This window comes from Xyrauchen texanus, chromosome 2 (assembly GCF_025860055.1).
Source record: "Xyrauchen texanus isolate HMW12.3.18 chromosome 2, RBS_HiC_50CHRs, whole genome shotgun sequence".
Classification (NCBI taxonomy): Eukaryota; Metazoa; Chordata; class Actinopteri; order Cypriniformes; family Catostomidae; genus Xyrauchen; species Xyrauchen texanus.
In genome coordinates this window covers 3,709,447-3,850,102 of record NC_068277.1, presented here as the reverse complement: position 1 = coordinate 3,850,102, position 140,656 = coordinate 3,709,447, and the positions used below count along the sequence as shown (strand labels likewise).

The 140,656-nt window shown below is 39.4% G+C and overlaps 18 protein-coding genes, 1 long non-coding RNA gene and 1 pseudogene across 19 annotated transcripts in view; 12 read left to right on the top strand and 8 right to left on the bottom strand.

Moving 5' to 3' along the window:
• The first annotated feature begins 15,799 nt into the window (after nt 1–15,799).
• On the top strand, nt 15,800–16,242 carry LOC127617630 (histone H2A-like). Its single transcript, XM_052089627.1, has one exon. The coding sequence runs from the start codon at nt 15,800–15,802 to the stop codon at nt 16,181–16,183; it is 384 nt and encodes a 127-aa protein (XP_051945587.1). The 3' UTR covers nt 16,184–16,242.
• A 3,025-nt stretch (nt 16,243–19,267) lies between these two features.
• On the top strand, nt 19,268–19,859 carry LOC127617877 (histone H4). Its single transcript, XM_052090017.1, has one exon. The coding sequence runs from the start codon at nt 19,280–19,282 to the stop codon at nt 19,589–19,591; it is 312 nt and encodes a 103-aa protein (XP_051945977.1). The 5' UTR covers nt 19,268–19,279; the 3' UTR covers nt 19,592–19,859.
• Nucleotides 19,860–20,479: 620 nt separating this feature from the next.
• LOC127617690 (histone H2B-like) lies at nt 20,480–21,789 on the top strand. Its single transcript, XM_052089741.1, has one exon. The coding sequence runs from the start codon at nt 20,540–20,542 to the stop codon at nt 20,912–20,914; it is 375 nt and encodes a 124-aa protein (XP_051945701.1). The 5' UTR covers nt 20,480–20,539; the 3' UTR covers nt 20,915–21,789.
• A 12,124-nt stretch (nt 21,790–33,913) lies between these two features.
• Nucleotides 33,914–34,230, top strand: LOC127617895 (histone H4). The gene has a single exon (XM_052090041.1). The coding sequence runs from the start codon at nt 33,918–33,920 to the stop codon at nt 34,227–34,229; it is 312 nt and encodes a 103-aa protein (XP_051946001.1). The 5' UTR covers nt 33,914–33,917; the 3' UTR covers nt 34,230.
• Nucleotides 34,231–35,601: 1,371 nt separating this feature from the next.
• LOC127617454 (histone H3) lies at nt 35,602–36,048 on the bottom strand. Its single transcript, XM_052089429.1, has one exon. The coding sequence runs from the start codon at nt 36,010–36,012 to the stop codon at nt 35,602–35,604; it is 411 nt and encodes a 136-aa protein (XP_051945389.1). The 5' UTR covers nt 36,013–36,048.
• Nucleotides 36,049–36,746: 698 nt separating this feature from the next.
• On the bottom strand, nt 36,747–37,324 carry LOC127617570 (histone H2A-like). Its single transcript, XM_052089548.1, has one exon. The coding sequence runs from the start codon at nt 37,166–37,168 to the stop codon at nt 36,785–36,787; it is 384 nt and encodes a 127-aa protein (XP_051945508.1). The 5' UTR covers nt 37,169–37,324; the 3' UTR covers nt 36,747–36,784.
• Nucleotides 37,325–40,560: 3,236 nt separating this feature from the next.
• LOC127618033 (uncharacterized) lies at nt 40,561–41,409 on the top strand. The gene is made up of 3 exons (XR_007967396.1): nt 40,561–40,696; nt 40,861–40,939; nt 41,205–41,409. It is a non-coding gene; the product is annotated as an uncharacterized LOC127618033 (long non-coding RNA).
• A 15,944-nt stretch (nt 41,410–57,353) lies between these two features.
• Nucleotides 57,354–59,949, bottom strand: LOC127619330 (putative nuclease HARBI1). The gene is made up of 3 exons (XM_052092214.1): nt 58,054–59,949; nt 57,690–57,943; nt 57,354–57,418 (listed from the first exon to the last, which is right to left on the bottom strand). Exons 1-3 carry the CDS (start codon nt 58,764–58,766, stop codon nt 57,354–57,356), a joined length of 1,032 nt encoding a protein of 343 aa, XP_051948174.1. The 5' UTR covers nt 58,767–59,949.
• Nucleotides 59,950–60,262: 313 nt separating this feature from the next.
• Nucleotides 60,263–61,032, bottom strand: LOC127617654 (histone H2B-like). The gene has a single exon (XM_052089679.1). It carries the CDS (start codon nt 60,823–60,825, stop codon nt 60,451–60,453), a length of 375 nt encoding a protein of 124 aa, XP_051945639.1. The 5' UTR covers nt 60,826–61,032; the 3' UTR covers nt 60,263–60,450.
• Nucleotides 61,033–61,368: 336 nt separating this feature from the next.
• LOC127619322 (histone H4-like) lies at nt 61,369–63,012 on the bottom strand. The gene is made up of 2 exons (XM_052092204.1): nt 62,997–63,012; nt 61,369–62,909 (listed from the first exon to the last, which is right to left on the bottom strand). Exons 1-2 carry the CDS (start codon nt 63,010–63,012, stop codon nt 62,554–62,556), a joined length of 372 nt encoding a protein of 123 aa, XP_051948164.1. The 3' UTR covers nt 61,369–62,553.
• A 2,532-nt stretch (nt 63,013–65,544) lies between these two features.
• Nucleotides 65,545–66,032, bottom strand: LOC127617726 (histone H2B-like). Its single transcript, XM_052089804.1, has one exon. The coding sequence runs from the start codon at nt 66,030–66,032 to the stop codon at nt 65,658–65,660; it is 375 nt and encodes a 124-aa protein (XP_051945764.1). The 3' UTR covers nt 65,545–65,657.
• Nucleotides 66,033–71,226: 5,194 nt separating this feature from the next.
• LOC127619302 (uncharacterized) lies at nt 71,227–82,505 on the bottom strand. The gene is made up of 10 exons (XM_052092170.1): nt 82,502–82,505; nt 82,399–82,449; nt 80,786–80,824; nt 79,186–79,444; nt 77,999–78,141; nt 77,448–77,727; nt 76,094–76,239; nt 74,984–75,063; nt 72,380–72,473; nt 71,227–71,251 (listed from the first exon to the last, which is right to left on the bottom strand). Exons 1-10 carry the CDS (start codon nt 82,503–82,505, stop codon nt 71,238–71,240), a joined length of 1,110 nt encoding a protein of 369 aa, XP_051948130.1. The 3' UTR covers nt 71,227–71,237.
• Nucleotides 82,506–104,457: 21,952 nt separating this feature from the next.
• On the bottom strand, nt 104,458–107,573 carry LOC127617357 (uncharacterized). Its single transcript, XM_052089363.1, has 6 exons — nt 107,312–107,573; nt 106,489–106,754; nt 106,183–106,373; nt 105,862–105,955; nt 105,302–105,495; nt 104,458–105,202 (listed from the first exon to the last, which is right to left on the bottom strand). The coding sequence occupies exons 1-6, from the start codon at nt 107,342–107,344 to the stop codon at nt 105,012–105,014; spliced, it is 969 nt and encodes a 322-aa protein (XP_051945323.1). The 5' UTR covers nt 107,345–107,573; the 3' UTR covers nt 104,458–105,011.
• A 10,404-nt stretch (nt 107,574–117,977) lies between these two features.
• On the top strand, nt 117,978–118,573 carry LOC127617640 (histone H2A-like). The gene has a single exon (XM_052089655.1). The coding sequence runs from the start codon at nt 118,190–118,192 to the stop codon at nt 118,571–118,573; it is 384 nt and encodes a 127-aa protein (XP_051945615.1). The 5' UTR covers nt 117,978–118,189.
• A 2,392-nt stretch (nt 118,574–120,965) lies between these two features.
• The window catches only part of LOC127617712 (histone H2B-like), a 198,383-nt gene continuing 178,692 nt past the window's right edge, over nt 120,966–140,656 (top strand). The window contains exon 1 of the mRNA XM_052089778.1: nt 120,966–121,070. The gene's annotated coding sequence lies outside the window, so the exon portion shown is untranslated. The remainder of the gene's footprint in view (nt 121,071–140,656) is intronic.
• Nucleotides 120,972–122,709, top strand: LOC127617697 (histone H2B-like). The gene has a single exon (XM_052089753.1). The coding sequence runs from the start codon at nt 121,240–121,242 to the stop codon at nt 121,612–121,614; it is 375 nt and encodes a 124-aa protein (XP_051945713.1). The 5' UTR covers nt 120,972–121,239; the 3' UTR covers nt 121,615–122,709.
• On the top strand, nt 132,355–132,762 carry LOC127617647 (histone H2A-like; annotated as a pseudogene).
• Nucleotides 133,299–135,429, top strand: LOC127619292 (histone H3-like). The gene is made up of 2 exons (XM_052092158.1): nt 133,299–133,438; nt 135,104–135,429. Exons 1-2 carry the CDS (start codon nt 133,299–133,301, stop codon nt 135,384–135,386), a joined length of 423 nt encoding a protein of 140 aa, XP_051948118.1. The 3' UTR covers nt 135,387–135,429.
• Nucleotides 135,970–136,823, top strand: LOC127619282 (histone H4-like). Its single transcript, XM_052092146.1, has 2 exons — nt 135,970–135,983; nt 136,437–136,823. The coding sequence occupies exons 1-2, from the start codon at nt 135,970–135,972 to the stop codon at nt 136,756–136,758; spliced, it is 336 nt and encodes a 111-aa protein (XP_051948106.1). The 3' UTR covers nt 136,759–136,823.
• On the top strand, nt 138,302–138,886 carry LOC127617739 (histone H2B-like). Its single transcript, XM_052089828.1, has one exon. It carries the CDS (start codon nt 138,512–138,514, stop codon nt 138,884–138,886), a length of 375 nt encoding a protein of 124 aa, XP_051945788.1. The 5' UTR covers nt 138,302–138,511.

Here is a 140,656-nt window from a genome sequence, read left to right as displayed (position 1 = left end):
CAAAGCTGGAAACAGGTGCATAGAGCCAGAGAGTTGAGTGGTTATACTCTCTCAGGACCAAAGTTAATGTTTTTGGTTTTTATACCCTCTTAAGACTGTGCAAAGAAATATTTCCTTTCTTGGTACAGTACGTTCTGGACAAATGGCGAGGTTTGTAACTCAGGGTGCACTGTAAACCCCAACGTTCAAAGTAATTAAATAGATTAAGTAGTGTTTACTCAAAGTTTTAGAAAAGTTCTACTAACTTAATTATGACAATTGGTGTAAAATGTTCTTCCTTTTTGAGTAATTTGAACTAATAATTTTTGATTAAATGGAACTATTTTGTGTATAAGTAAGCATAACTTCAAAACATAACTTAAGTACAACTTAAACAAATTAAGTAATTACATGCTAAGAATGATAAAGTCATGTTATTTATATTGTTTCAAATAGGGATGATTTAAAAATAAACGTAATTTATATAGCACATGCTAAAATATAATACAATCTCAAAGTGCCTCACCAAATAAGTAAAATCGATCATAACAAATAAATTGCAATCATAGCCTATTAAAACAGTAACAATTTGATTGGGGCAAATGGTCTGAATGCATTAGACATTAGTTGAAGAATAAATGTATTTATTTTTTTAATTTTTATTGTCATCAGTTTAATGTAGCCTATATATATATTTATTTTTACTTAAGTGTTGAGCAGCTACAGGGATACTTTTTTTGTAATCTCTGATTCAACCTCCGCTTCAAACGCGGCGCTAATGCGCATACTACACTGATTCCTTACCGCTCTTTAAAAAAAAACAGAAGAAGAAAAGTTTGTACAAGGTGGCGGGAAGCAACGGAAGGCTTGCAGAAAATTACTACCTACGCAGCAGCAGTCAGCATCACTGGATTTACTGTAAGTTTTGAATGTTAATATTTATTCACTTTTACTTCTTTTATACATGTGTTTGTCTCAAAGAGCGTATACCTTCTCCAAGCCCCGCCCGTCACAGGCTTATCACAGGAGTATTGTAGGGCATTGGCAACTGCAGGTGACGTTAAGTCAGATATAGGTTAGCTGCTAAAGGGCTAGCCACTTACGTTACACACTCCAGCAGCACAACTAGCGACCTAGCACTACCAGACTCACTGAAGTATTTGTCGACGGATGAATCTAGCAATCACACGCTCATTCCCCACTTAAAGGTGGTGTTAGACAATTAGTCGTTAGTAGAAGCACATGCGATAGTTAGTGTTTTGTTGATGGAACTTTCAATAGTGCACCGCTAAGGTCCAATATCATATTAAAAGAGGATGAACGAGCATAATAGGGCCTCTATAAGCTCAAACTGAGTTCCTACACTGCAAGTCCGCATTCTCTGTAGCTTCTAGGGACACTCGTTTTAAATTCTGTGTGAGCAGACTTCGACATGGAGATTGCATTTAACAGAACACGAGTCAACTGCCCATTCCCGCCTACTTGTGCTGCGTCGGTATGAAAACAAACGACCCTGCTAGAGGCAAGCTGCTTTTTATGACAAAGATGAATAAATTAAAAACCCTTACCAGTAAGGCTTTAGTTTGTAATGGCATTATTGTTGATTAACCATGCAGTAAAGTTCAATTGCTGCTTAATAGCTTTAGTAGCTTGACACATTGGGGATCAAATTAAAAGATCATTAACAGGCAAAATTTATAAATGGAAGTATTTATAATTTGAAACTCTTTGAATGCTTTTGATTGTTCAGTTTCAGATCAGTTTATGCCTTTGCATCTCTCTGTTCCAGTTTCAAGAAGTTAAGGCAGAGTTAAGGAAGATAACTGGAGATGTGATAAAGATACCAGGTAATCCAATGAATGTGAATTCTTCTATCAATCACCCCTCTCTCCTCTCTCTAAATACTAATAACTTAAATTGTTTTTTTCTCAGACAACCCTAAATCATACACACTCCCACATACATATATCTGTCACGAACATTGAGAACACCTCCCTCTCCAGCCGTCGGAGATCAGATTCACCGGAGTACTGACCATAGACTACATTTCCCATAAACCCACATACCTAGGTCTGATTGCCCTACAGCTGTTTCTCGTTTACCTTCCACTATTTAATGAACTCTGTACTCACACGCTTTGCGAAGTCTTGTTTTGCTCCGGCTACAATTCCAAGCGTTTACCTTGTTCTATATTCTGTCTACCGTGTTTCGACCCTGCTCTGTTCCTGTACCTTGTTAGTTTGCCGCCTGCCCTATATTACCTTTGCCTGCTCCTTGTTTATCGATTGTTTGCTGCCTGCCCTGATCTCCTGCCTGTCATCAGACTGCTTCTGCCTACCTCCTCTATTCCTGTTTGCCTGTGCTTGACCATTGCCTGTACGACTACTGTGAGTTCTATTAAAGACTGCTTATGGATCCCAACCAGCCTACGTCTTCGTTACAGTAGACTTCACCAAACACTGATCCAGCGGTAATTTCCCGCATGGCGGAAGAAATCGCGTCTCAAGCAAATCTTTTGTCAGCACAACAACAACAGCTCGCTCGACTTACGTCAGCAGTAGAGGAGATGATGCGCTTCATGCAGACGCCGCCCCAGCCAGCTCCCATACCGGCGCCTGCAGTCCCTCAAGTCAGCGCGGCTGCCGCCGCTGCTCACGACTACATAACATCCTCCAGCCCCAGACTCAGCTACCAGAGAAATTCGATGGCACGCCCTCTAGATGTCAGGGGTTCGTCATGCAGTGCTCGATATTTCTCTCACAACAACCAGCACTGTATCCCACTGAAGAGAGCAAAATCCTTTTCCTGAGCTCCGTACTCACGGGTAAAGCTCTTGATTGGGCCAATGCGGTCTGGACCAGTCAGGGATTCGCCCATTTCACCTTCGACTCCTTCCGACAAGCTCTGATCGACGTTTCGATCATCCAGAAGGTGGTAAGAATGCGAGTGAACAACTTCTGGCTCTCCGCCAGGGCAACCGCACTGCGGCGGACTACGCACTCACCTTTCGTACCCTTGCTGCACAAACCGATTGGGTCGAATCCACACTCAAACTTCTCTTTCGTCAAGGATTGAACACGGAACTCCAATCCGAGCTGGCCTGCCGTGACGAGGGTATGCCGCTCGACCAATTCTTCGCTCTGGCAATCCGCATGGACAACCTCATTCGTTCCAGACGCCCGGGCCGTTGGGTCCCGCCTCCCACTACAGTGTTCCCGTCTAACGACACAGCGGAGCCCATGCAGGTCGATCGCACACACCTCACCCCCGAAGAAAGAGAACGCCGCCTCTCCAATCGCCTCTGCCTCTATTGCGGCCAGGCTGGTCATCAGCGCGCCAATTGCCCGACTCGTCCGCCACAAATGCAACGCCCCGGGGTAAGTCTATTGATTTCCTCTACTTTAAATGGGACCTGCCTCGAAGTACCCGTTAAACTCATCTACCTTTCGACCAGTGCCGACACTCATGCCCTGATAGACTCCGGGGCGGCGGGCAATTTCATTGATGAGAGTTTCTGTGAACGATACCAAATTCCACTAACTGCTTGTAATCCTCCCCTGACAGTGGCGGCGCTAGATGGTCGGCCCCTGGGATCCGGCAGAGTGTGCTTCACCACCTGCGACATCACCCTGCAGGTGGGCGTACTACACTCAGAAACAATACGCTTCTTTATCATCAAAACCCCTCATAACCCCGTAGTTCTTGGGTTTCCCTGGCTCCGAACACACAACCCTCAAATTTCTTGGCAGGAAGGGCAAATCACCCAATGGGGTCCTATCTGCTCCACTCAATGTCTGCGAGTCGTTCAACCTATCACCGTAGGAGCCACCCACGCTAGAAAGAACCCTGACACCTCCCATGCTATACCGCATGTGTACACTGACCTCAGTGAGGCCTTCAGCAAAACCAAGGCCGCACTACTCCCACCCCACCGCTCCAGCGACTGTGCTATTGAGCTCAAGCCCGGCTCTACACCTCCTGTTGGCAGAATTTATCCCTTGTCTGAGCCAGAGTCGCTCGCCATGAAAACTTACATTGAGGAGGAACTAGCCAAGGGCTTTATCCGTCCCTCCACTTCTCCAGCGGCTGCAGGGTTTTTCTTCGTTAAAAAGAAAGATGGCTCCCTGCGTCCTTGTATTGACTATCGTGGCCTGAACGATGTCACCATAAAGTTCCGGTACCCTTTACCACTCGTTCCCTCCGCCCTAGAACAACTGAGATCAGCAAAGTTTTACACCAAGCTGGACTTACGAAGTGCTTATAATCTGATTCGCATCCGGGAGGGGGACGAGTGGAAGACCGCATTTTCCACCACCTGTGGCCACTACGAATATTTGGTCATGCCGTTCGGCCTTTCCAACGGCCCCTCAGTGTTCCAATCCTACGTCAACGACATCTTCCGGGACATGCTCAATAGGTGTCTGATCGTCTACATCGACGACATCCTAATTTATTCCGACTCCCTTGAGGAACACATCGCTCAAGTCAGAACGGTACTGCAATGCCTGATTCAACACCAACTATACGCCAAGGTTGAAAAGTGTGAATTTCACCTAAGAGCGGTTGCCTTCCTCGGCTACGTCATCAGCCCGGAGGGGGTGGCCATGGATAGCAGTAAAGTCCAAGTCGTGTTAAATTGGCCTCAACCTAATACCGTTAAGGAGCTCCAACGTTTCCTGGGTTTTGCCAACTTTTGTCGGAGGTTTATCAGGAACTTCGGCACCGTCGCCTCACCGCTCACTGCCCTGGTAAAAGGGGGACAGACCAAACTTCATTGGTCCTCCAATTCTCTTCAAGCCTTCAACCAATTAAAGGAACGTTTCACCTCAGCTCCCATCTTACACCACCCCGACCCTGATATACCGTTTGTGGTAGAGGTTGACGCTTCCAACACAGGCATTGGAGCCATCCTTTCCCAATGACAGGGCAATCCACCCAAGTTGTTCCCCTGTGCCTTTTACTCCCGCAAACTTTCTTCATCCGAGCAAAACTACGACGTCGGCAACCGTGAACTCCTGGCTATGAAGGCCGCCCTAGAGGAATGGCGACACTGGTTGGAGGGGGCCAGACACCCATTTCAGGTCTTTACTGACCATCGCAACCTAGAATATCTTCTCTGGACATACTGTCACCTTAACCAGACGGATTGGAGTAGGTACCTCCCGTGGGCGGAGTACGCCCAAAACGCGCTACTCAAACCATCTACCAACTTAACTCCCTTCAAATGTATCCTGGGATACCAGCCCCCCCTGTTCCCTTGGTCCGGCGAGCCTTCGGAGGTCCCCGCAGTAAACGACTGGCTTCAACGCAGTGAGGCGGTATGGGACCAGGCCCACGTCCACCTACAACGGGCAGTGAATCGCTCCAAGGAACAAGCTGACCGTCACCGTCGCCCTGGTCCCAACTACGCTCCTGGCCAATGGGTCTGGCTCTCCACCCGGGATCTCCGTCTTCGCCTTCACTGCAAAAAACTCTGTCCTAGGTATGTGGGTCCCTTTAAGATTCTCAGACAAATTAACCCAGTTTCGTTTCGTTTACAACTTCCCACTAATTACCGCATTTCTCCCACTTTTCATGTTTCTCTGCTCAAACCGGCTGATAGCCCGAGGGCTGAGGAGGAGGTGTGTTCCAGGCCCCCTCCTTTGATGGTGGGCAGCGAGGAAGCTTTCTTGGTGCGGACCTTGCTAGACTCCAGACGACACCGGGGTCAGATCCAGTACCTGGTGGATTGGGAGGGGTACGGTCCGGAGGAGAGATCCTGGGTAAATACTAATGACATCCTCGATCCTAATCTCATCGCAGAGTTCCACCGGACCAATCCGGAGAGACCGGCCCCTCGACCCCAGGGGAGACCTCGTCGCAGGTCGCATCCTCGCGTCCGGAGCCGCTCACAGGGGGGGCTCTGTCACGAACATTGAGAACGCCTCCCTCTCCAGCCGTCGGAGATCAGATTCACCGGAGTACTGACCATAGACTACATTTCCCATAAACCCACATACCTAGGTCTGATTGCCCTACAGCTGTTTCTCGTTTACCTTCCACTATTTAATGAACTCTGTACTCACACTCTTTGCGAAGTCTTGTTTTGCTCCGGCTACAATTCCAAGCGTTTACCTTGTTCTATATTCTGTCTACCGTGTTTCGACCCTGCTCTGTTCCTGTACCTTGTTAGTTTGCCGCCTGCCCTATATTACCTTTGCCTGCTCCTTGTTTATCGATTGTTTGCTGCCTGCCCCGATCTCCTGCCTGTCATCACACTGCTTCTGCCTACCTCCTCTATTCCTGTTTGCCTGTGCTTGACCATTGCCTGTATGACTACTGTGAGTTCTATTAAAGACTGCTTATGGATCCCAACCAGCCTACGTCTTCGTTACAATATCATTGTTTATTCTACTTGCCTGTTTGATCAAAATAAAGCTTTTTGCCGTATTCAAGTCAATAATTCATGAATGTGTTCTACCTTTTAGGTTGCTGGTTCCAAAATGATCTGGAAGTGTAAGTTGTGTGCAGCTTCTTTCACCTCCAGAATACAATTATTTAGACACTACAGGCTGCAACACAGCCACTATTCCAGAATCAGCCCTCTTCCATGCCTCTACACTGATTGCATTTGTACATTTCAGACACTACTCATTTGTCAAGATATCATAGAGCACAACCTAGCAGTTGTACAGAGCAGAGTCAGGGGCCTGTGTTATTTAAATGCCCTTTATGCACATTTCAGCAACCCTTTTCTGAATCAGCCATTTTCAGTCATCTCAGAAAGCATTTGAAAAATCATGAAACAGTGACGTGCCCATATAAGGATTGTAGCTATAGAACAAATGTGTACTCCTCATTCAATTCTCATAAAAGTAGAGAACAAAAAGCAGGTGTTGCATCAGACTTTCAAACTGATATTGTCATACTGTACTTGCTCCATTGCTGCGTGATGTTCATACTCTGGAGAAATACGGTGTCTTCATCGAAAGAGTTGTCAGAGGCACGGTCTTTTGTGTTTCTGCTGACAATTTGGCTGCTCATGGATTAGGTGGCTTTGTAGACTCATTTAGAGCTGGCCATGTTTACAGATTCTGTATTGGCTCAGTTGAACAGTTTCAAGTAACTGAAGTCAGAGAGGGAAAGTATTCTCAGAGAACCAAAGCCAGCCATGACCTACATGTGCAAACTGTTCAAGAAAGTGACACTTTGTGCAGCCACTTTGGTGTTAAAAGTGGCTGTGTCTTGCGTGAGTCCCTGAATTACTTCCATACAATCACAGGGTTTCCTCCTGATATACTCCATGATCTTCTGGAAGGTAGAGTTCCCATGAAGCTTTCTCTTTGTCTTAAAGAGATGATCTGGCTGAAGTACTTCTCTTTGGAGCATTTGAACAACAAGATTACATCATTCCCATATCAACACACTGATAAAGTGGATAGACCTCAGCCACTTCCCAAAACGTTTTTTTCTCGAGGAACGATTGGAGGTAATGGGCATGAAAATGCCACTCTGCTCCGACTTCTTCCATTGCAGTTTGGCAGTGTAGTACCAGAGGGTGATGAGGCATGGGAAGTTTTGATGGAGCTGAAAGAGGTGGTAGAGTTAGCATTGTGCCCATCATTTACTGATGAAACCTTAGACTATTTTGTATGCAAAATCAGTGATCAAAGACAGGCACTGCTACAGGTTTTCAGTCCTAAACATCATTATGTGGAGCATTATCCTGCTCTAGTCAAGTGCTTTGGGCCCCTGCTGCACGTTTGGACCATGCAGTTTGAGGCCAAGCTCCGCTTTTTCAAAAGAGTGGTGCATGATGCTCAAAACTTCAAAAATATTTTGAAGACAATGGCAATCAGACACCATCACATGATGGCATATTGTATTGCTGCACCATCATTTTTCAAGCCAAAAACTCAGGCATCCAGGGTTGATTCTGTTCTGGTTTCAGATCTACCAGAGGTTGCTCAAGTACACATTAGAGAACAAACAACTAGTGACACAATCTACAAGACATCAAATGTGACCATTGATGGCACAGACAATGTCTGTGGAATGTTTCTGTCTGTAGGAGTCAGCGGTGGACTGTCTAAATTTAGCAAAATAGAACAGATCTTCCTTGTGAATCACAATGTATCTTTTCTGTGTTGTGATTATGAATCCTGGCATGTAGAACATCTACGGTCCTATGAGCTGTCAACTGTAGATACAAGCCTGTCAATCCACCTGCATTCTGGTCTGAACGATACAGTCCCTCTCTCAGCATACAAGATAGAAGGCTCGCTGCTGCTGACCCCCAAGCGGTTCATTCAAGTGAGACAGAACTGCAGGTAATAATAAATGGTTCTTTTATTTATCAGTTATTGTGTCTTCATTCACACTCTATGGAATTTTAAGCAATTTGTAAGCTGTATATGGTACTCTTTATCAACCTGATTTTGTCTTTTCATTAGCACAATGGCAGCTCCATCCCCACAACCAATGATTCTTCGTGTTGTTGAGCCAGACCAGGCTAGAAAATTAAAACTCAGCTCACGACCAGCCTCTGTTGATGCACTGATCAACATTATAAAAGAACAGCTGGAAATCGAACTTGACTTCGATTTGCTTTATGAAGATCCAGACTTTGACGGGAAACTTACTTCCCTTGCAGACATTGAGGAATTGCCACAAAAAGCTGTTGTGCACATCTCACTTTCACAATACTACAGCTCTATTGCCTCTACTGTTCTACTTTCAGAGGTGTCATCTCCAGAGCGTCTCAGTAGGTGCCCTTCAGGTCCTTTTCCAGTATCCACATTTGCATTTGATGTTGAACTGAAACTTAGAGATGGAAATGCGGAATATGAGAAGAACAGCACACACCTTAAGTTGACAAGAGACCTAAAGCACAACATTTTAGAAAAGATTGCATCTACTATATATGGTTTTAAGGTTTACCTGAGTGATAAAGAGATCACAATAGCTGCTGAGCCTCTTGTAGCCAAACATCCCTGCTTAATGGATGGAAAAACAGCTTCAAGTTTAAGATGGGCAATTACAGGAACAAGATGAGATGGGCTGGATGTCAGGAGGTCACTGTTAATGCTGGAACAAGAAGTACAAGTAATCCTGAAAATGAACCTTCACATTCCAACATTAAAAGACCCAAGCGAGCAGAAATAAACTTCCTACCCAACTTTCCCCAAGGAAAGGATACTTCAAGTCTTGAGCAGTTGAGGCAGACAATTGTTGAAGAAGTCAAGAAGACTGAGAAGAACCTGCCCCTTATTAGAAAGATGATGGACCACATTTTCCCTATGCCGACAGACCATTGTGATGTCCTGCCCACCAGTGAACAAGCTCATGGACCTCTGGCCTGCTCTCAAAATAGAGTCTGAGGTAATCTGGATCAGCTCTCTCTTTCAAAGTGAAAATTGTGATTCTTACTCATTTGGACGCTATTTTCTGCTTTATAAATGTGTGCTAGATTCTTCAAATTGTGTTTTTTTAAGTGTTGTTGCTGTATTCTCCTCCTGCTGTTATTTCAATATAGTTGTATGCAGAGTTCCAGCGGATTACGAATCTGAACCTGCCCATCACATTCTATGCTGAGCTTGACCGCCATCTTCCTCGACTGATGACCTTATTCAGACAGAAGGCATCAAAAACTGGGAAGACGGCAGATGCTCTGGCTGAAATTTTTAAAATCCATGATGAACAGGTAAATAGATTATTACACATTTCATAGGTTGAACCAGTGGAACATTGAACAGGTTCAATTATTCAAATAAGCTTTGTGAATTTAGCAATTAGTCCACTTTGTGTTTGCCATTTGTCTGATTGCATTAAAGATGTGTTCTGATTGGACTGTTTAAAATCAGCTTTGTTCAGTACTCTTCAGTATATACAGTTCTGTTTTTATCTGAATAGGAAATCCATGACATCCACTCCAAGCCCAATACGGTTCTCCATGCCCTTCCTGTGTATCTGCGCGTGGACGTTTCTGGATTTTTCAGAACTTGCACAGTGAGTCTCATATTGGTGGTGGTGGTGTAGTGGTCTAAACCACATAACTGGCAATCAGAGGATCGCTGGTTCGATCCCCACAGCCACCACCATTGTGTCCTTGAGCAAAGCACTTAACTGCAGGTTGCTCCGGGGGGGATTGTCCCTGTAATAAGGGCTCTGTAAGTCACTTTGGATAAAAGTGTCTGCCAAATGCATAAATGTAAATTAAGTAACTAACAGATTCTACTGTGTATTATGTAAACAGTTCATCAAAATACTAACATGTTTTAGGACTTACCTTTGTTTAGTCTACCCATACAGTTTTGTGTATGGTCTGTTTTGGTCTGTTTTCTTTCTCCTCACTACAAAGGAACTGTATTAACGTTTTGTTCAATAAAACATGTTCTTTAGCTTGGTTTCATCTATCTCACCACTTACATTCTCTGGTAATTTGTCTGATTCATGTGCAGAACATGGATCTTATGTTTTTCACCTCTTACAATGAGACCCATGTCTCCCTTGTAAAAGAGGTATTGGATTTCAATGGGTCTTGGTTATAGAAAGATAAATTACGTAATCTGTTCTGTTCCATGTGTTAGTTTGTGATTTAGTATCTCTTTTTTATTCATTCAGGATGAGTCTGATGATCAACAGCTTGATGGTGTTGCAGTGGGCCTCCTTACTGTCATCAGTGACCATGACACAAGTCCAGTTCACTACCACCCTGTGAGAATCTCTGTCATCATTGAAAGTGATGCCATGGTCAGCCTCCCCAGACTTGACAATGCCTTCCTGGTAATCTTTGGACTTATCTATGCACTAAAACTCAGTTATCCCAAAGCACCGACCAACACTTTTGAATTCACTCAAAAGATTTTAATTGGTCTAGAAAGTGGAAAACTGTCATCCAGGTTGCAGACCCTCAAGAATGACTTGATGATGTAGAAACTCATCTAAGAAGGCTGCAGGGTAAAGCATTATAAAAGGCTAGTTCAAAGTTATCTCTTTTTGTCTAAATAATGCCTCAAAATGTTACTGCAATACTTTGCAGGTGTTCAGCCAATAGGCCCAAACTACACAATATGCCTTTGTTCTCATTAATATAATGCAAATGTAACGCTAATGTTTTGTATGTTTTAATGTTTTTCTCAACCATTGTGGTCTGCGCAAGATGACCCACATTTCACTGTGCATTTAATACTGGTTAATGTAAAACATGTACATTTTAGAGTTTTAAGTGAAAATGTTCTTAAACAGTATATTGAATTTCTGTAATTTTATCCAAATTGCTGCCCTATTGCTTTACTCAGAAATTGGCCAGGAAGCCAAAAGCACAGTGTTTCTTCTTTTATAGATGTAACGAAAGTTAATTTCATTTTGGTATTATTTATTATTGTTTTTGATTACTCCGATTATTTTCCTAACTATCTAATTAGTTGTCAATATCAGAAATTCGTCATAAATATCTTTTTCCTAGGGCCTTAAGTGACCAGGATCACATTTGGAAGGCTAGAATCAGATAATCGAATTTTTCTTCTTAAAAATCTGTCAAATTTATGACTAAAATTAGTTTGTAAATAGTCAGTTAATCTATTCCTTGCAGCTCTTCAATTTATTTAAGTATGATTTTATTTTTTCTATTTATTTTAATTTATAAATGTTTATTATTTATTTTTCTATTTCATTTTAACATTGCAGTGTGCTAAAAGGTAGCAGGCAAGAAAATATTGTTCAATAGCAGACGTTCGTGACTTTTAAATGTATTTAGTTAGTTAAAATCAATGTAATTGAGGCAATCAATTTGAGTCACATGTTTTTAAGTAAAAAAAAACCTCATATTTGACTAATGTGTACTTAAAACAATGACAACACAAACTAATAAACATTGAGTTTGGTTTACATAAAAAGGTGTGGTTGTGTACTTATTATTTAAAGTTCTGTGAACTTATTCCAGTGGTTTTAAAATTCGAAACTTTAAGTCATAATAATTGAAAATAATTGAGTTGCCTTAACAGAAAACTATAAGTCACATTAACTGCAAATATTTGAGTTGAGCTAAATGAGCATTTTTAATTTAACTGTTATCAAAAGATACAAGTAGCAAGTCATCCAACCTTTTAAGTTCTGGAGAATTCTGACTTTTAAGTTAATCAACTTAAAAAAATTGAGGCAATCGATTCCTACATTTTTTTGAGTTCTGGTAACTTATCCGGGTTTACAGGATGTCATGTCATATTGTTATGACCTATTGAAGTGTGACAGTTGTGGTTAAGTGGCTTGCAAAATTTGTGCATACATTCTCAGAAAAAAGCTTGTAAATATCACACAGCACACTGCACACACACACACACACACACACACACACACACACACATGTTGTGTTTCCATGTTTTATGGGGACTTTCCATAGACATAATGGTTTTTATACTGTACAAACTTTATATTCTATCCCCTAAACCTAACCCTACCCCTAAACCTAAACCTCACAGAAAACTTTCTGCATTTTTACATTTTCAAAAAACATAATTTAGTATGATTTATAAGCTGTTTTCCTCATGGGGACCGACAAAATGTCCCCACAAGGTCAAAAATTTCGGGTTTTACTATCCTTATGGGGACATTTGGTCCCCACAAAGTGATAAATACACGCTCACACATACACACACACACACACACACACACACACACACACACACACACACACACACACACACACACACACACACACACACACACATGTCTGCCATGCATCCTGTGTGTGTGCACGACTGGCTGACTACAATTGTGAGACTAGCACGCTCTGCAACTGGTTCTGAGCTCTCATCAGGTCAAAAGGGCAACTTACCCATATACTAAGTGCCCAAGAGTATATACATTGCTGCTCTCAACGCCCCCCCATTTCCCACCTGGACATTGATAAAGCAATGTTGCAACCTTATAAAGATATGGAAAGAAACATGGAAACGTCTCCTAAAGTATACACTGAACCATGTGAGGCTTCAGACTATAAGCATACATGCATAAACAGGAATAGATGGATGGACATACAGGGAGTACATGGATTCCTAATTCAATGATAATGTCATACAAGCTGGTTTCATGAATGTGAAGTAAATGATAATATTTTGATTATAGTTGAGTACATAAATGTTGATACATTAATATGCTTGTATAATATCAATAAGCAAAAGTATAAACTATTGAAATAAATCTAGCCATTTGAATTACCATCAGAAATTAAAAATGTTACATATTCAGACAACTTCAATTAAAACTGTTATTTAATTAAATTTTATTGAGCACTGAACAATGATTGTTAACAATTATATAATTTAGATGTGAAGGATATTATCAGCCAAATGATTTGATTTTTTGTCCTTGTGTGTTTCAAGATGCCCAAAACAACTACTGTATGAAACAGTCCAGAAGTCCCTCAGTTATGATCAATTCATTAAAGTTATTGTCAAAGTGTTTGTTGAATACTCAGAGGACACGTTCAACTTTTATTAAACGTGTTTACATAAAAATAACAATAAATTCACTCGCGGCTTTTGCCAGTAACTGATGCTCGCCGTGGATTTGATGTGATTGCGCTAAACTAAACGTTTCCACGTCGCGTGTTTTGGTCTTCAAATAAAGCACAGTAGTCCTGCTCAGTGTTCACAATGTTTTTACTCCATCAAACTATTGAATCACTCCAGTTTTGCTCTAAATGTGAGAGGAGAAAACACAAGCGCGAGCGGCTCTCGGAGACACACCAGCACTGAGTCGAGCGGGTTGAGTCTATATGGTTCTCATGTGTGTTTCAAGAGCGCAGCGCCGCTCAGCAGCTGTTCATTACTGAACTCAGACAGTGTTTGTGTGTGAGGTTACAGATCTGATCAGAGAGATGGCAGAAACCGCTCCAGCTGTCAAAGCGCCCAAGAAGAAACCTGCAGCTAAACCCAAGAAAACGGGCCCAAGCGTCGGTGATCTCATCGTCAAAGCTGTGTCCGCATCCAGGAGAGGAGCGGCGTGTCTCTCGCCGCCCTGAAGAAAGCTCTCGCCGCCGGTGGATACGATGTGGAGAAGAAGAACTCCCGCGTCAAACTCGCCATCAAGAGTCTGGTGACTAAAGGGACTCTGATCCAGACCAAAGGAACCGGCGCCTCCGGCTCATTCAAGATCAACAAGAATCAAGCCGAGAGCAAGAAGAAACCCGTCAAGAAAGCCGCTCCTAAAGTCAAGAAACCCGCTGCTGCCAAGAAGCCCAAGAGTGCCGTGACAAAGAAACCCGCCGCTAAGAAATCCCCAAGAAGGTGAAGAAACCCGCAGCCGCTAAGAAAGCACCGAAGAGCCCCAAGAAGGCAAAGAAGTCAGCAGCCCCCAAGAAAACAGCCAAGAGTCCCAAAAAGACCAAAGCTGCCAAACCCAAAACGGCAAAGCCTAAAGCAGCCAAACCTAAAAAGGCAGCACCCAAAAAGAAGTAAACAGACTCATTACAGAGTTTCTGCCCCAAAACGGCTCTTTTAAGAGCCACACACTAATTCATATAAAAGAGCAATTCTTTATTCATCAGTTGGATTTATTATCATAAATGCTAATTTTCTTTATGGGCTATTTATAAATATTATTCTCAAAACAAAAATCTTAAAGCTACACATTTAATGTTTATAATATATATATATTGTGTGTCATATAAATGTTAGTGCAATTAACTTGACAATATTTTATCCATCCATCCATCCATCGTCAACCGCTTATCCTGTGTACAGGGTCGCGGGAATATTTTATCCGTATGATTTAATTATAAATGGATCGATTTGGTCTTTATATCAATGAAGCATCAATAACATAAAATTTACTCAGAGGACAAAAAATTGCCATAATAATATTATAAATTAATTTAATTTTAATGTTATATAATTAATTACATTTTATTGTTGAACTCAGGACTCCAGAATGAAAGCATAATATCATATAATACACAATTTTATTATTTAATGCTGCTGGAACAAATATTGCAGTTTAACGGGTTTTAACTTCAAGGGGACATTTTGACACAGTGTATTATAGATGTATTTTAGGAACTGAGATTGAAATGTCAAAATTCTCCCAAACATACACACCTTTGACAAAATGTATGTCGTTGGCATTAACAGACAAAATTATCGAAAAAACTAAAACGTCCCGAAGGTCGCACAAGTGTTAAAACAGTGTTTCAGATAAGTTTAGTGTAATTAAATTGACAATAATGTATCGGTATGAATTAATTATGATGATCTATTGGGTCTTTATATCAATGTAGAAAAACTAATCTATTGTAGGTCGAACATTTTTAACTTCATATCACGTATATTACTAGAAATATTATTATTATTATTGTTTTCCATGAAATACTTCAGAAAAACTTTACAATAAGTTTCAACAAAATACATATTTTTTAATATTAGTTAATAAATAAAATATTGGTCATTATTAGTTCATGATATTTCATAGTATATTCACAATTTTGTTAATATACATCTTGTGATTTTGAAAAATGCATTACTTTATGTTGAAATTAATATGAATCAAGATTAATTGTGCAGTAAAATATTTGTTCATTGTTAGTTCATGTTAACTAATGTTGTTAATTAACGTTAAATATTTCAACCTTATTATCAAGTGTTACAAACACTCACTCTTGAGCACATTCATCATCAGAGAGAGGGGGAGTGGTTTGGAGTTTGGAGGGAAGAGCAGTGATTGGTTAGAATTTTTTTCAGACTCTAGCCAATAGGCGTCAGACACACTCTTATAAATACTGTCATCGGGAACACGACGAACCAGTATTTCTCTGTAACATTACAGTATTTACTACTAATTGAAAATGAGCGGCAGAGGTAAAACCGGCGGTAAAGCGCGAGCAAAGGCTAAAACTCGCTCCTCCAGGGCAGGACTGCAGTTCCCCGTCGGTCGTGTTCACAGGCTGCTCCGCAAAGGAAACTACGCACAGCGCGTTGGTGCCGGTGCTCCTGTTTATCTGGCCGCTGTGCTCGAGTATCTCACCGCTGAAATCCTGGAGTTGGCTGGAAACGCCGCTCGGGACAACAAGAAGACTCGTATCATTCCCCGTCACCTGCAGCTGGCAGTGCGGAACGACGAGGAGTTGAACAAACTCTTGGGTGGAGTGACCATCGCTCAGGGTGGTGTGCTGCCCAACATCCAGGCTGTGCTGCTGCCCAAGAAGACCGAGAAACCCGCCAAGAAGTAAACGGACTAAAGTCTGATTCACTGAAACACAAAGGCTCTTTTAAGAGCCACCCAATTTAACTATAAAGAGAGTGATGTCTTACTGAAATGAAAATGTATCATTCGTACCTCAAATTTATTGATGCAGTGTTAACTCTAAAAGGTTAATGTTATTTGTGTTGCTTTATAAATAACAAGTATAATTCGAAACCTGGGAAAACTAATAATAAAAACAGTATCTACTTCAAAATTCAGATGAAACATGAATAACTTGGTATGTATTAAACCAGGGGTGCCCTATACGTCGATCGCGATCTACCAGTCGATCGCAAAGGCAATGCTGGTAGATTGCACAAAATTTAAATTTACTTGCGTTAAATTTTCATAAAATAAATGTAAAGATTTTCCTTCTTTTAGTTTCTGTCTAACTTGCACTTGACGAGTAAATATTGACCAGGCGAGGTTTTGTTTATTCGGTTGCCATGACAACTAGGTTTGCGCATAATCGCCTTCCACGGACTTCTGAGAACAGAGCGCGAAATTGCGACGCTACTGCCCGGATTAGGCAAAATTGTCTGATTCCACTCAATTTTGCCTAATCCGGGCAGTAGCGTCGCAATTTCGCGCTCTGTTCTCAGAAGTCCGTGGAAGGCGATTATGCGCAAACCTAGTTGTCATGGCAACCGAATAAACAAAACCTCGCCTGGTCAATATTTACTCGTCATCAGAATAAGGTAAATGCCCTGGCTATTGTAATCTATTGTGCTGTAGGTGTTTTGGGTTTAGTGTTAAAACTGAATGACATCAACATTGAACATTATTATATATTTTGTTATTAATTAGAAGATGAATTCCATGTAGGGATACATGCAGTAGTCCCAACAAGCATTTTCTTATTTTAAATGAAACTGTGTTTTTTTAGTTGGTAGATCTTATTGAGTTGGTCATTTAAAAGTAGATCATCACACAAAAAAAGTATGGGCACCCCTGTATTAAACGTATGCACACAAATAATTTAACGTATATTTAATGTCAGATTATTATAAGAGAAACCTTGTAGATTAAAATGTGTTCTGTAACGTTATACAAAGAATCAAGTCTAATTAAGTGCAGACAATTTAAAAACATCGACATTAAAATACAGATAGCATGAATTAATAATTAGGTGTGGGATAATTATACATGTGCACACACGGAATATCACGTTTATATTTAATATCAGTTTAACATGCAACATACAGTATAATCTAAAATACAGATGAGATGAACTGAACAAAAGATCTTGAGCGGGAAACTGTCGCCGCTTGTTTGAACACACGAGCCGCGCAGTCATTGGTCAACTGTCACATATAGACGTCACTATCAGCCAATCACAAGCCTCGGAACCCTCCCCCCACTGAACTCATGGTCACACAAGGCTTTAAAGAGCAGCAGCAGCGGAACATTCAGTCACATTTTCTGTGAAGAACGGAGAAGAATCGTTGAAGTCATGGCAAGAACTAAACAGACCGCTCGTAAATCCACCGGTGGAAAAGCCCCGAGGAAGCAGCTCGCTACTAAAGCCGCCCGTAAGAGCGCACCAGCCACCGGCGGAGTCAAGAAGCCTCATCGTTACAGGCCCGGTACCGTGGCTCTCCGAGAGATCCGCCGTTATCAGAAGTCCACTGAGCTGCTGATTCGCAAACTGCCTTTCCAGCGTCTGGTGAGAGAAATCGCTCAGGATTTCAAGACGGATCTGCGCTTCCAGAGTTCCGCTGTCATGGCCCTGCAGGAGTCCAGCGAGGCTTATTTGGTCGGTCTGTTTGAGGACACCAACTTGTGTGCCATCCATGCCAAGAGGGTCACCATCATGCCCAAAGACATTCAGCTGGCCCGCCGCATTCGTGGAGAACGAGCTTAAATCCACAGTGACGTCATCCACATCAACCCCAAAGGCTCTTTTAAGAGCCACTTCAATCCCACTGAAAGAGATCATTCCCAGTTTTTATTAGTACTGGTTTATCAAATGATTTTATTTTTTTATTCCAGAAGTTTCTATTATAAGTGACATTTACTATTAAGAGCTCCATTCATAAAATGTTCCCAAATAGATGAGGATAACTTAAACTAGTGTCATAAAAAGCAAATGTGAGATGAAAACTTTAAATTAGTGAATTCAGGTGGTTATTTTAAGGTTATTTCACCAGGAAACTTCTGCGATTATAGTACATACAACACGCCACAATTATTTATTGAAAATGTAGATAATTCTGTGAGACCAGGTTGAATAGAAATAAATTAAATTCAAAGAAACTCACATGCTGTAAAATTGTCATACACATAAATATGGGGTATTTGTTGAATATAATCATAAATACAGAGGTGGGTCGAGTAGCCAAAACTTTACTCAAGTACAGAATGATTAATAACGCTATTAAAATTATTGTAAATCAAGGAAACTGTCATCATTCACCACCATGATGTTCCAAACCCATGTAACTTCTTTCTTCCATGCATCGAATTAAAGGGATTGTTCATCAAAAAATAAAAGTGCACTCATTAACTCGCCTTCACACCATCCCATACGTATATGACTTTCTTTCTTCTGCAGAACACAAATTCATTATTTTTCAGAGCTGATATTCTTCTAAACATCTTTGGCATGAGGGTGAGTAAATGATGCGAGACTTTTCATTTTGGGGAAATTATTCCTTTAAGAAGACGTTAGTCAGAATGATCAATCATAATTTACTTAAGCTACATGTTTCCCTCCTCCATATAATGGAAGTGAATGGTGACTGAGTCCCGAACACTCTAATATCTTTTGGGTTCCTCTGAATACATAAAGCTTCATGGGGTGGAAAGAACATGAGGGTGGGGAAGTGATGATATAATATTAATTAAAGGCTGAACTATCACTTTAAGGACACTTATTAGATTTCCCTTTCAGCTTTTTATTTAATAGCTGTTTTAAAAATCAGAATGAGTCACATAAACTGAAAACTGCTTCAGAGTTTTGTGTCGTGTTTTAGGCTCCTCCTTCAGTTCTATGTTTCTACTAGGTCCTGTAGACATCCTTAAATACGCTCTCCAGCAACTCTGTTCTTCACATTCTGTTTATACTCGTCTATTCGGCATCATGTCTGGAAGAGGTAAAGGCGGTAAAGGACTCGGGAAAGGAGGCGCCAAGCGTCACCGCAAAGTGTTGCGTGATAACATCCAGGGAATCACCAAACCCGCCATCCGTCGTCTCGCTCGCCGTGGCGGTGTCAAGCGTATCTCCGGTCTGATCTACGAGGAGACTCGCGGTGTGTTGAAGGTGTTTCTGGAGAACGTTATCCGTGATGCCGTCACCTACACTGAACACGCCAAGAGAAAGACCGTCACTGCCATGGACGTTGTGTACGCGCTGAAACGACAGGGACGAACTCTGTACGGATTCGGAGGATAAACGACTTTATTCAGGAGAAATCAGACCAACCCAACGGCTCTTTTAAGAGCCACCCACAATCTCATACAAAGAGTTGATGTTTTTACTGTACTGATATTTAATTATCACTTCGTGTAATTTATGATCAAGTGTAACTTTTCTAAGTTTCTGAGTTATAATAAAGAATATATTTCATGTAAAAATAATTCATGTTTTCTTCCTGAACAATCTCACAGAAGAGTCAAAGCGATCATAGTTCAATGAGATTAATTATTTTACATTATGAAGTTTCTTTGGAGATCAGTAAGAACTTTCTGTAACAGAAGTTTATAATGAATAACAGCATCGTCTTTCCAAGAATAAAGTGGATTCTTAAATGTTTTGTTTAATCATATTTCATGTGATTTTCAAACACGTACAGAATTACAGATGAAGTTTCTATGGGCGAGTAATAATACAGTCCAGATTTACTTTTAGCACAAAAATATCTGTGTGGCATATATGAGGAAAAACAAATAGACCAGAATAGCACTAAACACAGAAAGATATAAAAAGAAAATTAGATTTTTAGATTAGATTAAAAAAAAAAAATGTATGGTTAAATTATATATATATTGAAATGTTATGAACCTCCTTTTATTTCTTAAGAAGCGTTTTTTTTTTCATTATTTTGCTACAAAATAAAAAGAATGAGCGGGAGAACTAAACAAAGGAAATGTAATCGTGTGGGGGGTGGAAACTTTCAAACGTGAGGCGAGAGGAGGGACTTTCATTTGGAAGTCTTTGATTGGCTCTTTCCGGTCCGTCAAACTTTCAACTGTCCAATGAAATCATTGAATGTGTTTGACCAATGAAAATACGCCATCAGAGGCGCGCGTCATCTCCTCACAGAATTAGCATAGAGGAGGGTATAAATACTTCTGTGAGCGGAATAAGAATCATTATTCTGAGTTTGTTCTTCAGATCATCATGCCTGAACCAGCCAAATCCGCCCCGAAGAAGGGATCCAAGAAGGCCGTCACAAAGACCGCCGGTAAGGGAGGAAAGAAGCGCAGAAAGTCCAGGAAGGAGAGTTATGCTATCTACGTGTATAAAGTCCTGAAACAGGTTCATCCTGACACCGGGATCTCTTCCAAGGCGATGGGAATCATGAACTCTTTCGTCAACGACATCTTCGAGCGCATCGGCGGTGAAGCGTCTCGTCTCGCTCACTACAACAAGCGCTCCACCATCACATCGAGAGAGATCCAGACCGCCGTGCGTCTGCTGCTGCCCGGTGAACTGGCCAAACACGCCGTGTCTGAGGGCACAAAGGCCGTCACCAAATACACCAGCTCCAAGTAAAAGAACATCCTGTTTCTCAACCAACCCAAAGGCTCTTGTAAGAGCCACACATGTTCTCAGTTAAAGAGTATTTTGTGTGTGGCGACTAGGAGATATCGTCACAAATTATTAATCCGAGGTCTCTCAATAGTGGTATAATTATTGTTCGATTAACTTCTTTAGGAGACAGATTTAAAAAAAAAAAGTTATATTACTGATTATAAAGTTAGACTTTTTGTGTTTGTAAACTGAATACTTGAGACAATTTGCTGCTCCTTTCTGTGTAAATATACAATTTTATTGATTTATTAAATACATATTTTTTTCACCCAAGCATTATATATTGACCTTAAGACATGTCTGTTTATTGCATTTTAGGGAAACTAAAGACTATTTTAAGCTTCATTTAACAAACCAAAAAGCTTTCAAATGTGTTTGACATGATGGCAAGTTATTTTCTACTACCAAATTAGCAAATTATTATGATTACTCAAGATTAATGTGTTGGAGTGATGGCTGCTGGAAATGGGGCCTGTCTAGATTTGATCAAAAATGTTTTATTTATTATTGTGCTTTTTTTTTTACATCAGTAATGTCCTGATTATATTTTTTTTTACTTTAGCAGTCGAGTCAAGCTGCACTTTGCAGTGGAAAAGCCCCATTAGCGTAATATGAGGAATGGCCATTTCAGAACATTTTGGCGCCCTATGTGAGATCCCTATTGGTGCCCCCATTACCTCCTCTTTAGCGCCCTCCCAGCTGGTGTCTATTTCTAGAAACGGCCCATATATGTTGTATGATCAGCCAGCTAAAGTTGCAAATTGCCTAAAGACAATAGGTCACAAGCTTTAGTCTATTTTCACCTAATCAATCAATTTATTTCATTTTTGTCCAAATTCTGCAGCCGTGCAAAAAATAAACAAATAAAAATGCAAAGTGCAGAATTATCGTGATTAATAATCATGATAATATTCATGATGTTTTTCAATAAAAATATTGTCATATCCGATTACATCGTCAGTGTTTTGAAATACGAAAAACCTAAACCAAAGATATTTCTAAATTCAAATTACATTTCAATTGAAATGAAAAAGCTCTAAGAATAATGAAGTATATGTTTTACTTTGTTAGACAATGACAACATTATACTGATCTAGCCACCAGTGATAACCATTGATGATATGGTTAAAGATGTACCCAAAGTTTTTAGAGGAGATTGGATATGGATTGGACTGCATTGAGCGGATGTTGCTGCTCCTTGGAACTGGTTCGATCAGAGCAACTAATATGTTCCAGGTCCGTAGCCAGCCTATTGGGGGTCCACTTTTTTCAAAAAGTGGACCTTTTTGCAGTTTTTCTCCTCCTCTTGTATTTAATTATGAGGTTCAAATACTTCATTTTGGTGACCTTTTATGCACTAATTTGTGCTGGATTAGCTTGTCTGCTGGTTAACGAGCACGCTTTTTGATGCACCTAAAATATTTACTGCATTGTTGTAAAATGCTTCCTTATGTAACACCTTTGTCAGTCCATACACAGTTCATAAGTTTAAAGACCACACTAACAACAGAATAGATTTAATGAACTTTACTGAAATATTAATAATAATTCTTCTCATCATCATTTCTTGACTCTCTGTCAATGCCTCTTTGCTTGTTGCTGTATTTGTCTTGACACTTATGGATTTAGTACACTGGTCATTCTCCAAATTGCACCCAAGAAGATTGGAACTATGTTCACAGCTTCATCCAGGTTGACTGCCATGTCATAGTGTGTATGGATGAGGGCCAGGGATGACAAGTGGTCCTCTCCCATGCTGCTACGCATGAATGTGTTCAGTCTCCGGAGAGTGCTGGCTGACCGTTCACATTCACATGAGGTGACAGAGTACAAGCTATTTTGAGAAGCTTGAAGATGTTTGGGTAGATCAGCGCATCACATTGTTTGATTGCCTCAGCACATGAAGTTGGCCTTTGTTCTGATGGCTTGTTTTGCCACTTCAGTGTCCAGCGTTTCAGTTCCTGGTCAATCAGCTCTGGTGAAGGTAAGTCATCTTGGTAAAGTTGGACTACTTCAGAAATGTCCACTGTCACACCTGAGTTGCACTGTATAGACGGAATTAGACCCAGGAGCCTTGATGCGGTTACAGATAGAGGACTGAATCTGGATTCAAACTCCAAGATGACATGGTCTAGGAAAGGTATAGCCATGTTGCGACGATAGTAGTCCTTCACAGTTTCAGCAGGTACATTTTCTCTGTGTGTCTGCCTTCCAGCAACACGTGGTTGACTGGTAGGCTGAACATCGACCTGAGCAGCCATCCTGATGGCTTACTTGTAGATCTGGTTGAAGTCATCCTCAATTGTCTCACGTAGCTCCTTGTAGATATTCTTGACCTTATCTACCATGCTAAATGCCTCCACGATGTCAACTGAGGTTTTTTGCAGCTTCACTGTGATGTCTGTAAGGTGGGACAAGACTTGATAGACGGTGAGGAAGGTCAGGATGAAACCGAAGTTTTGGAGCCCAGACAAGAGACTATAGGCCTCTGCTTTGTACTTGCCCTGCCATCCAGTTGTGACATCTTGGCTGTAATCTTCTGTATGGAGACCAAGTGCGATAACTTCTAGAGCCTTAACAATAAAGACGAAGGCACTATAAAAGTGGCTGTATGCGTCATGTCTTTCTGCCCATCTTGTGCGACATATGTCAATCAGTGGTTTCCTCTGTCCCATAGAGTGTGGATCCTTATGTACAACCTCCATGAGTAGTTGTTCCCTCTTTGGGCTGTAGGTGAAGAATATGATGGTAGACTTCATCTTGTCAATCATGTTGCGCACAACTGGAAGAGCACAGGAGCCTGCAATGACAAGGTTCAGGCAATGCCCATTACAGTGCATGTACACTGCTTTAGGTGCGTCCTTCTTGATCGCAGCCTGGACACCAACATTTTCACTGCTCATGTTGCTGGCACCATCATACCCCTGGCCTCTGCAATCACCAATCTCTATGTTGAGGTGACTCAGCACATCCTTAATTGCGGTTGCAATGTGGCTGCCTGTGATTCGTGGCAGAGAGCAAATCTCCAGCAATTCCTCCCTAATATTTAGGTCTTTGTCCACAAACCTTAAACACAATGGCATCAGCTCTACATTATGGGATGTCACCTCATCAGCCATGACTGTATAGATCTGTGCATTTTTGACTTCGTCCACAATCTGGGCCTGAATAATTTGCTTTCCTATCACGTCAATCATCTGATTTTGAGTTTGGGGTGAGAGGTAGGTGGCATTTCTGAGCTTTGGCCGTTCCATTTGCTGCTTCAGCTTCTCATCATGGTTTGCAAGTAGTTTCATCAGGGCCAAAAAGTTTCCAGGATTGCCAGCAGAATTCTGCTTCTCAGATGTACCTCTAAGGGCAATGCACTGGCGACCACAGTATAGTACACTCTCTGCTACAGACTTGAGTATGTGCCTGTTTTCTTTGATATTGGCTTTCTTCTTACTGTCCATTAGGACAGAGATTTGGGTCTGAGGTTTTTCAACTGACTGGAGAAACAACTGAGCATTTTCAACTGCAGCCAAGTGATATGTTTTTGTTGAATGGCTGCCTATTACCATGCTTTTCTTGTGCCATTTTGTGAATGGGGCATTTACTAACACTCCCATTTGTTTTCTCTCTTTGGCATTGACAAACAGGGCACAGCACACACAGAAGAGACCATCAAGGTTGGAACTATACACCAACCACCAGCCATATTCCTCCAACCACCCGAGTTTGAATGCCCTATTGCAGCCAGCAAGGAATTGTGTTGGAAAAATGAAGTTTTTAGAAGGCTTGTTGTGGTTCCTGAGTAAATGGTATTTCTGGCCATCAGACATTTAACGCACACTCTCTAAGATTTCTTCCACCGATTTTGTGGCCTGAATGAAAAATCCTATATCATTAAATATCTCCTGACCTTCCATGACAGGGTGTGGGTCCTCTTGACCTTCTCTGAGCTGTTGCATTTCACCTTGACCTTCTCTGAGCTGTCGCATTTCACCTTGACCTTCACTGAGCTGTCGCATTTCACCTTGACCTTCCCTGAGCTGTCGCATTTCACCTTGACATTCTCTGAGCTGTCGCATTTCACCTTGACCTTCCCTGAGCTGTCGCATTTCACCTTGACCTTCCCTGAGCTGTCGCATTTCACCTTAACCTTCTCTGAGCTGTCGCATTTCACCTTGACCTTCGCTGAGCTGTTGTGAATCATCTGTAAATATACAGTATACGCATTGGTCACATAGTGTAAAGTGAATCCAACCGTTTCATTATCTGAAATACACTTGTATATTATTTGGCATGGATAACCATAACTTCCCTACAAAAATAATCACCACAAAGTTATATGTTCCTTTTATCCAGTAACAGTTGGCTTCATACTTTTTGGAAGACAATCAAGGTACATTTTAAAAAATATATATACATATATTTTAATATATATAATAAATATTAATTAATTATATTAATTATATAAATAATATTAGTTTCACATGATTTATATGTATGCTTAGAAGCAGTTTAGCCTAGCCTATAACATAAATTAAAAATACTTTGGTGTTTTTATCATTTTGTGGTTTATAGATCTTATATAGAAAAATCACTGTATAACAGAAACAACCTCAGCTACCTTCTGCTCCAGTGGGGTTGACGACTGTTAGCTATCAAATGTTATAGGTTATGTACAGGGTTGGGGAGTAACGGAATACATGTAACGGCATTATGTAATCAGGATACAAAAATTCAGTAACTGTAATTCGTTAGAGTTACGTCAAAAAACGTAGTAATCAGATTATAGTTACTTTTTAAAAAAGGGGGGATACTTTCAGGATTAAAATGGTTTCATTTAAAACTAAATAAATCTGTATTTTGGCATAATAACACTATATTAAGCATTGCTTGATTAATGACTCACGACACAATTCACGTGTGCCACCCGCTGGTGCATGCGCAAAATAACAGCTCTCTACAACAATCTCCTCAGACACAGATTGAATCACTGCTGCTAAAAACGATGCTGCCCACGGGTAAAAATGCTTTCATTTCTTGGAAATTCCGCTGCTATTTTGTTTTTAAAGAAGAAAATGCCAACAACATGGTTGTACAGTGCAAACTGTGCCTTCCAGCAACGAAAACACTTTCTTTATCAAATGACTCGACATCCAACCTAAATAAGCATTTGCATTCTCTATTTTCCTGTTGAAGAAACATTTCCATTGTCTAAAAAAATTCTTTATTATATTTGCTTGAAAATGTTTATTTGTATTCTGTATTTTCCTGGTGAAGAAACATTTCCATTTAATTTTTTCTTGTACATGTCAAGTTAAAAATAAAACAAAATAATTTGTAATACCATACTGTAGCCACTAGATGTCTCTATAGTACTTTACATAAATATTTATTCAGGGCTGTGAAATTCTTAATAAATAAAAGTTTTTGTTTTTTAAAATAATATCTGTCCTTGAAGTAATCCAAAAGTAATCAGTTACATTACTTTCATATTGTGGTACTTGGATTACGTTACTGAATACTTTTTTTATGAAGTAATTTGTAACTGTAACAGAATTCATTTTTAAAGTAACCCTCCCAAGCTTATGTATAACAACCTTACCCTGTTTGCTAGTTTTTTTGGACATATGTTCAATATTCTGAGACAATGACACTGCTGCCTGCTTTCTCTTCAGTCTCTCCTGCTCTTTTCGCCCCATACTCACTATTTGGTTGTACAGCCTGATATAAAATCAGTCAAAAAACCTTTTTTGAAGCTTTGTCAATGACTAAACACTCATTCATTAGATGTATGTACATCCATCTTCACTCAACTAGTACATACTCGTGACCTCATACATCCTCACACTATCAGTGCATCGGTGCAAAATAAACTCATAACAGTTAATAAATAAAGGATAACATGACACGCATAAAAAACACTCAGACTAACTCACATTAAGACATAACACTCTCACATACTAGGCATCGTAAATCAATTAAATCATTCCAGATAATTTACCTCAAGCGGTCTGCTTTGAAGTTCTCAGAGGAATAAGATGCGCACCGAAGGAGAAGCATTTCCATTGGCTCCAGTCTGCCGGTATTGGCCAATCACAAAAGTCGATATTGCACAGCCGATATCACTGAATATCCAACTATGTTTTATTATTAATTACGCTACGTTTATATGGCTATAATATTGTAGACTATTGAGTGTATAAAATATAGAAATCCTTTTTATAATAAAAAATATATATATATATATAACCCCCCCATCATTCAGAGGCGATGCTTCTTCACCGTTGCTTTGAAAAGTGTATTGCGATAACTCTCTCTGAACTGCACGCGCGGCACACACACACACACACATGTCCAGCTACAATATTAAATCATATTAATTTGAAACAGCAATCCAGAATATTTGTCACAAGCATTGATTAAAACAATGATGACAATAATCACATGAAAAAAAAACGACATAAATTCTGGACCTTTGGCAGTGGGGGGGGGTGTTGTTCGTTTGAACCACCCGAACCCCCCCTGCCTACGGGCTTGTGTTCACATAATGGGCAATCTGACAGCCAAACAATACTGCTGGCATCCAATTATGTGTGGGAATGTCTACTGCTGGAGTTTAGAATGATGATCTGCTACAATGGTGAGTATTTTACATGCACTGTACATGTTCCTTACGACTGTTAAATACATAAAATATGCATTTTTAAACGCAATGTCTCGTTCCCTTCGTCTCAGGGAACCGAGGTTACATACGTAACCGAGATGTTATTACTTCTTTGTTACCATAAAATCCTAGCAAAACTGTTCAATATACTCCACTTACCTGCAATGTCAACCTTTTTACAAACTTTGTGTTGATTTAAGAGAAAGGAGTTTCTGAATTTAGTTTTACTATCACTTATCACTATCACTATAAAATACTGTCCAGACACAGATGAAAATTGTTTTTTGATGCAAATAATTTCCACGCTTCGGAAAAGTGTTTCTTTTGTGACATATGAAACTATTAAGAGTTTGCTTACATGCTTGCCACACTTTTATAACGACAGGCTGTAAAGTGAAGTTCCATGATTTATATCGGAAATCTGTTTTTGTTTCCTGATCTTTGGTATTTTATCTTATTTAAAGTATAATTAACTATTTAGTATATTAAGTTTGTAAAATAATAAAATAAACAAAAGATTGTGCTGATACTTTATAGTCAAAATAATCATCTTTTGTGCCTCACCAGTGACTAGATGACCTGAAGCTTTGGGACAAGGTTAGTTATGCTGATATCATTAAAGGGATAGTTCCTCCTAAAATTAAAATTCTCTCATCATTTACTCGCCCTCTTTCTTCTGCTGAACACAAGCTAAGATTTTTTGAATATTTCAGCTCTGTTGGTCCATACAATTCAAATGAATGGTGACCAAAATGTTGAAGTTCCAAAAATCACATAAAGGCAGCATTAAAGTAACACATGAATCCAGTGGTTAAATCGATGTCTTCAGAAGTGAAATGATAAGTGAGAAACGGATCGATATTTATGTCCTCTTAATATAAACTATCCTGCCTGCTTAGTAGGTTTACATGCGCACAACTAATGTGAATCTCCAAAAACAAAAGAAGAAAATGAAAATGGATATCTATAGTAACAAAAGACTTAAACATTAATTTTGTTGAACATAATAACATTTTAATTGATGGAATTTATTTTCATGTTTTACTTATTTGCTTTTGTTTGATCTTTGTTTGAAAAGACTTGTTATTGTCCAAGAGTCATGTCGAAGGCTGCACTAAGAGCTAAAAGCACTAGAAGAGAAATGCAGGCTTGTTGATCAGATGATAGTCATTATTAACTCTGATAAGTCCAGTCACTGTACTGTGATGAGGCCTAAATCTTGACTGAAATTGTTAATGTATCCTATTTCTCTGAAACAAACATAATTTGGAGGACACAACTTTTTCTAGTATTTTTAACATAAACAGGAGATTTGAAATCGGTCTGTAATTTGCCAATTCTCCAGGATCAAGATGTGGGTTTAAAATAAGTGGTTTGATAACTGCCATTTTAAAGTTTCTTGGGACATGTCTTAAGGATAGTGAGGAGTTAATAATATTAATAAGAGGTTCTGAGATTACAAGAAATACCTCTTTTAAGAGGTTAGTTGGTATTGGATCTAACATACATTTTTGTTTGTTGATGTTTCGATGTTGTTTTGTGCTCTTCATGACCTATGACAGCGAAGGATTGAAGTTGTGAGGAAAATTATTAGACACTGTTTTCTGAGGTGCTGTGACAGATGATTGCATGATTAAAATTGTATTTCTGATTATTTCAATTTTATCATTAAATACATTTATGAAGTCATTACTGTTGTGCTGCAATGTAATATCTGGTTCAGTTGAGGCTTTATTTCAGTTTAATGACTAAACACCTTGGATTGTTGTGGTTATTTTCTTTGAGTTTGTTAAAATATGCTGACCTGACAACATTTAGTGACTGTCTGTAGCTACAGACACTATCCTTTCATGAACCGCATAATCATGCGCACAACTAATGTGCCCATGTGGGAAGATGGCGCCGTTGTGTGTGGCTTGCCGTCGGACATCTGGTCCAGTCTTTAGTTTGTTTGTCTTGTTTATCTTTTATTTAACACAACGCACCTCGTCAATATTGGTATATGACAAATTAACTCTGTTAAGTTTGCAAATTAGTGCAAACGATCTGATATACCCAGCTCGAAATGGCTCATCTCATTCATCTCATTTTCTGACGTCAGTACCTGACAACCTGCGCCGCTGGCCGTGTTTTCTACCGGTGAGGAGGCGTAGGAGAAAACGCGGAAGACGGGGTGGCTTTGCCGTTAAGCTGAAGCATTTCCTGGCTCAACAACAACGAGAGTCGCGTCCCTCTCTGGGTCTCCATGTGAAGGGTTTGGTCGGCGATTTTTCCATTCGCTGGCTCTTTGGATCCAGTGTATGAATGGAATAAGAATACTTCAGTGATCACGGCTGTGACTGTTCAGTTACCTGTCTCACGGCTCGCCCGCTTACACCGCGCTGGAGTGTGTTTGAGTAATCTTCGACGTTTTTCTCGGATTCGGCAGGCGCGACTGAAAATCTGCCTGGTCTAAGGATGGCGTTGTTAAATGCCAGATCAGTGGTAAATAAGACTGCTATTATTAATGACTTCTTCTCTTCGCGGGAACTTGATTTTTTATTCATTACTGAAAGTTGGCTTACTAATGGGGACCAAAGTCCGTTTTCTGATCTTTTACCTCAAAATTGTTCGTTTTTTAATTCTCCTCGTAAAACGGGCCGCGGTGGAGGACTGGTCTCTGTTTTTAAAGAAAAATTTTCTTGTTGCCAAATTATGTTTTATGACTTTCGGAGTTTCGAGCTGCAGTTGTTTACATTTGATCTGAATGGTCCACTCCTGGTTGCTCTGATATACCGCCCTCCTAAGCACAATATAAATTTTTTAAATGAGTTTGCTGACTTTTTGGGGAATTTCTACCTAAATATGAGAAAGTGTTAATTCTTGGTGATTTTAACATTCATGTGTGTTGCGCAACGGACTCATTATCTAAAGAATTTTCTACTTTGATAAATGCATTTGATCTCGAACAATATGTGAAAATCCCGACTCATCAGCTGGGACATACTCTTGACCTTGTGCTTTCATATGGCATTTCTCTTTTGAGCTTGAGGTCACTGAAAATGGGTTTTCTGACCATAAATCTGTTATGTTTTCTGTTCCATGGGTACCAAATTATGCTAAAGCCACTAAATGTGTCCGTAAATCTAGAAAAATTACTTCATCTACTAGTAAATCCTTTTCATTAGCTTTCTGTGATGCTATTCAATCAGTAGATGTAAGTCAGTATGTTTTGAGTCCAGAGGAGCTCCTATTTAGACTCAACTCCACTGCTTTGAATGTCTTGGATTCAGTTGCTCCTGTAAAGACTTTAAAACTCAAACCTAGATCTGAGCCCTGGATTGACGATAATGTACGCTCTTCGAGGCAGATCTGTAGACGAGCGGAGCGCAAGTGGAAAAAGGATCGGCTCCAGATTTCGTTTGAATTATTAAGAGAATCATTATCCAATTTCCAGAAGGCAGTGAAAATAGCAAAATCCAGGTATTTTGAGGATCTTATTAAAAATAACTACCATAGGCCCAAAACTCTTTTTACTGTTTTCAACACTGTTGTTAACCCAAACGTCTCTGAGTACCCTGCTGTGTCAAAAACAATGTGTGAGGATTTTCTGAGCTTTTTTGTTAATAAGATTAATGCTATCAGATTGGGGATATCTCGCCCTGCTTCTGATCCGTCCATCCCCTCTGTTTGTTTTGCAGAGTTCAGTCAATTTGAACCTATTTCTTTTTACATCTTCAAGAATTAGTATGCCAGCTTAAGCCGTCAGGCTCTTCCATTGATGTCATGCCTCCATATTTCCTGAAACAAGTTTTTGATGCAGTGGGTCCATACCTTGTGACTATGATTAACCGATGTTTTGAAACTAGTTCTGTACCTGATGTGTTAAAACATGCTACAGTACATCCTTTGCTTAAGAGACAGAATCTAAACCCTACTGTTTTAGATAATTATAGGCCAATTTCTAATTTGTCTTTTATTTCAAAGATCCTCGAGAAAATAGTTCTTCAACAATTGCAGAGTTTTTTAGATGAAAATGAGATATTTGAGGTCTTTCAATCAGATTTTAGAAAATACCATTCTACAGAGACAGCACTCTTGAAGGTCTTAAATGATATTCTACTTACTGGTGACTCTGGAGACTGTGCTGTGCTTGTGCTCCTAGATTTGAGTGCTGCGTTTGACACTGTTGACCATGCTGTCCTTCTTACTCTTACTCTTATTCTTGGAGCACTGCGCAGGCATAAAAGGAAGTGCTCTTGAATGGTTTAAATCATATCTTTCAAATAGAAGTTTTAATGTTATCATGGGTGAACATTCATCTAAGGCAGCTTCTCTATTATGTGGTGTTCCTCAGGGTTCCATCTTAGCTCCGATTCTTTTTTCTCTGTATATGCTACCATTGGGTTCTATTTTTAGGAAACATGGTCTGTCATTTCATTGCTATGCAGATGATACTCAAATCTATCTGCCCTTAAAGAAGAGTTCAAATGGTCTGGATGCACTTTTGACCTGTTTGGCTGATGTGAGGGCCTGGTTGTCTTTAAATTTTCTTAACTTTAATCAGAGTAAAACTGAGATAATAGTGTTTGGTCCTTCAGACTCTGTTAGTCCACCGAAAATTAATTTTGGTGAGTTATCCTCGTCTGTGAAGCCTTGGGTTAAAAATCTAGGGGTTGTTTTCGATGATGGGCTGAAATTTGACAAACATATCAATACAGTGGTCAAATCATGTTTCTTTCAGCTTCGACTTTTAGCTAAAGTAAAACCTATTTTGTCAAGAAAAAATTTTGAACAATTAATTCATGCTTTTATTATTTCGAGATTGGATTACTGTAACTCACTATACTTTGGGATTAGCCAGTCAGCTTTTTCGCGGTTACAGAGAGTTCAAAATGCAGCTGCAAGACTTTTAACCAGGACTAAAAAACGAGACCACATTACGCCTGTTTTGCGTTCTCTTCACTGGTTGCCCGTGCGTTACCGAGTGAATTTTAAAATTCTTCTTTTGGTGTTTAAATCATTAAACGGTCTGGCCCCTTCTACTAACTGAATATCGTCCAGTTCTGTCTCTCCGGTCTACTAACCAGAGATTGTTGTGTGTTCCAAAGTCGAAGCTGAGGCGCAGGGGTGAACGGGCTTTTTCAGTAGCTGCGCCCAGACTGTGGAATGCACTACCCTTGTGTATTCGCTCTGCATCATCGTTGTTTGTTTTTAAATCTAAGCTAAAAACGCATCTTTTTGAACTGGCTTATATTCAATGAGAAAGTGTATTGTACGTTTTTTAAACTGTTTTTTATTACAGTTTTTATTTTTATTATTGTTTTATTGTATTGTATTGTCTTATGTCTACTATAGTATGTGCAGCACATTGGACAACCTCGGTTGGGATTAATGGTGCTATATAAATAAAATTGACATTGACATTGACATAATACTTCTAATTTTGTATTCTTCCACTTATGCTCTCAAGAGTGCAGCTCTGAAAATGGAGCATGAGTGTGATCATTGTACTATGGTGTGGGACTTTTTTCTTTAATTGTCTTAATTAAATCAATCAAATTAATCAATAAGTGATGCTATCTTTAATTGTTGAAAGAATAGTTCTTTCAGCTTTTTATTTAACAGCTGTTTTAAAAATCAGAACGAGTCACGTAAACTGAAATCTGCTTGAGAGTTTTCTTTCAGGCTAAATTCATCCCAGAGATCATAAAATTAATTAGAGCACAATCATGTATATTTACAATCTACAATATCTGCAAAAAGGAAGATAAAACCATTCTTATATGTAACGCTCATATTTAGGCCTGCAAATGATCCAGGATACAGCAGCACGTCTGGCCTTTAATTGTAAAATACAATAATGAAACTAAGAGGTAATAATTAGAAATATCAGACCTTTCTATTTTTATATATGTATTTGTCAATAGAGAATGTGGTTAATAAATTGAGTGATTGGTAGTTTTGAAGTTGACCACACAATCAACATTCTCATGAAGTCCATTCACAAACTATTTAGTTAATTTTCCTTTTCAGTGTGCATTAGTGAGTTTGTTTTATAACACATTTCATTGTTCAAGTATTCTCCCCCATTTTACAAATGCGAATTTGGAAACTGACCTGAAACGAATTCTCGTAAAAAAAAATAAACAAAATAAAATTCGTGTGAATCTAAGCTTTGGTACGTCAGCGCTGAGAAGGAAAAATACGTGTCGTGTTTTAGGCTCCTCCTTCAGTTCTATGTTTCTACTAGGTCCTGTAGACATCTTTAAATACGCTCTTCAGCATGTCTACACTTCATATTCTGTTTATACTCGTACATTCGGCATCATGTCTGGAAGAGGTAAAGGCGGTAAAGGACTCGGGAAAGGAGGCGCCAAGCGTCACCGCAAAGTGTTGCGTGATAACATCCAGGGAATCACCAAACCCGCAATCCGTCGTCTCGCTCGCCGTGGCGGTGTCAAGCGTATCTCCGGTCTGATCTACGAGGAGACTCGCGGTGTGTTGAAGGTGTTTCTGGAGAACGTTATCCGTGATGCCGTCACCTACACTGAACACGCCAAGAGAAAGACCGTCACTGCCATGGACGTTGTGTACGCGCTGAAACGACAGGGACGAACTCTGTACGGATTCGGAGGATAAACGACTTTATTCAGGAGAAATCAGACCAACCCAACGGCTCTTTTAAGAGCCACACACAATCTCACACAAAGAGTTGAAAGTATTGACTGCACTGATGTTTAATTATAATCACTTCGTGTAATTTATACGTAAGTTGAACTTTTCTAAGAATCTTTTTCCTGTAAAAATAATTCATGTTTTCTCCCTGAACAATCTCACATAGAGTCAAAGCGATCATAGTTCAATGAGATTAATTTACATTATGTTCTTTGAAGGGGAGCAACACTATCAAGAGTGCTGGAGATTACTGCATTTATATTTTCTGCTTACTGAGTGTTAACATCACTTATCTTCCAGATCTATCTTTAATTGTTGAAAGAATAGTTCTGCCTGAACGATAGCATGTTGTAGATTGAGTAAATTAGCTGATGGCAGTATACAAGAGATGAGGTAATGATCCGAGATGTCATCACTCTGCAGAAGAATTTCTATTTTATCAACTTCAACTCCAAATTTTTATAAATAAACTTCAAAAATGTATAAAGATTAAAATATATATTTTTTAAATTTATTTTGGATATATTATTGTCATAATTACTAATCATTTGTTGTGTTAATCTTTGTAAGAGAACAATTGAGGAATAATAAACCTCTTTATTATTAAAGGGGTTAAATGAGGTCAGAGGTCACTAAAGATCTGATGAATCCATGTATTTCATACAAACAACTTGTTTGTTCAGGGAGAAGATGCGTTTATTTCCCCATGAACTTTATTCTTTCCAAAATCACAATCATTACAGAAAAATACAAATCGATCATAAATTACAAGCGAATAAGACTAAAAGTCTCAACAGTCAAGACATCAACTCTTAACGCACGCTCAGTTTTGCTCAAACATGTACAACATGTGCGTGTTGATGGTGTAGTGGCCTAAAGAGCATAACTGGTAATCAGAAGGTTGCTGGTTCGACCCCCACAGTCACCACCATTGTGTCCTTGAGTAAGGCATTTAATCCAGTATTTAACGTGCAATCATTTACTCCCGTGTTCAAAACCCTGATAATTATCCTTGAAATTAAAACAAAAATTGCTAAATTCTACATTTAACTGAAAGATTAAACTTCTCAGGACAAATATTTTTAACCAACGTCAATAGGGGCAAGTTGTCACTTTGTTCTAATATCATAGTAGTTTTTTTAAAAGGCACCTAATAATGTTTTTTTTTTTTTTCCAAGTAAATATCATTTACAGCAGCCTAATAGAGCGGAAACGGTAAACTAATAAAAAAACTTATAAACCATCAATAATAAAAACTGGAAATTAACTCGTTCAGTGGATTGAAGTGGCTCTTAAAAGAGCCTTTGGGGTTGATGTGGATGACGTCACTGTGGATTTAAGCTCGTTCTCCACGAATGCGGCGGGCCAGCTGAATGTCTTTGGGCATGATGGTGACCCTCTTGGCATGGATGGCACACAAGTTGGTGTCCTCAAACAGACCGACCAAATAAGCCTCGCTGGACTCCTGCAGGGCCATGACAGCGGAACTCTGGAAGCGCAGATCCGTCTTGAAATCCTGAGCGATTTCTCTCACCAGACGCTGGAAAGGCAGTTTGCGAATCAGCAGCTCAGTGGACTTCTGATAACGGCGGATCTCTCGCAGAGCCACGGTACCGGGCCTGTAACGATGAGGCTTCTTGACTCCGCCGGTGGCTGGTGCGCTCTTACGGGCGGCTTTAGTAGCGAGCTGCTTCCTCGGGGCTTTTCCACCGGTGGATTTACGAGCGGTCTGTTTAGTTCTTGCCATGACTTCAACGATTCTTCTCCGTTCTTCACAGAAAATGTGACTGAATGTTCCGCTGCTGCTGCTCTTTAAAGCCTTGTGTGACCATGAGTTCAGTGGGGGGAGGGTTCCGAGGCTTGTGATTGGCTGATAGTGACGTCTATGTGTGACAGTTGACCAATGACTGTGCGGCTCGTGTGTTCAAACAAGCGGCGACAGTTTCTTCAAGATCTTTTATTCAGTTCATCTCATCTGTATTTTAGATTATACTGTATGTTGCATGTTAAACTGATATTAAATATAAACGTGATATTCCGTGTGTGCACATGTATAATTATCCCACACCTAATTATTCATTCCTGCTATCTGTATTTTGATGTCGATGTTTTTAATTAGACTTGATTCTTTGTATAACGTTACAGAACACATTTTAACCTACAAGGGTTATCTTATAATAATCTGAGATTAAATATAGAGATATTATATTATTTATGTGCATACAATTAATCCAGACCCAGTAATTCATGTTTTATCTGAAGTAGATACTGTGTTTGTTTTTCCCCAGGCACGAATGATACTTGATTCTATGTGTAGCTTTATAAATAACATTAACCTTTTAGAGTCAACACTGCATTTATAAATTTGAGGTACGAATGATAAAATGTAACTTTAACCTCACACTTTGCTTCTTGTGGATCTCATAATATTAATTCAAGTAAATCATCACTCTCTTATAGTTAAATTGGGTGGCTCTTAAAAGAGCCTTTGTGTTTCAGTGAATCAGACTTTAGTCCGTTTACTTCTTGGCGGGTTTCTCGGTCTTCTTGGGCAGCAGCACAGCCTGGATGTTGGGCAGCACACCACCCTGAGCGATGGTCACTCCACCCAAGAGTTTGTTCAACTCCTCGTCGTTCCGCACTGCCAGCTGCAGGTGACGGGGAATGATACGAGTCTTCTTGTTGTCCCGAGCGGCGTTTCCAGCCAACTCCAGGATTTCAGCGGTGAGATACTCGAGCACAGCGGCCAGATAAACAGGAGCACCGGCACCAACGCGCTGTGCGTAGTTTCCTTTGCGGAGCAGCCTGTGAACACGACCGACGGGGAACTGCAGTCCTGCCCTGGAGGAACGAGTTTTAGCCTTTGCTCGCGCTTTACCGCCGGTTTTACCTCTGCCGCTCATTTTCGATTAGTAGCAAATACTGTAATGTCACAGTGAAATAGTGGTTCGTCGTGTTCCCGATCACAGTATTTATAAGAGTGTGTCAGACTCCTATTGGCTAGAGTCTGGAAAACATTCTAACCAATCACTGCTCTTCCCTCCAAACTCCAAACCACGCCCCCTCTCTCTGATGATGAATGTGCTCAAGAGTGAGATTCAACTCTGAAGTATTTGTAACACTTGATAATAAGTTTCCAATTGTTATTAACATTAATTAACAACATTATTTAAAATTAACGAACAATGAACAATTGTGTTTTATTAGCTACAATTGACAAAGATTAATAAATGTTGTAAAAATATATTATGCTTTGTTTAGTTCATAATTATACATTTACACATTTTAAGGAATGAAACCTTATTGTAAAACGTCAACAAAATATTTAATGTAAAACAACAACAATAATATTAATTAGTAGAATATTTGATATGAAAGTTAAAATCAAACTTTATCAAAACATGTACAAAATCATGTTTTGTACATGTTATATTAATCATACATGTTGAATAAATTGCTTACCGATTGAGATGTGTGTGCTAGATAGATGTTATTTCATTGCATATTTATCTGACCTATATGACACAACCACCACCAAAACACACAGTTATATTTTAAGAAATACATGAACTGGATTTTATTAGTTTAGAAAGGTATCTCAGAATTGTATTCCCCCATTGTCACCTCACGCATACCCCAGTTTGAGAAACATAGAGGGTTTCTGAATAAGCTTTTTATTTTGAGTATAATATTTATGCATAGCCTACAAAGCAAGACAGTATTTATGGAAACCATATATATATATATATATATATATATATATATATATATATATATATATATATATATATATTAACCTTAAGTCATCTCAGTGCATGCTTGTTTTGAAATGATCCACTGTGCATATAGATGCCACAACTGCAAAGGCTTATGTTATATAATTTTAATGGAATAATTTTTAATGCCACCAAAATGTCATAAAATGGTTTGTTTCATGAATCAAACTACTTGTTTATTATACAACAAAAATGTAGAATAGATTTCTAGAGACATTTTCTCTACATACAAAATCGATGTAGATTGTTGCTCGGATCCTTTGTCGTCAATCCCAACGCCCTGTAGGTACAACTCCTGACAGGAAAATCCTTCAGAGCGGCTATGAAAAAAAGCTATATAGAAATAAAGTGCCCAGACCAATACAGCTACACAGGTTGTCAATACCTCCAAAAGCACAGTGGTGGCACCTACAGTCTCAAACGTAATCATGAGTACCAAGTTATAGGACAGATGGGGATAACTGATATGGTGTGACTTTTATGTGAAGTGTGACAATGACAACCATCACAAAATTAAAACTTAAGTTATATATTAAGTATTTCTCTTAAATATTAAGAGCGATAACTGCAACAAAAAAACATGACACATACCCATTTCAGTGACCATAGTGCTCTCCTCTATAGTGGTATCCTCCATTAATGATTATGTTGCCATCTCTACTGTAATATTCATGGAAACGCCTTGTAGATTACACTTGACTCTGTAAATATGATATATACATTTGATATTTCCAAATATGCTTAGCAGGTTATATGACAACTAATGTGATTGTAATGTTATATATATATATAAAATATTGTTTGTTGTTATTATTTGCTTTTTCTTTATATTAGATTAAAAAAAAATTTCAGCATTGTCTGCCATGATGTCAACTTTAAGATTTTCCTTGGTGGCACTGACACGGTTCGCAACTTTGGCGGACATCTTGCAGGTGTAACGTTACTATTCTCAAATGTCAATGCTAGCAGAGGATCAGTGTGCGCAGGTGTCGGCCTGGAGTTTAATGACAGAGGAATGGACTTAGTCATTCTAAAATACGTCTCAAGTATCTTAAAAGGAAATTCATACTGTACAGGACAGAGGGCAGAAATATCAGGCAAAATGGCTTTATGCTCACTAACATAGCTATCCTAGTATCGTTAGGCTTTTAACAATAGATTTCTCCAGTTATAATAACTTCTAAAACATGTACAAAATAAAACAAGTATTGTGCTACACAGTTAAAAGGGTGTAGTATATATAATTGTGTTATATTTGAACACGATGTGTTTGGCTATGGAATGATTTCTCGTTTTGTCCAAGGCCGTTCTCACAAACGTATACATTTCATACATTTCTCCAGTTTCTAGCAGGTTTCGAGAATGGGTGAAACTGACTGTCTGGGTACCTGCGGTCTGTGTTGCAAGTCCAATGGGCTATATGCACGGTTACTTCCTGGTTTAGATAAGCCAGCTCGGGCATTTCCGGTCAACTGTCATTCCTGAAGATGTCAAAGATGTTTTATACGTGCTGCCTGCAGGATCTACCTCGAGCCAACACAATTGATGATGTACACCGCCTGATTCATTCAAATTCAAAGACTTCATCAAGCAAACGTGAAAAGGGATTTATTATATCCAGCTATATCCATGACTACGAAGGTAAGTTAGCAAAAGTACGCTATAATTCTTTCGTTCTGTAAACTAGCTATAGACAGCTAACTTAGCTAATGTTATCGAACGTAAGTTAGCTACTGTTAAATTGAAAGACCAACGATAGCTTAACGTTAGCATTGGTAAACAGAATATAACCACTAAGTTGGCAGCATTTAGATATGTAGATCTGTCTCCCGCTACTCTCCTTGACATAACCTGGCTTGGCACTAGCAAAACATTTGGTCTTGCTATGGGATCCTTGCTTAATTCGTTGCCTTTGTTTCTGACAAGAATAAGGCAGGAGAGGTGTCTGTGAGGGCAAGCTGCTTCAGGTCGATGAGGAAAAAAGAGAGACCACACAACTTGAGTGTAGGGGAATGAGAGCAGGTTCAATAATGTTAATACGTTCTGCTTTCTAGGAATTCCATGTGCCAGTATAAAATAGGCTGAAGAATAGATAGTGACTGTAATACTGTTTGGACCTACAGCCTACTGTTGCACCAACAGAACCGTGCACCAACTAGGGCCTACACTGTGTGTTTCAAAAAGTATTTTACTCAACAGTACATAGTACTCTCTATGTTTATTGTGTAGTAGACATCGTGGACACAGGTAAAAATTCCCAGAGAGTAGAGGCAGGTAGGTTGCCAGCATTTAACATTGTACACAGTGAGCATGTTTAAAACGCATAATTAGCTACACTGTGACTCCATGTATTTCTGTTATTAAATATGTATTTCAGTAATCTCAGCCACTCAATAAAATGATTTACCTGAATCTCAAAACACATGAGATGCAGTATCAATTGATAATTATTATTATTTATTTTTTTTACAGGTTGTTCTCAAAGACTCTAAACCCGTTGAGCTGTTGGCCTGTCATTGCTCATGTGTGGCAGGGCTTGCACTATGCAATCATGTTGCAGCTTTGCTCTACCAGACCTCACATTACAGCCAGCAGGTAGCAACAGCTATCCCCCCCACAGGGTCTGAGCAGCAGTGGCACAAACCTAGCACCCAGGTGATGTTTTCAACATTATGTGTCTCACTTCTTCCTGGTTATGTCACATAAATCACATCAACTTTCAAGGCTCCATGCAGCATCCTTCCTTCTGAAAATATGATCATATGAGCTAAAATTTGTTTATACAAAGTAAATAAGTTCTTGTACAAATTTCTTGACAGGGCTTTAAACCTGGTCCAACAAATGAGATTGTGGTGTTGTCAGCTAGGCCAAAGACAGAAGATTGGCTGAAGTGATCAGGTAATCTGTAGAAATGGGCAGTATGTCTGCTACATGAATTAAAATATGTACTGGAAATGTAAAATTGTACTTTGTATTTTTAGATTAAAGATGAACCTCTAATTGAACTGAATGTCCATACACATACACATACACACACACAACATCCCTGTAGCATAGAGCTACACAACACTGAAGTAGAATTTGACATGAAAAGCATTAATTTATGATAATAACAAACAGTACATAAATGCTTGTCTAACTGTTCTGTTGTGTATATTTTCAGGAGTAACTTGTACAACGGGGCCTGCGACTGGACCTGTGACCTTCCATACATGTCAGTTCTGCGTGTGAATGAGATTTACCAAGGAATGCCAAGGGAAACTGCTCCACCCACAACAACAATGGGAATAGCATTTATTCAATTGTTTTTTCAAAGAATATTCAGAGACGGGAGAGTCATAAAAACAATCAAACAAAAGATTGATTACTTTTACCTACCTATGCTTTTGGCTTGTCAATTTCCATGGTTAACTTTCAATCAGTTTTTTTTTACAAAGTTCAAATAGTTTGGTTTTCATTACATTTCTGAGCAGTTTTCATGTGTTCACTATTGTCATCTGCCACAAATATATTCTAATTGAATAGAATTCTAGTATACAATGTATACAAATTATGTAGTTGAACATGTCATCATAAATTTATTAAATTACATATTTTCCAATAAATGTTATTTATGTGAGTGTTTGAGGTTATAAGGTATTAGTACCTAAAAATAGTATTGTTTAAATGCTGTTTGTAATGGCCACAATAAAATACACAATGCTTTGGGGAGTCATTTAAAAAAGGCAGTTACAAACAAATGTAGGTTTATTCACTGGAAGCATAAAACTGAAAATGAGGGGAAAATACAGATCACTGTATGAAGTTGTAGAGATGTAAATCCATTCTTTATCACTGAACAAAAGCAGTAGCTAACAACAGTAAAATAGTTAAAATACTAAACAGAACTGCGCACTGGTCTTGATGCATCTATTTAGACCCAGCAATTTAAAGCAAAAAACTCTGGTAATTTAACAGAAGGCATGCAACTACATACACCGTTGTTGGTCGTCGGAGGGGTAAGTTTGAAAACTAATAGCCGAATATAATTTAGATGAGGATGAACACTGAGGGACGCAACAGTGCCCAGCTATCGTCCACTGAAAATGCTGAAATTTAAACGTCTTCCCAGATAGCAAAATTGTTCCGGGCATTTTATGGCCCAAACACTGTTCTTAGTTTTGGCAATCATACCGCCAGGAATGCAGGGCCAAAACCGGCACAGACAGTTTTGCCAAAAGCACGCCAGAAAAATGCCAATGCCTTACCAGACGAGAGTCAGAAGACCCTAAATTGGGCCATATTCATGCCATAATATCGCCATTGAAAAGCCAGATGTCTCCCGAGCACAGGCCACAACTCTGCCAGATTATATTAAAATAACTAATTTGGCCCATATTCAATATCTGCACCCAATAGCAACCATGCAATTCAAAGAGAAATCAAACCAGGAAACCATAACTGCAGAAAATTAGTGTTTATTTTCAATTAACAAACATATGACCTAAATAGGTAAACATTTACAATTTTTTTTTTTTTTATACAAATAAAATGTAAAAACATACAAAGCTTAGTTTTAGAAATCACACTTAGTTGTGTAAACCATTAAAGACCACAAACTTATGAACGGTAGTGTGTGGCCAGAAACGGGCCAAAGTGGAATGTATGTGTGCGCCTGACGACGTTGTGTGTTGGTGTGTGTGCGCCTGACGTTGTGTGTTGGTGTGTGCCTGACGTTGTGTGTTGGTGGGTGCCTGACGTTGTGTGTTGGTGGGTGCCTGACGTTGTGTGTTGGTGTGTGTGCGCCTGACATTGTGTGTTGGTGGGTGGCTGACGTTGTGTGTTGGTGGGTGGCTGACGTTGTGTGTTTGTGTGGCTGACGTTGTGTGTTGGTGTGTGGCTGACGTTGTGTGTTGGTGTGTGGCTGACGTTGTGTGTTGGTGTGTGCCTGACGTTGAGTGTTGATGTGTGCCTGACGTTGAGTGTTGGTGTGTGCCTGACGTTGAGTGTTGGTGTGTGCCTGACGTTGAGTGTTGGTGTGTGCCTGACGTTATGTGTTGGTGGGTGGCTGACGTTGTGTGCTGGTGTGTGCCTGACGTTGTGTGTTGGTGGGTGGCTGACGTTGTGTGTTGGTGTGTGCCTGACATTATGTACTGGTGGGTGGCTGACGTTGTGTGCTGGTGTGTGCCTGACGTTGTGTGCAGGTGTGTGCCTGACGTTGTGTACAGGTGTGTGCCTGACGTTGAGTGTTGATGTGTGCCTGACGTTGAGTGTTGGTGTGTGCCTGACGTTGAGTGTTGGTGTGTGCCTGACGTTGAGTGTTGGTGGGTGGCTGACGTTGTGTGCTGGTGTGTGCCTGACGTTGTGTGTTGGTGGGTGGCTGACGTTGTGTTGGTGTGTGCCTGACGTTATGTACTGGTGGGTGGCTGACGTTGTGTGCTGGTGTGTGCCTGACGTTGTGTGCAGGTGTGTGCCTGACGTTGTGTGCAGGTGTGTGCCTGACGTTGTGTGTTGGTGGGTGGCTGACGTTATGTGTTGGTGGGTGGCTGATGGTGGAGGACTGTGCTTCTCCTCCTCCTTCCCCCCTCTTGATCGCCAGCCAAATACAACCATTGCTCCACCTCCTGATTCGTGGATTCTCTGCATCCAGGATTTCTCCGAATGGCTTCTAGAAACAAACAATTAAAGATATCATGGGAGGTTTCAGAGTTTAAATTTAAAACTTTGTAAAGACAGCCAATGCCATTTAAACTTAAATTTAATTTAGGTCTTTAAGTTAAGTCCCATTCTTCTGTTGACTTTGTGTGACAGACTAAAGGGAAAGGGACAGCATAATTTGTTAATACAGTTTCTTTACCACTATGGAGTTAAACAAGCACAGACCTTACAAAAGAGATGTATACATAGCCCGACAAGCCAGACTATATCATAATGTGTAGTCTGACCACGAACGATAGACTAACACCCCTTTCACACATACATGGTTATTTTGAAAAACAAAGACATTTCTCTGCATTTATGCCCTTTGTTTACATACAAAGAATTTGCCTCTAAAAACGGTGGCCACTACACTGGAGGCGGCCAAGAGCCTTTATTCACCCTGTATTGAGGGGTGGCAGCTCATCGAGTGACTACTGAAGCTGGTAAATGAACCTAAAAATGTTGCCTGGTACATCTAATCAACACTTTTACCTGTAACAACATTCTTGACTTCTAGGCCCTGGAATTATGTTTTGCCATGGAGGCCTGTCCAATTCATTTTGCAGGCCAAGTCGTTCTGAATAAGCATCTTCATGACCCTCCACACAGTGTCCTTGAGGTTCACGCCCCCAGCAAGGCCCAGTGTCAGCACCTGGAAAAATAAAAGTTTTGAAAATATGAATGTTCATTGCGGAGAAAAAAAATGCAAAGAAAAAAGTTCAGAAAAAAATCTGGTCCAAATACTAATGATAAAAGTAATTATTACCAAGTCCTTTCTCTTCTCTGGCTTTGTCTTAATGTCGCGGTCCAGCGACAAAAGAGCCTCAGCATCCCTCAACGGCAGAAAACTTCCGTCCATGTGGTGTCCATGTGGTGTAGGTGTAGAATGGAGATCCTGAACAATCCGCAGCAGATTTCTTTGCATATCACACATCACCTCCTGCTTGGCAATGATCTCTCGTAGTAATGCTGAAACCAGAACATTTTAAAAACTGTTCAGTCCTTGCTAGCTATAACATAGAAATGTATTTTAAATTGGAATAGAGCATAAGGTCTCACCAGACTGCAGGTCCATCTCAGAAGCAGCATGAGGGGCAAGATGGAATGGCTCAGGCGTTCCATGGTGGCGAGACGGCTGAGGGAAAAGATGGTAGGATGGCTCAAGCGTCCCATGGTGGCGAGACGGCTGAGAGGGAAGATGGTAGGATGGCTCAGGAGGTCCATGGTGGCGAGACGGCTGAGAGGGAAGATGGTAGGATGGCTCAGGCGTCCCATGGTGGCGAGACGGCTGAGAGGGAAGATGGTAGGATGGCTCAGGAGTTCCAAGGGCGTGAATCGGCTACAGAGAGGCAAGTTGACTAGCAGACTGTTAAGTTGACTGGCGGAGATATTTCATCTGATGAGGAAATGGCGTCACGCAACAGTGACGGCAGAGGTGGAATGGAGGGCACCTTAGGGAGGACTGGTTTGCGCTTCACAGGCTCCTCATCAGACTCCTCCTGACTTGAGAGGAAGCGCTTGTTTGGTCTTTGGAGAGAGAAAAATAACTAAAATTATTTACAACCCTACAGCCATGTAAGGCTCGTTTGCACTGCCTATAATGAAGAGACCCATCTATGAATGAAACTCTATAAAACTGAGGTTTTAAAGTAATGAAATCCCACAGTTACGGCTTCTCACCAACTACCCCACATACAATTTTTTTCAGTGCTACTTCTTACAGAAATTTGGCAACTTAATGCTTAAATCTTTTTACATGCCTTAGTTTAAACAAACATTATGTAGACAAACTGAGCAAAATCTGAGTGCAACACACATTATCCTGGATTCAGCAGATTTGCGACATACCTGGTTTTTCTTTTTTTAGGCCTCCCCTCCTCTACTTCTGATTGGAGGTCTGTGTCATCTTCTGCCCAGCGAAGTTTCAACCTTACCTCACTAAAACTATCTGTCAAGAATGGGAACCAAGTGAAAAACAAAGCTTTACCCAAACTGGTATTAGTCATGATTGTTATATGTTAAATCATTTGGTTCTTGTAATGTCTGCATCCCAGTGTCAACTTTACATTGCAAAAAACAAATAAATACACTTAATGACACCAGTCATAAACATAAAAGTGTCATTAATGTTCATGATGTGCGTCATGCTAATAAGGCACACTCTTATGTAGACACCTCATTTTTTTTAATGTACACAGGTAATTTTCAAATGGAAACCCAGAGATCACATCTAAATGACCATGAATCTTTACATCATCACTAAGATGAATCAACCCATGTATATTGTAGACAACAAACTCAGGACCATACAATTTACTGAAGTGCTCCACAAATGACACAAGTAACCTTTTCGCAAAACCATTCAGAGCTGAACAAAGGCGGGGATTGGCTAAAATCGAGATGGCAACTGACAGCAGCATGAAGTTGTTATACATTTCCTCAGGTGACACACCCCTAAGAACAGGAGGACCGGTGTACAGAAGGAACTGCCTGAGTTCAGTTGCCTTCCACATTAATCTTTCTGCCAGACTCCTTGGCTTCCTAGCAAATTCAGCTGGGACGAATGCCTTCAAACTTATCAGCTTTTCAGAGATCTCCTGCATATCACGACCCGAACGACGACACCGAAGAGGGCCAGAACTGCCAAACCACAAATCTAAGAGCCTCCTCATTACTCCCAAACAAACCAAATGCATATAATCGTGAGGAAACTGACTGACCATACCGATACCCGTTTCAAGTAGAGGGGAAACTGCTATGTGATGTTCCTCATCTGTGCCTCTCGCAAATGACTCATCAGTCCTATCAGCAGCACTTACCTCTGGGAATGTCATGCGGTGACGAGCATAAACACCTGGCTGTAAACACTTATCACATCCTGCATAACCTGAATGGCCTTTCACCTGTTTGATAAAGGCTCTAGCAGGAGCATCACAAATGACCGAACTTACCTTCAGAAACAAGGTTTTTGAGCCTATGACAAATCCCTCTCTCAGCATTCTCAATTCTTGAACAAGGGCACCAAGATACTCATGCAATGAAGTGGGTTTAGTCTCACCACAGAACAAAGCAATTAACAGTGGCCTGCTGGAAACATAATCTTTGTGACGCAACATGCCTAACACTGGCCAGAACTGAGTCGACGAGCTCTTAAACAGCGGCAATCCATCAAAATTAAGCTGCAACATAAACACATTTCTATCTGGAAATTTGGACGACAAATACTCAAATGTGTTGCGAAACATGTTCAAAATACCAAAATAGAAAAACACCCCACCAGCCAACCTTTCCAGAGTGTACTTCATTGCTGTTTTTAAAAGGGTTCTCCCATCCTTTGGAAGAAAGGGGTGATGCACTCTAAGGATGCACAGAAGAGCAGACAATGCCACTAATGATACACCATACTCAACAGCCCAGGTAGAAAGAGCAGTGGACAAATCTAAAGGAGGAGAAATCTCATCATCATCCTCATCATCATCATCATCTTCCTCATCATCTTCAGAGACCTCATCATCACTCACCATCTCAGTGTCCACAACTTCACCAAAGTCACTACTTACCATCTCATTGTGCTCTACGACACCTGTGCAAAGACTTCTTTGTACCTCTAAAATTCTGTCATTTGTCCTTTTTATGGCTTGCTTGCACATGTTACTCCACTGGGACCGCTCCATTGTGAACTGGGGAAAACCAAACACAGACATTTGTTAACGCTACAGATTTATTTAGAGAGAAAAGAGAGGAGAAAGCTCTTTGTATGCATGTCTTGAACAGTGTATGTCCCAAGTAGTCTAGGCTGTACTGTAGGGTAAACCTTAGTCACATAAAAAACTCCACTGCTCATTTGATTTATTTGCATTTGAAATTTGAAATCAAATCTTTCAAATTTCAATAAACATATGCTGATCAAGGCATACAATGTTACACTAGCCAAATAAAACAGCTCCATTCAAAAATACTTAGAAAAGGTAATGAAAGATATTTCATGTTGAAGCCTGCAGCTTATTGATAATTTTTATTGCATGTAAAAATCTGTCAGGCTCAATTGTGGAATAAGATAGAAGCCGTGCAATGAACATGGGAAAGGACATTTTTTGTTGGTGAGGCTAAAAACAAACAAAAAATCTACTTAGCAGATAAAAGACATTCGCAAAAAAAATGCAACATAGAGCTTTCTCCTCTCTTTTAAAACATAAAAACAAACAACTTACCTTACTTTTACTTGGCTCTTGATAGTCACCGGTGAAATCTCTGTCAGGAAATGTACAGGAACATTTGGTTTGGTCAGAGAAACGGGCTCGGTTTGGTGAACAACCTAGCAGCTAGCTAAAGTAAGTGCTGACGCTAAGGTCTGGTACAACTATTCAAAATGGGACAGTTTAAGATTCTCATAAACCTTTACCTCAAAATGCATTAAGGAATGAAAACAGTATTCTGAAACAGAGAAACAAGAGTGTCAAAAAACTCAATACCACACTCACAACTCATGTGACTTGAACTTATATTGCAAATAATGATAACTGGGAAAAAAGCAGAAAATTTTCATTTTTTGTAATTTTCTACATTTTCTGTAATTTTCTACAAAAATCTACACATTGTCATATAAGTAACCTTATATAAATATCCGAACTTTTACCATCGTGTCGTTTGATTTTGATTAATAGCGCAAGAGAGCAAGGCAGCGCTTGGAAGACGGCGCAGCGCTAGCGTCGAGGATCTCTGCTCGTTCTTTCAGTACGCGCGCTGTCACATGCGCATGTCATCTACATAAATCAAAGAATAGATCCTCCAATGGGAATTTCCCCAGAGAATAAGCACTCACACAGGCTTGTCTGGCTCTCAGCAACAGAGCAGTGGCCGTTGACGTGCGGTGATAAGGCGAAAAGTGTACGGAACATGGTTAGTCTACGTTAACGTTAAAACATAGGCTATTTAATGTTCTGTCTCCATCACTCTTCAAAATACTGCGAATGTAGTCAACGTAGTAATCGTTGCGTTATGCGTCACATATCATGCGTTTTTTTTAAGTTACCATGACTCACTGCAAATATAGTGAAGCTGCCGTCTCTATCCTAACGTTACTTGGAACACAGATTTGTCAGCGCAGATTTGTGTAACATCAACCACGTGACTGCAAGGCGCGAAAGCAAGGCTATCTCACTCTTGAGTAATACTACCAGTTAATACACTCATGGAACTCCCGTTATAAAGCCAACTACTGAGCAAAATTTATTTTACATAGATTATATTTGCACTGTTGTTTATGATTAGAGAATTCTGTCAGTGAGCATGCACTGGAACCGGTTCTCACCGGATTTCTTTACCATGACTAGCAGTAACTTAATCTTTTTAGATGAGGAAAATTCGACGCTGCCTTTGATATGAAGCGACCTACATAAATTGACAATTTAATTAAAATATCTAACGTTATGCATGAGTTTAAATTATAACAAACAGCGAATACCATAAGTATAATATTAACTTGTAACTTACATCACCACATAAGCTACTAGTGAGGATTAACACGCAGTGTGTAAACTAAACTACACAAACAGCAAAAATACATAATATCCATCAGACACGCACAAAATATCATGTTTTCACACAAAAATGGAAGTGTGGCTAGCTGTAGACATTATCATACATTAACGTTAACCTTTTTTCAGAGAAAAATAGCTTAAGTGTAAACAAAAATATTAAGTACAACTCATATGATAATATTACATTTAATTCACATAAAAAGCTGCATTTGAAAATACAAGGCTTTATAAAACAGCATTGAAAACAACCGTCTCCACTCACCTCATGAGAATAATGCGGGAAGCTCATCAGTTCTGCTCGCGTGAAGTCGATCTCGCAGCCAATCAGCAGCGAGCTTTGATTGTACAACCAATAAAATCACACCTTGTAGTGATGGATCGGTCATGAACGATTCGTTCATTGTGAACAAATCTTTAATATGACTCGGGAATACCGAGTTGTCTCGAATGTGCGCGCTCACTCGTTCACTAATCCCTATGGCATATCATATAATGCCAGTTTACACGGAACTTACCACCTAATTTACAATACAGAAAATATAATTAGGCAACTGGCTATTTGCAGGATAGTTAATGGAATTACTAAAAATAAAGCATATTCAGCTTAAACAACACTTCTCAGCGCGGTTCAGAGGATGAGAATTGTCCGACATTATTTAAAATGGCGCGGCAGGAAGGTCAAAGGGTAAATCACAAATGTTTTAATAAGTTATCATACTTAAATATCATGTATCAGTTTTTAGTTTATTATGTCAAGTTAATTATGGTCAGACCCTACATACATTTTAAATACGATTTCAGTTAAATTAATTTATTATTAAATAAAATTTCTGTAACTTCGTGTAATTTCAAGTTATGACAAAGACAACCTTGTCCATTAGAGGCTATATATATATATATATATATCTTATGATAAAACTGGAGAGGAAATACTTGTTTAAGTAATTTCACAATCACTCCCACAACAGCAACTGAAAAATACGTTGAATCTGGCATGTTTCATATTTGCCAGAAGAGAGCCATAAAATAATGCCCCTCCCTCCAACTCCTCCAGCTGCGCCACCACCGATTCCGGAACTCTTCAGGGTTGCCATCCATTTGCCAACATCGTACACAAACCAAACAAATGCCAGAAGAATCCAGAAAATGCCCGTTAGATTTTGCGATCTGGGTTTTTCATTTCATTCACTTATTTTTATAATCTATTTAAACAAGTGAATAACTGTTTCATTGTTATAAATATATATATATATATATATATATATATATATATATATATATATATATATATATATATATATATATATATATATATAAAGATTGATATCGCCTTACAGGCTATTTACACTGTCTAGCAGAAAATTGAATATGCCGCTACAGCAAGTGACGTTTCACCGGAAGTGTTTGAGCTGGCTTATATTATTCCGGAAGTTGTATAGTCCGGATTTCTGATTAATTATTTAATCAAACAAAACATTTCAGTTTATAATCTCTTCCTTGTCTACACATGTAGAGACTCTTTAGATAAGAACATGAGTGGCTCTTAAAAGAGCCTTTGTGTCTGTTGCGTAAACCGGATGTTCTTCTACTTGGAGCTGGTGTATTTGGTGACGGCCTTTGTGCCCTCAGACACGGCGTGTTTGGCCAGTTCACCGGGCAGCAGCAGACGCACGGCGGTCTGGATCTCTCTCGATGTGATGCTGGAGCGCTTGTTGTAGTGAGCAAGACGAGACGCTTCACCGCCGATGCGCTCGAAGATGTCGTTGACGAAAGAGTTCATGATTCCCATCGCCTTGGAAGCAGGGTTGCCTGATGCCAGCAAGGTTTTCCAGCCCAATACCTCGTCAAAAACCGCGAGAATGCACAAAAAAACGCCCAGATTTGTTCTGGCTTGTTTCTCGCTATGGTTTCTCGTTTAAACACATGATAATCATTAACGAGTTTTAAAATTACCCATCAGTCCGTGTACTTTGCGTCCATTCGTTTTTCCTTTTTTAACCTGTAATAAAAAAATTAACGGTTGTTGTATTTTTAAAACACAAAGTTGAACACCAAAATGTGAAATTGAACTGCAAATGCTGCAGTTAAAAAAAAAAAAAATATATATATATATATATATATACACTCACCTAAAGGATTATTAGGAACACCATACTAATACTGTGTTTGACCCCCTTTCGCCTTCAGAACTGCCTTAATTCTACGTAGCATTGATTCAACAAGGTGCTGAAAGCATTCTTTAGAAATGTTGGCCCATATTGATAGGATAGCATCTTGCAGTTGATGGAGATTTGTGGGATGCACATCCAGGGCACGAAGCTCCTGTTCCACCACATCCCAAAGATGCTCTATTGGGTTGAGATCTGGTGACTGTGGGGGCCATTTTAGTACAGTGAACTCATTGTCATGTTCAAGAAACCAATTTGAAATGATTCGAGCTTTGTGACATGGTGCATTATCCTGCTGGAAGTAGCCATCAGAGGATGGGTACATGGTGGCCATAAAGGGATGGACATGGACAGAAACAATGCTCAGATAGGCCGTGACATTTAAACGATGCCCAATTGGCACTAAGGGGCCTAAAGTGTGCCAAGAAAACATCCCCCACACCATTACACCACCACCACCAGCCTGCACAGTGGTAACAAGGCATGATGGATCCATGTTCTCATTCTGTTTACGCCAAATTCTGACTCTACCATCTGAATGTCTCAACAGAAATCGAGACTCATCAGACCAGGCAACATTTTTCCAGTCTTCAACTGTCCAATTTTGGTGAGCTCTTGCAAATTGTAGCGGAGATGAGTGGTACCCGGTGGGGTCTTCTGCTGTTGTAGCCCATCCGCCTCAAGGTTGTGTGTGTTGTGGCTTCACAAATGCTTTGCTGCATACCTCGGTTGTAACGAGTGGTTATTTCAGGCAAAGTTGCTCTTCTATCAGCTTGAATCAGTCGGCCCATTCTCCTCTGACCTCTAGCATCAACAAGGCATTTTCGCCCACAGGACTGCCACATACTGGATGTTTTTCCTTTTCACACCATTCTTTGTAAACCCTAGAAATGGTTGTGCGTGAAAATCCAGTAACTGAGCAGATTGTGAAATACTCAGACCGGCCCGTCTGGCACCAACAACCATGCCACGCTCAAAATTGCTGAAATCACCTTTCTTTCCCATTCTGACATTCAGTTTGGAGTTCAGGAGATTGTCTTGACCAGGACCACACCCCTAAATGCATTGAAGCAACTGCCATGTGATTGGTTGATTTAGATAATTGCATTAATGAGAAATTGAACAGGTGTTCCTAATAATCCTTTAGGTGAGTGTATATATATATATATATATATATATATATATATATATATATATATATATATATATATATATATATATATATATATATATATTGTATAATAAATAAAATAAATATATAATAAATATTTATTTTTATAAAATAAATAAAAAATAAATCTTGACGCATTGTTTATGACTTTTTGCCCCTTTTTAAACATTTAAAATATTCACAAATTAATATGGAAAAAATGTCCATATTAATTAATTCTAAGGCCAAACCCGAAATTATATTTTTCCCGCAGTGCTGAATGAGAAGAGCCATGTCTCTGGAACAATACAGAGAGGTGATTTAGATTTTTGTTCTGTGCATCTGGAATGCACCTGTCTCGTCTTTCAGTATATCAGATAGTTCATCAACAGCATTAATGGCAGTGTGGCACGCAATGTACGTTGCTATCCGCAGTTCTCGTCGTTTCTGGTAATTGTTGTCAGGGTTACTGGACTCACCCACTCTGCTAACTGTCTGACCATTGTCTGGCACCTTGCCTTATGCTTCTTGGTGGCTGCACGGATATCAGCGTTGCAGTATTTACAGTGTGCCTTTCTTTCTTCTGCACCCGGTGCAATCCATGACTTTAAGTCTGGATCTCTTTCCTACTCTTTCCTGTAACTTTTTCTATATTTTGCCCACTTTGGCATATTGTCAGTGTCAGTCAGCTAGCTAAGTTTGAAAACCCCGCGCAATCTAGTGTGTTTGAGAGGAGGGCGGTGCCGGCGTGCGTGACGTGAGCTGAAGGGAGGGAGTGTCTGTTGTGAGTTTAGGGGGCACGTCAGCCAGACCTGTAGTGTGTGTGTGTGTGTGTGTGTGTGTGTGTGTGTGTGTGTGTGTGTGTGTGTGTGTGTGTGTGTGTGTGAGTAAGAGTAGGCTACTGAACAGAGAGTCGCCGAAAGAAGGATCTGAAGTACCGATGTTTCGGCTACAAAAACCCGCCGAACTGATCCGAAACCAGCCCGATTTTTATCCACCTGCCCAAACCCATTTTTGCCCGCAAAAAAAGATTGCAAAAAAGGGAAACCCGCCCAATTGGGCGCCTCTGATGGCGTATTTTCATTGGTCAAACACATTCAATGATTTCATTGGACAGTTGTAAGTTTGACGGACCGGAAAGAGCCAATCAAAGACTTCCAAATGAAAGTCCCTCCTCTCGCCTCATGTTTGAAAGTTTCCACCCACACGATTACATTCCTTTGTTTAGTTTCCCCAAGCAATATTTATTTTGTAGTAATAAAATATGAGAAAATAAACAGTTAAGAAATAATTGTTCATAAATGATTTGCATATTTTTCTGCGAGTACTACTGTGAATTATAAAAAATAAACCGCTTTTAACTATTTTACTATCTTTTATACTGTCCTGCATTTGGTATTTTTCTGATCTACTTATATTTTTCATCTCTTTTCATACATTTATATGTTGCAAATCAAACTGGACTTTATTATCACGGACACACTTAATTACAAACAATATAATTATATGAGAGTTTTAAATATTGTGAAACATTGTTTGTGTCTGACAGCAAAACTAATATGAAATGATCGAACACATTCATGTTTGTTCAGAAAGAAAACAGGCATTTATTTATCATGAAAATTATTTCAATATATCTTGATATTTTATTTTTTGTATATTAGTATCAATATTATTAATAATAACTGATTTGCATTTGTATTGTGTTACTCTATAAGAGGACACTTCAGGAATAATAAAGAGGTTTGGGCACAATCAGGAACAAGGAGTGAAATGAGGTCAGAGGTCACTAAAGATCTGATGTATACATTTAATTTAACCAGTTTCATACAAGTTTTAAAATCAAGGTCAGTGCAATTTATTTGACATTATTTTATCTGTATTAATCAATTATGAAGAAATAATTTTGTGCTTGTGTGTGTTTATATAACTATTGTATTGTAGGTCAGACATTTTTAACCTTTATTTCACATAGTACTTGACATATTGTTGTTGTTTTACTTTAACAATACCGTAGTAGCACTTTACAGTAGCGTTTAATTTACTAACATTAGTTATCATGAACTTACAATAAACAAAACACTGGTGGACAAAAGATTGGAATAATGTTCAGATTTTGTTGTTTCAGAAGGAAATTGGTACTTTAATTCAACAAAGTGGCATTCAACTGATCACAAAGTATATTCAGGACATTACTGATGTAATAAACAGCACATCACTATTTGAATTTTTTTTTTAATCAAATATATACAGCAGATTCACTCCAACACATTATCCTTGAATATGCTAAATTGTTAATTTGGCACTATAAATTAACTTGCCATTATATCAAACACAGCTGAAAGATATTTGGTCATAACATGAATCTTAACATTGTCTTGCCACAGTATGCAATAGACAGACATGTATTTTAAGGTCAATATTAGGTGAAAAATGGCAAAAAAGAAAAAGCTTTCTCTAGAAAAACCTTATTTTGAGGAATTAAGGAAATCTTGAAATTGCAGAGAAAAAAAAATGAAGAAAAAAAACCCTGAAGATTTCATACAAAGATCCGGGGCCTACAGCACTGCTAGATCCAACCTAAAGAGAGGCATCAGGGAAGCCAATAAAAACATATTGATGATAACTCTAATACTGACCCAAGGCAGATATGGCAGTGCACTGAAACCCAAACTAACCACAAATACTCACATGCCAGTAACTCAACCAGTGAGGCTCTTCTACCAGATGAGCTCATACATCTGAAATCTGCTACCATAGTTCCTATTCCAAAGCAGTCTGCAGTGAGGAGCCCAAAAGACTATCGAGCAGTGGCACTCACTGCCATTATAATGAAGTGCTTTGAAAGACTGGTCCTAGCTAACATCAAAGCCAATAACCCGGATACCCTAGACCATCATCAGATTACACACCTTGCAAACAAGTCATCAGATTATGCTATTTCCACTGCCCTTCACATTGCTTTACCTGGAAGGCAGAGACAGGAATGTTAAAATGCTCATCGACTACAGCTCTGTCTTTAATACCATCCTCCCCTCCAAGCTCTTCCAAAAGCTGCACGACTTGGGCCTCAACAACTCGCCCTGCAAATGGACACTACATTTCCTAAGCAACAGACCACAGACTGTAAGACTAGGAAATCAATACTCCTCAACTCTAATCCTGAACACCAGAAAGGTGTTTTCTGAGCCCTCTCTTATATGCACTCTTCACTTATGATTGTGTTCCTGTCCACAGCTCCAATTCGATCATCAAATTCACAGACAACATGACAGTGGCTGTTCTGATCACCAGCAATGACAAATCAGCATACAGGAAAGAGGTGCATAACCTTGTGTAGTGATGTGCCCAGAACATCTGGGCCCGTATCCCTAAAGATTCTGAGAATCCTCTCAGAGAGCTCCTAACTTAACCTAAAAATTCCTTGCCAGGAGTTTTAGCTTAGAAGTGATTCCAGAACATTTTCAGTGAACTCTGAGCAAGGAATGGATGGAAAATCCTATCTTAGTGAGGAGGTGTGGTTGACCCCGTTGCTAGGTATGAGTCATCATTTCAAAAGCCGTGATTGGTTGATCCTGCAAGTTTGATGAAAATGAACTTTTGGTGATAATGAGCAAAGGATGTACCCTCAAATCAATAAACATTATTATACACTCTAATCTTATGCAGACTGTAATTGTAAATAATATTTCACATTCAAGAAAATATCTGGAAAATGAATAGTAAGCTGTAGGGGTTATAGCCTAACATTAGAATCTAAAATATGTGAAAACTTAAGCTCATTACACCCTGTTCAAATAATGATTCGTGTCTTATTTGCTCATATTAATATCCTAGCTGGCATATTTTGTACTTTCACTCCCATATGGACCCCATTGAAAACAAGATGGCCTAGCTCAAGGGGCTGTCCTTAATGAAGTAGAAATTGCAACGTTACAACTCAGTGTGGTCTTAACGAGGGTAACACGGCTCAGCTTTTATCAATGTCTGTGATTGCTGGCTGGTCTATTTATGAAGGCTTGTTAACAAATATCCTACAAACACAGAAAATGGAGAAAAAAAAGGAATCGCAAGCCGAACTGGACTGAGGAGCAAGGTTCGTTGCTGGCCCAGTTGGTGAACGAACATAAAGGTATGTTACGAGGAAAATTTGGCCCAAATGTCACTAGCCAAGGCAAGAGGCACGCCTGGGACACAATATCCCAAACAATCAATGCCTCTTTTCCACTGGTGGTGCAGACAGGCGACGATTGTGAGAAAAGGTGGTATGTGCTGCAGTCCAAGGCAAAACATGAGATTGCAGCACACAAGCGGGAATCCTCACTCACAGGTGAGCAAAATACTATAGCCTACCACATAATCTGGCAACTTGCTCCTGCTGGCAAAGTTAATTTACATGCCTAAGTACTGTGTTCATTGACTGTTTCTTTCTAGGGGGTGGACCACCTGCAAAGCGGCTGTCCCAAGTGGCCGACACTGTCTTTCAAGTCCTGGGACACTCTGAGGTCAGTGTCACCGGGCTGCCAACAGGCATTGACACGTCAATGATGCAGGCCCTTGAAATGCAGCAAAGGTAGGACACAGGGTTATTCATATCAACAGTGTTTATTCATTGCAGAAGCCATTTCATGTGTTATCCATGCTCATTGTATTAAATTAATTTAATCAAAACAATAATTAAACTAGGCCTATGTATTTCTGTAGCATGGAGCCATCACAAGAACTGGGCCCATCAAGTTTGCCGACAAGATTGCCGCCTGAACCATCTGCAGCTGCTACTCAGGATAGCCCGGCGGATCAAACACCATTCCCATCCGCAGCACCTGCTCCGTCAGCATCCCTGCAGGAGAGAAGATTGCAACTCACAATTGATGTGTTTGAACAACAAAAAAAAGTCCTTTCCCTTCAGGAGGAGTACTACTGCCTTAAAATTGAACACCTAAAAAATAAACCATTTAGAGATTGTGTTCTGTGTCTTGCATTTAACAATTGCAGGTGATGTGCAGTAAAACTGTGGTAGTTCTTAATACCATCACAAGTTCTCAAATGACATGGGGCTACAGCTTGCCTGAAATGTAAATTTGTGAAGTTTGCCCTGTAAGGCAGTCCACTCTGGGCTAGGTTCCCCTGTGGAATGTGAATATCATCTTCACCACCATCCTCATCGTTGTCTTCATCCTCATCGCCATCCTCCAAAGGTTCTGCAATCTGTCTAACCTTGCAAATATTGTGTAATATTGCACAGGCTATGATGACTTTGCTGACTTTTTCAGGCCTCAGCCGCACCTCTCCGTGGAGAACATGAAAGCGCCTCTTAAGCTGGCCTATGCCACGCTCCACCACCGCTCTTGTTGTCTTGTGGGCCCTACAATAGAATACAGACCTTTAATTATTTGATGGAAATATTGCACTACTTGGATGCTCTAACATATTGCTTGCATTTCATTTCCATGATTTTTGTATTGTTTGGCTTACCTGTTATAGTTTAGTTGGGGCCCTTGGCGTGGCTGGAGGTAAGGTGTAAGGAGCCATGGTTTGCATGGGTAGCCACTGTCCCCTAACAAGTGGCAATTAGCTGGCACATAGCGTCTCTCAAAAAGCTGTCTGATGCCACTCTCGGAGAGCATTCTCGCATCATGTGTGGAGCCTGGCCATTTAGCCACAATGTCCAAAATCTTACAGGCCGCATTGAACACTATTTGCACATTGATGCTGTGGAAATTCTTCCTGTTAACAAAGACAGCCTCGTCCTCTGATGGCGCAATTATTCTCACATGTGTTCCATCAATTACACCTACAATGCCAGGGAATCCTGCAATGTCCATAAATGCCCTTTTATGTGTGTGTAAAGTACGGGCATCCAGCGGGAATGAAACAAATTGTGTCACAATATTAGGTTGTGACAAAGCTGTCAGTGTTTGGGTGATGACTCTGCTGACGGAGGATTGGGACAGACCCAAGTCATCACTGCTGCATTGTTGCATTTTCCCTGTTGCCAAATACCTCAGGGTTGTGATTACTTTCTTCTCCGGTGTAATAGCGTTGTGGCGTCGAGTTGGTGAAGTAATTGCATCTCTAAGGAGATCCACCACAAACATGATTCCTGCACGATCCAATCTATAGCGTCTCAATAATTCCCTGTCATCCAGTGTTTGCAGGACATCTCTCCTGCCTCCTCTGTTGGCCATTTTGTGCAGCTGCTTAGGGGAACTCCTAAACCACTAAAAGTCCTCTTCCCTGCTCTTAGCAGATCTCGCCTTAGGAGCCCTTTTAAGCGCTATGAATCTTGAGGAATAGCTTTTATATTAACTGGGATTTTCGTGTCACTTTTAGGGGAAATTCTAAGAAAACGTCATGACTCTGAGAATTTTCTTAGAATTTGGCCGCTAGGAGCCACTTTTTGCACAAATATTCTTTAGGGATACGGGCCCTGAACCCTTAACACAAAGAAAACTGAATAACTCATTGTGGACTTTAGGAAACACAGAACAACACCCCATAAACATCAGTGGAGATGATCAGTAGCTTCAAGTTCATTTGCATCCACATCACAGAAGATCTCACATGGTCTGTCAACGCCTCGGCCCTGGTAAAAAGACGCACTTTATATGACAATAAACGGCATGACTTCATTAGTTTCACTCAACCATATACACGAGTGCAACAGTGGGTGAAAGTCTTCTGCAGTTCTGAGAAACTTATCAGAATAACAATTATAGCGAGTCAATTAATGTGAGATGAACGAACATGAAATCATCTAAATGATTTAATACGGTGCTAAATAGACAGTAAAATTAACTGTTTATGATCTATATATTCGTTTATTAATTTGATTAAGCTTCTAATGGTTCTAAATAGATTTTACATTTCTACAATTTCACAAATGACCAATAAATTTCAGTCTTGAGTTTATGACTTCTTCACCCAACCATGATAAATACTGTCATGATTTAATCACCCTCATGTTGTTCCAAACCCATGTGTCTTCCACCATTCAGTTTCACTCTAAAGCTAGAAAGTCAAACATGAGGGTGAGTAAATAATGACAATGTTTTGGGTTGAGATGATGGATTCTTCTGCAGTTCCACATGAGGGCACCTAAAAGACAAACATCATATAACAGATCATAAATACTTCCATACACATATAAGAGCAAAGAGCTCATGACCACAGCAGGCTATAACAATGAATTAATCCAATACATTGAAAATGCAAACAAACAATAATATTGTGACCTCTAGTGGTGAACTTCTGAAATCATATAAATGGACTTTACAGAAAGAATTGTTATTGTTCAACACCAGTCTCATCTCTAGCAGCAGCACTGGGGCAAACTTTAAGGTATTGTTTTGTCAAAGAAATTGTGAAGGAAACTTTTCTTCTATTAAACTTCTTAAAATGTCTTTAGGACAAAAACTTGTATTTGCTTCTCCATTATAGTTTAACATTTTCTGACACCTCTAAAGAAACATATATGCGTTTAATTTGATTGTTCAAAAACAACCCTCATAAAAGTTAAATTATAAAAAGGCCAAAAGATTTATATTTTGAAAATATTCAGAGCGATTTAATCATTAACACTTGTGTATTTACACAGATGTGACCAGACAATAAATATATTAGAGTAATCTTTTTAATTGCTCCAATAACTAAGTTTCAACATGACCGTCTCAGTCATGAGAAAAACAGAAAATACATCAGTCTGTCACCTGGGAAAGAAATACGTTTATTTACTACAAACAATTACCAGCAAAACAACAACATATCGGTTTATGATCTTCCTATGTACACATGACAAAGAAACTCCTTAAACGAGAAAATGGGTGGCTCTTAAAAGAGCCTTTGTGTTGGTTGAATACACCGGATGTTCTTCTACTTGGAGCTGGTGTATTTGGTGACGGCCTTTGTGCCCTCAGACACGGCGTGTTTGGCCAGTTCACCGGGCAGCAGCAGACGCACGGCGGTCTGGATCTCTCTCGATGTGATGGTGGAGCGCTTGTTGTAGTGAGCGAGACGAGACGCTTCACCGCCGATGCGCTCGAAGATGTCGTTGACGAAAGAGTTCATGATTCCCATCGCCTTGGAAGAGATCCCGGTGTCAGGATGAACCTGTTTCAGGACTTTATACACGTAGATAGCGTAACTCTCCTTCCTAGACTTTCTGCGCTTCTTTCCTCCCTTACCGGCGGTCTTTGTGACGGCCTTCTTGGATCCCTTCTTCGGGGCGGATTTGGCTGGTTCAGGCATGATGATCTGAAGAACAAACTCAGAATAATGATTCTTATTCCGCACACAGAAGTATTTATACCCTCCTCTATGCTAATTCTGTGAGGAGATGACGCGCGCCTCTGATGGCGTATTTTCATTGGTCAAACACATTCAATGATTTCATTGGACAGTTGTAAGTTTGACAACCGGAAAGAGCCAATCAAAGACTTCCAAATGAAAGTCCCTCCTCTCGCCTCATGTTTGAAAGTTTCCACCCCCCACAAGATTACATTTCCTTTGTTTAGTTCTCCCGCTCATTTATTTTTTAGAAAAATAATGTAATATGAAAAAGAAAATTAGTTTCTCAAAAAAAATATATTAATAAAGAGTTACAATACTTTTCTGAAAGTATGTATGTGGTTCGTAACCATACAAAATACATATTTTAAACCATTACAAAAATTATTTATAATTGTATTTAAATAAATAATTACATTATAATTAATTTTACATTTAATTTCCTATTTTTATATTGTTCTGTGTACTTGTTTTTCCTTATCTTTACTAAATATATTAGTATGGGTAAATCTGGACTGTATTATTACTCGCCCATAGAAACTTCATCTGTAATTCTGTACGTGTCTGAAAATCACATGAAATATGTGTTGAACAATAAATAATTTAATAATCCACGTTTTTAATCTGAAGACGATGCTTTTATTCTTTATAAACTGCTGCTGCAACAGTACGTTCGTACAGATCTCCAAACAGCAAAATACATTAAATTGTATAATATTATAAAACTTCTATAACATGAACTCTTTATGAGATTGTGTGTGGCTCTTAAAAGGGCCGTTGGGTTGGTCTTAAATTTAATGTTCTTAAACATTCAATCCTGCAAAACAACACAAGATGTATTTCGACATCGGCCTTTAGGCTTCAACATTATTTAATGAATATTTATGAACAAAACACGCAACGACATAATTGCGTTCAAATTAAATTGTTGTTATAAAATGAAACATGTGAGTCACAGCAGTTTCCCATTTGCGCTTCTTAACACATGACAGTAAATTGAACAGCAGCTTTGAGTAATGAAGCTATTTTTAATGTTTTAGTGTTTAAAGTCTTGTTGATTCTTAAAGCTTAATTTTCCCGACACTGAACATCCGTGATTTTATTAATAACAAACACTTTATACAAATAACTCTTTACATGAGAACATGTGTGACTCTTAACAGCCTTTGTGTCGGTTGAGAAAACGGGAAGTTATTTTACTTGGTTTCTTTTTTACTTTTTTTTTTACTGAAAGTACGTAAATACTTTTAGGTTAACAAGACTACATAAAATAAAAAATAAATAAAAAAAATAAAAAAAACATTTTGAACAATTGGCTGAATCTCATTTAAATTATCTTGTTCTGCGTTTTATACCATTTGTTTTTCCTCATATTTACTTAAATGTATTTGCAAATCATATGAACATGAATCCACGTTTATTCATGGGAAAACGATGCTTTAATTCTTAAACTGCTGTTGCTAAATTACGCAGATAGGGCGCTGGCGAAAACAACTGCATTTCATTGGCTCTGTACCTGCGCTATGACAATAAAGTTTGATCTTAATCTAAAGCTTGTACAGATCTCCAAACAGCACAATACATTGTATAATATAATAAAACTTCTATAAAATCAGCTCTTTGTGTGAGATTGTGGGTGGCTCTTAAAAGAGCCGTTGGGTTGGTCTGATTTCTCCTGAATAAAGTCGTTTATCCTCCGAATCCGTACAGAGTTCGTCCCTGTCGTTTCAGCGCGTACACAACGTCCATGGCAGTGACGGTCTTTCTCTTGGCGTGTTCAGTGTAGGTGACGGCATCACGGATAACGTTCTCCAGAAACACCTTCAACACACCGCGAGTCTCCTCGTAGATCAGACCGGAGATACGCTTGACACCGCCACGGCGAGCGAGACGACGGATTGCGGGTTTGGTGATTCCCTGGATGTTATCACGCAACACTTTGCGGTGACGCTTGGCGCCTCCTTTCCCGAGTCCTTTACCGCCTTTACCTCTTCCAGACATGATGACGAATATACGAGCATAAACAGAATATAAGATAGATGGCGCTGGAAAGGATATTTAATGTTGCCTACAGGACCTAGTAGAAACCTAGCACTGAAGGAGGAGCTTAAATTTCACAATTTCAGCAGAACCGATCACCAGATGCATGCCGGTTAAAAATATGTCCGACTTGCTGTGATGTCATGAAGATGTACGTCCCGCGAGAGCGAAGAGGTGCAATATTTATACCATAATCAAGGGTAACATTCTTCACACTGTTACCTCCCCAATATTCGAGCCAAATCTGCGCCCCCTGTCTGTAAATATATTTTGCCTTGTCGAAATTCCATTTAAGATATCTGCAATGACGTCACTTGTTACGTCACACATCCAAATAGACGATTCGAGACATCTGTTATTCAGTTTTGACTTGTTAAACTTATATTTTCAGATATCTGTATTGCACATACAAGTCGATATGCTGTGTTGTGCATTGACTCTTCATTAGGTAGTGAAGCTGTTAAAGTATCTGCTAACAGTAAGATTAAGTCGATTACTGACAACTTATATAAATACATCAGGATATTTTTTTTATGTTAAAAGGTCTCCAATAAACTATGTGCAGCAAAGTGATTGTTATATGTTGCAGCACAGACCAATTTAAGTGTAAATGATTAATAAAAACTGACAACCACAAATAGGTATTTTGAATTCATTATTATGCAATTTAAAATGTGAAATTGGGCAAATAAATGAATGATTTACTGCTTCATAATCAAGGCACCCTTGTTTTTCCATCTGTTAAAATCTTTAAAAAATGAAAAGAGAGAATATTCATTCAACAGTTTAAATAATCGATCATAACTGCAGCAGCTGTGTATTTCCTAGTTATTATAACTTCTGAATTAATACATAGCCTATATTAATTAATGTTACTAACAATTAAATATATGTATTTCATTAGTATATAATACACGCTTCAGGCTCGTAGCCAGCCTAGCGGAAGGGGGTTCATTAAAAATGAACCTCCATGCAGAAGCTGACACCAGCGACGTATTTGAAGAGGATCACATGGTAAGGGCTATAATTATCAGATATTAGTGAACAAGTGTTTAAGAGAATATTGTTCTCCAGGATATCACAGTGATGGATGAGAGATGAATAGTGAAGTATGTAGTTTGAGAGCATATTTAATTTATAAGGAATATAATTATAGTTTAAAAATTAAACAATATTTTAAAAAGTAATATCTTGTGGAGTAAAACGCCGGGGGCATAGTTTCTCTCTAACATAATTACTATAATAACATATTTCTGTCTATCAAATCCTTTGTTTTACACTTAATGCAGTATAACTTGGTGGTAAAATCAAAATATTTGAACAAATCATGAAAAAATTACTTCAAGTGAACATAAGCTAGCTAGCTTGCTAGCACAGTTAGCTCACTGATGGAAGGTGGTTAGGTGACCCAATGATAAATCATTGTGGCTTTTAATGCAGTTATTGAATATGTTTCACTACATATATAATTTATAAGTTTAATATTTATTTAGGGTTTTCTGTTAGTCTTGATGATAGTGATGAACAAATAAATCAATTATCAACCCCATATAGGCCTAGTGTAGAAATTTCAACCTGATATAGACTATATTTTTTTCTCTCCTTATTGATGCGGACATATAAGAGAAAAGGTAAACGTGGTGCTTATACAGAGCAAGCTCTGCTTTGAAAGCTGCAGCCCATCAATTTGGAGTCCCCCCAAAGACCTTGAGGCGGCATAGGGATATAAATGTTTTGGAGCCTGGATCAAAGTGTTTAGGCCGCAAAGCAGTTTTTACGTCATCATTCCAGCTCCAGTAAACTGAGCACATTCAATCAATGGAGAGGGCATTGTTTGGGATTTCAACGATGGATGTAAGGAGGCTGACCTATTACCCGGCAGAGAGGTTTGGCTTGAACCATTGTATTGATTCAGAGCGCAAGATGGCAGGGAAAGACTGGTTCTATAATTTTCTAAGGAGACAAGGAACCCTGTCTGCGACTAATTAATTATGAAGGCTGACCAATTTCATTATTTGGTGAATACCCAGCTAACACACGACGTAACGGTTACGTAATTGTTCTGTACTTTTTGGTAATTTCATGATTTACTAACTGATAATGTAACTACAACGACGCAGGCCCGTAATTACATTACCATTAAACGACCAATTCACAACGTCGTAATTACGGGCTGTTAATGTTGCAAGATAACCAAGAACGTTCCAGTTACGTAATAGATTCATCATTATGTGTGCAATTGTATGACTTACTGACAATGAGACTGCAACGTCCCAGGCCCGTAATAACTCAATACAAATTGCATTTGTTTGTTTTGTTGATGTAGCAGTTGCATAACAAGTGTTGTACATCTGGAAGACGGTTACATTTTACAAAAAGTGGTAATATGAAATAAAATGTTAATAATGTATTTCATGCATTCTTTGTTTTGTATTCCTTTGCTTTAGTCTCAGATGATTAATTATTTGGAAATTACATTTTTAATCCTCTGCAACAGAATACAAACCACAATTTGGGAGCCCATTACCAACATTTTTAACGGTACCTTCTCAGTCATGAGAAAAACAGAAAATATCGGTTTGTCTTCTGGAGAAGAAACAAGTTTAATACCGACATATTTAATTATTTTACAATCAAGCAAACAATTTGGTTTATAATCTCTTCCTAGTCTGCACATGCAGAGACTCTTTAAATGAGAACATGTGTGGCTCTTAAAAGAGCCTTTGTGTTGGTTGAATAAACCGGATGTTCTTCTACTTGGAGCTGGTGTATTTGGTGACGGCCTTTGTGCCCTCAGACACGGCGTGTTTGGCCAGTTCACCGGGCAGCAGCAGACGCACAGCGGTCTGGATCTCTCTCGATGTGATGGTGGAGCGCTTGTTGTAGTGAGCGAGACGAGACGCTTCACCGCCGATGCGCTCGAAGATGTCGTTGACGAAAGAGTTCATGATTCCCATCGCCTTGGAAGAGATCCCGGTGTCAGGATGAACCTGTTTCAGGACTTTATACACGTAGATAGCGTAACTCTCCTTCCTGGACTTTCTGCGCTTCTTTCCTCCCTTACCGGCAGTCTTTGTGACGGCCTTCTTGGATCCCTTCTTCGGGGCTGATTTGGCTGGTTCAGGCATGATGATCTGAAGAACAAACTCAGAATAATGATTCTTATTCAGCTCACAGAAGTATTTATTCCCCCCTCTATGCTAATTCTGTGAGGAGATGACGCGCGCCACTGATGGCGTATTTTCATTGGTCAAACACATTCAATGATTTCATTGGACAATTGTAAGATTGACGGGCATGAAAGAGCCAATCAAAGACTTCCAAATGAAAGTCCCTCCTCTCGACTCACGTTTGAAAGTTTCCACCCCCCACATGATTACATTTCCTTTGTTTAGTTCTCCCGCGCATTTTTTCTTTATTTTGTAGTAATATGAGAAAATAAACAGTCCTTAATAAATAATTATTAATTAAGGATTTCAGTATTAAAACATTAAATTGAACCATAAACTATTTTTAATCTAAATTTCCATCTTTTATACTGTCCTGCATTTGGTGTTATTCTGATCTACTTTTATTTTTCATCTCTTGATTCACTTTGGGGAAGAAATACATTTAATTAAATACACATGTGAAACCATGTTTGTGTCTGACAGCAAAAGTAATATGAAATGATCGAACACAACACATTTTGGGTTATTCATGGTTTGTTCAGAGGAAAAGGTGTAACTCAATTTTATTAAGTGATTAAACTAAACATCAGTACAGTCAAGACACAAACACTTTATATGAGATTTTTCAGAGCTATGTGAACTGCAAGAAAGATGGGAAATGACTTGCTGATGACACAGCTTAACACTCATTGGCTTAAACAACCATGACGTTTTGTTCTCTTTAAAATTGTTTGATTTTTTTTTATCTCTAATTTCATGTTTTTATGTGTATAAATTATATGTGAATGTCACCAACTGTATGACAATCTCTGTATAAGATATCGGATTGGTATCATATTTCTAAAATATCTTAAATATGTGTCTTTATTAGGGTCAAAATCACCATAAAGTGCCTTTGAGACTTCACAATTTCCACAAAAAAAATCTGAGATTTTCCATTTAACTTTATATGTTTTGTATTAAGGAGACTGTTAGGCTGTTAGAAATGCATATTGGTCAAGCTCCAGCACTTTTTATAAATAAACTGCAAGCTGACAATATACAAGCAGACCATAAAATATGTCCACCCTGTCATGGAGAAATTCAAAGTAGAATAAATACATTTTCATTGCATAGCAATTATAAAACTTAGATCTGCAGAAAGATAATGTGTCCCTTTCCCAACAAAACATTTTAGTTAATGGTAAGTCTTTTGATAATAATGAAGTTACAGCCTAAATATGTTCTGCCCAATAAAATATGTGATAGTTGCACATTCTTTTCTAAATAAAATCTAACAAAGATATTTAGTCAAACTTTAAAACAATACTAACTGGGCCTCATTTGTTTATTAAGAAATTATACACAAGGTTTTGTTAACTTAATTAGTTAAAATAATTTGTTTATTTTCATAAAAGTTGAACATGACAGTGTGGACAACAAGATGACAGGGTGGACAAATGCTTTAATGGGTGAACTAGAAGAGAACAGGAACATTAAAGAAATAACAGGAACAACAAGAAACCCTTAATTCCTACTGCCAGTGCAAATGCAACCAGAAATATGGTCCAGGGGGAAATTAGTTCTAACCCTAACCTAACCCTAACCCTACCCCTACCACCCTGCTAGAGCTATGCGGTGCAAAAGCCCCTTATGGAGTACGTTGGATTATGGACTGGAACATGTATATAATCTACTGTTATAATATGTGTTATAATGTGTTATAACTGTTCTGATATGTGAAATAAAAATCAAAATGTGGCAAAAACTGTAAATGTCCTCCCTGTCATGAACCATGTCCACCCTGTCATTGGAAGGCTTGGTGACAGGGTGGACAATGACAGGGTGGTCATTTTTGGCTAAAGTTAGCATTTAATGAGCACATGGTGTGTAGCAGTTAGCAAAGTGATTCACTGACTGAAGCTGACTGTGCACTGTTTAAAATATATATTTTGAATTTCTGAAAAGTTTTTATATTAATTAATATTTCACAATGACAGGGTGGACATATTAAGCTTGACAACACGCAACTACAAACACAATATGATGAAAATTAGGAAATATAAGTGTAGATATTTACTGTGTGTGCAGCAGATGTTTTAACCTCCACTGAAGAAAGACCAAATGGGGGAGGGGATGTCACTGTGTACATCAGTTGGTTTCTTAAAGGGGCATTTACCCAATAGTGACAGGGTGGACAGCAATTTGAGGGACACATGCAAAATGCTTAATATTATTATGAAAATAAAATATAAATAATCAAAATGACTTGTTTTATTAAATAATTTGATGAGGACAATAAGAACATTCAAAAAGTATTTTAATTTTATGTCATTTAACCACTTTTTACACTCACTGAATTTAGCTGATTCTGATGAGGACACCAAAGGCACTTTATAGTGATATTGACTCATTAAACTAAAAGTGAATGGAAATATATTTTCATTGAAAAGCAACATAATTTTAATTGTATCCACTTTATTAATAACAAAGCACATGAACTTGAATTTTGCCACATCTTCCTGTTATCTCGTAGCAGATGATCCTCTACGAGAAGTAAGAACTGTCCGACTTGACAGCTTTTATTTCACTCCTCCCCTGACTGCAATAGCCTACTCTTGTCTACTTTTAAGGCGAGGTGTTTGGCATCTCAAACAAGCCTAAAGCTTGCAGTTTATTTCTCTCAAATGCATCAGATTTAAGCAAACATAATATGCTTAAATATGCAATAAAGCAATTACAAGAAGTCAATTTCAGAAATCATCCATATTAAACATGTCACAGTAACTTCACCGGACAACGTAGATTGGTTAACATATGAGTAATGTTCGATTCATGCAAGCATGACAAGTAATATAACCCAGATTGCCAGCGCAATCGGGCCAATTGCAGTTGAGTGTTGGCTCACTCAGTTGTTATCTGGCAATAGCTCACCAAAAGCGAGCCAGCTCTGGCCCAGTAAAGGTTGCCAGATTGGGCTAGGATTTGGATGTGTGGATTTTGCCTGTTTTGGGCAGAGCCACATTCAGCCCAACTATGGACCATAAGTGCTGGCCTCCTTTTGGCTGAGATATGGTCATACAGACCAGGACCAGTTTAGGTTGAGTGATGGGGGTGAACAGATCAGGGACTGGGGCACAGGGATGTGTAGAGATGCCCCTTCAAGAAAGGTCACCTTTTAACAATGTTGCAACAATGTCTGACTTTGTCATAAAATGATGTAGCATGTAGTTATTTATTGTATATCATTATTATTTTAATTCCTATTATTCATGTATTTCTTTTTAGCTTTTTTCCCCACATTCTCTTTTTTCTTCTTAACTTTGGTGATTTTATCATGTAGGTTGTTTGTTTCTTTAATTAATCCATTACATTTAACTACATTTGGTAATTCATGATTTAATTCATATAATCAAACAAGTGCAAAGTGGTTTATGAACTGTGGTTTTGTAGAAAAAAAAAACACCATATCTGCTGTGATTTTCAAGACATGCGCCCTAGCAGCGACATCTAGTGACGACAGTCGGTGGGCTTTTGGAGCTGCTATAGATTAACGGCCAGAACAGCAAAATAACTTCTAACTTGCTACCGCGCTGAGTATATCTTTGATAATCTAAAATATTACATAATTTTAATAAACTGTTCTACACATATTATATCGACATAATGTTTATTGATAAGGAAACTAAAATCGTGGGTTGGCTGATATACCGCTAGATATACTCTTGAGAATTATGTAGCCAATTTAAAAGCTTATAACTTAATGAATCGATAGCCTGTAGGCTAAGTTTGCTTTGACAAAAATGCTGTTTAATGATACAATGTGGTGTAGAGATTGTTGCAACAGGGACTCATTTTTGAGATTACCACCAGCCTATATGAACAAATGTGTAGCATATATTGTGTAAAGAAAATAAAAAAATCAATTCACTGATGTCGGTGCCATTATATGATTGGTTTACATGACACACGTTACGCTTTCTCCAAAGGTAGAGCCAGTTAGTATCTCCTATCTACACATATTGGGGGAATTCGGCTATTAAACATATAACATTCAGTTGGTGGACATCTTTTAACTTTGATATTAAGGGATTTTTCTGTTAATTATTGTCATAAAAACCACATTTAATCTACTTTGATTCTGTGTAAGTTCTAAAGTGATTCTTTGACACTGTAAGACATGAAAACTTCTTAGGAAGATGAATACTTTATCTTTTATATGCACTGTACCTCTGATCTATCTCTCTCTCTCTCTCTCTCTCTCTCTCTCTCTCTCTCTCTCTATATATATATATATATATATTTTTTTTTTTTTTTTTTTATACATAATATATTGTTTATTTCTTCTCTCTCATATTCTAAACTTTCTAGAATTTTCTAGAAACATTCATATAAACACCTTTGTTAAACTGCACCCTTCCTTTATGATTAATTGCATTTTTTCATCCAAATAAATAAATAATACTATCCAGGTAAATTTAAGCTGCTCTCAAAAGCACAATACAACTTAAACGTATATTAAATTAATATGAAACATACACTATACCCAATTAACATACATTAATATCATTAAAATACGCTAATGATACAACATTTAATGACAAATGCTTGTGACAAGTGCTTCCTGAAATTTAAAAAATCCACCTTCAAGGCAGCGCTAATGTATGTAGGAGAAAGTGAGAAAAAAATGAATTGTAATAGACAGGGAAAAAAAAATCTAATGAAGACACAAACCTGAAACACTCAACAAACTGATTTTTATACTTTATTAACACACGTTGTGCTTTGAAATACCACTTACCCTCTAATTAATCTTTAATTAAGCCATAGGCTACTTTCACCATAAATATGCAGATGTACTGAAGCTGATAATGTTATGTTGATCTCTTTGAATAGTTAGGCTGAAATAGTATGCAGCCATTTAAAAACTATCCATAAACAAAATGATAGTAGTTCAGAAATTGCATAACTTTTAATAAACAGTGATATACTGTACAGAGAGGTATTCGTGTATCTGTATGCATTTAGTGCTTCAGTGTGATCGTTTATTAAAGTGCAAGAGTACTTGTCTAGCAGTTCAGAAAAAGAAGAAATGAAAGTGAATTAAAGTTTAAAATGCTTTTTTTATGCTTTCCAAGCAGCAGCACTCATCATCAAAAGACAGTTTGTGCATCCAGGTTATATTCAATCACATGAACCTATAAGCAGACATATTTAAAAATGACATACAATTCATTAAATATATTCCTGTTTATTTTCACATAGTGTCTGTAAAAGAAAAAAAGGAAAGAAATTATATGAGGCCTCATGCAGAAAACATTTAAAATTTCATCCTAAATATAGGATATGCGTGCACACAAATGACAGATTTTTCTATACGCACAAAAGTTTGGGGGAGGTTACGTGCAGACTGATGCATCTGTTATTATGCACGCAGCAGCTTGCTTACACCTGCATCAGCAGTTCACATAACACAGTTCAGCAGTAGTGCCGTTTTTCTATAGGGACCCCTAGTTTACTACATCGACACAATGTCAAGTGAATGACAGAAGGGGAACGTCTTGGTTACTGTTGTAACCCCCATTCCCTGATGGAGGGAATGAGATGTTGTGTCCCTCTTGCCGCAACACTGTACTTGCTGCTGAAATGGCCGGACCTTGTCTCGGCTCCTCAGCACAAAACCTGAATGAGATTAGGCATTCCTTCTCCCTTTATACCCCTATGTCTTGGGGAGTGACATGCAAATTCAACTCGCCAATTCTCACTGGCCTTTTCTCAAAAGAATTGAGGTGTTCGGGCTCTCAAGAGCGACCCCTAGTGTTAGTAGATTGACACAACGTCTCGTTCCCTCCATCAGGGGATAGAGGTTACAACAGTAATCAAGAGGTTTTGTGTGTGGGTACATGGCGTACACTCTTTTTGACAACCATTAATTAATTGAATTAATCGTAAATGTCATATTTATAAATTTTTTTGTATTATTTATTTATTGCAGAGAAGAGCCCCAAAGTCAGAAAATGCGACTTTACGTATGGCAGGGGAAACGTTTAACAAACATATTTAAAAAAAAGGTGCATTGCCTGCAGCAGTGTTTGCACTGACTGCAGACTCACAAAAACATCAAGATGATACTTTCTGCTTAAATTGCACAGATGGAAAATTACTCATTATGCAAAATACGGCCAGAGACTCCGAGGTCATGAATAATTGCATTAATTTATTATGGTGGTATGTTCTGTTTTTAATAATTATTCACAATAAATTAAGCAATATTTTATACATGAGGCCTTATGGCTGAACGTTGTTTATTGTGCAAATGCATTTACCTTTCTCTGGATCATGTTTCACCTCTTTCTGAGGAAGTTGTGACCAGGACAGTTTGGCATTGCCAATCCCTTTTGATGCCAGAGCAGACTGCACCTAAAAAAAAAAAAAATCTTTATTTCAAAAAAATATATAGTAAAATAAATAAACAAATAAGTGCATACATACATACATAAATAATTGCACCTAACCTATCCATTTTGTGAAAAAAATAAATAAATATGGGACAAATGATTCTTTAGGGTAAGCTTATTTTGGAATCTGATCTTAAAGGTGTCAATCACGAGAAATAAAATGTGCAACAAAACGTACTCACTGGTCTATAAAAAGCATTTATTATTTATTAAAACTAAGCTGCCTTGACTTGTTCTTGGCTCTTCAGTTTCTGACATCAGAAAAATTAATGCATCAACGTTCACCAGTCAAAAGTAGGCATATTCAGTGTTCAGAAACATTGAGGTAATAAGAAGGAAATATGACAGATACTATTATTCATAAACACCAGTAGAGCTAATGATATAAGAGCAAAATTAGTTCATTAAAACTTGATTTTCCCGGCTGTGTGAAGCTGCAGCTCTGCATATCCGTTTGAAGAAACCATTGAACAATAATAATAATAAAAAAAAAAAAAACAAGCAGCTGAAGTTTATTGTTAACAAGTTCCCTGATCATTTTAGTGTTATTTTAACAGTTCAAGAGGCACATTTCAGCTCTGATTTATTTAATCTGTTGCGAGGTGGTGCCGGCTTTGCAAATAGGGTGTTATTGAATTACGGGCAGTTAAAAAGTAAACTGGACAAAACCAGCAACCTGCAGAAAATTGCTGGAAATTGGCGTGTGGAATTTGCATGCCACTCCCCCGGACATACGGGTATAAAAGGAGTGACGCTGCAAACACATATCAGGTATCGCACTGAGGATCCGAGCCAAAGACCCGGCCATTTCAGCAGTTGGTTCCGTGTTGTGGCAGGAGGGACAAAACATCTTGTTCCCTCCATCAGGGAACGGAGGTTAAATAAGTAACCGAGACGTTCCCTATCTGTCACTCACTCGACGTTGTGTCGATGAGTTGACACTAGGGGTCCCAATGGAAAACACCACAAGAGCTGAACCGAGTTACGCAGACTGGTGGTGCGAGACGGGCAGACCTCTGTGTGCCTCGTAGCCAGCGCAGCAAGCCGTCGCATAACTACCCCCAACACACTGGCAGGTATGAAGCGGTCCACTGCACCTAGGGGAACGGCTAACTGCTCAGAAGGACTGGCTGGCCCAGCCGTGGCCTTCTCTCTATTGTTCTCCTCAAAAATGGAAGAAAATCGTTCGGCTGGGGGCCAAATATATGGTCCAAGTTGGGGGAGTGTCCCTCCAAAGAGGAGGACACCACGGAGACCACACCAGGCCCCGAGAGGGGGGATTTTAGGAGGAATACGACACAAGGGGGGAGAAGTTACTACAAACTCGGCGACCAAGGACAGAGGTCCCTCTGCCCAAGGAAGACGCGGTTTACCGGCAGGGAAACCATTTTGCGGAATATACATCACATTGGTTTGCCTATATATATATATATATATATAGACAGGTACATATAAATATACAGTGCATTTGGAAAGTATTTACAGCGCTTCACTTTTTATACATTTTGTTGTTACAGCCTTATTCCAAAATGGATTAAATTCATTATTTTCCTCAAAATTCTACAAACAATACCCCATAATGACAATGTGAAAAAAGTTTGTTTGAAATCTTTGCAAATTTATACCCTTATGTTCGGGGGAGTGGCATGCAAATTCCACATGCCAATTTCCATTGGCCTTTTCTCAAGATCAGAGATGTCTGGGCTCTGCAGGAGTGACCCCTAGTGTCTCATCGGCACAACGTCCAGTGAGTGACAGATAGGGAACACATAAATATGGATTATGGCATAATGTGATTGGGTAAAAGACACATGGTGTTTTAGTGGTGTATTTTCTATTTTGTTTTGGAGAGCTGTAGCATATTCTGAAAACACCTTTTTGTGTCCCATGGCAAACACAATTGTAATGAAATGATTAAAGTAATTGTACATGATTACTTAATTTGTATTTATTCAATAATTCAAAGTTTTGTCTTGGTTAAAGTAATATAACCTTTTGAAACAAGTTTGAGAAGGCACCAGAAATAACAGAGCACAGAATTAAAGCATTATAATGTCAAATTAGGTACATGTGCCAACTGCATTAAATTAATGTGATAGCATTGATATTTAGTTATTCTCATTGCCTTTAAATGTATAAAATGAACACATTTTATATAAAAAAATTTTGGATTTAAAAAAAAAAATGTAGTGGACCTCAAGAGGTGCACTAGCGACTGACGCTAGAGTCTGTAGCCTCTAGCCTCCTTGTTAGTGCACCCGCCTCCTACGCCAGATCGAGTCCCGTAGCCTACAGAGCGTTACATGTGCATATAAGGTATGCTTACATGCTTAGGTTTTGCCTTTTAGATTTAACAGAATTGGCAAGTTCATGAAGGGTCTAGAACGATCACAGTGAAACTGAGCAATAATCCAAAGTTTACAGCCTGGGCTACAGCATCATGTTAGTTGTTTATTTTTGTCTCTCTCATACCTGATACAGAAGTTTGTTGTTCACTGGACCTGCTAAATCAACACTGGATTGAAGTTTCATCCTCACAAATATTTTTTCTTCTGAAAATCAACAAATCAACACAAGAAAGTGAACACACGTATACACACACACACACACACACACACACACACACACACACACACAATCTTTAATGTTTATGAAAAAGCAACATTTTCTCAACATGTTTGTTCATGTTATTCATATATGTAACTTCAGTGGCAGATTAAGTTGAACCAAAATACTGTGATATCAAAAAATATTGTGATATCAAACTGGAGTTTCTATTCTAGCTTGAAGTACCACCTGTTTTCTCCAGGGGGCAGTAAGCGAAACTTCAGCTTTATAGGCAATGTGCAGCTGATACAGAAAACAAACCAACACTTCAGTAGACACCATTACACGAGGACACGTTATTGCGCTCAAACTCAGCTTGATTGAACAGAAATCTGAAATTAGAGATCTTAAGACATGTTCTTCTAAGTATTATACTATGTTTAACTTGACACAGCAACCTAAAAATGGTATGTTTATGATGAGATGCAACCAAAGTGAGACGCTCCAAAAGCATCCGTCTCTGATGCAGGTGTACATTGATGTGTCCTTAGACAGGCCCTTATAGTAAATCTCAGACTGATAGACACATTAAATTGCAAATAGGATTGCTGTGAACTGTAGGGCAATGATTGGCTTATGTTCAACAATATGGAAATAAACAATATTTTGGATTCTAAAGACACTTTTGTATTGTCTTATCAATGATTAACTCCTCTGCCACAATAATGTAATGCATTTTAATTATCAGAATATTTTTTTAGTAATATACATTTTGTTATTATTTAAATATAATTATTTCATCATTATATATTGACATATTGTTATTGGGGGGGCTTTCTCAGCAGATATTTATGTATGCAATTAATTGCGATTAATTTAATAAATTAAACAGCACATCATGTAATTAATTCGATTAAAAATGTTAATCGATTGACTGTACTAATTTTTTGTATATATATATAATTAAAAGAAGAGCCCTTTTATATGCCCTCTCCCTTTCAGGGAGTCTTAAATTGTCATATAATATTGTATTACCTGGCAAAATTACATAAACTTCCACCTCACACAGAGTGAGAATCTTCTCATCTCCAGGAATAACCACATTCACATAACGTCCCAACATTCCACCACAGGAGAAGTTGTAGGATGCGCCTGCTGGAATACTATCAATTACAGCACATCTAGAGAGACAGAGAGTATGGGAAAATCATGCCTAGTCTTTATATATATATATATATATAAATAAATAGAAAGCTTAACTATGGCTTCTTAAACAAAATGTGTTTCTGAAAACAGTTCTGGAAGTAAAAATCCCATTCATATACATACATTTTTAACAAAAAATTATAAATCTTTAAAGATAGACCATTCATAAGCCCTAAGGTGTTTAAAAAATACTATATGCTTCTGTAAAGGCCACAAGTGTACGTTTTAAAACTACAGTTTCTGGTAAAAAACTACACTACCCACAATTCTGAAGCAAAATCCATCCAATGGAAATATAAATAAATCTCTGCGAACCCCCACTCCTATTAAAAATGTCTAATACAGCTGTCTCCCTTAAATAATGAGTTCACCCAAAAAATAAACTTCCCTTATGATTTACTCACCTTTAAGCCATCCCAGATGTGCATGTCTTCCTTCTTCAGAAGAACCGAAATGAACATTTTTATAAGCACATTTTAGCTCTTTTTGTCCATGCAATGTATACAGTATTTAGTAGCGATGCGCCGAAATGAAAATTCTGGGCCAAAACCCAAAATTCAGGATGCACATGGTCGAAAACCAAAAATGCCTTCTTATTTTTATACCCATTTTAAAAATGTTTTTTTTTTATATATATATATATATATATATATATATATATATATATATATATATATATAATTGTATTAATATTATACTATATAAATATTAAAGGTGAGTCAATCATGAGAGAATTTTTATTTTTGGGTGAACTAATCCTTTAACCCTACTTGTATATTTACATACAGTAGCCAATTCTGTATATCATAATTTGAAATATATTGTTTGTATACTTGCAATCAATGACTACAGGAAATAGTTTCATATCGTACCTTCATTTTTTTTATCAATTACATCATGCACAGTGCTTTATGGGGTGAGTAGTTCATATTCTCATAAAATAATGTACTGTAAGTCCAAGTTTTTGCTTCAAATCTAAATGTATAATTTTGTGATTCATCTGGGAGATTGTTGGTTTGGTTCAAAGCATAAAACTCTTCTTTTTTTTATCCCTATGTAGAAAATGAAAGAGAGTAATACTTCCACAACCAATGGCACCATTGAGCTATCTGTATACAAGCATCAGAAAAAACAGATTATCTCCATCAGGAACTTTTCATTAATTCATTAATAACTTTATAACCTGGGATTGTTGTTGCCGTTGTTCTGCAGGGAGTTCCCGATGCGAATCTCCGCTCCATTGATTCGTTCAGGACAGCAGTCTGCTCTGTTAGTGATGACCACTTTGCTAACGTAGTAATTATCCAAAAGGTCCAACCTCCACCATGGATTTTGCTCAAACTGTGTACAGCTACAAGATGATGCTTCACCTTGGCTTAATTTGATTTTATCAATAGCACGTCGAGGAAACCAGTATCTAAACAAGGATGACTGAACAGCATTTCCATGTAATGCCACATTATCTAGAAATTGATTAAGCAGTAGAAAAACTTGATCAGCATGTTAGTGTGTACTGTAGTTAGATTATCTTAATGCTTTCTTACTTTCAGACAATGAAAGTTTTAACAAAGTTTTAAATTTTATAATATAATATAAAAATACTTTGTGTTTTTTCATAGTTTTGTTGACATATTATTGTAAAATGTGGAAAATACCCCAAAAATTAAATCAGTACTAGTTGTGTACAAATTATTGACTGGTATTATATGTTAAACATTAACTGTCAGGAAATACCTGCATAGACTTTCACTTCACAGAGAGTAAGATTCGTCAATTTTCCAGGAAGAACGATATTCACATAACGGCCCTCCATTACCCCTCCAGCACACATGTAAGTGGCGACCTCACCAGCTTCCGCCATGGATATTACCGCACATCTAGACAGAGAGAGATTAAGTGACATATTTACCTAGTATATTTGAGTTAGTATTACAAGAATCAGTGACTTCAGGACCTCCATGAATATGGACAAATTCCAGCATTGTTTGGCTTCAAGTAATTCTGTACATTCTGTACATACAACATATAAAACTTTTTCTTTCTTTCTCTCTTTTTTTTTTTTTTTAGGAAAATTCACTAAAAAATTGTGTCAGCACTGTTCCACCCCTGTAAACTGGTCTACTCATGGGTATGGTCAGAATATTTAGCAATAGCTTGCATTCATTTGGTTTTTAAATTACAGACATATAATGGCCACTGTGTTTCTGTGTAATGTGTTGTGATCTTACAAACAAGTTAAGCCCCACCCACACCCGGTTCTATCCGAATACAGAGACAGATACAGATTATTTTGTCATATGAACAGATACAGATAATGGCATTGATGCACACCCCTAACAGAAATGCACATCAAAATAAATGTCTTAATTTGTATCAGAAGAACACATTAAAGCATCCAAAATCAAAATGCAACTTTGTTTTTATAATGTAACTCTGTTAACATCACCACTAAACCTACCCCAAACCTTTTCCTAACCCTAATCTAAACCCTAAACATAAACTTAAGATATTCAGAGGTTAACCTGCTTGAAAACTGTAAACAGTGTGTCTTTGTTTTGGGATAAAACAGTGCAGTTTGTTTGAGCATCCTGACCAGCCAAAAACAGCAAAATAATGCTTCCGTTTGGTGGCATTATTGTGGCATAGAAATCACACACTAAATTAACTGGGCTTAGTTTAATTGGGCTGTGCATGTGACGTTCAATATGAGCGTTTTGCATTTCATCATATAAAAGCGCAGACTGGAAGATACACTAATATAGGTAGAAAATAATGCATGCAATATTATGAAATTTGCTTTTTAATCCTTTTTTTTTATTATTTTCATTTTACATGCAAGAAAATAAGTGCCTTTTTAGATTTTGTTTTGTTTGTTTCTTGACTCAACTGAAACTGATTAAATCAGCCTTCAAGAAGTTCACCTGGAATTGTTATTGCCGTTGTTGTCCAGGGAGTTTCCGATACGAATCTCTGCTCCATTGATTCGTACTGGGCAGCAGTCCACTCTGTTAGTGATGACCACTCGGCTAATGCTGGATACATTTAACAGATCAAGCCTCCACCATGGGTTTGACTCTGTATTGGTATGGGTGCATGTTGTGCTAAAACCATCAATTGCGCTATCAGCCTGGTTAAAATATGTGGATGACTGTACAGGTGTTCCTTTGATTGCAATATTATCTAGAAGGGGTTTAAGCAAAATTAATTAGTTAGATTTTAGACAATTATATTCAACTTTATAATTCACATTGAATGGAAATCCTTTAAAGGTGAAGTGTGCATATTTTTGCACCACTAGTGCCACTAAACAGAAATGCAAAAATAATGTATATATTCGAATTGGAAACGTAGCTTACTACTTACTGAATATACAGTATGTATACTGTATACTATTTACTGCCATAAACTTGTAATAGTTGCAAACTACTGTTTTGTGAAACAAAATTAATTATGCAACAATAATGTTTCAAAATTTGTTGAGTGCTGTACTTTTCTGCATAACACGCCGGCTCATTTTTGCTTATCGCGGCCCATTCGGCATGTTTCGCGGCAGACCCGCCGGCCCGCTCGGTTCTCCCGATGGCTAGTCTGCCCTTGATCAGCCCCAAAGTGTGTCAGCCCACAGGGAATATGCTCAGGAGGTCCCATTTTCTTTTACATCACATGGACGGCCATATACGTGTCTGCAATTTAGCTGGGAAAGTGATGCACTGTGGGAAGATGACAAGCCGGTGGAGGGAGTGTGATGCTCTGGGAAATGTTCTGCTGGGAAACTCTGGGTCCAGACATTCATCAATTTGACACGTGCCACCTACCTAAACATCGTTGCAGACCAGGTACACCCCTTCATGGCAATGGTATTCCCTGATGGCAGTGGCCTCTTTCAGCAGGATAATGCGCCCTGCCACACTGCACACATTGTTTGAGAATGATTTGAGGAACATGATGAAGAGTTCAAGGTGTTATCCTGGTGTCCAAATTATCCAGATCTCAAACCGATTGATCTGTGGATTGTGCTGGACCAACAAGTCCGATCCACGGTGGCTCATACCTCGCAACTTACATTATTTGAAGGATCTGCTGCTAATGTCTTGGTGCCAGATACCACAGCACACTTTCAGGGATTTTGTAGAGTCCATACCTCGGCGGGTTGGTGCTGTTTTGGCGGCATACGGAGGACCAACTGCATATTAGGCAGGTGGTCATAATGTTTTGGCTCATCAGTGTAATAGGTTTTGAAAAAACGCAATTATGACCAATGGTAGTAATGATCGTGCCTTAGCAAGAAATATTAATTAATAATTAAATATTAATTTTTTACTAAATAGGGCTGAATAAACAGATCGAATAATATTGAATCACAAATATGCAACATTTTACTATATATGTAGATACTGAGATTCTGCTTAAGTTCTCTTTCAATCTGTGAATCAGTTTCAAATCATGACATGCTCTGAATACCTATTGGTGTTAAAGTATTAAAGTGTATGGAAATGTATGAAATAATAAAGAAACTGTTACCTTGCAAGTAAATTGCATCTGCATAAATGGAAATAAAGCCTGTTGCAAAAAGATAGCAAATGGTTATATTTCTGCAAATTCAATTTTTATCTAGTGGATTTGAAAGCTAAATGATAAGACAGAATAGAAAGAACATTAGCATTTTATGACACATAAATCTGTGCTTCACGTTTTGAGTACGGGGTCATAATTTCACCCGTTGAACATGTTTATGACCACTAAGGTTTGAGAAAACATCTGTGTTCCAATTTATTATGGTACAATAAGCTGCATTGACCTTGTTTGTCTTATGATGCATTTCTATGAGGAGGAAAATGCTTAAAATAAACACTTGTCATTGTTATCAGGGCAGTCTTCATTTGCTGGTGTTCATTACGTTTTTTTATTAAAACATAAAACTTAGGTGCAACAATACATCCAGGGTAGCCATTGTGTCATAATATTAAAGTTATTTGAACAAAACCTGTTAAATCCAGATTACAAAGAATACACAGTTGTGTCAATTCATTGTTTAGTTGTCTCAATAAAACTGTATGGAATTTATATATATATATTATATTTGTTACACTGACACCTAGCAGCATGGATGCAGCATAATTTAAACACAATTGTTTTTAGTTAAATATACCATTGTATACATTCATATTACATAGTCAGCTATGATTAATTTAATCCATTAGTGAAAGTGTCCAATAACAGGATGGTTACTGAGATTAAGGTAGTAATAATCAGTTGGTCATGTGATTCTAACATGGCCGCCCCCATGTGTGGACCCTCTCCTTGTAGAATAAAACAGCTTTTATAAGGTTACTGATATGACTGGATTACATCTCATGTGATTGGTCATAATTTTATACATTTGTTTCAAAATTACAAATCATATATTTTGGAGTTAATCTTTTTTTTTTTTTAATTACTGAGTGCAACTAAGTTGACTGAACAATTTTTTTACAGTGAAAATGAAACATGTAACAAACAGGCAAATTTAGTTACGATAATTTTAGTAACATTACACTTAGATGATTTGAACAACTCCACCCCAACATCAGTATCAATACTTAAGAATCAATCTGCCCATTATGTTAAAGCTGACATGATGATTCAACATGCAGAGAGAAATCAGGTCCTGGAGCAAAAACATGGGTTTGCCTGGGTGGAACTTAGGACAAGATAATGCAATGTCAGTGCAACGGAAATGGAAAAACATGGCAAATGTCATGCAAAGAAATAATTTGCTTAAAACCTATTTGTTAAAGTGAAAAGGAAACCATCCATGAAAATAAGCACATACTGTAAATTGTGGAGAGGTAAAATTTAATGAAGGTAGACTATAAACTGATTGAATGCTACTCTGACAAATTGTCCAGTTACATTTAAATTCATTACTTACAATTTTCGGAAAGAAAAAAACAACAACATTATTCCACCAAGTAACTCTCTGCAGGTTACGGTTGACAATAAACAGCAAACATTAATATAGAATATCTGGTCAAAAGTTTGTATCTGTATCCAGTGGCTCATACAATGAGAATTTAGAGTTGGAACAGCCATTCTATAAGTATCTTCTGGTATTACAGGAGACTGACTAAAAGAGAGATCTGATCTATACTCACCAAAAAAAAGAAACAGGAAACCACGCATCCACATTTCACTTTTAAGCGGGACTACAACCAGGTATGGAGATCACTTAATATAAAATAGAAAATTATTACTTACCCATTACTAATAAGTAATAATACTAATTATTACTAATCAAACTTCATGGCCCATAACATATGTTGTTACTATAAGCATGTAATAGAGGTTAATTGTTGGTATACAAAGACGCAACCTACCGTGATGTATGTCTCTCTATAGATGTTTTGAAAAGTTAGGGATGATGTTGAGATTTTATTTTTTTTCGATTTAAGTCATCTCTCTTCTAAATGCCCAACCCGTCTCTATTTTTCCTTTTTCCATTGCCTTGCCCCACCCCTCTTATATTCTCACTGAACTGATTGGTCATTGGTGTGTAAATGTATGTGATTCAATATTTCACTACATTGATTATAAACCATCCATCCTTCAAAAGTTATTTATTCATAATCAAATAGATTTGGCAGATGTATTTGCGTTTAGTTTAGTGACATGTTCTATAATAAAATAGTATGTATATGTATAGCATATGCAAAAAGACACATTTGGGCACATAATGGATTAAAAAGATGACAAAATATCTAAGCACACATCATCTGTAAAACAAATGATGAGAGAGTGGAGACAAGACAGGCATCGATGTGTGGGATCAGAAAATGTTTTACAAGCCAGATTTGACCTAGGGTCACCTGCTCACAAGTGCCACAGGCAAAGAGTCAAAACACTAGCATTACCCACCTAGCAACATCTATAAATGAAAGCTGCAGCTTGCCGTAAGGTAGTCTACCTACAACAGACAACAAATAGAGGAGCAAATAGTCAGTTTGCTTTAAATATGCAAAATATCACTTTCATCTGGTTCTTGAGGCAATGGTGTGCTGTCAACCATTGAGAGCCCTGTTAGTTAAACTTCAAACTTTTACATTTTTCAGATGGTGAAGGATGATTTTTTTCTTTGCTCAACAATTCGTTTTTACAGAACAATTTCTGAATCCCTCTGAATGTAACCTGTAAATAAAACAAACACGGACAAGCATGCAAAAGGCACTCATTTGTAAAGCAAAATGTGACCTATATACAATGACCTATTTATATATATATATATATATATATATATATATATATATATATATATATATATATATATATATATATATATATATATATATATATACACTGTATATATGGATGCGGATTGTAATCTGATAAAAAATCTGATATTTGCTTCATCCCTTTGGGATTGTGTAAGCACTGCAAGTCAAAATGTTTAGATGTTTTGTCACTATGGCAGAGGACCATTGAAATATCCCTCATGTCCACCTTTCAGTCTTAGCCCAGTCCTTCATTGACAATGGTTACTGTACTGTTTTCTGTTTTCAGAATACAATTGTATATAAAACTGTAAAAAAGAAATAGGATTTTAGGGTAAGAGTAGCCTCCCAGGTTTGACATCACACATTGCACTCATACTGCCAAGGAACACCCTTAATCCTCCTCCTCCTCTTCTTCTTCCTCTTCCTCGAGCAGGCAGTTGCCCTTGTTCATTTACTTGGCCAGGTGCCTCCATGTTCAGAAATTGTACTGGTTCTGCATGGTCAAGCTCTTTACATAGGCTACATGTTTGGCAGCATTCTGTCAGGTAACTAAACATACTGTTTAATTGGTCATCTGAGATGTGTGAAACTCCTCCTTCGTTAGTCAAGTTCTAGTTTCACCTGACTGTCAATTGCTGTAATACATTTATCAAATGTTCCAAGGGATTCATATATGGTATTCATGGTATTATGTTCTTGACTAATTTTGACAATTGAACAGACTATTGTGCATGTGATGACTTATACAATGAAATGACACTGACACGTTTTGGAGCGAACAACCATTAGACTGAGAATCAACAATCAGTTTAGATCAACAAGATCTATTCACTTGGAAATTGTGCTAAATGTAGGCTACCTGTACTTAATCATTTGCAAAGATGTACTGAGACATTGAGACATGTACTTAGACATTTGCAATTTGATGAAATTAATGAGAAATTAAATTCTGTTGTGAACAATTGCCAAGTGGTTTGGAGGTTTGTCCATGTTGTTTTGAGAATGTAATTTCTGTTTCAAGAAATGAGCCAAACCAATGTTAGCCCTGCATTAGTTCCTAATTTGTCCTTTGCTTAAGTCATCATTAATTTATGCGGAAGTAACTATTAATTAATGATTATTATACTGTTATTATTAAATTACCAAAGCGTTACCAGTGGTATTAATGTTGTGGCAATTTGATTATATATATATATATATATTGATTATATATATATATATATATATATATATATATATATTATATATTAGGGCTGCGCTCCACACTCCTCCCGGCGTTATCTCAGGCCGGGGTGCCACCGGCATGACGTACATCCCCCCCTATCCCTGGGGCGGGGTGTATCTTGCGTCCCGTGTGGTCATCCCCGCCTTCCTCAACCTGGGAGGAGACAGGAGGGGAAAAAACAACAACAACAAAAACAAAATAGGCGAGGGAAAAGGCCAACATGGTGCGAAAGGGAGAGAGAGAGAGGAGAGAGAGAAAAAGCTCACTCACCGGTTCTCTGATGTACCGTCGCGTGGTCCTCGAACACTCCTCCACACTCTCTGGCGGACGACAGCCACTCCTCTCCGGGCGAATCGGAGTCAAATCTCTGACCCCCAGCAGACAGAACACCCCTCCGCTTTTCTGGCGGCACCTGGGGACATTCCTCCCCCCCTGGCAGCGGCCCTACCGCTCCAGGCGATCGGGGAGTTACTTCCCTCCTCCCCTCGTGGACGGTGGTCTTCACTCGACCCCTCCGTGTTTCTGGGGGACGGCAGGGCACTCCACTCGGGGAATCCAGTCCCCACTCGCCCCGCGGATGGCGGCCGTTCACCGCATCCGGGCGGTCGGGCTACTCTGTCACCCGGCAGATGGTAGCGGCGATCCCCAGGGTGGACGGCAGTGTCGAGGACTCTGCGACGGGCATCCCTCCTCCTTCCCGGGCTTCGGCACCAATGTAACACTGTTAAGGATGGGCAAGGAGGAGGCGAGAACCGGCTTGTCAATATAAATAATAATTTAATGCAAACTTAAACCAAAAGCACAAAAACATAAACACACAAATGACGGACATTCCCGTAATTCTCTCTCTCTCGAACCATCGTCATCGGCCGCCTTTATCCCTCGCACGACTCATCAGGCCGATTGGGGACTGGGTGCACGATATTCCGACCCGGCCCCGCCCCCCTCCGCTCCACAGAACTCTATCTGTGCTTTGCGGGCATGTTCTACTGCTATGCTACATTGATAAAATGCTTGGTGCTGGTCTCAGCATAATGTCTCCCATCATCTGTTTTCCTGACGGCAATGCATGTGACATTAGCAGTGTTTGCACTAATTGACTCACTTCTCATGAATTACGGCATTAAAAAATGTGTGGGGTTAAACCAATTATGCATTAACACATTAATAACACGTTAACTTCGACAGCACTAATATATATGTATGCACCCGAGACGCTACACAAGCATGTCTGACGTAGGTGTAAATTGACGGCCTCTTAAACAAGCCATAATAAATCTCCAACTGACTGACAAATTGACTTGTGAAATGGATTGCTGTGAACTGTATGCAAATGATTGGTTTATGATCAATAATATGGTAGTAAACAATGCATTGTAATCTAAAGCTGCTTTTTTGTATTGTTTTATCAACGATTAACTCTTCTGCTACAGGAAAGTAATGCATTTTAATAATCTGAATATTTTTATTATAATATCTTCTGTATCTACACACATATACAGTTACGCATTTAATAGTCTGACTGCATTCAATAGTCTGACGTCTGATACACATTCTTGATAGCCTGCTGTTGCCTAAAATGCCTGAATGTAATAACTGAATGTTACTTTATAGAGGATGGGAAAATCCTCTATAATCACCAAAGCTTTTTGTTTTTCATTGGCTGTTTAAACAGCTGTGGTCAAAAGTATTAGCAGTGACACACATTTTGCTTCAGTTGTTGTGGTGCTGATTCACATTGTTTCTAGATTATTGTACAGAGTAATCGGATGCATTTTAAATAATTGCCAAAAAATTGCTTCATTGGCCACAAAAAGTAACTTTATCACAAAAACCCAAATTGTACTGTTTTTTTGGCTCTGGCACAAAATTACCAGCTAACATAATTTCACTAATCATATAGCAGCACCTGGGAAAGTGTAAACGAGTACTAGTCAGGTGAATTCACTCTATCATTCTGATTGCATTATAAGAGCAGACTGATTGTTATAAAAGGAGGGAAGAAGTGCTTCCAATCATTGTGTTATTGTTAGCAATGGTTACCTCTAAAGAAAGATGTGCAGCCATCATCGATTTGCATCAAAATGGCCTCACATGCAAGGAAATTGCTGCAAAGAATATTAATAAGAACAATAGTTCCATCTGTGTATTACATACAAATTTACTTAATACTTTAACAACTTCTTTGTTAAATCTTTGCTCTGTTTTTTATGCTCAGGTTTCCATGAGATTCTTGTAAACCAAAGTGGTTTAACCTCCTAATAAGTTGCAGTCTCTGCATCGCTTTTTTTAAAACATAATCTGTATTCTCAGTCAAATTAAAATGACTATATTTAAATGTTCCCATATTGTGATGAGGAGGATTTGGCCCCACCCATTGTCCAGGAACAGACTCGTGCAAGTGACTCAGATCATCAGATGCAACTTCGCTACAAAGCAATCAGAACAGCTTTTCTATCTAAATCATCGTGTTTTTCAACAGAAGCTGCTGCAGCAGCTCATTTGTTTTACAGCACAACTGCTACCACCTAAGGGCTACTGTCTTTCCTCCTAATCTTTATACACTGACGCAGAACATTATGTGAAGCTGCTTCCGCAACTGGCTGCTTCAGTGCTGTATACATGTGAAACAGCTCCCTATACCTGTTCATATGTTCTCTTAACTAAACTTCCCACCCGGAGCTGTCCATCGTGTGAGCTGCCTCCGCGAACGGGCACTGCTCTGGCTTCATTCCATTTGAACTCTATTACAGCTTTATTAAAACACATCATTCCAACGCTTCCCAGCATTTCAGTCTGGTTCTCCCACACAGGTAATTCCTGTCAGCCTCATTGCCGTGCAGCTCTTTTAGGGCATGATTACAACAGCTTTACACAGCCTCTATCCGATCAGAGATGAGCCTAATTCAGCTTCGCAAGAGTCAGATCACACATTGCATCAAACTCATTCATAATCATTCCGAAAACATGTCTTGCCTGGCTTTCGAGCTCGCCTCGCCGCACAGCCCCGGTAAACATGAAGCAAGTGCTTCTACAAACATCTACTCATCTCTAGACCATAACACAACTTTTTCTCCTCAAACCCAGGACAAACACTTGACGCAGGTAAAATCAGTACATAATTTTTATTTTTACAGACAAGTCTTCTATACTTTTGCCTGAATCATTGCATTACTAACTCTTAACAAATGGTAAATGGTCTGCACTTATATAGCACCTTTTTAAGCCTTAATGGTAGTCAAAGCACTTTATACTGCGTCTCATTCACCCATACATTCATACACCAATGGCCGCAGAGCTGCTATGTAAGGTATGTAAGCTTGCCTGCCATTGGGAGCAACTTGGGGTTCAGTGTCTTGCCCAAGGACACTTCGGCATGTGGAGTCATGTGTGCCAGGATTCGAACCACCAACCCTGCGATTAGAACCTAGAACCTAATTGTTGCATGACTTTAAAACCATTCAACTATCTGTCATAATCTTATGCTCCACCCAAGTTTAAAATAACAGGTTTAAATTGATGCTGGATTATAAAGCTTTGCTCTTATACTTACAATATTTCAGTTCCCTGTCTGTCACTCACTTCGAGGTTGTGTCGAAGAAGCGACACTAGGGGTCTCTCTTGAGAGCCTTGCACATCTCTGAACTTGAGAAAAGGGCAATGAGAAATTGGCAGACAGAATTTGCATGTCCCGACCCTGGACATACGGGTATGAAGGGAATCATATGAATCTCTCCATTCAGATTTTTCCTTCGGAGCCATGCAGTTGTGTGACCAGCGAGCTGTATTCACCAAATGTTTCACTCATCTCTACAAGAGCGTATGCTGTTGGATCTACTGCGCTACAGCAGCTTTCTCCTTCTCTGCACAACAGTGCAGCTTTGCCCCTGGGCACTTCGACAGTGCTGTTAAAAGAGAATATTTTCACTAAAAGTGTTTAATTCTCTAAAAATGCAATACACAGCGGCGTTGAACGTCCTTTTCAGGATGCGTCTTTATAAAGATGCCCTTCCGCCCCTGTGTAGTACCTGGATGTGGTCGAGTTCTCTATGCTCCTGACAGTCACAGACGCTGCCTCACTCAACTAGGCAACTGGGCAGCGATCCCACTGAGGCAGCATTTGTGGATGGTTTGTGTTCTCGCCGTGAGAACCTTACCATGGCAACGTTGCGGTCTTGGCGTTCCTTCCTGAAGAGGAACGCCACTCCAGCTGCCCCCCACGTTGCTCCTTCTTCCCACGGGATTGAGGACGACCCGGCTGGTGATGGAGGCGATTTGGGGATGACAGCAGGCCCGTTTTTGCTGGGTAGATCCCCACGAACCGTGCACCGGAGGGTGTTCCGGCGAGAATGCCGGCACCTGGCGGGATCGCCTGGTGCTCCCCTCCAAGACCTGTAGGATGACGTCATCACTGACCTTCAAAGCCTACAGTGCCGCTGGACAGGCCACCTCCACCCTGCATGCCATGGCCCTCCTGCAAGTTCACCAGTCCAAGGCACTCAAAGGTATGCACTTGGGTAGTCCTGACCCCGACATGTTGCAGGAACTGCGCTCAGCGACCGACCTCGCCCTCAGGGCCACGAAGGTCACTTTGCCGACACTTGGGCAGGCGATGGCCACCCTCATGGTCCAGGAACGACACCTTTGGCTGAACCTGGTCGAGATATGGGACTTAGACAAGGCACGCCTCCTCAACGCCCCTGTCTCCCAGTTCAGTCTCTTTGGCGAAACCGTGGAGGACTTCACCCAGCAGTTCTCAGCGGTGAAGAAACAGACGGAGGCCATTTCTCACACTATGCCACGCCGTGCCACCAGCACTGGCCGTGCTCGGTCTGCTCACCAAGGCCATCCTCCTGCAGCTTCCAGTAAATGTGCAGCTCCGCCCCAACCTGGGCCCAGCTCTCAGCCCCAGCATCGAGCGCCCCACAGGAAGTGCACGGCCCCCATCTCCCAAACGAACTCGAGAACACGGAAGGCTCCCAAGACAACCCAGAGAACGAGACCCAGGTAAGCAGACCACTTCGTCCCCCGGTGGAGGGCAGAGAGGAGAATCTTCAGTTTAGGTTGTTTTCTTTGCCGCACCCCCTTCGGGCTGGGGTACCCACATTCTCAATAAAAGAGCAATTTCCTCTTTCTCTGGGTCATCTGGTCTGCAAATGCCGTTCTCATGGCAACCCGGTGTAACACCTCAACAGTCCCGGCACTCTGGATGCGGACCCCCCGCCTCCGGACCCACAATTTCTGCCCCCTGGCCGGCCGCTTCTGACGAGTCCAGAGGAATGCCTCCTCAGTCACTAACCCACCCCCTGCTGGGTGTGCGGAGCAAGGTAAGTGCTTCAAGTCTTTTCTCAGCACCAGAGCCTTGGGACGCGGTTCTGCCTGCCGACGCCATACTTCCTGCTCCACCCCGCTGCGAAGCTTCGCAAGGTACGTCGAAAACTATTGTCCCCTTAGTGCCTCTCGCACAGAGCTTGGACGCGTGCCAATCACTTCCCAACCAGTCATGCTGGTTGGCCAGGACCATCCGACTCGGGTATGCAATTCAATTCGCCAGGCCCCAGCCCCCTTTCGGCAGCGTCCGCTTTACCTCGGTGCACGGCGAAGACGCCAACACCCTGCGTGCGGAGATCGCGACCCTTCTACTCAAAGACGTGATAGAGCCTGTCCCTCAAGCCAAGATGAAGAAGGGTTTCTACAGCCCTTACTTCATCATACCCAAGAAAGGCGGCTTATGAGTTTTCAGCCGGGGCCTGCACAAACTCCCGTTCAAAATGCTCACGCAAAGACACATTCTAACTTGCGTTCAGCATGTAGATTGGTTCGCAGCAGTAGACCTGATGCGCATACTTCCACATCTCTATCTTGCCTCGACACCGACCCTTCCTACGGTTCGTGCCAGGCATATCAGTACAAGGTCCCTGTCTCCTCGCATCTTCACGAATGTCGCTGAGGCAGCCTATACTCATACTACCTATATACTACATGTATACTCATACGTATACTCAACTACGTCGACGACTGGCTCATCCTTGCCCACTCTTGAGAGTTACTATGCGCCCACAGGGACCAGGTGCTCAGGCACCTTAGCTTGTCTCCCTTGGGCAGTCCGTCGCTGTGTTGTAGCAAATCCTCCCTCGCAGCAGGTAGGGTCTACTACCGCGCCATTACCACATGTGGCATGAAAACCCATGTGATGTATTCTGCCACTCTTTACCTCCCCCCAGCCTGGGCAGGTGGTGGTCTCCGCAGGGTCTTTTCCTCTTGAAAGAATAGGAGTTGGAAAAGAACGCCTTCACCGATGCGCGTGATAGCGTTAAGATGGCCCCAGCGGCTTTGATGCGAGAAACTTAGAGAGAGAAAAGACGTGGTTGGCTCCCAAGCTTGGCACGTCACCTTATTTCCCCCTTCGGGGTTCCAGGAACATAAAAGGTTTATGATGATTTTATGGGGCGTTGGGGAAGGGTACGTGCAGTCTGACGCAGTCTGTTGCTTTGGCACGCAACTGCCTGCCCGCACCTGCGTCAGCAGCGCACATACATGGTTCAGCCCATGCCGTGATTAAATATGGACCCCTAGTGTCACTTCTTCGACATAACGTTGAAGTGAGCGATATATGGGGAACGTCTGTGTTACTATTGTAACCTCTGTTCCCTGATGGAGGGAACGAGACATTGTGTCCTCCCAGCCACAATGCTGAACCGAGCCACTGTTATGGCTGAAACTCATTCTCGGCTCCTCAGGGCAAAAACCTGAATGGACAGATGCATATTTCCCTCCCTTTATACCCGTATGTCCGGGGACATGCAAATTCTGTCTGCCAATTTCTCATTGGCCTTTTCTCAAGTTCAGAGATGTGCAAGGCTCTCAAGAGAGACCTCTAGTGTCGCTTCTTCGACACAACATCTTGTTCCCTCCATCAGGGAATGGAGGTTACTATGGTAATATAGACATTTTTCTGTAGAATTATTACAGATCATCAGTATAAACAAGTTGTTTTATTAATCACTCTACTGCAAACTGTACTCATATAGTATTTATTAAATCCAAGGGATTATTTATTTCATACATCCTCATCAAAATAAAAATATTTGGACCATATTAAACCATAAGTTAAATAAACATCAGAGTATGGCATTTTTCTGGGTACAGTTAGTTTCAGGTGCCTTCTAATTTAAAAACAAACCAACATTAAATTACGTTGTATGTACGCAAACTCAAGCATGTTTCCTGACATTGCTTTACATATGTTCCTGACGTTTAATCCAGCAAATTGTTATGTTCAAGCATTCACAGACACTATGTTTACCATGTTACCATTTTAACTATGGGCTCAATACATCCCTAAGCAGCACAAACGTGCCATCCAGGTGCCGTAACAATGCTCTCTAAAATAAGTATGTCCCACTCTCTAATACCACCTGGCATAAACTACCAATATAAAGTAGCCAATCATTTTTCACAGCTATAATGTAAACTAAATAATTTTGGTTATGTATATATTTAAAAAAAAAAGTCCTTTCATGTGCCCTGCTCAAACTTTGTGTTTCATTATAGGAAAGAAAACTGCTTTTGGGGTCTTAAATTGTCATATAATATTGATTTACCTATCATATAGACAGCCACCTCACACAGTAAGATGCATCCCATTTCCAGGAGTAACCACATTCACATAATGCACCTGAACAGACAGAGAAAAGGAGAAAATGGAAAATAATTTGATCACTTCATGCATAGTGTAAAAATAGCCCAAATTATGTCTTGTTGAACAGAGTGTAATGTGTTTTCAGGTAGGATCAAATCTTCGAAAAAAGATTTTTATTTTCTCCTTAAAGAAACTGACTTTAAACAACAACAGCGTTTAATATTTAAAAATTTCAAGAAAGACCTATAAACTCACTGAGGTGTTTACAAGATGATATATGCTGCTTCTGTAGAGACCACAAGTGAAACAAATCCGATCAAATCCCTGGCGAAGAGCTACACTACCACAATCCTGACATAAAATCATGGTTGCTTCTCTGTAAATAAAATAAATTGTTTTCTGTATTACTAAATTGATAATGGCCATAAATTCTAAAATGTTTGTCACAAATGGGTCAGTGAAAGCTATTATTGTCATGAAATCTAGGAGGATGATCACATTATGCTATATTCGAACACAAATAAATTTACATGGAAAATAACCCAAACCCCAATTCTTGAAATGCAGAATATAAACAGCTTAAATCATTTGACTGGATACAATCTGGTTTACTTATTAGAAATGTGCATGCTTGTAACCGTGCATGTGTTTCTTGTATCAAGTGGATGTTGATTAGATGCTGAAAAGATCTAGTTGATAAATATGTGCATTTGTGACATGATTTCTGCTCAGCATTGTGTGCTCTGTGGCAAAAAAAAAGCTCTCACACACCACTCATGCCCTGCATATTTGGTATGTGTGAAAAAGGTGTAAGGTCTCGGTTGAAACAAGACACTGCTTGATGACGCAATAGAAACACATCAGTGGTGACGTGGTCTGAAGCACTTATACAATCATACAACTGGGTCAACTGGGAAAAGAGCAAGCTCTCCCCAATTCAGAGCATCTCTTTTCTCGGTATGGAGCTAGACTCGGTCCCAATGAAGTCGCGCCTCACGAACGAGCTCGCAGTCGGTGCTGAACTGTCTGCATACGTTCAAGCAGAACACATCTGTCCGATCTGGCCAGGTCTACAGGCAGGTCGTGGTTATGATGGATGCTTTCAAGCGTGGCTGGGACACTGTGTGCAATGGGCATGCAGCCGCCGGTACTTGGACATGCCCTTGACTGCGTTGGCACATTAACTGTCTCGAATTGCTGGCAGTATTACTTGCCCTGCGGAGGCTATTGCCATTGATCTGGGGCAAGCACATGTTGGTCCGGACGGACAACACATCGACGATTGCGTACATCAACTGCCAAGTCGGCCTACACTCTCGTTGAATGTCGCAACTCACCCGCCGTCTGCTCCTCTGGAGTCAGCAGAAACTCAAGTTGTTTTGGGGCCACTCATAACCCAGTCCACCTCACCAGCACAGCGGATGCACTGTTGCAGAAGGTCACACTCAGGGGAGAGTGGAGTCTCCACCCTCAGGTGATCCAGCTTATTTGGATTAAGTGCAGGTAGACCTGCTTCCCGGAAATCCTCCCACTGTCCGCCCTGGTATTCTCTGGCTCCCCTCTGCACAGATGCGCTGGCTAACAGCACAAATATGCGTTTACCCTAGTGAGCCTAATTGCACCAACTGACACCCATGACCAGACCTCTGGAATCTCCATGTCAAGCCCTTGGATGGGACATGGCAGACAGCAGTGGTCCCCTCGACGATGACCTGAAGTGGCATCGGAGATGCGCAGTTGAATCAGTGCTTTCCTTTCTGGAAGAGAGGTTGGAGGAATGACAGACCCTCCATCTTGAAGGTGTATGTAGCCAATATATATTGGCACATCATGATGTAGACAGTAAGTATTTGGGGAAGCACGACTTGCTCGTCAAGATCTTGAGAGGCGCGAGGGGGTTAAACCCCCCCAGGCCGAATTTGGTAGTTGATTTAAAGGTGCTCTCCTTGAAGACTGCCCTTCTGATGGCACTCACCTCCATTAAGAGGGTAGGGGACCTGCAGTCGTTCTCTGTCAACGAACCGTGCCTGGAGTTCGGTCCGGGTTACTCTCACATGATCCTGAGATCCCAACCAGGCTATGTGTCCAAGGTTCCCACGACTCCGTTCAGGGATTAGGTGGTGAACCTGCAAGTGCTGCCCCAGGAGGAGGCAGACCCAGCCTTGGTGTTGCTGTGTCCGGTGCATGCTTTGCACATCTACTTGGATCGCACGCAGAGCTTTAGAAGCTCCTAGTAGCTTTTTGTCTGTTTTGGTGGACAGTGGAAAGGAAGCACTGGCTCCATACAGAGGATTGCCCACTGGGTCATTGACGCCATCACTATGGCATATCACACCCAGGACCCGCCACACCCTGCAGGGTTGCGTTCCCATTCTACCAGGGGTGCAGCGGCCTCCTCAGCTCTGATCTATGGTGCCTCTCTAGTAGACATTTGTAGAGCACTATGCTGGGCAACACCTAACACCTTTGCAAGGTTCTACAACCTCCGGGATGAGCCAGTTTTGTCCTGTGTGTTGTCAGGTTCAAACAGGTATGTCTCAGGACAGCTGGCCTGGTGTACCATAACTGAACGATTTCATTCCTTTTGGGGAGAAAAATGAGAAGAGGCTGCTTCTGATTCAGCCGGTCCTTATTTTAGGGCAGTTGATTTGTCTCCGAGGTGCAAGGGATCTTTTGACGCCCTTGAAATATGCAGATATGTATCCACTTAGGCAGCTGGAACTAAACTGAACTGGTGGGCTTAAGGCCCCTGTATTTATACTACTATTTATATTACTGGAAAGTTCTAGAAGTTACTTCAAGTTTACTAAGCACTGAATCTATCTGGAATTTTCTGGAAAAAAGATACATTTCAAAATATCACTTTCCTGGTCACAAAAGCAATGTTTTGGGAAAAACTCTATGTAGAGTCAACCCACGGAAGGCTGCTGGACCAGACAACATTCCTGGCTGAGTGCTCAGAGGATGTGCAGACCAGCTGGCAGATGTGTTTAGCGACAACTTCAACATCTCTCTGAGCAGCGTAGTCGTTCCAACGTGCTTCAAGGCCATCACCATCGTCCCCTTGCCAAAGAAGTCTTCAGTGTCATGCCTCAATGACTACCGTCTCGTCGTACTCACACCCATCATCATGAAGTGCTTCGAGAGGCTCGTCATGAGGCACACTAAGACCCAGCTGCCCCCTCACTAGACCCACTGCAGTTTGCGTATCGTCCAAACCGTTCAACAGACGATGTCATCACCACCACCCACAATCTGGCCCTCACCCACCTAGATAAAAAGGACTCATATGTTTGAATGCTGTTCATAGACTTCAGCTCAGCATTCAACACAATCATTCCCCAGCACCTGATTGAAAAGCTGAACCTGCTGGGCCTGGACACCTCCCTCTGCAACTGGATCCTGGACTTCCTGACTGGGAGACCTTAGTCAGTCCAGATCGGGAACAGCATCTCCACCACCACCACACTGAGCAATGGGGCCCCCCAGGGCTGTGTTCTCAGTCCACTGCTGTTCACTCTGCTGACTTACGACTGTGCAGCAATGCACAGCTTGAATCACATCATCAACCGACCATGGTGGGTCTCATCAGCAAGAACGACGAGTCAGCATACAGAGAGGAGGTGCAGTGGCTAACGGACTGGTGTAGAGCCAACAACCTGTCTCTGAATGTCGACAAAACAAAAGAGATGGTTGTTGACTTTAGGAGAGCACAAAGTGACTGCTCTCCATTGAACATCGACGACTCCTCTGTGAAGATCGTCAAGAGCACCAAATTCCTTGGTGTTCACCTGGCAGAGAACCTCACCTGGTCCCTCAACACCAGGTCTATTACCAAGAAAGCCCAGCAGCGTCTCTACTTTCTTCGAAGACTGAGGAAAGCACATCTCCCACCCCACATCCTCACTAAATTCTATAGAGGGACTATTGAGAGCATCCCTCACAGCTGCATCACTGCCTGGTTTGGGACTTGTACCATTTCGATACATTAATAAAGCCCCGCACAGGATAGTGAGGACAGCTGGCAAGCGGTACCAAAGCATTCAGGCCCTCGCGGCCAGACTGTATAACAGCTACTTCCCCCAAGCTATCAGACTCCTCAATACTCAGAGACTGGTTTGACACACACACACACATGCCCCGAGATGCACTTTAATTTTGTCACTTTATAACTGGCTTCTACTTCAATAACTGCTATGTGCATAGAACACTATCTCATAGTATGTTATGTTTACATTTGGCATTTTTAGAAACTGTCATCTTGTGCACTACTGTGTACTGGTCGGCACTGCACTGTCTCTTACTGTGCCTATTGTCCTGTTCATTGTTAGTAATTTATTGTACTGTCCTGTACTTTTTGCTCACGTTTGCACTTGCACTTTATATAGGTATGTTATTTAGTCTGTGTAGTCTCATGTGGTTCTGTGTTTGTCCTATGTTGTTTTATGTAGCACCATGGTCCTGGAGGAACGCTGTCTTTTTTGCTGTGTACTGTACTAACTGTAAATGGTTGAAACGACAATAAAAACCACTTGACTTGACTTGAAAAAAAAAAATAGACATTTTATATATTTTAAGGCATAAGCATTTTGGAAATAACACTTAGTTTAGGTATAGATATGTGTATGAAATAATGAAGAAACCTTGCAAGAAAATTGCATCAACATAAATGGAAACAAGACCTGTTGCAAAAAAATTATTATAATAATAATAATACAAAATAAAATAAAAATAGCAAATGGTTATATATCTGAAAGCCCATCAGTGAATTTGAAAGACTGTATACATGACAAGATAGAATAAAAAGACTATTACGGTACATGCTTGGGGGAAACATAATGCAAACTTTGTGCTTCAAGTCTATCTATCTATGTATCTATGTATCTATGTATTTATCTATCTATCTATCTGTCTGTCTGTCTGTCTGTCTGTCTGTCTGTCTATCAAGTCAAGTCAATTTTATTTGTATAGCGCCTTTCACAACACACATTGTTTCAAATCAGCTTTTACAGCTTTAACAGATGATAAAACCGTAATGTCTATAAAGTCGACGAATCATCATTGTGTCATTTAGATAAAATACAATTCTTAATCGTGTTTCAAAATAATTAAATAATAATTGTATTAATAACCCCAGTATTATGTAATGCCAATATTACTTATGTATAGTTAAAATCATGGTTTAAAATTATTAAACTAAGTAAGGGTTAAGGGTCAGTGTTTAAACATTGATTGTGTTTGAACTGTAAGATTAATGACCAAAGTCTTTGAAGTCCATCTTGATTAACAGCATTTCACATAGATGCAATTGTCCTTGTTAATTGGCTGATGAAGGCTTTTGTTGGCAATAGTTAGTCTATGCATTCCATTTCAAGATCGTAGTCCATCAATAGACCGAGGTGATGCAGGTTGGAGTTGGCATCAGTTCATCCTCTGAAGTCCATCATAATAGAATAAAGTGATGTATGGTGGGCACCGGCTGCATTTAGTCATCATCATTCAGCAACATGTAGCAGGAATGGAGCTGGATCCAGCCTTTTCTGGTGACCTCAGGATAGGAGTCCCGAGGTTGAGACATGTAAACAAATAAAATAATATAAGCATAGATGCCATTAAATTTATTGCAGAGTTAGAGATCATGCTCAATGTTTCTGGTTTCTGGTTCCGGCAGACCCAACTAAAGCAGCCTAATTCTGGGTTGGAGGATAAATTAGGTGTATGCCTGGCTAAATAGATGAGTCTTTAGTCTAGACTTAAACTGAGAGAGTGTGTCTGCATCTAGAACAGTGTTTGGGAGACTATTCCATAGTTTAGGAGCCAAATATGAAAAGGATCTACCTCCTTTTGTGGATGTTGATATTCTAGGAACTATCAACAGGCCAGAATTTTGCGATCTTAATGAACGTGTTGGAATATAGCTTGGTAGAAGGTCACTTAAGTACTGTAGAGCTAGACCATTCAAAGCTTTGTTCGTAGTTAATGAATACTGAATGTGTAGTCAATGTAACGATGATAAAATGGGCTAATATGATCATATTTATTGGTTCTTGTCAGCACTCTGGCTGCTGCATTTTGAACCAATTTAATTTTATTTACTGATCTTGCTGGACATCCTCCCAGTAACGCATTACTATAATCTAGTCTTGAGGTCATGAATGCATGAATTAGTTTTTCGGCATCAGCAACAGAGAGCATATGCCTTAATATAGCAATATTTCTGTGATGAGGCCTAAATCCTGATTGAAATTCTTCATATATACTATTTCTCTGTAGAAATGAACATATTTGGGAGGATACTGCCTTTTCTAGTATTTTTGACGTAAACGGGAGATTTGAAATCGGTCTATAATTGCAAGTTCTCCAGGATCAAGTTGTGGCTTCTTAATAAGCGGTTTGATAATTGCCATTTTAAAGTTTCATGGGACATGTCCTAAACATAGTAAGGAGTTAATGATATTAAGAAGAGGTTCTGAGATTACAGGAGATACCTGTTTTAAGAGCTTAGTTGGTACAGGATCTAACAAACAAGTTGTGGCTTTTGATGTTTTGATAAGTTTTGTTAGCTCTTCATGACCTATGACAGAGAAAGATTGAAGTTGCACGTGAGGAAAATTATTAGGCACTGTTTTCTGAGGTGCTATGACAGATGATTGCATAATTCCAATTTTCCATCCATCCATCCATCCACCGTCAACCGCTTATCCTGTGTACAGGGTCGCGGGGGGCTGGAGCCTATCCCAGCTAACATTGGGCGAAAGGCGGGGGACACCCTGGACAGGTCGCCAGTCCATCGCAGTAATTCCAATTTTATTTCTGATTATTTCAATTTTAATCTATAAAGAAAGTCATTACTCTTGAGCTGTGAAGTAATATCTGATTCTGTTGTGGCTTTATTCCTAACCAATTTAGCCACAGTATTGAATAAACATCTAGGATTGTTTTGGTTATTTTATATGAGTTTACTAAAATATGCTGACCTGGCAGCTTTTAGTGCCTGTCTGTAGCTACAGACACTATCCTTCCATGCAACACGAAATACTTCTAATTTTGTATTTTTCCACATGCGCCCCATTTTCCGAGCTGCTCTCTTGAGAGCATGAGTGTGATCATTGTACCATGGTGCAGGGCTTATTTCTTTAATATTCTTTAATCGAAGTGGGACGACAATATCAAGGGTGCTAGAGAAGACTGCATTTAAATTTGTTGTTATTTCATCAAGTTAAATTTGTTGTTATTTCATCAAGTTCTTCTGGGCTTTGGGGTTTATTGAGTGTATGAGATAGATCTGGAAGATTATTAGTGAAGCTATCTTTGGTGGTCGAAAGAATAGTTCTACCTGAACAATAGCGTGATGTAAACTGTGTAACATTAGTTGATTGCAGCATACAAGAGACGAGGTAATGATCCGAGATGTCATCGCTCTGCTGCAGAATTTCTATATTATCAACATCAACTCCATATGAAAGAATTAAATCTAGCGTATCATTATGGCCTTTTACATTTTGTCTGACTCCAAGAGAGTTGAGAATATTAATAAATGCCAATCCCAATGTATCATTTTCATTATCTATGTGAATGTTGAAGTCACCAACAATTAAGCCTCTATCTACACTAACTACAAGATCTGATAAAAAATTTGCAAATTCACTAAGGAAATCAGAATAAGGTGATCTATACACTGTAGCAAGGGTAAAAGACGACAGAGATTTTTTATTTATATTTGACGGTGTCACATTAAGCATTATTAGTTCAAAAGACTTACATTGATATCCTGTCCTCTGAGTAACACCAAAAACTTCACTGTAAATTGTAGCAACACCTCCTCCTCGACCCTTCAGACGAGGCTCATGTTTATAACAATAACGTGGAGGAGTAGATTCATTTAAAATAATAAATTCATCTGGTTTAAGCCAGGTTTCAGTCAAACAGAGCGCATCCCATCTATGATCTGTAATAATTTCATTGACAATTAGTGCTTTGGTAGAAAGAGATCTAATGTTTAGTAGCCCTATTTTTATATGATGTGTATTTTTAATTTGTTTGTTTTGTTCAATTTGACCTTAATAAAAACATTTCTAAATGATTTAGTGAGGGTATTGTGTTTCGTAGTTCGGGGAACAAACACAGTCTCTATGTGATATCTAGGTGATACAGTCTCTATGTGTTGTAGTTTATGTGACCTGTGTGACGTCTCAAGGCAGCTAGCAGACGTTCGGATTAACAAGTTTGTCTGCTTCCTGACCTGGCCCCCAGTTAGTCAATTACTATCATTATTAAGACTATGAGCCAAATTACTAGAGAGGAGAGCGGCACCTTCCCTGGAGGGATGGAGTCCGTCTCTCTTTAGCAGGTCAGGTCTACCCCAAAAACTCTTCCAATTGTCTATAAATCCTATTTTATTCTTCAGACACCACTCAGACATCCAGCCATTCAGTGACACTAATCTAATATAAACCTTGTCACCACAACGAGCAGGGAGGGGACCAGAGCATATTACAGTGTCTGACATCGTTTTTGCAAATTTGCACACCTCTTTAACATTATCTTTAGTGATCTCCAACTGACGAAGCCGGACATCGTTAGTGCCGACATGGATAACAATTTTAGAAAATCTACGTTTAGCATTAGCCAGCACTTGTACATTTGATTTGAGGTCAGACGCTCTGGCCCCCGAAATGCAATTAACAATAGTGGCTGTAGTCTCTATTTCCACGTTCCTTACAATAGAATCACCAATAACAAGGACTCTTTCAATATGATTCTCAGTGGGTGTATCACTGAGTGGGGATAATTGATTGGAAACCCTAACAGGAACAGGAGAGTGGTGTCTCTTTGCTGAACGAGTATGCGAGACGTCACCCAAATGCCCTGCTGCAGGGGCTCTATAGCCGGAACCAAAGTGTGTATGTTGCTCTCTGTACTGCCTGCATCCGAAACAGTATCTACCAGCTTCTCTTTCTCACTGACCTTTACTAGCGTTCGGATGCGAGTCTCAAACTCATTAACCTTCTCCGTCAGCCTGACTAATTCCTTACATTTATCACAAGTGAATCCCTCACTGCTGACAGAGGAGGCTATTGTAAACATGTGACATGCAATGCAGGAACAAATAACATGAGCGGATGCCATGACTTACTGCAAATTGTTTGTTGTTTCTGAGCGGTGAGGGTTTGAGATTGATGTGAATAACTCACGCAATTGTTTGTTGTTGGTGGTGGTTGTTCTTGATAAGTGGTGCTTTGAGATCGATGCAATAATCTGTGTACCGCAGAGGAGAAAAAAAAATGGGGTGATAGATATATTTATAGATCTATCTATCTATCTATCTATCTATCTATCTATCTATCTATCTATCTATCTATCTATCTATCTATCTATCTATCTATCTCTCTGCCTGACTGCCTGCCTGCCTGTCTGTCTGTCTGTCTATTTATCATGCGCATGAACTTTCATGCCCTTGTGACTTCTGTTTCACTATATTTATGTTGCCTCTACACATATTTTCTCTTCCATGTTTTCAGTGTAAAGACCATTTGAGATTTCCAATCAAACTAAGGAGTTTCTAAACTAATGTGGTCAAAATCGACCAGTTGACTGTTTTTTTTGCTAAAAATAGTTTATGAACTTTTCCTGGTAAAATAACATGGTTTAAGGTGTGAGTTGTAGATTGTGCATGTAAATGTACTAAATTTCAAGCTCTGGAACAAAAAGCCTGTGCCTGGGTTGATCTGATGACAAGATAATGCAATGTCAGTGAAACAGAAATGGAAAACCAAATCTCATGCAAAGGAATCATTTGCTTAAATCCTATTTGTTAAAGAGATAAATGAACATATATCAGAGAGCAGTGGCACAATCTAAAGGGAACATCCAGGACAAGGAAAATATCCAAATCAGTGGTGGTGAGGTAGCATTAGATGAAAATAGACAATCTATTAATTTAATGCTACATTGACAAATCGACCCATTTATACTGTGAGAAAATCTGTGTGTGAACTTATTGATCCTTCCTCCACTCCTGTTTTTATAAATGATAAATGTCATGGTCCGCATTGGCACACATTCATATTTCTAGTGCCACTGGATTAGATTGGAGGCTCTGCTCTTTATTCACCCGTTGCCATGGTAAATCGTAGTATCTGAGCATTGACGATAGCTTTTTTCATCCCCACTCACGTACTTCCAACCGGTTCAACAAGTTGATTGAACTAATTCTATCAGCTATTCTGGAACCAAAAACTCTGACTTTCCCATCTCAGATTTAGTCACCTCAGAGCTCAGGGATAAGTTCAGTGTCTGTTAAGCCTGCTTGCTGAAATAGGGCTTCAGATGTTTGGACCCCACTGTAACTTGGTGTAGGTGAATCTTATCATAGAAATCAAGGATTATTGAGATTTTTTAATAATGTCGTTCTTATATTTTAGGGTGCCCGAAATCTGAACCCCATACCCTACAATGCACAATACATGGGGCACAAGCTACATGTAGATCAGAATGAAAAGCTTGTTATGTTTGGAGTGACCCATGTAATGGCTATCGATGGTTTCAGCAAGAAGATTGTCAGTCACTCCACTATGCCAATAAAGAACAACATCATCATTTATGAGGAAGTGTACAGGTAAAATAAGTGCTAGTAGTGGTAGTCTGCATGTCAAAGTGTCATTGGGCAAGACACTGTGCCCAAATTGCTCGGTGGTTGTGTGGTAGCTTGCCGCTGTAACACCAAATTCTGCGAGCCATCAGATTCTGTGTCAAAACCCAATCCACAATCTTTTCTTAAACCTAACCAAGTAGTTTTGGTGCCTAAACCTAACCAAACTGCAACCAATTCACAACGTCAACCACCCTGAGCACTTTACTTCCTATTTGGGTCACAGAATCTGATGGGTCACAGATTTTGGTGTCACACCACCTTGTGTGTGTGTGTGTGTGGAGTGCAGCTGGAATTGTTTTTTAAGTGCTTTGGACTTTTAATTAGCACTTCAGGGATTTATGGCTTAGACTAATGCTGTATATGTGTAAAGGTTATATTTTATGTTTGTCTGTGATTTGTCTTCAGACCTGCTGTACTTTCCTATGGACTATGGGATCAGGTCAGAGTTGACTGCGGAAAAGAGTTTTATCTGGCATTATTCATACAGGAAAAGCTGGCAGAACACAGACACAATACTCAAAGGCAGCCTTACCTACAGACTCCTTCTACAAGGGTGACATTTTTTTTTTGTTAAAAATGAATCCAGGTTTCTTGCCATTGTATTTCTAATGAGGGCAGGCAGACTAACACTATACTTAAAAACCTGCACAGAACCATATGATCGAGAGAATGTGGTCGGAGGTGAATGCCAGAGTCAACTACCCTTTGAAGACCGCTTTGGTAGAGCTGGTGGACCAAGATGAACTGAACATGGAGGACAACACATCAAAGTATTGTGTGTCAAACCTGACATGCCAGATGGCTAGGATTGGCATCACAAAAGTCACAGAGGCATGGAATGCACACAGGATCCCAGGTATAATAAATTTCATTTTTCTGGCTACATCAATGTCATGACATATTAAGCAGTTTAAATAATTTTTACTGTTCTATTATAGATTTCAATATCTATTTAATTAATTCATTTGCAGCTAATTAAACTGAAAATGTATATTGAAACTACAGTATATGGGCAGATTCAACATGTAAAACATGCTGTCTTACAGGAAAGGGAATACCAAATGACCTGGCTAAAGAAGGGTGTCCTGCAAAACTTCCCGAGGACCTTCTGCCTGTTGGTTCTGTTGCAGCTGACCTGCATCAGCAGGAAATGGGATCCGCGTTGAAAAGGGAATCCATTTTTGGATGTGATCCTTTCCCCTCTGAAGAGGCCCAACAATGGACTGAAACTGAGTTTGGTTCTCACTTTGACATGTTATCACTGTATGAAAATGTGGTTCACCATAACTACAGCTCTTTTAAAGATGCAGTTAGGTCTCTTATTGATTTCACCAGAAGGTGTGTGTGACCTGCAGTGGTCAATAAAGAAGCAGTATACTAACAAAAATAACATTTATTACAGCGGAAACTGTAAAAGTGGTTTCAGTCCATAACAAGATAAATTGCACTAACAATGCAGTAACTCTGATTGTTTACAATGAATACACAGCACTTACAATCTTTATTTTTTTATAAAGTCTTTGTTTTAAATGTAATTTTCATGTAAAGAAGTTGAGCTTTTGTCTAAAAATCTAGCTCAGCAGATCACAATAAAGAACATAACATCAGTTAATCTGTTTTAACTACTTCCTTTTTAAACTGTACTTTTAAGTGTCCAATTGCTGTTAAGAACAACTGCTCCATTCCAAAATGTTTTATAAAACATCAAACGGGATTAAACATTACAACCATGTATCAAACCGATGCGATAACGAAAAATGCAAACCAGAGATGGTTAGACATTGTTCCTGGAAAGCTGCAGGTTGCCATTCCAACATAACACCACAACAGATGATTCTTTTAACAAGTTCATATTCCTCTGAGAAAACAGATTAATAATATCAACAGCTGTGGTGTTTGCTAAAATGCAAACTTTGCAGCCTCTGTAGCTTTCCAGTAACATGGATGCCATCCTTGCTGAAACAATGTTACATGAGTTACTCTGTTTGTATCTCCTTGAAAGAAGACAGGAAAGCAGAAATACCCTTAACCTGGTGCACCTCAGAGTCAACCTCTTGAGCTCTGCATTTCAGACAGTGATCTGCGGTTAACAGCCACTGCTCCACACATGTTCGGCATCCAACTAGAGACTCGCAGCATGTGGAAAACATGGGCTCTTCCATTAGAGCTGCAAGGTTGTAATCAAAGATTTTATAGTTTATTTCAATATAAAAAGGAAATTAACATGTACTGTATATGTACCTACTGTTACATAACTTACACATACCTTTACAAATTAGACAGGTGAATGTGTCCTTTAAAGTGTGCAGACAAGCATCTGGCATTGTGGTTTTGGACTTTGCAAGCTCAGACAGCTGGTTTATGGTTGTAGTGATGTCTTGGAGGCTCTCTGCAGCTTGCTTTAGTTGGTTAATTTTACCAATGACCTCTTGTGCACTCAAACTGTCTTCAGCCCTTCGACTTAAATGTAGGATCAGAAAAGAAATGATTCAAGATGTATTCAAATGGTGTATACTGTGAACAAATGATTAAACATCTTTCTGAATATTTTACTCTGTAATAGTGTCAACCTAAGATACATTCTCTTAGTTGTTGTAAATTTACATTTCTGTTGAGTAAATAGTATGTATCATACTTTATGTATCATAAAGTATCATAATGAATAAATTCATGACCAAGACTCAAAACTATGAGTCAAAATTATTTTCAAATATTAATCATGCATGTAATGAAAAAAGGATCTGCAACACAATGTAACTCACATATCTCAAATACTTAATTTTTTACATTCATATGATTTTGCCTTCACATGAAATGTTGTATTACCTTGCTTTAGCTCTTCTTCCATTCTGGAACTCTACAAAGTCATATTCAGAGATGGCGTAGATTTTTCTGGAGTTCTGTTTCCAGTATTGGGAACCTTAGGAATCAGACAATATTTACTTCACTTTTGTATTTAAAGGGCACCTATTATGCAAAATTCACTTTTACATGGTGTTTGAACATAAATGTGTGTTGTTGGCAGTGTGTACACAACCACCCTATAATGATTAAAATCCAACCAGTGTTTTTTTTTTTTTTTTAAATCCCCATATGCACTGTCTCTGAACGAGCTATTAGAAGCAACATTCTGTTCATAAAACTTACTTCTTGTGCCATCTGAGTCCACTTTTTCATTTCCTTGGCTGTCTGTCAGGGTAATTGGCTCATCACAGCCTAATGCATCCTTCACCTTTGCTGTTATTCGTTCAACGGTTGCATCAGCTTCCAAAAAGCGAATGACAACTGTCCTGGAAGTACTGAGCTTGTCATTCACTATTTCAGCAACATGGATTGTCCTATGGATAAACCAGACTGTTTAAAATCACACCTGTGGGCCTAAAATTATATTAATATTTTAGCTATAGGATGACATTTTATCAGCAGAGTTCAGTTGCATATTTAACAAGTAACCTTTGGAAGGATCTTGCAGGGAACAGGCCAGTAGCTCGTGGAGTTCCAGGGAAAGGTCGTGGTGTTTCGGTGGAAGCAGAAGCAAAAGGAAAAGGAACAGCAGCAGTGGGTAGGGCTCTGCTTGCAGGAAGCTGACTTTGATCTGGATCTCCGTGGACCTCGTAATGACCGCGATGAATAAGATTGGGGGTGCAAAAATGTCCAGACGGCTCTGGAAATGTTGCGGTGTTTGCATCATCTGTAATGTACAGACTGCTGCCATCAACCTGTTGAAGTGCATAGAATGAAAAATACCATAAGTTTAAAGAACATTTAAAAACTGTAAAAAGACAAATGCACACAGACACACAGTTTGATCGCGATCGCGCCTCTCACACACACACACACACACACACACACACACACACACAGTTCGATCGCGCCCGCGCCTCTTTCACTGCTTGACATCGCAATTAGATAGAGCGAAATTTATCGCTATTTAGATTTGTATCTATTTTTATACAGTGTATTATCCATAAAAATTCATGCACCAACAGTGCACTGTAACTTACCGTTTCGGTTCCATACGAATACATGTACCGTTCCATCACATTTTAACAAATAAAGTTAGGTAGTTAGCAAAGTAGTGTTACTAACATTAGCAAGAACTCATGCTAACTTTAATGATAACGTTACCTGTCTAGAAACACCAAGCTAGCTAACCAAGGCTCTGTGAACTGTGTTGGCAAGTCCACAACATAACGTTATGTACTTACGTGCAAAACTGTAAATTATAGCTACTTATATATTGTGTAATATATTATATATTGAACAATAACAGCACCTGAAATATCCTGCATATCTTGTCCACAGACATGTCATCATCCTTTAGTGTAACCCGTTTGCCTCCTCAAAAGAGAACATAACTTAATTCCATTGTCGTTTACGTGGACATCAACAAATGTTTACGTTTGCTGGGTCTTGGCGTGGCGGGAGTAACTTCCGGGTCACAAAAAAATACCAACGCAGAATTAATAGACGGTGGGCCGAGGGCCCGTATCTGCTTTACTTTTCGAAATGGATGATCCCACACTCCCATTTATTGCACATTTTCCCCCAAAATCATAATGCACGACCGTAAATATGCAGGCAAACGCGGTTGCCTACTATATCAGTCGAGCCAATAGCGTGGCAAGATACTGACATAGGATTATTATTAACCAATCAGATGTAGCTTATTTAGAACAGCTGTTACACGGATGATTCAGCTGTCAGACACGAGCAGCATCTGTGGCGGCAGCACCACAGTGACTATCGCCAAGGACATTGTTTTTGTGATTGTAAGTATTCATTTAATTAGAATATGATATCTATAAAAAATGTTTGTTTTGTACACTGTGTTGTTCAAACGTATGTAAGCGTCTCGTTAGTGTCCTTTTAAGTAGGGTAGTTTCAGCTGGCTAACTAGCAGTAGCTAGCATGTCTAACGTTAGGTCACAGCTCTGAACCAAAACTACGACATTACTATTAGATTAATGCATCCTTCATTTTAATTCTAAAATCTAAACCAAGCTAATCTCATATATATATATATATATATATATATTAGGCCTATATATTCATTTTAATTCCAAAATCTAAACCAAGCTAATCTCCTGCATACGATCGCAAGAGATATATATAATTATTTTTGAGATTAGCTTGGATTAGATTTTGGAATTAAAATGAATGTAAGCATCTCATTAGTGTCGTTTTAAGTAGGGTAGTTTCAGCTGGCTAACTAGCAGTAGCTAGCATCATGCGATTACATATTTGATTTGGTGTAAAGTTTAAATACTTAATTCTAACGGTAACACTTCGTCCAACTCACATAGGCTACAGCTCCACTGTATGTCCGCGGATAATTACCTCCGACTGTTTTGCAAATGTTCGCCAAAAACTCAAGGTAAACATGAACCTCTTGATGGTTAAGACATATTTAATTATCAGTTACATCTGACATAACATTAAAGGGTCAGCAAGCAGCCAATATTATAACCGGAGAGCTAAGAGCTCAAGAAGAACGGCATGTAATAGAAATAAGATTATACTATCAAAGAACATAGGCTATCAAACAGAGCAGAGTTATAATGAACAGATTTACTTCTGCAGGAGTAGCCAACACACAAACACACACACACACCCCTCCCCACATGTGTATTTACAAAACCACATGTGCCCTAGTCATCTTCAAGTGACTTATTGTCACAGTTTACACACTGACAGAGGTTTGTACATGGCAGCTCATGCAGTTTACATGTGCATCTACCCTTAACACAATTTGTTTTTTTACATGAGCAGTGCACAAGTTCCAGTATGGCCTCTGGAGCTGGCGGAAGTGTCATCCAGTCCACTCCGTAGAAATCTCCTACCATCTTCTATATTATTTGTACTATTATACTGTTACTGCTACTACACTGCACATAACTGTATGTGTTTGTTCATACTGCATATCCATTTCTATTATGATCTATTATTCACATTTATGTAATTTATATTACTGTAAAACATACTACTTTCTTAAATGTATACTACTGACTACACTGTACCGAATGTCTTAAACTGCACCACCTATCTATACAATATAATACTGCACTGTATGTCTTTTACTGCACCTCCTGTCTATACAATACAATACCAACCTTCATTTGCAGTTTCTTCAACTAATACTGCCTTCTCTCTTCTCCTTTGTGCTCGTTCTATCTTCGTGATATTTGTGAAATGGCTGTAGCACTCCCTGTGGTAGCCAAAGTTAGCTGGTTTGACTAACTGGTTTGTAGGTTCCTGGCTTTGTAACTTGTATGCCTGTACTGCCTCTTCTGCTATAAGACTTTCTCTGCATTCAAGGTCTTTCCACAGAAACACCGATTTAATAAATTTCTCCCAACTTATGTCTGTGAAGGGAGTGGTGGGTCCATTTCCCTCACATATATGCATGCAGCACTTCATGTTTTTGCCATTTCTTCCACAGTAAAAATGTGCGGGAAAAAGAGTATTGTCTGGCTCGTTTTTATCATAGACATAATAAATACATAAACGCCCAATTGCCCGCCGGAGCGTACGTCAAAGGTGCCGCCACATTGCGGAGGGCAACTTTCCCATAACTTTCATACCGGAAATTGAGAAAAATGTGTTTCCTGTGCTGCTTGGGGCTGTACAAATCACCACACAATTGAAAACAGGTCTCGAGGAATTACCTTTCACAAGCAAGACTGAACATTTGTTTCTGGTTGTATTTGGCCATTATATAATTAGAAATTTCAAAATACTACTGTTATTGTGTCACGAAATGTAGTTTTAATAGTTTTTCAGTCGACAATGTAGTTGTCTAAAGCTCAAATCTATGGTTTATTCATAAAGATAGAGCCTATTTAAAATTTTTATCTGACGTTTTCGGAGTGAGAGATCCAGGCGCTCAGCGCTCATGTACCCCACCTGGAACAGCCTTACCTCGGCTAGTGCTTCTGACGTTTGCCGCTGGCTCTGATGTCTAGTGGTTAAACATGAGATATAATCAGAGTGCGAATTACCCCACCATAATTGGGGGGTACTGCTCCTTCACTTCTTCTATGACCATCATGGTCCACTACCATATCAATCCCCACCGTGATCGCCAAGTGCAACATGTGTTGTGCAACACACATACAAGGTCTAAACATGCGACAAACTGATAATCAGTAGGCTACAGAATATCTCATTGTTATTATATATCCAAAAGAGAACTGTTTTGATCAACTCCCAAAAGTTAGAAGTTAAGTGCACTGAAATACCATTCTAATTACTAGTAAAAGTAATACCTTTACAAGAAGCCTATTGCCTATTTCATGAAATATTGATTTGGTTTAGTTTTAGATTTCATAAGACCTGGAGGTAAGACTCAACCCTCTCATATACTGTGTAAACAGAAACCAATTTTCCATTATAGTCTATGGTAGTCAGTGTCAAATCAACACAATTACTTGAAGATATGTGAAACCTGAGCAATCTTTAATGTGATTAAGGAGCATACTATGAAAAACCATACTACCACAGAAGAACTACATAGAGGTAACACACAAGAATCCGATAACCTGTTAATGTCAGAACAAGCTGGGTATCATCAACACTACAGTATCCTACAAATGAGTCACATATACACACATGCACAAACACAGATACACTACTTCCAGACATTGTATTTACATTATATAGCACTATATTTCTAGACCTGTCCAAATCTGACATAAGTATGTTATGTATGAGTATGTGTAAAAGGTGTATATTGTATTGTATATGTATTATGCTTGAAGTGCACTGAAAACTGAAATAGTAAATGGCTATGTAGTCCAACAAACACTGTTGTAATATATGCAGCAAATCAGGCTTGTTTTAAAATACTGACCACAGAGGTCGGGGTTTTGCTTCTTTTGCCTTCCTCCCTGGCACCCAAAATTGCGATAATCAAACACGGTTTTAATGATAATTAAATTTGAAACGATAATACTAACCGTCAGTACATTTTATAGTGGTTTATAGTGAAACCGTAATCGTCCCATCCCTACAGGTAAGTAGCCGGTAATTCAATGTATGAAGACGTGACATGAGCTATGAAAGAACAAAACACGTTAATAAATGAAGGTTGTAAAATCAACAAGCTAGACGTCAGCTAGCAACTTACAATTATCCATGCATGTCAGCAGCAAACCGTTCTCTATCTCCATTACTTCTAGCCACCACGGTGGTTAAAAATGGTACGGTCCACAATAGGGGTGTCTGAAATCGCTTTACATTAAAATGTTCCTACAGTGAAAATAGGAGTTGACTTGTATTGTAACCATAAATATATTTTTTCACAATATCAGAAAAATTATCTGACCCCCCCAAAACTGATATTTCTGTCCCTTTGGGGGGTACTGGGTCTTCATTGGGGGGTATAGTACCCCCCAGTACCCCCTGTAATTCGAACTATGGATATAATTCGTCTTGTGTATATCTAACGGGCGATCTTTGGTCTCATTAATCTATAATTTGTTCCTTGGCAAATCGTTTTGGCTGAGGGCAAAGTGAAGTTTCATAACTTTATATTTAGGCTATTTTAACGTTGTATCCTATGGTTTTTATAATGTTGTGTTTCCAAGCAATACCATGGATCAAATGTGTGAAATCAGAACGGTATATTTATTAAAGATTACAACGAAATGACAGGACATCGTATGACAAAAGATGGTTACATAAAATAAAAACAGTGAAAATGCATAACATTACCTCTACATTCACATTTTGTGTCAAACTGAATATGTAGCATAAGTGGGCAAAATGAGTTAACAAGTTCAATCTTTCCTGGGCTAAAATCACTTCTTGAAAAGATGTGCACAGACAACAACTTCATATCAGTGCGCCAGTGTGTTGACAAACGCGTCACCAACACTGACACTTTCCCACGCACGCTATTGGATGAAGGCAACAAATACGTCATGCATGTCGGACCCCACACGTAGCCGCCTGCTCTATTCGCCGGGAAAATAACCTGGAGAAAGTTACCGGTATTATAGTAATGTGCATAGTATGTGAGTGGCAACAATTTTTATTTGCTTTGTTGAGAAGTGTAGTGGTTATATATAAAAAACTGGGATATCCATCCCCACAGATCGTCTGAAAACATGAAATCTCCCCTCGGCCCACCGTCTATAAGGATGGTCCGTGTATCATCCGATCATTCGATTATTCCATTTAATCTGGCAAACCAAAAACGAAATAACGAATCAATGTTTTGTTTTTCTGTTTTTCTGTATGAACCAAATATGAAAATTTTCGTTCGTTTGATTGCTTTCAGCTCGAAACGGGAAATATAATAAACAAGGAAACCAAAAGGAAATAATGGGTCGAATATACGTTGTCTTTATTTTTCTTTATTTGTTTTCCTATTTCCCACGGTGGAATCAATTCTGTTTCGCGCATGCGCAGTGGATAGTTTCAAAGGAGTAGGTCGCTGAGCGCCAAAAGCGTAGGGTTCGGTCCCAGTTGGTCAAACTTTCCAGTTCAAATGGCACTAGGCGCAACATGAAGCCTTGGATGTTTTATGAATCTGGTCCCTGGAGCACAGATTTTATCAGCTGGCAATTTTCATTGCACATTTAAGAGTGCAAGTTGCAACTATTATTAACAATAATTGAAAGCTGAGGCTTAGCAGAAACAATGAACATAGGCCTATGTGCAGTTATGTCACCAACACTCATTCATTATGGAATATTATTAACAGTGAGGACACAAAAAGTGTCCACATCATCTCAAGCACATTTATCGTCCAAAACCATTGTCAAACTGAGGTTTGATACATGTACTGTATCAGCTGAATGAGCAAGCTTCCAGGAACTGTTACTACTACTTCTTCTTCTTCTTCTTCTTCTACTACTAGTACTACTACACACACACACACACACATACACGAAGCCGAAAACGTCAGTTCAGTGCTTCGCAACCCAAACGGGGTGAATTTATGAATGAACGCGTGAAAGTTCTGTTGTTCTGTTGCAAAAAACAATGTTGTTACGTGATCAGCTCACTATTTTAAGTGGGTATACTGAAAATATCTGACCGTTCCTTGTGGGTATATATCGTATAGGCTACCTGCATGATCACGTAGACTAGTGATAGGTCTAGTATGGGTGACCATATTTTGATTACCAAATACCAGGACACTCGGCCCGGCAAACAGATACTCAAATGATACTCGAAGTTTACTCAAAGATGCCTTATTAATTTCAATACATTTAAAGTAGGCTATGCCTCCTCTGAATGGATAGAAAATTGTTATATTACAAGACACAAATTCAGATAGGCTTCTCAGAGGTTACTCAACATGTTTTATTATGACAGGTTTCAAAAATAATGAATGAAATAATGTCTCTTCTGTATTAGAAAAATAAATATATAAATAATAAATGACTAAAAGAAATACCTCCAAATTGAACAAAAATAGCTCTCACAAACTTACAAAAACGAACTAACAAAATATATTTATATCTTTAGTTTTCTTCCTCTTTATCCTGTTTTTCTTCCTCATCCTCCTTGTTTGCCCATCTATATTTGGCTGTAGAGCTGATCTTTCCCAGCAGTTTTTTGAAAACCAGGACATTTTCATCACTTTATAAAAAACAGCCAGGACGGCCAGGACAGGACGTGAAAACAGGACATGTCCTGGGAAAACAGGACTGTTGGTCACCTTAGTTTAGTATGCAACATGTTTTACTTTTTTTATATCACGTAACGTTACCTCATTTATTGCTCGAGAGACAGCAATGTCAAGGTCTGAATCAGAAGTGTCTCCTTTTCTCCGCATATTATGCTTGGCAAGTAGTCTCCGGATGCTGATCTCAGAGCTTCCACGCTGGACACCCATTTCTTGCATCTTTACTGAGATCTCATGATATGGCATTCCATTCATAAACATGTCCTCAATAAAAGACATGTATGGTTCGAGTGCCATTTGAACTGGAAAGTTTGACCAACTGGGACCGAACCCTACGCTTTTGGCGCTCAGCGACCTACTCCTTTGAAACTATCCACTGCGCATGCGCGAAACAGAATTGATTCCACCGTGGGAAATAGGAAAACAAATAAAGAAAAATAAAGACAACGTATATTCGACCCATTATTTCCTTTTGGTTTCCTTGTTTATTATATTTCCCGTTTCGAGCTGAAAGCAATCAAACGAACGAAAATTTTCATATTTGGTTCATACAGAAAAACAGAACATTGATTCGTTATTTCGTTTTTGGTTTGCCAGATTAAATGGATTAATCGAATGATCGGATGATACACGGACCAAGGATTACGACGTATTTTGATTTCCGATTTCCATCTGTAAACACATCAAGGACAATCGGATAACGAGATTGTTTTTCGTTTTCCGTTTTTTAATATCAAAACAAAAAACGAATAATGGGTTGTTTTCCGTTTTTTGTTTTCCTATTTACTAATGGTAATTGGGAAACGGGCCGTTTTTCGTTTTTGTTTTTTCCTTTCAAAACGAAAATCCATTGGCCGCCAAGTACACGGACCCACAATGCATAATGACAGTGTTCTACTGTTTCACTAAATTCACACCATTCACAAAACCCTGTTAGATGCTTAGATATTAATTTCATTGTCTTATTTAGCCCTGTATGCCTTCTTTATAAAATATTTTCCTCTCTTCTATTTCTACTAGAATGCCTTCCTTTCCCTACTTTTTCCTTTATAAATATTGCTTTGATTTCTGATATACTATATGATATATATATTTCCACTTTTGTATCCTGTACTGCTTGTTTTGCCAGCTTATCTGCTACCTCATTCCCTTTCACACCCACATGTGCAGGAACCCACAAAAACTGTACCCTCGCCCTTATTTGTTGCAACAAATATAATTCATGGATAATCTCATTACTAAATCTTGTCTTGTGTCAGACTGTTGGGCATCGGAACAGCTGGCAGGATCACTCTTGGTGTAATTCTAAAATCCTTTATACCCATCTCCTTTACTAGATCCCCTACCACCCATCCGAAACGATTAATTTTTTTCTCCCAACACTGATCTAATAATGTTAAGGTGGGATGTGATTTGTCCTATCCCTTAAGATTTGCCCAGTAGACAATTATCAACTGTTGTCTTCTTATTTGAAGAGGCATTTCACCTATTCTTCCTGTAATGCTGAAACTGAAGATGATGGATATGCTCCACAACAAATCCTTAATGCTTGTGCCTGAATTTTATCTAATTTAGCTAAATGAGTTTTAGCTGCAGATCCATAAACAATACTACTATAACCCATCACTGATCTAATTTGTGTTATGTATATGGTTTCTAAAGCCAATCTGTCCATCCCCCAGTCTTAACCAGACACACACCGCATTATAATCAAAACTCTTTTACATTTCTCATCCATCTTTTATATTTGCCCCTTCCATGTGAGTCTGCTGTCTAACCATATTCCAAGAAACCTTACCTTATTTACCCTTTCTAATGTCTGATTGTACAAATTTAATTTGAACTCGTTATCTATTCTTTTATTAGTGAAGAACGGTCTTTCCAATGAGAACTTAAATCCCCACTTAAATGACCATTTCTCCACCTCATTTAATGGCCTTTGCATTTTCTGGAAAATAAACTTTATATTGGCACCTCTATACCATAGAGCTCCATCATCCGCAAACAATGATCTGCAAATACTTTTGTCCACCCCTGAGAACACATCATTGATCATGATTATAAAGCTAATAACACTTCCCTGTGGAGTTCCATTTTCTAATGCTCCATTAGTTGATATACATTATCCCACTCTCACCTTAATCTTTCTTTCTACCAGGAAATTTTTAATCCAATTAAACATTTGCACTCCTATTCCCAATTGTCCTAATTTCTCCAGCAATCCTTCTTTCCATAACAAATCATAAGCTTTCTCTATATCAAAAACTACTGCCACCACTGTTTCTGTATTCATCAATGCTTTCCTTATGTCTGACTCTATACACAATACTGGATCCATTGTTTCTCTACCCCCCTTAAATACACTCTGATTTGGTGTAAAACTCTTCCCTTTTTCCAAATAATACATTAATCTGTCAGTTATAATTTGTTTCCATTACCTTACATAGATGAGATGCAAGAGCTATTGGCCAATAGTTTAATGGAACACTTGGATCCTTCCCTGGTTTCCTTATAGGCATCGCTTCTTTCCAGTTTTTAGGCAAAATCCCTTCTATCCAAATTCTATTTAAAAATTCTAAAACCACACTCAATGCATTTTCACTTAAATGTTTCAACATACTATACCTCCCCAATGTTTTCCCCTTTCCTCTCCATTACTCATAATAAATATTATTATAGTATAATGATCACTTCCCACCATGCATTTCCCACTCAGATACTCCTCCTAACAATCTTGACACCAAAGTCAAATCTAAGGCTGATCCTAATCCTTATCCTTGTTGATCCTCCATCATTGAGACATACTAAATTCTTTCCATTTATCAATTCTTCAAATATCTGACCATTTCTATCTACTTTTGCCCAACCCCAAAGAGTACTATGTGCATTAAAGTCCCCACACAAAATAATCCTCTAATCTCCTTGACCTTCTATAGCTTTTAATTCACTTAACTCCAGTCTCTTACATGGATTATACAAATTTATTATAAAATAATTTTTACTTTGGTCCCATATCTCAAGCACTACATGCTCCATTTATGTCCCTATTCCCACCAATCTAAACAGAATTCCTGATCTTATGAAAGTAATACATCCCCCTCCATTACCCTCTACTCTATCCCTTCTTACTACTGAATATCCCTTCAAAACAAAATCAAATCTAGGTTTAAGCCACAATTATTGTATACATATAACAAGTGGTTTATCCTTCATTCGATTTACATACCCTTTGAACTCCAATCCATTTGCAAAAAGACTCCAGGCATTCCACTGTGATATTATTATCATCATAATTAATGACCAGAACATGTTTCTTGACTTGGCTGTAATTCTGTTGTTAGGCAATCCCTAACTATCTCCCATGTCATTCCTTTCACATCTAAAAATCTCTCAGCTGCCCTCACAATAATTTGTATCCTCTCAGTTCTCTTTTCTGTCTGAGCTGTGCAATTAATAACTTCCGACCATAAACAGCACAATGTTTTTCTTACTTACTCTTAACTCATCTTCCCTGATCCTACCTTCTTCTCTCACACTTATTGGTTCTCTTGTTGCTTTTATGATCTGACTTCTATCATTACCATCTTCTGACTTCTCCTTGCTCCTTAATTCTATACTTTCCCTGCCTCAACATATGACAATTTTATTTTCTCCCTCTCTTTCTGTACCTCCACTGATTTCTTCCTAACTTCACAGGCCCCATATGCAACATTATGTGCTCCACCACAGTTGCAGCACCTAACCTCAGCACCTGCTTCACACCTACCATAATCCTGCACACCTCCACAACGAGCACATCTCTTTTTTGCCTTACAGACATTAGCGATGTGTCCATATCTCTGGCAATTATAACATCTTAACGGTGCTTTCACATATTCTCTTACTGGATAACTAATATAACACATTTTAACTTCAAACTTTAGCATTACAGAAAAACGATTTTACCTTTTGTGATACTTAATTTTTGTTTAAAAAAATAAATAAAAAAAATGTGCTCAATACTTTTTTCTTTTGTAAAACTTTATTTTCTTTTGCAATACTTTATATTTTTGCAAATATATGTGGCGTGGAATTGACTCCATAAATCTCATTCTTGAACACATTCATCATCAGTGAGAGGGGGAGTGGTTTGGAGTTTGGAGGGAAGAGCAGTGATTGGTTACCACTCACACATTGTGAAGTACAAAGTGTGAGTGGTGGTGGCATAGTGGGCTAAAGCACATAACTGTTAATCAGAAGGTTGCTGGTTCGATCCCCCCAGCCACCACCATTGTGTCCTTGAGCAAGGCACTTAACTCCAGGTTGCTCCGGGGGGGATTGTCCCTGTAATAAGTGCACTGTAAGTCGCTTTGGATAAAAGCGTCTGCCAAATGCATAAATGTAAATGTAAATAGTTAGAATGTTTTCCAGTCTCTAGCCAATAGGCGTCTGACAGACTCTTATAAATACTGTAACTGGATAACGATAGTCTATTATTTCTTTCTGCATATTTACAGCTTTTTATAAGTATTGAAAATGAGCGGCAGAGGTAAAACTGGTGGGAAAGCGCGAGCAAAGGCTAAAACTCGTTCCTCCAGGGCAGGACTGCAGTTCCCCGTCGGTCGTGTTCACAGGCTGCTCCGCAAAGGAAACTACGCACAGCGCGTTGGTGCCGGTGCTCCTGTTTATCTGGCCGCTGTGCTCGAGTATCTCACCGCTGAAATCCTGGAGTTGGCTGGAAACGCCGCTCGGGACAACAAGAAGACTCGTATCATTCCCCGTCACCTGCAACTGGCAGTGCGGAACGACGAGGAGTTGAACAAACTCTTGGGTGGAGTGACCATCGCTCAGGGTGGTGTGCTGCCCAACATCCAGGCTGTGCTGCTGCCCAAGAAGACCGAGAAACCCGCCAAGAAGTAAACGGACTAAAGTCTGATTCACTGAAACACAAAGGCTCTTTTAAGAGCCACCCAATTTAACTATAAAGAGAGTGATGATATTTTACTTAAATTTAAAATTATTAGATATACAATAAAAAAGAAAATAAACATTGTGAAGTACAAAGTGTGAGGTGAAGATTCAATTTTATCATTCATACCTCAAATTTATAAACGCAGTGTTGACTCTAAAAGGTTAATTTTATTTGTAAAGCTACACAAAGAATCAAGTATCATTCGTGCCTGGGGAAAACAAAAAAACACAGTATCCACTTCAAAATACAGATGACTCATGAATAACTAGGTACAGAGTAATTATGTGCACACAAATAATAGAATATATTATATTCTCAGTAAGTTTAATTGCTTTTTCTGCGTTTAGACCTGTAAAATTATTTCTACAATAAAAAATGTAAAACATTAGGAGGTGCTATTTGGAAAAAAAAAGTCAAACCATTGTTTGGGTCATCAAGTGACACTTGCCCCTTTTGACGTTGATTAAAAACAATTTTGCTGTGAAGTTTAACCTTTCAGATAAATGTAGACTCTTGCAGTGTGGTTTATTGTGTTGACTTGTTTACATAACTGCAGGAAAACATGTTTTCATTTGAAGGATAATCTATTTTCATTTTCGTGGTTTGAACACGGAAGTAAATGATTGCAGGTTAAATATTGGATCGGTGAAGGAGACCCAGTAAATATTTTTTTTTTTTCAATTTTATTGTAAAAAATGTTATTGTCAAGTCTTTTGCTCCATGTTGTACATTTGATAAATACTTATCTGGATATAAAAGAAGAATAAATTCGAGCGAAACTGAAAAGGACAAATGCGTGACGTGCTTTAGAGTTGATGTCTTGACTGTTGTGACTTTTAGTCTTAAAGGGTAACTAAACCCCTGCTCAGAGTCTGACTCCACCCACTAGCAATATTTGAAAAATGCTCGAAAAGTGGGCAGACTCCACCGGGGATAGAGGGGACGAACCGAGGGCGGGGTTGAGCGGGGGCGTGCACCTGAGACCCGTAGTGACAGATTAATTGACAGCTGCTGTTAGACTCTAAAATGGAGAGTGACTAGAGTGACGCAAGTAGCTTTGCCACGGAGCGGTCTTTTGAAGTCGAGGACCTTTCTCCCCCACCTTCACCTGAAGTGGAGGAGGGTGAATTGTCTGTGGACACAGGGCCGGAGCCATATCAATTCGAGACGCTGGCTCAAACTGCGGTTTTAACTCCCTGTTGAGCATCCGAGTGCGCATTCACCTTCACTCGTGTGCAGGAAAATGAAATGCTGTTCAGTGTTGTTTATCCTTTTAGCTACAGTCCAGCAGTGCTGTTGCAACCAGCAACACTACACCTACGTACCATCCTGGCCACTGTACTAAATACAGATAATCTACGCTAACTTGAAGCTATCCTAACTGACGCAATACTATGCTACTAACTAACTATGCTTCTATCTATACTACACTAACAAATATGCTAATTAACTACCTAGGCTACACGAAATAATCTAAATAACTATATAAATGCTATGCTAAATAGATGCTAAAATACTCTATCCTGATCGTTTTCAATACTCGCAATTCCAACTCCTGACTCGCTACAGTGGTTTTGACGAAACAAGATGGTTTATATACTGCCATGGGCGTGGTAGCTATTACCAAGGGCGTGATGAGCTGGATCCTGCTTACGTCAGCTGTCACCGCTTACGTCACGTAGTACCGAAACAGCCAATAGGAAAATTCAACTGCAGTAGCCACCGTTCAACCTGAAGAGAGCAGCACTCAGACGTTTTTACACCATATATTGTAAAATTAAAACACTTTATACACAAATGTCAAAAAAATTACTTGAATCAATGACCAGTACTAATAAAGCCCCATGCTTACAGATCATTAACTAAAAAAAGTTGGTTTAGGGTTTAGTTACCCTTTAATCGCTTGTAATTTATAATCGATTTGTATTTTTCTGTAATGTTTTTTTATATTACTTTTGCTGTTAGACACAAGCGTGTTTTCACATCATTTTAAACTCGCACATAATTATATTGTTTGTAATTGAGTGTGTCCGTGATAATACAGTCCAGTGTGTTTTGAAACGTATAAATGTATTTCTTCCCCAAAGCGAATAAAGTGATGAAAAATAAAAGTAGTTCAGAATAATACCACATGAAGGACAGTATAAAATATAGAAAAATAGTTAGTAAAATTAGATACAAGTTAGTTAAAGACGGTTTATGATGTTTAATAGTTTAATGTGTATTTATGGTTATAATCCACAGTAGTTCTCGCAGAAAAATATTGAAATCGTTTATGACAATTATTTCTAAACAACTCTTTATTTTCTCATTATAATACTACAAAATAATAAAATGCGCGGGAGAACTAAACAAAGGAAATGTAATCGTGTGGGGGGTGGAAACTTTCAAACATGAGGCGAGAGGAGGGACTTTCATTTGGAAGTCTTTGATTGGCTCTTTCCGGTCCGTCAAACTTACAACTGTCCAATGAAATCATTGAATGTGTTTGACCAATGAAAATACGCCATCAGAGGCGCGCGTCACCTCTTCACAGAATTAGCATAGAGGAGGGTATAAATACTTCTGTGAGCGGAATAAGAATCATTATTCTGAGTTTCTTCTTCAGATCATCATGCCTGAACCAGCCAAATCCGCCCCGAAGAAAGGATCCAAGAAGGCCGTCACAAAGACCGCCGGTAAGGGAGGAAAGAAGCGCAGAAAGTCCAGGAAGGAGAGTTATGCTATCTACGTGTATAAAGTCCTGAAACAGGTTCATCCTGACACCGGGATCTCTTCCAAGGCGATGGGAATCATGAACTCTTTCGTCAACGACATCTTCGAGCGCATCGGCGGTGAAGCGTCTCGTCTCGCTCACTACAACAAGCGCTCCACCATCACATCGAGAGAGATCCAGACCGCCGTGCGTCTGCTGCTGCCCGGTGAACTGGCCAAACACGCCGTGTCTGAGGGCACAAAGGCCGTCACCAAATACACCAGCTCAAAGTAGAAGAACATCCTGTTTTCTCAATCAACCAAAGGCTCTTTTAAGAGCCAAACATGTTCTCAGTTAAAGAGTTTCTTTTACATCGGTGGACTAGGATGGTATAAACGTGTTTCGTATAAAATTATTCATTAGAAATGTGTTTTTATCAGTGGTAACCATCTTAATATCAAACAAACGTAATTAATTTTTTACAGAGGACAAACTGTGTTCTGTTTTTCTCATGATTGTGACGGTAACTTTGAAAAGGGAGCGATGTTAGTAATTGAAGCAATTGACCCTTCGCTGTTTGTGTTATGTGCTATCCGCCATTTTGTCTAACAAAGGCGTAGTGGACTAACCGTGCGTTCAGACCAGAGGCGTCGAGCGCGTCAAATCGACCGGAAGTCTTTCATTTTCTATGGCAGCCGAAGTCTCTCGGCGTCGAGAAGCGGCGCGGCCGAGGGCGGCATGTCTTGTGCGGCGTTTTTGGGCGGTATGGGCTTAGAGGAAAGTTCAAGTACTTGACAACATTATGGTAATGATCTGTGACGCGGTTCCGCGGCAACCTCTTGGAGTATAGAAGTGCTCCGCTCTAGCGAAGTCTAGAGAACACAACAGTGTAAACTTTGGTTCCCACCAAACATTAGTTCCGAAGACAAAATGGAGGAGAAACTGATTATTGCCGTGGCGGGTTTTCCCATATATATGACCTGTCTTGTTTGCTTACAGGGATATAAATAAAATAAAAAAACGATGCGTGGATAAATGTGTCTGAAATTGTTAGTGTGCCAGGTGAGTTGAAGTGGATATAATGGTTTATATAATATTATTTAATAATATATTAAAATATTGCATGAGGATATTCGCTACTTGTTATATGTAGTCAAAAAGATACCGATCGACATGTCTGGATGTTTGTGGCCCCTTTAAATATAGTTGAGTCATTCTATGACACTGGTGCCATTTGGGTCCGCAACGTTTGATGAGATAAGGCACACAAAATGTCCCAAAGTGTGTTTCCAAAGCTTAAAGGTATTCAATCAAGTGTTCTTGTTAACATGATATATGATAAAAATACTATTCTTAAAGAGTAACATACTATTTTTAATAATTTTTCATTAGTACATTCACATGTCCGTGTTGACATGTTTCATCTAAAATATCATCAAATAAGTTATATATATATATATTTTTAAACATTTATTATTTTCAGGATTTTATGTGTGTCCCTATATATATATATATATATATATATATGTATATATGTGTGTGTTCATTTATTCAAAATAAACCGTATTTTTTTGTAAATATTTTATGATTTGTGTGCGTCCCTCGGTTTGACTTACCACCCGTCACACTAACTTGTTTTATCTATAAATAATGTACCATTGCTTTAAATGACATCACAAAGCGTAAATGACATAATTTGAGACTTGTAGCCACCAAGAACAAAAGCAGCCAAGTACTGACATTCTTTTACTTTGTTTATTTGTTGCTTTTTCATGTTAGGCAGGGTCCGTCAAACTGAAACCAAACCATCATGCAAAATAGATAGGGAAAACTATTTTTTTTATAAACAAAAATTTTTACATTATTAATGCACCTGTTTGGTTCACTCTCTCTCTCACACACTCACTCACTCTTTCACACACACACTCACTATCTCTTTCACACACTCATTCACTCACTCACTCTTTCACACACTCACTGTGTCTTTCACACACTCACTGTGTCTTTCACACACTCACTGTGTCTTTCACTCACTCACTATCTCTTTCACTCACTCACTATCTCTTTCACTCACTCACTCACTATCTCTTTCACTCACTCTTTCACTCACCCACTCACTCTTTCACACTCACTCACTCACTCACTCACTCTTTCACACTCACTCACTATCTCTTTCACTCACTCACTCACTATCTCTTTCACTCACTCACTCACTATCTCTTTCACTCACTCACTATCTCTTTCACTCACTCACTCACTATCTCTTTCACTCACTCACTCACTATCTCTTTCACTCACTCACTCACTATCTCTTTCACTCACTCACTATCTCTTTCACTCACTCACTCACTGTCTCTTTCACTCACTCACTCAATTCAAATCAAAATTGCTTTATTGGCATGACTGTACACAATACAATATTGCCAAAGCTTGGAATACATAGAATAATTATAAAGACATCAAAATAATAAAATATTATAACATAACTTAAATTTAAATGTACAAATTAACAGTGTAACAAATAAAAAAAAAAAATAATAATTAGAACAGTTTAAGAACATTTCAAAATTCTGTGAACAATTTAGTGTGTAAGTGTTTGCGTGTGTGTGAGTGTGTGTGTGTGTGTGTGAGCGCATCACTGATTAGTCGTAGACTCTCTCTTTTTGTGACAAGCATCAATGTAATGTCTTGCTGCTAGTATGATACAATCTCTTTTTTCACCTAATAAATGTTGAAATTGTGTTTTGTTGTCTAATTTGATGAAATTAGGGCAAAGTATTTCAAATTTTGTATAAAAAGTCCCTCTAATGTCCTCATAGTTGGGGCAGCTGATGAGGAAGTGTTCTCCCTGCTCACAGTACGGGCAGACGCGTCTCTCTGGGCAGCCAGTTCTGCCTGTATCTGTCTGTCTGTATCTGTCTGTCTGTATCTGCCCGTCTCTACAGTCAGAGTGTGATCTGTCTGTCTGTATCTGCCCGTCTCTACAGTCAGAGTGTGATCTGTCTGTCTCTCTCTGGGCAGCCAGTTCTGTCTGTATCTGTCTGTCTCTACAGTCAGAGTGTGATTGCTCAGTCTGTACCTCGTCATCCTTCTTCATTTACAGTCTTTCATTGTACTCAGGTATTCTGCGCTTGTGTAGTCTCTATTTAGGGCCAAATAACATTCCAGTTTACTTTGTTTTTCTGTTGATTCAGTCCAATAGGTCAGGTAATTCTCTTGTTGTGCTTTTATCATTTGGTTGGGCCGGATTGTGTGGATGAGGGTGTCCGTGTCCTGAGGCTGATTATTGTCTGTCTGTGGAGCCTCAGGACCAGCTGAATGATGGGACTCTTCTCAGTGTTCATTTCATGGTTTTTAAGGGCTTTAAAATGCTAAGAATTGGGGTCACTCATTTTTAGATGTTTCCAAAATTTGATGGCTCGTTTCTCAATGTGGATTAGTAGAGGGTACTGGCCTAATTCTGCCCTTAAATCGTAATTGATTAATTCTACAGCCAGATTTACGCCATCTTCATTATGAGGATAATCATATTCTATGAAGTTATCCATATGTAAGCACACTTGGGGGGTGGTCAAGTATTTTTCAGTGCTGTTTTGAACCCATCTGTAAATCTTTTTGATGTTTTACGGCTTACTGGGTTGTGGGCGTATGTTAGTATTTTCTTTCCTTTTTAGATACACAGTAATTTGGCTGTGATCTGATAGGGGTGTTAGTGGTTTGACCGTGAATGCTGTGAAAGAGAATATATCTAAATCTGTGCTCATGTAGTCAACTGTTGAGCAACCATGAAATGAACTGTAGGTGCATCTCCCTAGAGAATCCCCCCTCACCCTGCCGTTGACGAGGTACAGACAGAGGCTTCGACAGAGCTCAAGTAGAAGTGTCCCATTTTTATTCACTTGAGCACCAGAGTTAGTCCTTGAAAGATTTACACTGTTTTGTTGAATGCTCTGTCCAAATATAGAATTATTCCTGTTGTCTGTGGTGTAGTCGGTTAGGGATCCTGTTCTGGCGTTGAGATCTCCACACATCAGCACATTTCCCTGGGCCTGGAAGTGGTTGATTTGGCTGTGGAGGGTCTCAAAGATGTTCTCATTATAGTAAGGAGATTCAGAGGGAGGAATATAAAGAGCACATAAGAATATATCATTTGTAGTTTGACTGAGCTGTTTATTGATTTTGAGCCAGATATGAGATTCTTCTTTTTTGATTAGTTTGATGTGCTTATCAATTTCAAGTTTGTGCCAGATTATGATGCCCCCTGAATCTCTCCCACGTGAAATTCTTTCATGTTTTTGGGATGATATGAGTATTTCCCGATACCCTGGGGGACAAAGAGTGACCTCATCAGTTCTGCGCCACGTTTCCTGTAATATTATTATGTCTATATCTAATACACTTTTCTTAAAGTCCAAGGTTTTGATTTTACATCCAAAGCTTGATGAGTTAATGCCCTGGATGTTCCAAAGAGTGATTGTCAGTGGTTTCATGCGGTCAATATTTTTTTTTTACATTCCTCTAGAATAGAACCAACTCAACTTGAACCCGTTTAAAATCTATGTGCACTGTAAACATACATACATTTACACATTTGTATTATTATCTTTTTATATATATATATATATATATATATATACATACACATACATGCACTAGTGTATCTGTTCAATTTGGTGTCTTTTACTCACGAATAGTCCATCAGCCTTGTGCAGATTAAATTGAGCATTTCCTTGATCTCTCTCAGACTGGTGCTGTGGGTGTCGTTTGGGCCTTTTAGGGCTGCAGCGTAGCTCAGCTGCTCCTGCTCAGGTCTGTGGACGTTTGGCTGTGGGGCTGTTGACTTCTGCACTGTCGAGGTGTACCCATCGCCGGGGCTTCTCTGGGTTCTACCGGTTTCTTCTGCTGGTATGGTGGCATCAGGTCTTGGCGTTGCTGATGCTGACGGTAATGTTTTGGTATGGGATGTGGGTGTGGAGGCGTTGGAGTTCAGGGTGTGGGTACAGCGGGGCAGGGCGATGGAGTCTCCAGGGCTCAGATGGATGCGGCGGGAAGATGCTGTGTGCTGATGCTGGGATGAAGCATCTCGTTGGTTGAGGGTTGTTAGATTCTCTCGGACTCTTTGAGGGACTGCCAGGGGTTCGGCCAAGGGCTACATCTTTAAAATTTTTAGCAAACACATTCACACTGTCTCTACGTAGGTGGACGTGGTCATGGAGATTGTGAATGTCCAGTGTAGGGTGATGTGCCAGATGAACATTTGGCATTCCAGCACATCCACGTGAGATGTCTGTGTTGACTCTCTGTATAATGCCTCTCTGTGTGTCCCATTACATATGCCTTGTTTTTTTTTAATTCTTGTAGTATTTGCAGATGCCTGTGTGCCAAGCATTGCAGTTTTCTGTGTGGAGCAGTAGATTAGTGATAGTGGACTTGTCTCCTTTTTTAAAACAGTCAGCCATTATGCTGCGTTCACACCGGACACGAATAGCGCGTCAAATTCGTGCCTACCGCGTCTAGTTATACGCTTGACCACTTTGAATCCATTCGCGCGTCAAGAGCGAAATTGACGCGCGTAAAAAACAAAAGTTTGAAGCGAAATTTACGCGTGTGACGCGCGTCAGAGGCGAAATCCGTTGACGGCCATCTTTTTACAAGATGGCTAATGTTGATCGAGCATTCGTGGAGAGAGTCACCGCTCTGTATTTGCTCTGGAGAGCAGAACAGCGGCGTATGGGTCGTCGTCGCCGTACTTGGGTCCACCAGACCCTCCGGAGGCGTTCCCAGTTCGGCGAATTTCATCATTTGCTCCAGGAGCTGCGCCTGGATGACGGCCGCTTTCAGCGGTACTTCCGCTTGTCCAGCGCCCAGTTTGATGACCTGTTGTCCCGCGATCGGGCGAGGATACAGGCTCTATCCCAGCTGCGGAGCGCCTGTCCATCTGTCTTCGGTTAGTAAATGTATATAAAATGTTAAATACAGTATATTAAATATATGTTAATTTACGCTATGCTAGCAATGTTTTTCAAACTGTGTGGTACGGATACCACTGTTGGTGCTCTTTCTAGTGATACTCAGTTAACTGCTGTAGCGTTAACCAAAAAAATAAAATATTATTTTGGCAGACGTGATAATGTCTCTATCTGTTAGCAATATGTAGTGCTCTTTCTAGTGATAACGTTACTCGGTTAACTGCTATAACCTAAAAATGATACTGTCATGTCTCTATCTGTAAGCAATTGTAGTAACGTTACTCTTTCTTTTGATAATCAGTTGGTTATTGGCACACTAGTGATTTAAACCATATACACATATACCCTTTTGTTTTGAAGATTCAAAACTTTGTTAAATTGCTTGCAAAATTGCTAGCAAACAAACAAATATGGTGCATTAAAGTAAAACAGACTGGTTATTGTATATAGTTGAATATGTAACTACAAGTGTACTTATAAAAATATTTTCTAGGTTTCTTGCCACAGGGGACTCATTCAGGACCATAGCGTCCAGCTTCAGGGTTGGTGTCTCAACAGTGAGCCAGATCGTCCACCAGGTTGTGACTGCAATCTGGGACTGTCTTGTGGAGGAGTACATGGCTGTGCCCACCACTGATGACTGGCGTGTCTTCAATTACCGGCTCTCCAGAGCCAGGCGCGGGACATGCTGGAGAGGAGCCACTGCCAGGTCTGGGTCGGGTTGCGGCCAACAACTCCTCCAGAGAGGCACTCCGGGTGAGGGATGTCTTCATGGCACACTTCTCGGCGGAGGGAGCAGTACCATGGCAGCCGACGGAGTAGCGTTTGAAGTCCTCCTCATGACTTCCCCACAACGGCTCTTTTAAGAGCCACCCACAAACCTATAAAGAGCTAAACTATCTAAAAATAGTCCATTATTATTATATATATATTTTTTTTTCCCAGGTTGTCAGCCCCAGTTCCAGGATGTCAGGTCCACAACATGCACATTTATTAAGTTGAGACTTTTTAAAAACGTCAGGTTTTCCATGGTAGTATATCAGGTTAAATTATTTATTTATTTTTGTTTTGATGATAAATGGAGCCAGCCTCAAAAAGTAATTAACCTGTCCTGTGTTTTTTTTCCTTATTCAACACTATCCAGACACTAATGTTGGTTGTCTTTACATTACAATAATAATGTTTCATATAATCTAGATTTAGATATGGAATAAATAGCAATCAATACAAAATCAAAATGTCTCATATATTGAAATCAAGTTATGTGATAAAAGATTTGCTTTGTTTGTGCATTAGAACCACACCAGGCATTTAGTCATATTACAAAATAATTTATTGAGGCCAAACATATGAAGTAATTTTAGGTATAACATTAAAAAACATATTTAGGCAAAACGTAAAAAAAATTATTTAGGCAAAACATATAAAATAACAATATGAACTGAAAAAAAATGAACAATATGTGCAAACTATTTACATTAAGAGACAGGAACAAAAAGGACCTCGCTTGGAAGGTGGAAGAGCCACAGGGAACGGCATAGGAGAAGAGGAAGGAGGGCAGCAGGCAGCTAGGCTCCTGATTGGTTAACGCGGCGCGAATTGACGCCAAAGTTCAGATTTTTCAACTCCGGCGGCAGACGCGAATTCGCGTCAAACGCGTGAATGCACAAAATGCACCATTCGCGCGTAACGCGCCAGACGCTCAATTCGCGCGAACTTGACGCGCGAATGAGGCGTATTCGCCTCATTCGCGCCGCAGGAATTTTTTACGCGCGTAACGCGTCTTTGCATTGACTTAACATTGAAATCACTCGCGCCTGACGCGCTATTCGCGTCCGGTGTGAACGTAGCATTAAAGTCTCTGTGTTTTTCTTGAGTAGATTGTGTTTATATGTTTTCTTGTCTTTTGCTGTCTTTATCTTCTGTGGGTATGTGATGGTTCGGGGGAGGGGCGCTGCTGCCTCTGTTCCCTCTATTTTCAACTGCCACTGTTGTCAGTCACTGCTCTGTTGCAAACTTAGCTCTAGTCAACAAGTTATTAGTGTCTTTCTTATGTTATTATTTTCTAGTGTTGAAAATAATGTAGTTGAAGGTGTCTTGCCTGTTTGTTGATTGAAGTTGAAGTTCACACACTCACTCACTATCTCTTTCACACACTCACTCACTCACTCTCTCACACACTCACTCACTATCTCTTTCACACACTCACTCACTCACTATCTCTTTCACACACTCAATCGCTCTCTCTTTCACTCACTCACTCACTATCTCTTTCACACACTCAATCGCTCTCTCTTTCACTCACTCACTCACTATCTCTTTCACACACTCAATCACTCTCTCTTTCACACACTCACTCACTCACTATCTCTTTCACACACTCACTCACTATCTCTTTCACACACTCACTCACTATCTCTTTCACACACTCAATCGCTCTCTCTTTCACACACTCACTCACTCACTCTCTCACACACTCACTCACTATCTCTTTCACACACTCACTCTCCCACTATCTCTTTCACACACTCACTCACACACTCACTATCTCTTTCACTCACTCACTCACTCACTCACTCACTCACTCACTCACTATATCTTTCACTCACTTACTCACTCACTCACTATCTCTTTCAGTCACTCACTCACACACTCACTATCTCTTTCACTCACTCACTCACTATATCTTTCAGTCACTCACTCACACACTCACTATCTCTTTCACTCACTCACTCACTCACTATATCTTTCACTCACTCACACACTCACTATCTCTTTCACTCACTCACTATATCTTTCACTCACTCACACACTCACTATCTCTTTCACTCACTCACTCACTCACTATATCTTTCACTCACTCACACACTCACTATCTCTTTCACTCACTCACTATATCTTTCACTCACTCACACACTCACTATATCTTTCACTCACTCACACACTCACTATATCTTTCACTCACTCACACACTCACTATCTCTTTCACTCACTCACTCACTCACTATATCTTTCACTCACTCACACACTCACTCACTCACTATCTCTTTCAGTCACTCACTCATTATCTCTTTCAGTCAGTCATTTATCTTTTTTATTTACTGTACATCTTCCTTTATACAGTTGAATGCAAAAAGTATTGTTTTGTATATGATCAAAGTCTAGAAAATGTTCTTTCATTATTACAAGGAAGAACATTTTCAAAAATTGTTTGTTAATAATTTTATTGTAAAATGTTCAAAATGTCATTGGTTGTAAAGTTTGCATCCCCATTTCTGAATGTAATAGCAATGTTCTCTAATAATATCTTTGTATCTTTTTCCATTAAATATTCATCCAACCTCTTTGGGTACTCTTTGAGCAGCTTTTTTGTAGTTTAGAGGGATGTGTGGATGCGACTCTCCCATTCACCATTATGATGCTCTTTTCAGGTATTCAGAGCATGACCAAAGTTTTCCATTATATCTCCAATTTTAATGTTTCCCATCACCCATTTTTATAAAGGTTAAAACCAGCAGATCATATAGAGAAACACTTTGTCCATACCACCCTGTCACAGTGAATCACCTCGCCACATCAGTTACCACCCCGTCACAGGGTCATTTTGTTAAAATTGTATGGAAAGGAAATTAAATGTTAGATAAATTTATGTTGAATTATGTTTTTGTTGTGTGGATTAATCAGATATTTTAGATAGAAATATTTTTTAAGTGAATTAGTTTTTTCAGTAAAACAATGAGGCCATTGAAATGTCGAATTCATATTTCAAGATTTAAAATCTAATAATTAAAAAAAATATTAAATTACAGACTTTCTATTGATAGTTTCCAAAAAAGGGACATTTTACTATTAGGAAAACATTTGATTTAAAAATCTATTTGTTGATTTACTACTATAATGGCATACATATTGTCCGTAACGGGGTAGTACAAGAAAGGCTCCCATGCCTGAATAAAAAGGATAATATTAATAAGGATTTTGTGCCTAAGGTGGGAAAATATGTTTTTTTGGAGGATCAAGATATCTTTTATCTAAGTTAAAAAAATTTAAAAAAAAGTTTGTTCTTAATGAAAAATTTGAAAATTGCAAAGTGGAAATGGCACCCATTTGGTAAAATGGTAGCATTCTCAACGAACGCTGTCGCCAATATTTCAAATACATCAGAGCGTCCACTAATTTTTTATAGCGTTGTTGGCAGGGCAGCCAGAGCGAATTTTGACACTCTCGCCACCTCTGGTCTGAACGCACGGTAAGAGAAGATAAAACTGGCTGTGAGAAAAAGGAAAAAGTAATGCAAAATTAACAAAACTTTCTATATAAATAAAATAAAAAATAAATTAAATTTTATAAGAAGTATCACAATATTCTAACGCGTTACTTTTAAAAGTAACATTAGATGACAGATGACAAATTCCTTGAGCGTGTTAGCATACTTGGCAATAAAGTTTCTGAAACTGCTTAAGAGTCATTTTATTTCATATATCTGTCTATCGGTCGGATTTATGGTTTCCATAAATACTATCTTGCTTTGTAGGCTGTAAATAAATATCATACTCCAAACAAAAAGCTTATAGCTGCATATTCAGAAACCCTCTATGTTTCTCAAACTGGGGTATGCGACTACAATTCTGAGATATTATTATTGTTGTTTTACATTAAATACTTTGACACTTTACAATAAGGTTCCATTCCTTAAAATTTGTTAAGGTATGAACTAACAAAGAACAATTTGTTAGAAATATTTATTAATATTTGTCAATTGTAGTTAATAAAAACACAATTGTTCATTGTTAGTTCGTGTTAACTAATGTTGTTAAGGTTAATAACAAGTGGAACCTTATTGACAAGTGTTACAAACACTTGAGTTGAATCTCACTCATGAACACATTCATCATCAGAGAGAGGGGGAGTGGTTTGGAGTTTGGAGGGAAGAGCAGTGATTGGTTAGAATGTTTTCCAGACTCTAGCCAATAGGCGCCTGACAGACTCTTATAAGTACTGTAACTGGATAACGATAGTCTATTATTTTCTTCTACATATTTACAGCTTTTTTTAAGTATTGATAATGAGCGGCAGAGGTAAAACCGGCGGTAAAGCGCGAGCAAAGGCTAAAACTCGTTCCTCCAGGGCAGGACTGCAGTTCCCCGTCGGTCGTGTTCACAGGCTGCTCCGCAAAGGAAACTACGCACAGCGCGTTGGTGCCGGTGCTCCTGTTTATCTGGCCGCTGTGCTCGAGTAACTCACCGCTGAAATCCTGGAGTTGGCTGGAAACGCCGCTCGGGACAACAAGAAGACTCGTATCATTCCCCGTCACCTGCAGCTGGCAGTGCGGAACGACGAGGAGTTGAACAAACTCTTGGGTGGAGTGACCATCGCTCAGGGTGGTGTGCTGCCCAACATCCAGGCTGTGCTGCTGCCCAAGAAGACCGAGAAACCCGCCAAGAAGTAAACGGACTAAAGTCTGATTCACTGAAACACAAAGGCTCTTTTAAGAGCCACCCAATTTAACTATAAGAGTGATGATATCTTACTGAAATGTGAAACTCAATGAAATAAGAGAAACCTGGTAGGTTACAATGTGTTCGGTAACGTTTTACAAGTAATCAAGTCTATCATTTGTACATCGGGTGACAAATTAAAATGCACTATATATATATAAAATACAGATAGCATGAATGAATAATTAGGTGTGGAATAATTATACATGTGCACATGAAATATCACCTTTATATTTAATATCAGTTTAACATGCAACATACAGTATAATCTAAAATACAGATGAGATGAACTGAACAAAAGATCTTGAGCGGGAAACTGTCGCCGCTTGTTTGAACACACGAGCCGCACAGTCATTGGTCAACTGTCACACATAGACGTCACTATCAGCCAATCACAAGCCTCGGAACCCTCCCCCCACTGAACTCATGGTCACACAAGGCTTTAAAGAGCAGCAGCAGCGGAACATTCAGTCACATTTTCTGTGAAGAACGGAGAAGAATCGTTGAAGTCATGGCAAGAACTAAACAGACCGCTCGTAAATCCACCGGTGGAAAAGCCCCGAGGAAGCAGCTCGCTACTAAAGCCGCCCGTAAGAGCGCACCAGCCACCGGCGGAGTCAAGAAACCTCATCTGGCGCTTTTCCATTACCAGTACCAGCTCGCCTCGGCTTGCCTCGCCTCGGCTTGCCTCGACTCGGCTCGCTTTTCGCTCCGTTTTCCATTGCAGACAGTACCGCCACAAATAATACCCGGTCGTCATAGCGACACCGCAGGAAACTGCCGTGACGTAATCTTATACGCGACACACATCCGCTACCCACACACACACAGGACAATGGAGGAAATCGAGTGTATGCTGTTTTTGATCCTCGGGATGTGGCTGTTTCTCACAGCAAGAAGACAAACGTTGTTTCATGAGAGGCTGAGGGCAGCAAAACGAAACACTGCTGAAAAAAACAGGAGAGTTTGGGAATTACTACAGAGTTCAGACTACGAGACGAATCTGGTTGTTCACAGCCGACGCAAGAGGTTAAGTTATGCTAACATAGCTAACGTTTGCATATGTGTAAATACTATACTATATGCAAAGTATTTAATCAGCTTTATAGCTACCAGTATTACGTACTAAAATGTGCATGGTTTATGTGTTTCAGATCTGTTTAGCTTTGCAAAGTTGCTGCGGCAGACCGTCTGTTTGGGCTTTCAACCGAGCTACCGATTCACTGACACTGGACGGCTGACAGTAGAACAGCAGATCTACAACAAGAAAATATGTCGAGCACGGATAGTGGTTGAAAACGCTTTTGGTAGACTGAAGGGAAGGTGGCGTTGCCTCATGAAAAGAAATGACTGTGATGTTACAATTGTGAAATCTATGATTCTTACTTGCTGTGCTTTGCATAACCTTTGTGAGAGTCACGGAGAGGACTATGACAATGACTGGGATGCACCTGCAGCAGCAGAGCCTGTGGTGGCAGTGGCACAGGGTGTTGAGGAGGAGGGCAGAGATGTACGAGAGGGTCTGATGCGTTATTTTAATTGCTAAATAAATACATTATCATTAAATATGTTGTCTCTGCAGTTTTTCATTAAAGGTTATCACAGTATACAATCTGAAAATACTTGTTCAAACCCTTGTAAAAAAGCAAACCATCAAAAAAAGACACTGTTTGTAATAAGTTTCAAAAAGGTTTTATTTAAACACGCATACAAATAGAAAAAAATATAATATTAATATAAATTCACACATCCAACTATATACATGTTACATGTAGTGCAAACATTTAATTAAAATAAACAGAGGGGTTTCAGTCCAGGGGCGGTGGAACAGCATCCCGCCGGTTCAGTGCCTGGACAAGCTGGCTCAGGGTTCCCAGAAAGGCCTGGTTGAAGGACGACATTGCAGCAATCTCCTCTCTCCTTAAAGCCGCTTCGAGTTCTCGGGCATGTGCTGCATCATCGAGTGCCATCTGTAAATGGCGCTCCCGCTGTGCCATAATAATAGTTTTGTAGGCTATATCTGTGCGAACTATTTAAAAATGGCGGAGTTATTCTGGATACTCCGTCTGGCGCGCGCAATGATGACGCAGTGAATAGTGACGATTCTCTCTGACCAATCAGCAGTCGGCATTGTTTTTACGTCACATTTTAGTATCGCCTCAGCCCGCTCAGAACCTCGCCGGAGGTGGTACGAAAAAAAGTACCCGAAAGCAGGTACAGGTACAACTTTTACACAGTGGAAAACCAAACAAAGTCGAGTCGAGATGAGCCGAGGCGAACTGGTACTGTGTAGTGGAAAAGCACCAATCGTTACAGGCCCGGTACCGTGGCTCTGCGAGAGATCCGCCGTTATCAGAAGTCCACTGAGCTGCTGATTCGCAAACTGCCTTTCCAGCGTCTGGTGAGAGAAATCGCTCAGGATTTCAAGACGGATCTGCGCTTCCAGAGTTCCGCTGTCATGGCCCTGCAGGAGTCCAGCGAGGCTTATTTGGTCGGTCTGTTTGAGGACACCAACTTGTGTGCCATCCATGCCAAGAGGGTCACCATCATGCCCAAAGACATTCAGCTGGCCCGCCGCATTCGTGGAGAACGAGCTTAAATCCACAGTGACGTCATCCACATCAACCCCAAAGGCTCTTTTAAGAGCCACTTCAATCCACTGATCGAGTTCATTTCCAGTTTTTTGTTATTGATGGTTTAAGATTTGTTAATTTACCGTTTCCGCTCTGTTGGGCAGCTGTAAAATGATTTTAAAATAAATAAATTTGAAACATTAGGAGGTGCCAAAAAAAAAAAAAAAGGTAATTTGTTTTGTCTGCATATGATATTAGAACAAAGTGTGACAACTTGCTCCTATTGACGTTGATTAAAAATATTTGTCCTGAGAAGTTTAATCTTTCAGTTAAATGTAGAAATGTGCAATTTTTGTTTTAATTTCAAGGATAGTTATCAGGGTTTTGAGGTCGAACCAGCAACCTTCTGAGATTATGTTCTTTAGCCCACTACGCCACCACCCACATGTTTGTGCAAATCTGAGAAGGAAAAATGCGTGACGTGCGTTTTTATTACTGATTGTTTCTGTGGTAGTCATTTACTGTTGCTTTAAGCTGCTATAAAATATTATAATATAATGCAAATATTAGCTGCTATAAAATCAAACCATTATTTTGTCAACATAAATGATGATATTGAAAACGTGATAACTTGCCCCAACTTAACGTTGATTAAAAACAATTGTCCTGAGAAGTTTAAGTTTAACCTTAGATGTAGAATTTTGCAAGTACAAAGTGTATTTTATTGTTTTGACAACTGCAGCAAAACTTTTTTTAGTTTTAACATTATAATAAATATTTGTCGTACTTCTGGATTTTGAACACGGAACTAAATGATTGCAGGTTAAATACTGTAACAGTCATGTTGAACATCTGATAAATAATTATTATTTTACTCATTATATTATGATTCTCAATAATAAAATATAAATTCGAGTGAATCTGATCTTTGGTTCCTCAGCTGTGACCTGTGAGAAGCAAAAATACGTGACGTTTTTAGGCTCCTCCTTTAGTGATGTGTTTCTATTAGGTCCTGTAGGCCACATTAAACACCCTTTACAGCAGCTTGATTTCTTACATTTAGTTGATCGTTGAAGTTTCGTCATCATGTCTGGAAGAGGTAAAGGCGGTAAAGGACTCGGGAAAGGAGGCGCCAAGCGTCACCGCAAAGTGTTGCGTGATAACATCCAGGGAATCACCAAACCCGCAATCCGTCGTCTCGCTCGCCGTGGCGGTGTCAAGCGTATCTCCGGTCTGATCTACGAGGAGACTCGCGGTGTGTTGAAGGTGTTTCTGGAGAACGTTATCCGTGATGCCGTCACCTACACTGAACACGCCAAGAGAAAGACCGTCACTGCCATGGACGTTGTGTACGCGCTGAAACGACAGGGACGAACTCTGTACGGATTCGGAGGATAAACGACTTTATTCAGGAGAAATCAGACCAACCCAACGGCTCTTTTAAGAGCCACACACAATCTCACACAAAGAGCTGATGTTATAGAAGTTTTATTATATACAATTGAATGTGTTGTGATGTTTAGGTCTTTACCAGATTACAGGACACCAGATACACATTCACTCTGGGGAACACTGCAATGGAACACACCCGACACTACCTCCGTCTAAACATCAGTGCTTCAGGGGGTTTTGGTCTGGCAGTGAATGCACCAATAGAGAAAGCTAGAAGAGCATTCTGTGCTATTAAGGGCAAATTTAGTTGACATTCCTGTAACAATCTGGTGTAAGATCTTTGACAGTATTATAATGCCTATTGCTCTGTACGGAAGTGAGGTTTGGGGTCTCTCTGGCAGATTACTGGAGATGGGACAAACACCCCATCGAATCCCTGCATGCAGAATTCTGTAGAAACATTGTAAGAGTTAAGAGAAGAACACCTACTAATGCATGCTGGGCCGAACTAGGCAGATAATACCCCTTATTATACATATTGAAAAACGATCCCTCAAATTTTGGACACACCTAAATTCAAGTTCCCCTAACACACTGCAACATGAAGCCCTTAAAACCCAAGAGCCGAAGCCTAAATCCAGAAAACTCAAACACCAGTTTCAGACCAGCACTGCTGAACTAAACCAGATCATAAAACAAAGCAAAAATTCATATTTGGACCGTTGGGAAAATGAAAGTAAAAACCAAAGCAAACTGGAATGTTATCAGACCCTAAACAGAACATATAATCTGGCAGAATATCTGCACACTGTGAGAGATCCAAAACAGAGACGGATCCTCCCCAAATACAGACTCAGTGATCACAGACAAACATGAACGAGTCTGTGCTCACTGTGACACGGGATTCATTACCCGGCACCTTATTTTAATTCTATCTTATCATTATTATTTGTCTTGACATTATCTGTTTTGTGTATTAATGCTTTGGCAATATTGTATGTAAACACAATCATGCCAATAAAGTACTTTAAATTGAAATTGATCTGTTCGAACTTTCTGTATCAGCAGCAGCTTATAACAAGAAAAGCATCGTCTTTCCATTTAATAAACGTGGATTATTAAATGATTCATTGTTCAACACATATTTCATATGATTTTCAGACACGTACAGAATTACAGATGACGTTTCATAAGGCGAGTAATAATACAGTCCAGATTTTACACACACAAATATATTTAGTAAAGATAAGGAAAAACAAGTACACAGAACAATATAAAAATCGGAAATTAAATGTAATATTAATTATATTTAAATTTTTTATTTAAATACAATTATAAATTACTTTTGTAATGGTTTAAAATATGTATTTAGTATGGTTATACATATTTTCAGAAAAGTATTGTAACTCTTTATTAATATTAATTTCTTGAGAAACTTATTTTCTTTTTCATATTACATTATTTTTCTAAAAAAAAAAATGAGCGGGAGAAATAAACAAAAGGAAATGTAATTGTGTGGGGGGTGGAAACTTTCAAACATGAGGCGAGAGGAGGGACTTTCATTTGGAAGTCTTTGATTGGCTCTTTCCGGTCCGTCAAACTTACAACTGTCCAATGAAATCATTGAATGTGTTTGACCAATGAAAATACGCCATCAGAGACGCGCGTCATCTCCTCACAGAATTAGCATAGAGGAGGGAATAAATACTTCTGTGAGCGGAATAAGAATCATTATTCTGAGTTTGTTCTTCAGATCATCATGCCTGAACCAGCCAAATCCGCCCCGAAGAAGGGATCCAAGAAGGCCGTCACAAAGACCGCCGGTAAGGGAGGAAAGAAGCGCAGAAAGTCCAGGAAGGAGAGTTACGCTATCTACGTGTATAAAGTCCTGAAACAGGTTCATCCTGACACCGGGATCTCTTCCAAGGCGATGGGAATCATGAACTCTTTCGTCAACGACATCTTCGAGCGCATCGGCGGTGAAGCGTCTCGTCTCGCTCACTACAACAAGCGCTCCACCATCACATCGAGAGAGATCCAGACCGCCGTGCGTCTGCTGCTGCCCGGTGAACTGGCCAAACACGCCGTGTCTGAGGGCACAAAGGCCGTCACCAAATACACCAGCTCCAAGTAAAATAACATCCGGTTTCTCAACCAACACAAAGGCTCTTTTAAGAGCCACACATGTTCTCAGATAAAGAGTTTATTGTATATTATAAGGGAAATCTCGCGCTGTAGCTGATGGGGTTTATCGGGGATATTAAAGGGTAACTAAACCCCTGCTCAGAGTCTGACTTTACCCACTAGCAATATTTGAAAAATGCTGGAAAAGTGGGCAGACCCCAGCGGGGATAGAGAGGACGAACCGAGAGCGGGCGTGCACCTGAGACCCGTAGTGACGGATTAATTGACAGCTGCTGTCAGACTCTAAAATGGAGAGTGACTGGAGTGACGCAAGTAGCTTTGCCACGGAGCGGTCTTTTGAAGTCGAGGACTTTTCTCCCCACCTTCACCTGAAGTGGAGGAGGGTGAATTGTCTGTGGACACAGGGCCGGAGCCATATCAATTCGAGCTGCTGGCTCAAACTGCGGTTTTAACTCCCGTATCGCGATCGGCATCCGACGATGCTAGCAAAGCAGCCGCGCAAGGGAGAATGGGGCCAGTGTCTGAATGGTAAAACATTAGCATTATGGCTATATTAGGCTAATGCTTATGGCAAATGCTAACGGAACTATCAAAAAATTAAAACCCATGCATTTAGGTTAATTTTGGTATGATGTTGTGTTAATAATTAAGCGAAAACCATTTATTTCAAGTCTCCCTCTACATTTACAAATGATCCTGTCTAAACAGGTGCACCTGTGGGCACTGCAGCTCACTTTCCCTGGTAGAGAATGTCTGTTGTAGGGAGATACCCAAGGTATAGCTATGAAATATGACAAGACCAGAGTGTTAAATCCAGTTAATAAGTACTACACACAAAACCAGGGTTCATACAGATAAATGGGTAAACCGAAATAAACAAATTAAACAAAATAAAATAAAGGTACAAAATAAAGTGTAGCAGATGCAATGACTGTGGAAACTTTAACAATTGAAAGGTTACTATGACAAAGATATTGCATTCAAACAGATTTCCACCTCATGAATATGGTTGACCTGAAGAATGAAAGCTGTATCATATACTTGGATATTTATGAACAATATCACACTCATAGCCATGCAAAATGGTTCTAAAGCTTCAGCCTATCTGATAAAGATATAATTTTGTGTGAAAATATTGCTTTATCAATAAAATGAAACCCTAATTTCACATTGTCTTTCAATATTTTAAGTTCCATTTCATAAATTTCAAGTCAAGTTCAAGCATTTTAAGCACCTTGTACGAACCCTGAAAAAACACAACCTCCACATACCAAATATTAAATAAATCCTCCTAACAAAGTAGTAATAAACAATTCTCATGTTGTAGGTAGTACACAGGTGTGACCAGATTGATGGAGTGGGCTGTGTAACGGCACATCTAGGCTTTGAGCCTGTAGCACTAAACCCATATTTACATTTACACATTTGGCAGACGCTTTTATCCAAAGCGACTTACAGTGCACTTATTACAGGGACAATCCCCCGTAGCAACCTGGAGTTAAGTGCCTTGCTCAAGGACACAATGGTGGTGGCCATGGGGTTAGAACCTGTGACCTTCTGATTAACAGCCCTGTGCTTTAGCCACTACGCCACCACCACTCCAAAACACATCAAACCAAAAAGTGTCACAAGCTGTCTATGGCACTTATGTACAGTTATATGGTGAGATGGAAGAGACAGTTACAAACAGGTTAGTTCCAGGAAGAAAGGTTACATTTTATATAAAAAAATAAATAAATGTATATAAAAAAAAAATTGA

Excerpts from the sequence above, each read along its gene's own strand:
- LOC127617630 (XM_052089627.1), top strand. The coding sequence starts at position 15,800 with ATGAGCGGCAGAGGTAAAACCGGCGGTAAAGCGCGAGCAAAGGCTAAA.
- LOC127617877 (XM_052090017.1), top strand. The coding sequence starts at position 19,280 with ATGTCTGGAAGAGGTAAAGGCGGTAAAGGACTCGGGAAAGGAGGCGCC.
- LOC127617690 (XM_052089741.1), top strand. The coding sequence starts at position 20,540 with ATGCCTGAACCAGCCAAATCCGCCCCGAAGAAGGGATCCAAGAAGGCC.
- LOC127617895 (XM_052090041.1), top strand. The coding sequence starts at position 33,918 with ATGTCTGGAAGAGGTAAAGGCGGTAAAGGACTCGGGAAAGGAGGCGCC.
- LOC127617454 (XM_052089429.1), bottom strand. The coding sequence starts at position 36,012 with ATGGCAAGAACTAAACAGACCGCTCGTAAATCCACCGGTGGAAAAGCC.
- LOC127617570 (XM_052089548.1), bottom strand. The coding sequence starts at position 37,168 with ATGAGCGGCAGAGGTAAAACCGGCGGTAAAGCGCGAGCAAAGGCTAAA.
- LOC127619330 (XM_052092214.1), bottom strand. The coding sequence starts at position 58,766 with ATGGCCAACAGAGGAGGCAGGAGAGATGTCCTGCAAACACTGGATGAC. Across the intron at positions 57,944-58,053 it reads CCCCAACTAAACTATAACAG|GGCCCACAAGACAACAAGAG; the intron begins GTAAGCCAAACA and ends ATTCTATTGTAG. Across the intron at positions 57,419-57,689 it reads ACAGGGGAACCTAGCCCAGA|GGATGCTGACGGAGCAGGTG; the intron begins GTGGACTGCCTT and ends TCTCTCCTGCAG.
- LOC127617654 (XM_052089679.1), bottom strand. The coding sequence starts at position 60,825 with ATGCCTGAACCAGCCAAATCCGCCCCGAAGAAGGGATCCAAGAAGGCC.
- LOC127617726 (XM_052089804.1), bottom strand. The coding sequence starts at position 66,032 with ATGCCTGAACCAGCCAAATCAGCCCCGAAGAAGGGATCCAAGAAGGCC.
- LOC127619302 (XM_052092170.1), bottom strand. Across the intron at positions 80,825-82,398 it reads TTTCCTGTTTCTTTTTTTTG|GCTTTATTTCCATTTATGCA; the intron begins GTGAGTATAGAT and ends TTTTTGCAACAG. Across the intron at positions 75,064-76,093 it reads AGTTTATGTAATTTTGCCAG|AAGAAAAAATATTTGTGAGG; the intron begins GTAATACAATAT and ends GTTGATTTTCAG.
- LOC127617357 (XM_052089363.1), bottom strand. The coding sequence starts at position 107,344 with ATGTCTGTGGACAAGATATGCAGGATATTTCAG. Across the intron at positions 106,755-107,311 it reads AGATATGCAGGATATTTCAG|GTTGATGGCAGCAGTCTGTA; the intron begins GTGCTGTTATTG and ends GCACTTCAACAG. Across the intron at positions 106,374-106,488 it reads CCTGCAAGATCCTTCCAAAG|GACAATCCATGTTGCTGAAA; the intron begins GTTACTTGTTAA and ends GTTTATCCATAG.
- LOC127617640 (XM_052089655.1), top strand. The coding sequence starts at position 118,190 with ATGAGCGGCAGAGGTAAAACTGGTGGGAAAGCGCGAGCAAAGGCTAAA.
- LOC127617697 (XM_052089753.1), top strand. The coding sequence starts at position 121,240 with ATGCCTGAACCAGCCAAATCCGCCCCGAAGAAAGGATCCAAGAAGGCC.
- LOC127619292 (XM_052092158.1), top strand. The coding sequence starts at position 133,299 with ATGGCAAGAACTAAACAGACCGCTCGTAAATCCACCGGTGGAAAAGCC. Across the intron at positions 133,439-135,103 it reads CTGGCGCTTTTCCATTACCA|GCCCGGTACCGTGGCTCTGC; the intron begins GTACCAGCTCGC and ends CAATCGTTACAG.
- LOC127617739 (XM_052089828.1), top strand. The coding sequence starts at position 138,512 with ATGCCTGAACCAGCCAAATCCGCCCCGAAGAAGGGATCCAAGAAGGCC.